We start from the raw sequence: 144,179 nt of genomic DNA, 5'->3' as shown, positions 1-144,179 counted from the left end.
GACACTCCTGTTCTACACCCTAGAATGTCATTAGCCTTTTTTGCAGCTGCATCACATCATTGGATTATATTCAATTTGTGATCCACTGTAATCCCAAGATTATTTTCAGCAGTACTACCACCTAGCAAGTTATTCCCCATTTTGTATTTGTGCTTTTGATATTTGCTTCCTAAGTGTGGTACTTTGAACTGTTGTTACTGAATTTTGTTGATTTCAAACCAATTCTCCAATTTGTCAAGGTCATTTTAAATCCTAGTCCTGTTCTCCAAAGTCCTTGCAATCCCTCCCACCGTGGTGTCTTCCACAAATTTTATAAACATGTTCTCCAAGTCACTAATGAAAATATTGAATAGAACTGCACTCAGGACAGACCTCTTCAGGACCCCTCTAGATACATTCTCCCAGTCTGACAGCAAATCATTGATAACTACTCGAGTATCGTTTCTCAACCAGTTGTGCACAGGCATATAGTAACTTCATCTAGACCATTTCCCTAGTTTGAGAATGTCATGTGTGACTGTCAAAAGCTTTACTAAAATCAAGTTATATTATGTCTACTGCTTCCCTCCTATCCACTAGGTCAGTAGCCCTGTCAAAGAATATAGCAGGAGATAAGCAGCCATAGGAAATGTTAGGACAACACATTGCTGCCAATACCCATGCTATGGCACCCCCTTTCTCCCTGGTTCTGCTTGCCTGCAACAGAATGGACTAGCTAGCTGATCTATTATTGTAGATCAGCCAGTCATCTCTAATGTCTATAAAGCTCTGCTTAAATCTTCAATTTGCAGATGTGCTTCCATGCCACCAATTAGAACAATCTGACTTTACAAGCAAAATTCTGACTGACTTCAGCCCGGGTGTAACTATTGTAAAGCACTGGCTATTACTGTGCATCCAGGGTGTTTTCATAATGTTCAAATAATAAATTATTTCTTTCCGTCTGAGCCACCATGTGAGATTTTTATTATAGTAAGTCCAACAGATGTGAAATATTTCATTTCCCTCCAGGCATCTATGCAGGTCAGACTCTGCTCTCATTTACACCTTGTAAATTAGGCACAATTCAAGTGACATACTCAATGTCTGGTAGTGAAAATGAGAGCAGAATCTGATCCACCATTTTCAAACATTGTCAAACATAACTGTTATAGCTAAGACTGTCATGATGTCCAAAGCAACTCAGACATTAGAATCTGGTATTTTTTAGTATTCTATAGTGTACGGTACCTAAATTTAGCTAGAATGAACTCACATTTAAACAATACAAATGCTCATAAAAACATATTGAACTTAATAAGAGATACAGTTTACTAGTATTTCCACATAACTTCCACGTTTTATTGGCAATAATCTTATGAAAAAGTTGACCAACATAATTTATTTTTACAGTGAGATAGGTACACTATTCAAATACTCCAGGCAAGAGGCTATTCACACAAGACATTTCTTGCAAATATTTTGCTACAACCACACACTGTATTAGGTGCTATTCCTTACTTGTACATATGAAATTCTATATAAAAAACATTTTAAAAAAGAAGCTTGCCCTCCTGAGAGCAGTATGTTCTTGTTTGACACTAATTATCAATTTTTCAGCTTTATACCTTCTCTTTCTAAAAGAAATAACTACAAACTATCAGTTTCCATGTATTTGAGAAGTGAAAATGTATGCATCTCCAGTGGTTAATATTTGATAATTTGTTTTTCAGGCCTATTGCAAATTTGTAAACCCAACTGGCAAGAATACTTCTGTTAGCTAAACTAGCAGGGCCAAATTCTGCCCCTTTCTATAGCCTGTACAACATGAGGGGTATTGTCTACACTACAGAAATGTGCAAGCATTTTGCAGCAATGCCCCAGCTAGGTTAATGATTTTCCTAGTGTATACTCACCCAATGAGGTCACCTGCATGATTTCAATAGCACTGCATTGTAATTATGGAAGGATTAGGCTCATAGGGCCACATCCTCATTGGTGTAAATCAGTGTAGCTCCACTGAAGTTAATGCAGCTACACCAGTTTACATGAGATGAGGATCTGGGCCGTAGTGTTAAATTTTCTATGTGCAGCTTTCAAAAAAGTATTACATATTGAAGAGTGCCTTATCCAACCAGACGAGCTAAACTTTAAGTACTTTATCTAATATTCTTTCCAGTAGACTTGGAACAATTTTAAAACATGCACATTTCCTTCTGCTTGGAGGAGTTATACGAAAGGTTAAAGACTATAAAAAATTTGCCTACTATAAAATAACTTTAAACCCACATATGTTAAATATTTTTTCTCAGACTTCAAAGAGGTATAAAGTCATCAGTTATTTGCTTTTTAAAATACCTATCCATGAGGATAAAATGCTATAAAACATAACTTAAAATATTCATTCTAGGAGGTTTTTAAACATTATATTTTACTAAGATCTTTAAAAAAGAAAGCATCACAGAGATATTGTGAAATATTTGCTTCTGCCAAGAAGAGCCTTTTAATTGTTACATAATAACAAATCTTCCTACAAAATAACTGCTCTAAGCCATTACATATAAAATAAACATGTTGTTTTGGCTACTGCATATACCTAGAGTAGCTTTAAATATGGAAAAGAAAATTACCTTTATGGTATTCTCTTTTATTCATACAGGTAAATTCAAGGCAACTCAGTTTTGTCTGTGGCTCTTCCTCAAAAATGTAGAGAGGAACTATCATGGATGTTCATTGGTGAAAGAAAACAAAGATTTTAATAAAATGCAAAACCAAGGGCTTGTCTCTTTTTGATCCATTCTATCCTTATTTATGAGAAAAGTACTATACATGGGAAGCCTTTGTGATGCATTCATAGTTGTTTAGACCCAGATCCTCAAAAGTATTTAGGCTCCTAACTTCCACTGAAATCAATGAGACAAGGTACATAATATCTGCTACAGGACCAACTTCTGTTGGTAAAAGGGAGAAGATTTTGAGCTTCACAGAACTCTTCTTCGGGTCTGTGAAGCTTGTCCCTTCCACCACCAGAAGTAGATCTAATACAAGATATTACCTCACCTACCTTCTCTCTCACATCCTGTGACCAGCATGGCTACAACACTGCAAACAAGAACTGCTACTGTATGAAGAAATAGGAATAAATATGAGTGCACTTTGATTAGAGACACGGCGCTTGGAGCTCAATATAGAGATAAACCAATAGGGTAACAAAATAAATATCACTTCGAATTTCCTCCAGAAACTTTCTAAAAGCCTAATCTCTGCAAAAGGCCAAATTCCACAAAGCCATTTTGATACGTGTTTCAAATAAGAAACTGACACTGCTGTATGCAGTGTAGCTGTAGCCATGTCAGTCCCAGGATAGTAGAGAGACAAGGTCGGTGAGGTAAGCCTTCTGGTTGGTGAAAGAGACAAGTTTTCGAGCCATACCAAGCTCTTTGAGCCACACAGAGCCCAGACCTGAAGAAGAGCTCTGCATGTCTTGGAAGATTGTCTCTCTCACCAACACAAGTTGGTCCAATAAAAAAGATTACCTCACTCACCTTGTCTTGATAAACCTACATTGTGTCAGGCTTGAGATTTCTCAGTGGTGAAAACCTACTGATTACTATTCATAACTGCATACAGAAAATACCCATTGTACTTTAAAGTCTTTTTAGAGTTTGCTGTCAAAGCCACTTGTATTGCCAGCCTGGAGTCGACTGGTTCCTCATTTATTGTTGATGTAATTCATTAAAAAGCATAAATAGGGGAGGTTCTTTGCGTCTTAAGTATATATTATCCTATTTGTGTTTCTATGGTTACATTAAGAACAGGAGTACTTGTGGCACCTTAGAGACTAACAAATTTATTAGAGCATAAGCTTTCGTGGGCTACTGCCCACTTCTTCGGATGCATATAGAGTGGAACATATATTGAGGAGATATATATACACACATACAGAGAGCATGAACAGGTATATATATCTCCTCAATATATGTTCCACTCTATATGCATCCGAAGAAGTGGGCAGTAGCCCACGAAAGCTTATGCTCTAATAAATGTGTTAGTTTCTAAGGTGCCACAAGTACTGTTCTTTTTGCGGATACAGACTAACACGGCTGCTACTCTGAAACCTATGGTTACATTCTGTTTGCATGCTCTGTTATTTGCAAGTAATCTTATTTTGTTTCTAAATGTACATATACCCTACTAGTTCAGTAATATGTATGGAGGGAGGGATTTTGTTGCAACTGGTAAAAATATGCTATTGAAATAAACCACCCAAAATTAGTGAATACTTTTAACCTTATTCTCTCTATGCGTCAGTTTTCCTTCTATAAAATGGGAATAACATCTCACCCCTGACCTCATAGAGGAGTTGTGAAAATAGATTAATATTTGTGAAACACTCAGCTACAATAATAATGAGTGCCACAGAAAAACCCAGAGGAAATTAATAATTCTGTCGTTAGAGGAAAGTTTGAATAATATGCAATAAATAAGGTATGAGACCACACACTGAGTAATTGAGATAAAACAAAAATTGAATAACTCCTCATTAAGTCAGCACCTTTTGTGCTGTGCATTGAGTGAGGCAGGAATCCTGTGGAAAAAATAGTATGTGATCATGTAATTAACAACTCTATCATAATGTATATGCACAAGGGAGGGAGCAAATTAAAGTGCAAAGGCAACCTTAATTTTAGCTTTTGAGTCCTTGATTTTCAACTTTCATAATGTTATTTTAACATAGTTCTTTGTGTGTCATTTCCTAGGTTTTTAAAAAGTCTAACTGCAAAACAGAAATTTCATCATACGGCATCATACTGATGTCCACCTGGGTCATCAGCAGGGTCAGAACAAGCCTCTGCCACTTGAGCTAATGGAGTAACTGATAGCAATAGTAGGTTATCATCCTCTACATAGACCAGCACTAGACTGGGATGGAACATTTTACCAGTGGGTTTCAAAGATATTTGCTGACAGCAGAGGAACTGTGAGACTCAGGAAGCTTCAGCTCCATTCCAGGCTCTGGAGGGGCATATACTCTAGTGGGCACAGACTCTTCTGTCCATCACCCCAGGCTTGACTTCTTCTGTCCTATCCGCTCCAAGCTACCCCATTCCAGTCCTGACTCTTCCCCACCCCTGGAGTAAAAAGAACTATCTAGGTCAATATAAAATAACAAGTATGAAACCCCTCTTGCAGTGATTGACCCAAAATAACAGATCATGTAGGGAATTAAAACCATTTGCTGAAAGTGTTTAAAGGCATGTCTTAAGAGTCACAGGAGAAGTACCAAAAGAGATAGACAGAATACTTAATGAAGATATTTACTAGTAAAATAGCAGTGACAGACAGTCATGCATAAGGGATTGTGGATTCCACTCACAGGCTTTCTTTAAAGCTGTATACCAATAGAATCAGACAATGACCAAATGATCTTGAAACCAGCATGAAAAATAGATACTGAATAGATAGTGAGCAATGTATTCCGAAGTACAGAATGAAGAAACCATTTAAAGTTTATAAAGATGTGTTGTTTGCTATAGGGTATTTCTCTTAAAGCTTAGCACTTTAGCCCAGATCCAGCACAGCACTTAAGAATATGCCTAACTTTAAGCTTGCAAGCAACCCCATATACATCAAGGGGACTACATATACACATAAAGTTAAGCATGTACTTGATCAGGACCAAAGAGGGTAGCATTTTAAAGGATCACGGCCTTAGTTTGTCTCTCCCTACCACTCCCCTTTATAGGAGACCATGGGATCATAGGGTAGGGAGACCCAGGATGGACCAGGTCTTAAAGCACATGACAGGAAGTCAGGAGACCTAAGTTCTATTTCTACCTCTGCTATTCACCTGCTGTGTAACCCTGAGCAAGTCTTGTATTTTCTCAGCCTGTCAGTTTCCCCATCCATAAGATAGGAATAATAAATAAATACCTGCCACAAAGGAGTGTTGTGAGGCTTAACTCATTAAAATGTATAAAATACTTTGAGATCTTCCAATGGGAGGTGATATTAAAGCAGAAAGCATTATTAACAGCAGCTTACGCTAAGACATGAAAAGCTGCTTTGCAGACCACATAAAAGTATCAGTGCTGTAGCTGAAGCTTTGATCAGTGATAATCTTTTCTACGTTTGCATTTTGTTATAAAATATTATACATGTTGATCCTCTCCTTTTCTGATCCTTTCTGTTTCAAGCACAGTCAGATGCTAAAGGGACATAATTGACCAGATTTTCCCATTTCTCCAGGGATGTTTCTAGTTCACATTAGATGAAGCAACAAAAGAGCAATTCCTCTCCTCATACCAGTGGAGAAAATTTTGCTCACCCTACACTGAAATATATGTTGACTTTTATCTGTATATTGTTTCTTAAATATCCAGACACAAATCACTTTGTTGCTAGTTGATAAGTACAAGGGCAGAATATACTCCACATTAGAGGGGGCAAAACAATGTAACTTTCAAAAATATCTGTGCGTATGGCTGTTGTACCTAAAGATGTATAGAATTTGCCTATGCCTCCTTATGGATTCCTACCTCAGTTTTTTTGCTTTTGATTTGCAAAACCTGATGTGAGTTTGCATGAACTAGGAAATTTGTCCATTACCAAAGAGTAAGAAAAATTATGCACTTTCAAATATAAATGATCTTGAGACGTAGATCTTTACCAGTACCTTTAATATGCATATAACAATTTCCTCTTTTTTTTCCATCTAGGCAACCTGAGAAAAATAATTGGATTCTGGCATTACTAGGATAGACTTTGCTGATAACTAGTGTATTTCAGAAAAGAGAAATAAAAGCTAATGTTCCACATTTTTTGGCTAGGATATTCTATTAAAACCATCTATGCCTCTAAAGGACAGTACAGCTAGTCAAAACCACTCAAGGAACCAAATGGGTTAGTCACTGTTTGGTTGACCTTTCACATTAGTGTAATTCTACCATGGATGGAAATAAAGTGAGCTTTTGAGGGTTAAACATAAACATACAGAGAGAAGGTCAGGTATAACAAGTAGTTCTTACAAATACTGTACTGTCAGATTTATTAAGCATAAATATCTGCAGATAAGGAAAAGTAGAAATTCATGCAGGAAAGAACAGCACACTGAACTGGAAATTTAAAAGTTATATAAGGCAAGTGGCACCGGAACAAATAATAGTAGTTTCATGGCACGCAGTTTGTTGTAAATTGCAGTGCTAACAACCTGGTAGCCATAACACCTTTATTAAAAATGAAAAGCTCTAATGTATCTTATTTATTCTGAAACAAATATTAGTTAGCACACAAACTAGGCTAATAGATTTTAACATTTTTGTGGGCTGGTGAATGTTAAAGTTATACTCCTGCATTTCTGTTATTGAGTGAAAATTCACATCTATTCTAGAAAGTTAATTTTTGAAATCTTTTTTTTCCCCGTTGCAACAAATCTTTCAATAAATCTGAGTTACGAATACAAAGCCAACAGATTTATTTTTTCCTCTGGCAATAAATCAAAGATACATATATTCCTGCTTCAGAATATTCAGAAAACCCTAAATAGGATTTTTCTACATTTGGGCTTTACCCTGTTTAGACTGAAGTCCATGGCAGTTTTGCCAGTGACTTCAATGGGTTCAAGACTCAGATCATACCCTGCTCTGGAAAACCTAGTGGGAGGATGATAGTTGGTGGCAAAGCTCCAAAAGTACTGAGGCTGCAAAAATTCTGGGACATCTCTGGGGTTCAGAGGCATGATTCTGAAACCCTTGGGGTGGAATGGGGCTGACATTTCCAAATGCATGGACTTCACACGGGGACTTCCTTGAAAGCCACCAACCTTCCCTCCCTGCTCCTGAAGCAGCTCCTAGCCTCCTAATGAAATTAGCCTTGGGAACAGCTCGTAGATACAGGGCTGCAGCTCAAGCTGCAACCTTCCAGCTCAAGCTTCTCTTCTCTGAGATCTCTAAGGAGTCACCAGTGGATGCCCACCTTGAGAAGCAAAGAGTTTTGAGAGAGAAAGGAGGATGGTGTAAAAAAGAGAAAAAGAATAACAATTAGAAAACAAACAAAAAAATAGAGAGAAAAAGAATAATGCTGAGGACAGGAAAAAAAGAGAGGTGGGCAAGGTGGGGTGGGGGGAGAGAAAGGATGGAAGAAAGGAAAAAAGGACAGTTAGGAGAAACAATGGCCTCCAGTGGCCAGGTTGCAGCATGGTTAAAAAGGCCAGATCTCAGAAGTAAAAGAGTTGGGATTTTGCTGATGGACCTTGTGCCTATGGGATAGGGTGAAACCTTGTGGCCTTCAGGGACAAAGGGCTCCTTTTTAGTAGCCTTTTGTCCCCTTGAGGGGGAGGTGTGTGTGAAAGGATTCAGAAGACCAAGCTGAATCCTAGAATTAGGCTGCTGAGAGTCTACCTTGAGTTATGGATTATATGTCTGAGGACATAATTTGGCCCTTAGTAAAACATCTATTTGGAGAGCAACTTTCCTGGATTGTCACAAAGGTTTCAGCCTTCAGTACCCTCAATTTTGAAAATAATCTTTGTTTTCTGTGAATGTTTAGTAGAAAAAACTTTTATTTTTTTCTTTCACATATGTATTTATAACTAGTCTAGCAATATGTCCAATAAGTCTATTCAGCAATCTATTGATTCACATTGCTTTAGGTAAGTGCCAAAGCTTTGTCATGTTTTGAAAAAATAGTGAGGAAAGACATGCAACTGTAACCCTTCTTCCAGGGCTGGGTTCAATATCTAGGGGTTCCTTTTCAACAATACAACAAAGAACTGGCTTAAACCCCCACCCAGTAACCTGGTAAAATTACACACCACCTCGGTGCATCTCTGAAAGGCAATACTTCCCCACTCGCAAGCACAGAGTCTGAATGTAGAAAAGAAACTTTTAATGAAAGGAAGGAAGTCACCCAACATTAATTAGGGAAGATGCCACAAGCAGGATTCATAATAATAAAACTGTGAGCAGGACACCCATGCCAGAGTGCATGGTGCAGTGTCTTCTGCCTCATGTTCTTGAGTTCTATAACCAAAAGTTCCTATTCTGTGCCCCTCTATGCTGCCTCACCATACCCCACTCAGAGTGGTTGTCCTTGGTCAGTGAGGACCCAGAGTTCAGAGGTGCATATGTGTGAGTTCACCTCCCACCTGGGGAAGAAGGCACCTTGGTTGCTCCACCATCTGAGCACTTGCTCTGGCTGGCCACCCGGCCAGCCACGGTTCCTCTCTGCTAGCCACCCCACCAGCTGCTCATTCTGCTCCCACTGGCCACTCCCACCAGCACTTGTTCACTGCTCCCGTCAACCACTCCTGCTGGCCAACTGCTTGTGGCTCCCAATGGCCAACTATCAGTTACCTTCTGCTACCACCTGCCTCTCTGTTGTGACTTCGCAGGTCAGTCTCTTAGTGATTGTCAGCTTTTAGCAGGCTGGGCAGAAACACTATCCCACCACAAGTGATTTCATCTCTCATTTAAGCACTTAAAATAAAAAAAAGCTCATAATGGAGCCTATTTAGCTCTATCTTTTAATAGTGATGAGGAACAGGTTAAACCAGACTGGGGACCCTTAGGAAACATCCACACCTCTTGGCTGGGACATCTCTCCCAACTCCTCTTACTTTCACAGGGGTTTGGCATTCGAGGCCCTGGCTTAATGAGGTTCTTTCAGCTGAGGGTGACCTCCTTATTTGGGACAGGTTAAATACAGTTCTGTTCCCCTTTATTCATACAACAAAGACAACAATTGATAATAACATGTCACTACCCCAGCATTCAGTACTAAAGTGATTTGTAACCCAACACCAGCCAAAGTTGATTTCTTTGAGCAACACCGCTCTATCTACTGGATATCTTGGCAGAGTAGGTGTGTTCATGTAAATACAGTTTGCTCCTGAAGTCTCTCCCCCTCTTAGCAAGCTGTCAGGGGAGAACTCATTTAGACCCTGCTTACACAACCTTGATGGCTCAGTCATTTAAAATGTGCTCATTATTCTTTTTTTATCTGTTAATTATTTTTAAAAAAATATTCTATCTTACCAAAATCAAAATGCAACTGAGAAAAGAGATCTAGCTAAATTTATGAGACTCAGTATGCAGAAAAAAAGTGACAATCATCAGAATGAAAAGCAATCCATCATTCCATCAGTCTACTATACATTAGGAATGTCTGAGAGACAAATTATAGGTAGTGTTGTGGCACAAATTAATAGATAAGAAGATTTATAATTTAATCTTCAGGATTCCTGGAGTCAGCAACCAGTATGACCAAAACGTTTTTACTTTGTATTTTAATAAATTCTAATTGAAAACTGAAGGATTATCTGTGATGGTTACAGGAGTACACTTGGGCCTATTTATAGTGAATTTAGATATAGTAAAACCCTATTGATAGTGACGTGATGTGAAAGCCCAAAATTGCTTTATTAATAAAGCTTTATTCTGATTATAGAGAAATTTCACTCCATTGGGTTAAGCCCCTAGAAATTCAACAATCATCTACCAAATAGATATGTGCTGGGTGATTTTTCAAAGGCGTCTTTTGGTATATGCTGCAAAGAACTGGATTGATTAATTAATTATGGATGCTCTTAAAACTGGGGGTATTTTCAAAAATGTGTATAGCTGGTTCAGAATTTCTGAAAATTTGGCCCCTGCTCTGACTGCCCCAGCTTTATGGTGCTCTGAAACTGACTAAGCAGAGTGCTTTACTGGTGAAGTCCTGGGTTACTGTTGTCTCCGGGTCTGTGTATTTGCAGCACTAGAAGAGTATGTGCAGTACAGCCCATATCACCCTTGTAGAGCAACCCTGCCTCTCTTCCTGTTAGAGCTTTCTGGATGGGGTCTGCACCAGCCACTGGCTACAATACAACATCCAACAGGCCTTGCTTTTTCTCAGTGCACTTATTTAGTGGTGCTCAAAAATTTATCTTGTCTTTTAAAAATCCTGCTACTTATATTACTGTCTCCTGTGGAAGTGAATTTTAGTGTTGTATTCAAGAATTACTTTATCTTTCATATTTATGATAAAAAGCCTTAAACTGTATAGATGAGATTCCACTACCTTTAATCACAGTGAGTAGTCCCTTACTCCACAGATAGTTTCTTTGAAATCTGTGGAGCTACTTGCGGAATAAAGTACCATTCAATGTGGGTAACAGTACCCTTTTGTAAACTGATATTAATTGCAATCTTCCCATAACAACCGCCATCACCAAAAAAATCTAAGTAAAAAGCTCACAGCCTCCTATTTATTATGTCTTTTTTTAAATCCCTCAATTGGTGACATATTTTAACTGTCATCTGTATTGAATGTTAGATTTTTTGTATAGAAGGCATGCTTCAATGACGGTTTCACATCACAAATGTCACCTATGGGTTATGAAGTTAAATAGTTTTTAAACATTAAAATATACTTCCATTAAAAAAGTGAAATTCTCAGCGTTCTGCAGAAAACACCTGAACTTCAAGATGACTTCAGTCTCCTTGATTTTTCTGATGACAGTATTTTCTAAAGATCAGTGAATAATTTTAATTACAAACCCCCCAGGGAATACCAAAATTCACACATGGTTAGATATTTCAAATTTACATATAGCTCCTGAAATTTTAACTTGAATTCCAGCTCTGAACTGATAGACAATGCCTTTAAAAAAAACACTGGTTGGTTAATGACACATATTGACAAACACTCATTAAAAGTGGCTTATGAGGACTAGTATTCAGAAATGCTACTTCATTTCATCTCTAGTGTTAATAATTGCACCAGGAGCAGACCTACTGTGAATGTAGTTATATATATTGTGACAACACATAGCATTAATTACACACACAATCTAGAATGTTGAAAAATATGCTGTGGACAAAATCTTTCCCATTGTACTTTGTTAATGTTTGCAGGATCCCCTTGAAGATTAAAAGCATGACATATGGGCAACAATGATACAACACACACACACAAAGTATCAAAAGGTCAGTAGTTCCTGGAAGGCTTTGAATGTTTTACATTATTATGAGCAGCAAAATGAAAGTACAGTATATTGGCCCAAACTGTGTGCTGACTTCATCCCATGTAATGTAAGCAACAGAAATTGGTCTGACAAAGATATTACCTCACCCATCTTGTTTCTCCAACCCCATGTAGCTCACAGAAGTCAAAGGGACTGCAGGAGGTGGAAGTGGGCATAGAATCCAGCCCATTTTTAAGAAGTAAAAATTAATATGTTTTTACTTTTCTTAAAGAACTTCATGGTAAATCAGCAGCTTATTCTGTGGAAAGTACTCAAAGGGTTGAAAACACAAAACCAAACTGGTCTGTATTCCTTGTGCACCCAAAACCATGGGCATAGTTTGGGGGGCAGGGGGCGTTGGCCTTTCAAACTGCAAGCCTTGGGCAGGCACAGAATTTCTCCCCCCCACACCCACACACGCAGCCCCATTGGCCTGATTGGAGCTTTCCACTGAAATAGAGAAGTCAAGCTATACATATGCCCAAAATTCCCGGTGAAGTTGGTGGGAACTTCAGGTGTTGGCCCCAATACAGGATATTAAAACTTATGGAATGACTTTCCCTGTGCTGGTCCCTGCAGTGTGATCTGGTCCTTTTACATCCAAGGTAAGTCTTCGTTTTTCCAGGGAGCATATATGTGATCTATTAGTACTGTCATGTTTGAGATATTTGTGTTGGAACTAGAGAAAAATGAGGGAAAAAATGGGGAAAATGTTCATGAAAATTCAACCCTTTTCTTAACAATATTTGAAATTTTAACTAAATTTGTCAAACATTTTGAAATTCTGAAAATTTCAACTAGCTGTTTGAACTGAAAGTGGGACAAAAAAACACATTATTTCCAGGTCTATCATAACACCAGCATATTGGCTAAGCAGTCTGACATCATCAATTCTAGTCACACGCCCAGGTTTGGTCTCCCGCATGGTAATGAGGTTAGCAAAACCACACAATCCTTATTGCACTTTAGCTATCATGTTCTGCTGTATACACCATTTAGGCCTGAAAGAGCACCACATAGTTACTGAAAGAGCATCAAGCTCCTCTTAGATACTTCTCAAGTTATTTTGTGAAAATTACAGATCAGGTTCTGGGCAGCTGTTTTCTGCTTTGGCTTATTCCCTTCACCATTGCCCCTTTCTGCTTGTTGTATAATATGAAGAAAATTTTAATTCACTCACAAATTCCAGATTTTCTTTTGCAACAATTTCCATGTGTAATGACCTAACACTATGGACAGGCCCTCATGTGCCTTGTGCTCCTCTTGTTTGGAGGTAATCATAACCTGCACAGCTGATAAGAAAGTTGGGCAGTGTCGACTGCCCCAGAAGGGCCTCTATGATCCCAGCAACCTGGCCTGGAAAGGCGTCACCACTAGCTACTCTCTCAACTGCCACCATCTGGGGAACCACTGTACTCCGCCAGCCTAGTACGTAAGATGGGCACTGCTTGTGGTTTTATAAATCTAAATAAATACAATAAATAACCATTGTTGGCAAAACCCTTGCCCTCACCAGTGGCAACTGACCAGTGGCCTGGGCAGATAGAAGCCTACAGCTATTTACGTAAAGAGGTACTTATTTGGTGCCCATCACTGTAGCACATGGACATCATACCCCTGATCTACCAGGCAGCAGGTCAGCGTGCATTACTTATAAAGAAGATGCCAGCCAGGTACCATTGCTAGCAGGAAAAGGTACTCATGGTGCTACGAGTCCTGACTGTCTGCAAGCTGGAAGGGGCACTTCTACAGGTAGTTCTCTGATACACATTGTGAGCAGGGGGTAATAAGCAGGCCCTATAATGAAGGTGCTTTCCCTAAATACAAACCAAAACTTTGAGCTGCCTCTTATCCCTGTTAACTGTCTCTGTACCTTTAGGCAGTGATACTACCCCCAGCACTGGTTCTGCCTTCTAGATGACAGGAGCCACCCCTTGGCCAGATGTTACCAGATTTGTCTGTTACTTTGGGGTATGCTCATTTATTAGGGTTACTCTTCTGGGGATGGGGGGTTCTGTAATTCTATCAAGGTACTGCTTGTGTCCTTATATGGAGCTCTACGTCTCCTTTCTGCAAGTTCCCTCCCAATGGAGCTATCCTGCAGGACCTAGGTTCCCCAGGGCTGGGTTCTTCCAGTCCCAGAATCAGACTAACACACACAGACACACACATTAACAGAGTGCATCTGAAAGGAGTGGGTTAATCAGCACTCCCAAGCTGACCCCTTATATGTCCCTGGACTCAGCAGGCTGGGTTGAACCGCACCTCCAAGCTGTCACCCTGATATGTCATGGGCACCGCATCGGAACAGAGTACGCCTGAGCAGACTGGGTCAAGCAGCACTTCCAAGCTGCCACCCTCATATGCCCCAGGTTCAGCACCCTCATATGCCCCTTATCCCACTTTCACGTTACAATTGTTCTGGCAGTAATCCACTTGATCAGCAAATCCCACAGGATTTTTGGGTGCCTCAGGGATCTTTAGCTTAGATTCGAGGAGTGTTGCTGCCGGGCAGGGAGGGAGAGAGAGAGAGAGAGAAAAAAAAAAGTAACCAACTTAACCATGAAAGTTATTTATTACCAGGTAATAACCATATAAGGGGAGCCAGACAAACAAAACAGTTATAATATGAAATCTAACTTCAATTTTATTACAAAAGTCAGGTTTATAAAACTATAACTGATCACACAAGGCAGGATCAGAAGGCTATACAGAGAGAGAGAGACTCTTACCACTCTGTGAAGCTTGCATCAATCAGGGTTCCCAGGTGGTGGTGGTAGCTGAGGGTCTGGAGTGCTGGAGACAGGCAGAGTCCTCAGCACGATCAGTCAGGAGAAGATGAAGTCCCAATGGAACTGATGCAGATTTTGGATCCAGGCCTCAGAGCACATACTTAAGCATGGGTAGGGGTTTTTGTAGGGAAAGAACAATGGTTTAAGGAGGAACACTAGATTTGTTTGTGGGTAAACTGATGGATCAAGGGAATATGCCAAAGTTGTTTTGCTCAGACTAGACAATAGGAACTGATTATTTCTGGCTATGGGCAGTGTTCACAATGCAATCAGGCAGATTCAGTATTTTGAATACCAATAAAGGATTTATTACTAGAATTGGTCTGATAACTATTGAGCTGGGTGCGTGCAGGCGTGGGTTCATTAACATCTGGAGCAGAGATTCCCCCATCATGCAGTGCTTCCCTCCTTTTCTGGTCCCAGAGTTCAATGCAGTTTTTGCCTTGGAATCTCTGTTCTCAGTTCTGTATGCTAATGGGGATGCCTCCCTGTCCCATCTTCGATGCAAATGAGGCTAGGGGAGTTTCCTTAATCCTGTCACCCTTGTCTGGAGGGGTTTAGGTGTCTCCCCCACTGCCTTTTCATTGGTTTTTGTAAGTCTTTCTTCTGATCGGCTTTGGTTCAAGCAGAGCCTGGGGGGTGGGGCTGGGGCGGGAGGTCTTTCGTGAATCAGACAGGCTGGGTACTGTGCCCTGGTTCCCCAAGAACACAGAGCTGATAGGTAACACAGAAGTGGACTGGGAATTTTTTCATTTACCCCTTCAAGCAAATTCTCATTGCCCCACTAATGCCACTAGTCCTATTAAAGTCAGTTTTGCAATTCTTTCTAAACCTAGAGATATCCTAAATTATTGGGGAAATGGTGTATTTTCCTAACTTGTGAAATGACTAAGACATTAACCAGCCTCCACATGTACAAAATACGGGTTTGCGACACACAGGCACTCAAATACAATGGTGACTGTGCCTGTATGAGAACGGAGACAGTATAGACCCCAGTTATTGTTAGACTTACTGGAAGTCCACAATTGGGTTATAGCCTTTGATACCCAACATTTCCCATAAGACATTTGCTATATTTGATCATATTTCTGTAATGTCATAAAGAAGAGTGGGATTTTTTAAAGCATTCTGTGCTGGCAGAACTCTTGCCATTGATGTCAATGGTAAAACTCCCATTGATTTCAATGAGAGTAGAATCAGGCAGATGCTGATGTGGCCTAATTGATGGATTAGTGTACTGATTAATTTCTTACACTGCAGTGGTTGATAAGGGTTTGATTTCCAGAATGGCTGCAGCATCAGGAAGATTATTACCAGTGTTATTACAATGAGAGATGTAAGGAGCACACACGAAACAATTGCAATTTATCACAAATCTCTTTATTAACAAATCCATAAAACAGATAACTAATCCCACAAACACTGAAATGCCATTGCAGATAGAGAGATAGTACAAGGTGTATAGCCCCAAGACTGGCACCGCTCACATCTCCTGCTGTGGAACCCCAAAATGTCAGTCATTATCTTCCTGCTCCCCATCGTCCCCACCACTGGTTGTCATCCTGGAGTCTCTCTGAAGGCACCCAGGCCAGGATACAGCTTTTATAATGCGTTGTGCTGATCCCCACTGGGATCATACATATTTATGAAAGTTTCAACCCCTCTTCCTTATTAATACTTCTATACCCCACTAAACTTGAGGTGCCCCATTTTTCATAGACTAACTTGTTAGTTCCCCTTGTACTCATTAACATTTACGTCACCATAATTACTTGTGGCTAGCACATTGCTGACACGCTATGTCTGCACAAATCCCCAGAATATTCTAACTGGCTTTAACTGGTACATTGCAACATATATTTCCTATATATCAGCAATTAGTACATCTACTACAGTAACTGTTTCATCTTGTGACATAGAATCATTCACCGGTTAGCTACTCATGTCAGCCTGTCTTTAGACCTGAGGCCATGTTTGGCTAAGCTAAATATCTTACAGGCTTGAGGCCTCTAGGATCTGTTACACAACCTTAATTAATACTTCTATGTCACCTCTATATCCAAAATATACCAGATATCTTATCCTTGACTTCACTGAGCACATCTAAAAACCCTACCCCAAAGAGCCAGATGCTCAATGGAGCTATGCTAGTTTATAGCAGCTAGAAATATGGTCCAGAATGTCTTACAATATTACTAAAACAACTGAGTTTTAAATGTGTGTGATTTGTTTTCAAATAGTGGATAAAAAGCAGGAGTTCTCTGACATAAGAGGCAATAGGGTCCTTTGTGAGGCTGGCAAATTAGCCTCATTCTTTCCTGCTTCCCTTTTTGGGTCCCTTTCATTTATTTTCAAATTTTATTTCAAAGGAGGTTTTGGAATTCAGGGGAGAATACCTGTATTACCTACCACTGTGAAACATGCTGGTCCTTTAAAAAATATCTGCCTAATATTATGAAATAAGGAAACTCAAATCCCCAAAGCAACACCTCCTTTCACTCAAACTTATGGTGCTATGGGAACACCTGTCAGGTAAATACAAAAATATGTAGGAATAAGTGAAATACAATTCACTAAACTCAATTTGTTTGTCATTGCCTGCTTAGTTTCCCTTTTCCATTCCTGAACTCCTTTGTCATCATCCATCTGCCTTTCATTTTCTGATGTTTCTCCCAATTTAGTGCTTGTTTTCTCCCTTTTAACTATCCCCTTGATTTCTCGTGTTTCTCCTTTTTCTCTTTCTTAGAAAGAAAAATACTCTTCCATTTGCTTCCATTAAAAAAAAATGTATTTATTTTCATCTGGCTCTCTGGTGGCAGAGGGATAATGGGAATTTGATGCCCTGTGTGACTGGCTGTATTTTGCAGGCCTAAGATTAACTTTGAATAAAATGCTTATAAACTATGCCTAAAGTGAGAAAAATAGTCATACTGACAAAAAAAAACAAAAACAAAAAACCCTCTGCTAAATTAGATTTTTTCCTAAATGTATAATCTAGGGATTGACACAAACATGGCAATGATGATGATATACTGTATGACATAACCAAAGCACTACATAATTTATACTATTAGTCTAACCCAACTCCAAACTATGAATAAATTTAGTAGCTAATTATAACTGAATCCTAGAAATCACACTGTATACATTTAAAATGTTTATCTATTGAAACGTAATAATGATGGCAGAAGTGGGTGACACATTCTCTAATGAGCTGAAAGTCTGTCACAGATTGTATCCATTTATGAATAGTTGTTTGCTCTCATTTCTGATATACCATGATATATACACATCACTTCAAAAGCTGTTTTAATGAAATGACAGAAGCAGTTATCTGTAACAAGCAGGTACTTACAGTTTTGATTTAGCAGCTTTTGCTTTAGGTGCTAGTATTCCAATAATTACACATCTATAGACTTTGATAATCTGGGATCTTTACCCTGACTAGTTATATTAATTCTATTTATGTATATTGATAAGTGGCATATCCAGTGTTCTAGGCAGGGTGCAATAAAATAAAAATAGGACAATGCAATGTGTCAAAAGATCAAAGAGTATTATGTAAGATCATTTTGTTTTGTATTCTAATTCTCATTTCTCCTTATATTTCACTTTATTGTCTGAAATATTATTTATTTTTCCTGACAACTTTAATTTCCAGTCTTTCCCATTCTTCTCCAAGTTGCATCTGTAACACCCCATATTTTAAATCTATGCTGAATACTTCAACAAGATAATTGTTTTTACTGGAAGTACAATATACAAGTCCTTTGTGGCAGACACCTTTAAATTTTGTTATGGCTGCCTCTGCAATTGCAGTAAAAAAATCTGGACTCACCTGTTTCTTTACCCCTTGTTGTTGGCCTTCATGCCTTGGTATTCATTTTTAATTGGCTGCACATCAGTTCTTTCTCTGCTTGTTAATACTTTCACTAGTATGCAAATAATCACTGTTCTTTGCAAAGTTGAGTTCATTTTTCACAACAACCTTGCTCTTACTGGTTGTTGTGAAAAAACAACCAGTCAGAGCAAAGATTAGTTGATAATCTGATCTTTAACCCACCAACTAGATGTTCAAGTTCACATGACTTAACTTTGTAACAGACGTCTTCAGAGTGTCTTGGTACTCTGCAAACTGTGCTTAAGGTGCCTCTTCCAGCCACCATAGGCTACTGCAGCTGCTGCTACTGCTTTCTTCTCCTCCTCTTACCTAATGGCAACATCTAGTGATACAGGGGAGATGGCTGTTGTAGACCTTAACAGAGATCCAAAGCAGTAGTCCCAGCAACTTCCGCATCAGTCCCAAGAGAAGCAGAAGGGAGGGAAAGCAGTGTAATAGACTGTTCACTGTTTTTAAAACTATATATGCAAGAAAACGGGGGTTACTGCCCACTAGTAGAAGCCTCTACAGATGCATGGACTCAAAGGAAAAGCTCAGATCCAGGTGAGTATCAATACACTCATGTTGTTTATTTCTGTTAATAAAGATTAATAAAAATTTAAATCTGCTCAGCTGTTTCCTTAGTGATTCTTGCAGCGTTCCTGAACTCTGGTGATTGTAGCACATGCAAAAGGCTATTCATCTGTGTTAGGAAGCATGACAGGCACAACCTAGGGGTCAGCAGAAGTGTGGGAGCAGGGAAGTGCAGACAGAAGCTGGAAGGGCCAAGGGAAATGCTAGACAAGAGAGGTGATGAGTGTCAGGAGGAGACATTTCAATTACTGACTCTGCCCTCTCTACCAAGGAGGTGGCGTCTCTAGGCAATTCTTGCACTTAGAAAACTGACAATATTGGTCTTGTAACATAATGCTCCCTAGTATTACCTGGATGCTGGCTTCTTGTAAAGTAAGTATCCCAGGTGACATTCTTGCATGCATTACATTTTTGAACAATATTGTGCGCCAGCTGGTTGTTCCTTCATGCTCCCAATGAAACGTATTGTAGATCTCAAGTGCCTCTGGGTCTGCCACATGCTATAGTGGAAGTTGTCACATTACTGATTTCTCTGTAATACCATTTGCCTCAAGAGAAATTTGGAAATGTGGCAACCAGTTCCTTCAATTCTCTGCCATGTTTCCTACAATACTAAGATGCTTCATTTGCGCTATGCAATGAGGCTGAGTCTCACAGCACTATTACAAAAACTGCCCTTTACTGAATGGCCAGAAAAAGACATGGGTTTAGTTTACAAGTTACACAAGACCTTCAATTGTATCTCTGCTCAAATATGCCACTAGATCAGCAGTTCTCAAACTGTGGGTCATTTTAACGGGGTCGCCAGGGCTGGCTTAGAGTTGCTGGGGCCCAAGCCTGAAGCTGAAGTCCAAGCCCCACAACCCGAGACCAAAGCCTGAGGGTTTCACCCCGGAAGTTGGGACTCAGGTTACAGGCCCCCTGCCTGGGGCTGAAGCCCTTGGGCTTCAGCTTTGCCACTCTCCCTACCCGGGGCAGTGGGGCTCGGGTGGGCTCAGGCTTTGGTCCCCCATCCTGAGGTTGTTTAGTAATTTTTATTGTCAGGATGAAATGAAGTTTGAGATCCCCTGCACTAGATGGTAATTACCAATAAGAACCCGCAGTGGAAACTAGTGTGCTGCCAGCATACAAATGGAATTTTAGACTATAATCAGAGATAACACTTCCATATGGGAAAATGTAAACCTTAACTTTAAGCATGCGGTTATATCCCATTGCAGTTAATAGGACTTAGGCCCCTATTCAAAAAATCATGTAGGCATGTGCTTAAGAGAGGATGAAGAGTGAAGAAAATGTCATCACATTCAGTTCTTTGCTCTGTTGTAAAGGGGTGAGATTCCATTAATTTCAGTGGAGTTCTACACACTCACACAAACAGCAAATTATACTGACTGAGTCTATTTCCTCCTTGCTCCTCTATCATGGAAAGTTTATTTTTAATCTACGTTGGATCATTAGACCATTTTAATGGAAGTAACAGTGAGCACATACAAAATAAACCTAAAATAGAGAATGTTTATGACACCAGTCCTTCCCCATAATGATATAGATTAATTGTGAATGGGTCTATCTCTGCACATTTAGATCTGGTGTTAACATCTGAGGGTCACTGCTGGTTTATATTATTTATCTAATCAGCAGCATCACTCAGCTGTTACATATTTCCATTCAAATTCCCAGCAAGTCAAATATTAAATATTTTACCATTTTAGGGTGGTTCAGCACAAGTCTTTTCTTATAAGTTTATTCAGCAGAAGATGATTTTTTAAATTTTTGTCTGCAATTCATATTAAACCTGACTTTTCCCCAAGGTCTCAGAAAATATTTTGACGCCAAGGTATTTTACATTTAATAGGAGCAAAATATCATTTGTAAAAATCCATGTTTTATGTTTTCTACACCCTGACTGAAATCCTTTACTATTTGTTCTTTAGAAATAGCAATGAAGCTAGCAGACATCTTGTTCAGGTATGCGTCTATAATTTATAGTATGGGGGGAAAGTATTTTAGTCCATTTGTCAGCACACTGCTTTGATGCTACACAGCCTAACCCAATGTAGGAATTGTCCTAATCTAAAGGTCCTATAACCTTAAAACAAATATGATCACTATCTGACTGTAACTGAATACATTTCTGGTGTTCATTGGTATAGCAGCAGCAGCAAAAGACACAGGCAGCATTGTGGGTCTTTGGGAAATGGGCAGAATGCTCCGTTCCTCTTGTGTTGTATATGCTCAGGATCAGAATGTGGTTGGCTCTGAGATGTGTGCAAAGGGGTGGAGGAGAGGATGCAAGGAGGTAGACTAGAATCAAAGGGTGCAGGGAGAGTGAGTTGATGGCTCTGTCCCTCCGTGGTGAAGCCAAGATAGCACAGACGGATGGAATTCTTGCTCCTCTAACTCCCCTAGTGGAATTCTGGCCAAGCTAGACAGGATTCTCCCAACCAGCCTGTAGCTGCAGGGCTTCTCCTTGTCTCCCCTCCAGTGCAGTCAGATTTACATCTGGCCCTCAGCTTTAGTTTAAAAAAAGTCACCCTGTTATCATTATACTACAGTTAAGGAATGCAAAAATAAACTATGCAACATCCTCCTCATTCCACCACTCTACTTTGTAGAACTTAACACACCTTTTGCATCTTCCCACTCATCTCTGTGCCATCTTCTGTTCAATCCCTGCATCTGTAGCCTCCTCACTAACCCTCTCCTCTTCCTCCAAGTCCCTGCTTGGAACCCACTGCTTGCAAGAGGCCTGCAAATCCTAGCTCACCTCTCTAGGAATTCTAATAAGATGGATGTGAGACAAGAAAGTGAGCACAAGAAAGAGACATCAAAAGACATCCTTCAAAACAAAACCCCAAACATAGACCCACCTAGATGCATACTAAACATCACCCCTCAATCACAGCACTGGTCATTAGATTCCATTCCCTTTAACTGTATATTTTGCTTAGATTTTTAAACCTGTTAGTTCAAGAACCTTGTTATCTTCATCTGTAGATCACCTAGCTCATTTCTAGAAGTACTGTATAGAAACTAAATAATAACACTAACACACTTTTAGAAGTTTGCCCTGAAAATGAAGATAATTTCCAACCCTCCACAACATGGTTTATAATACAGCAGTATAACAGGGTATAGCAGGCTGCCACTTGGTCCTCCCTCTGCTCTGGTCCGCTCCAAAAACCACTCAGAGACCCTCAGTTTCAGCAATCATCAGTGAAGTTTATTTACAGGATGTAATCCTACCACTTTCTCACCCTATACAACTTGGGGGTTCTCAGCCTTCAGGACTCCTTAGCCTCTGCACCCAGAAAGAAAAGACTACCCACACTCTGACTGCCTCTAGGCCTGTACATAGTCCCAGGCTAATTGGGCTGGCAGCTGTTTCCCCTTTGTCAATCAGGTTCAGGTGTCTCTAGCCAGCTCCAATTTACCACCCTGAATTGGAGCTGGAGTGACAGAGGGCTGGCTCAGCAGTCCCGGTCCAGCGCCCTGTCACAAACCAGGGATTCTCAAACTTTTCACATTTTGGACCACAACTTAACTTATCAATAGACCTCCTCTCCCATTCACAACTGCATGGATCACTTTCTCTCCCAGTCATTCTATTCTACATAGATTCTTATACCATGATTATCACCATAGTATCTGAGCACAGTAATGATCACATACATTCTTGTGGCAATTGCCTATATAGAAAAACATTAGAAGTGTTTTGTTTTGTATTTGCAGTTGTGTTTAGTGTACTAAGGATTTTTTCCTTTTTGAACTGAGTTCATCTGTTCATCTCACCATCTACTTTTGCTCTCCTTTTTATCTCCCTGCTTCATCCATTCTGTTCCTCTCTGCAGGAAACAAAGAGAACAGCACCATGCACCCAGCCAGCTATTTATGAATCACCAGCAAGTGCACCATGGGCCACCAATGGTCCATAAACCACAGCTTAGAAACCTCTGTAGTATGCAGTTAAATCTGCAGTTTTTCTGTTCAGGTATCTGCCAGCCATAGACCCATAGTGACAGTTTTATTAAGTGCTTTAGAAAAAAAGGGGTGTGCTCATAAGTATAGTACAGGCAGCAAAAGAACAGAGACGGTACCCTGACCCTTGCTATTTAGACTAAGAGGCTCATGAAAGGGACTGTGTCCCCTTATTTGTCTGTACAATGATTAACACACCTTTGATGCTATAAAAGAAACAATAACTGCAATATTTACTTAACAAAATTGGTAGATGTGATTGAGGATCCTGTAGACTCGACCTGCATTCTGTTAACTATATTATTCCCTTTTCTAATCTCTTCAGAAGACTATCTGCAATATAAAAGTATAGATGTTTCGTGGAACAAACTGTGAGAACCAGGGTTATTTAAGAGATTAACTACAGATAATTATCTACACTTTATAGCTCAACAGTAGTATTTGCAAATATTTTGTGAGATTTTTAATGGAAACCTAAAAATAACAAGGTAGAACTTGATTGTGAATTTGACTATGGGTACCCTTAGATTCTTGCATGGGTTATCTGCATACATGCTTATTTCCCTCCCTCCAGAGTGGGTGAAGAAGGGCAGAAAAATGACATTTTCTGGCCAGTAGAGCTAAGCCATTTTAGGGAGTACTGTAATTTGTTATTAGCAGTATCGCCAACCCCAAATATTCAAAAAATCATGAGTCAGGCTCACCAAAACCCATGAGATTGGCTTTAAAATCATGAGATTATGCAAAAATAATAGATTTGGTGTTTTTTTTATTTTCCTTCTGCTTTGTTGAGCTTTTAGGGTGCACTGGGGGTCACATTTTGAAACTTTCTCCACAGCCAGGAGGGCTAGAAATTTACTTTTTTCTTTAAGAATGAAAGCTGAAATCATCACATCTACTTGACTCCAGGAGCTGGGGCTTTAAGGAAAACAATAATCATGAGACAGGTTTCAGAGTGGTAGCCGTGTCAGTCTGTATCAGCCAAAAGAATGAGGAGTACTTGTGGCACCTTAGAGACTAACATATTTATTTGGACATAAGCTTTCGTGGGCTAAAACCCACTTCATCGGATGCATGCAGTGGAAAATACAGTAGAAAGATATATATACACAGACAACATGAAAAAATGGGTGTTGCCATACCAACTCTAACAAGACTAATCAATTAAAGTGGGATATTATCAGCTGGAGAAAAAAAACTTTTGCAATGATAATCAGGATGGCCCATTTCAAACAGCTGACAATAAGGTGTGAGTAACAGTAGGGGGAAAATTAGCATGGGGAAATAGTTTTTACTTTGTGTAATGACCCATCCACTCCCAGTCTTTATTCAAACCTAATTTAATGGTGGCCAGTTTGCAAATTAATTCCAATTCTGCAGTTTCTCGTTGGAGTCTGTTTTTGAAGTTTTTTTGTTGGGGAATTGCGACTTTTAGGTCTGTAATTGAGTGACCAGGGAGGTTGCAGTGTTCTACAACTGGTTTTTGAATGTTATAATTTTTGATGTCTGATTTGTGTCCATTTATTCTTTTGCATAGAGACTGTCCGGTTTGGCCAATGTACATGGCAGAGGGGCATTGCTGGCACATGATGGCATATCTACATTTTTGGTAGATTTGCAGGTGAACGAGCCTCTGATGGTGTGGCTGATATGATTGGGTCCTATGATGGTGTCCCTTGAATAGATATGTGGACAGAGTTGGCAATGGGCTTTGTTGCAAGGATAGATTCCACGATCTACAACCTATCCTGAAGGACAATCCCTCACTCTCACAGATCTTGGGACACAGGCCAGTCCTCGCCTACAGACAGCCCCCCAACCTGAAGCAAATACTCACCAGCAGCTACACACCACACAACAAAAACACTAACCCAGGAACCAATCCCTGTAACCAGGGCCGGCTCCAGGCACCAGCCCATGAAGCTTGTACTTGGGGCGGCACCTGGAGGAGGGTGGCGCGGCGCGGTGCTCCGGCTCTGGCCGCCGGGGAGAGCGGAGCCGCAGTGGGCTTGCCACCCTCCCCTGCCGCTCTGGCCGCCGGGGAGAGTGGGGCCGCGACTGGGCTCGCCGCCCTCCCCGCGGCACTCCGGCCACCGGGGAGAGCGGAGCCCCGGCCGGGCTCTCTGCCCTCCCACCAGCGCTCTGGCCGTCGGGGAGAGCGGAGCCCCGGCCGGGCTCTCCGCCCTCCTCCCGGCGCTCTGGCCGCTGGGGAGAGCGGAGCCCCGGCCGGGCTCTCCGCCCTCCTCCTGGCGCTCTGGCCGCCGGGGAGAGCGGAGCCCCGGCCGGGCTCTCTGCCCTCCTCCCGGCGCTCTGGCCGTTGGGGAGAGTGGAGCTGTGGCGGGCACTCCGCCCTCCCCCCGGCGCTCTGGCCGCCGGGGAGAGTGGAGCCCCGGCCAGGCTCTCCGCCCTCCTCCCGGCGCTCTGGCTGCCAGGGAGAGTGGCCCGCGGCCAGGCTCGGCACCCTCCTCTGCCGCACTCCGGCCAGTGCCGGCCCTGCCTGTAACAAAGCCCATTGCCAACTCTGTCCACATATCTTATTTTTACTGCCTCATGCCTCTTTAACCAACAGACCTAAAAGCTTTTTCTAGGGTCAAACTGTGCTCAGAGGCAACTTCTAGACTTTCTTGTTTGTTTCCTTTGCCTCTCTGTTCTTGTCTGTGTCCTCAGTTTCTGTTTGTTCTCTCAGTCCTGGTCTACGCCTAGAAATTAGGTTCACCTAGCTACATTTCACTGATCTAGCTACATTTAATCTACACTACAATAAGAGACCCGCAGCTGACTCAGGCTTGGGCTAAGGGGTTGTTTAATTGCGGTATAGACATTCCAGCTCTGGCTGCAGCCCAAGCTCTGGAACCCTCCCACTGAGCCTGAACTCTACAATGTTATTAAACAGCCCATTAACCCAAGTCCCATGAGCCTGAGTCAGCTGGCATGGACCAGCCACAGGTGTCTAATTGCCGCGTAGACATACCCACAGAGATGTAGTTAAACCAATCTAAGCACCAGTATAGACACTGATAGATTGATGGAAGTATCATAACATTATATATTATTGCATATTATATTTGAATGCCAGGTGTGCAGGATTATGGGGAGTTAGTTTGGTTCAGATGAGGGATTTGAATGAAGGGAGTGTTGGCTAGTGGAGAAAGGGCAATCACCACAGGCAGGCATGGGGTAAGCTGAACCAGGAGGGGCAGTTTGCACCTGCATGGGGCATGGCTCTTGCCAAAATTGTCTGGGGCTGGGAGAAGTTTGAGCTGTTGGCTGGAGGCAGCAGCAGGGCTGGCCAGGTTGCTCTTCTCTGGCCATAGTGTTCTGCAGACGGGTCAAGAGCCATCACTCTTCAGACAGGAGTTCCTGATTCAGAACCACAGAGACATCAGCTTTTGCATTCATATAGGCTTACATTTGGCTATGCCCCTAAATTAGAGGGACATCATCTGGCTAGGTAAGCAGTGCAAAGAGGCTGGATTGAGTGGGAGAATTTGGAACAAAACACCTGGAGGTGTCTGTTCACATTCTGGTTTGTTTCACTGCTAGTTTAAAATGGTTCCCTCCTATATGAGGACCAGTATGTGCATTTTGAATGACAGAGGCTATGTCCTGCTATCCACTGGGACTTGCAGATATCATGGTAAAGGGACAACAGCTTCCTTTGCACCCATTACCAGAGTGACTGTGGACTGGTGTGTACTATGATGTACTCAGAGTTTTTCCAAATTTTCACCTGCATAATTAGGCCTTAAATCAACTGTGTAAAACATACAGAGCCTGCTGACCTACTGCTTTATTCCAGTTTGATACTGGTGTAATTTCATTGAAAATAATACAGTTAGAATGGCATAAAACTGAAGTAACACATTGGTGAATCAGGCCCAGTGTGTATTTTGAATCTGGAAAGTATAACATCTAACTTACAAAGAGCAAACCAATACATGGTAAATTTGTTTATGCTTCTCTCTGAATGTACAGATGAAATGTTCTGTACTGTCTGGGTAATATGGGAGGAAGGAATTTCATAACATTTTAAATTTATTCTTGATATAATTTTCCTTCATTATTATCATATTTGAGGGCCATTTACCCTATCCAAAACTATGTTTAGTGATTTCTAAAAGGCTGCTGGGCAACACCTGAGACTTACTTACCATATTACTCATCCCTGAAAACCTCATAAAAATGTAATTACCTCTTGAGCTTAAAAGCTTCTGTGTTTGGTTTGAAAGAATTCTAGGTGGCAGATGTACTTTTCTCTGTAACACAAATGGAATGGAAAGTAATTTAAGGAAAAAAGATGACTACAGATATATAGATGAATTAGAAACATTTCAGAAATTATACTTCATTGGGTGGTAATATTTTTCTTCAGAGAAGCTATGAATTTACATGGTAAAAGTAAAAATGCAGATCTTTGGTAAAAGGCATTACTTTCTTGCTTATCCTAATATAAACTGCTCTAGTGAACTGAAGCTGTCAAAAGGATGCTTAGAAATTGCATAATTACATCTATAAAGCACTTTACAAACACAAATTAGTCTTCACGACACCCTTGCTAAGTAGGCAATTATTATTATTGATTATCCTCATTTTAGAAATCAGAAAACAGAAAGGTTAAGGGCCTAGTTCTGGAAAGTGCTGAGCCCTCCCCCCGCAAAAAAAATTGATGGGAGGGCCTCATTAATGTCAACATAACTGTGAGGGGCAGTACGCAGCTCCACTCAGGAGGCATTCAGCACCTTTTCCGTCAAAGCCAGTATTAGAGATTATACATTTCATGTATTACAACCATTAGCCCTTTCCTTCTTTTCAGCAGGAAATGAATTGGTTCTTCTGAAGCAAATCCCCACATAAATAATCTAAGGAGCAATAACAGATTGCCAACACATGCAGCATATGCTTTCAGTTCCATACAGGTACTTTTCTGTATCCAGCAAATGGGGAAATTGTTCGTGTAGAAGGAATAGGATATGTATATAGGAATTCTATTCTGTATGGATTCAGATAGCGCAATGATGAACGCGGTGTAAGAACAATTCCCTTTGGGCCTCACTACTAAGGAAACTGTTGAACCTTTCTGATATAACATATTTTTGATTTACTTTCAGAGGCCCCAATTCACCAAAGCACTTCAGCATATGCTTAAGTTTAAGCAATTGACTTCAACGTGAATACTCACATGCTTCAAGTAAAACATGCACTTAAGTGCTTTGCTGAACTGGGGCAAGAATTTTTATCTTGAAAAGCAGGATTACTTGATGCGTTTGGGTGAAAAATCAATAACTTTTATATTTTAAACCTGCATACTTAAAAATATGTCAAATCAATAGAATTGCTAGTGGAATTTGTGTAATTACTTATGCACAACCGAAGTTTGACTTCTGTGTGTGTATGATAAACACACTGTAAATCTGGATAATAAATTTTGTAGTCACCTTACTTTGATTTGATTCAAGCACAAAACTAGGTTAAGCAGAAACAGAGTAGGGTGCAGATGAGGAGAATTGATCAAGTTAAACAATGAATGGTCAAATGCAAAATGTGTATTAGTGTGGGGAGCATGAAAGCCAATTCTTCTATAATGTAAGTAGTTTATTTAATAGTTGCCAACACTTTCACAATCAATCATTTTTGATTTTCTCTCTTGCTCTTAAGAGGAACCTGGGTAGAATACATTGTATTTCAATTGTACAATGTACATCAGATGTAAATCAATATTTGTAATATTTTATTTCCATTCAGCTAGACCTTCCTCATGTAGTTATGGAAACAAGAAGCATACTGGATAGCTTTGAAATGGAAGGCAGGTTTGTTTCATTACTTAGGGCTAAATTCTTTTTCTTTTTTTCCCATCTAAGAAAATCTTTAGCTTGAACATAATTTAAAAACACAGTTTTATCATCATATTTAATCAGTCTAAGACTTATTGAAAAGAGAAACAAAAAACAAAATCATAATGACTAAAAGTCTGCCTGAAGGGCTCAAAATATTTTTTCTGTATATCTGAGTGGCTTATCTTCTTCTGGAAAAATACAAATTCTTATCTTGTAACAGAATGTTACTTTAAATTTTTATACAAAAGTCATAATCTGTTTACGCCCGAATCAATCTTAAATCCACAACAACAGTTCTAGCAGAAACAGCATGGCAAGATATTGGAGTATTTGATAAAGTCTTAATTGGAACATGAAAAAATATTCATGTGGTTCAAATGCATCTAGAGAATCTAACAGAATTATAAGCTTTTTCCAAAAATTTCAACCCCATCTCTATTATCAGAAATTGTAATATTCCAGTGTTATTTTTATCACTATTATAATTCAGGATGTCATGACATTTTCCATAGCCTCAATTTTAGTATGTACAAAGATAGAATTAATCAGGATTGCAATTAAAGATTCCATAATTCAATTCTATGATTGTAACTATCATCAAAATCTTACATTCTGTTGAAAAATGTGGATTTACTGTTTAATATTAATTGCTTAAAAAGGGGGAAATTAATTGCAACTCAAATGTATCAAACTTCTTCAAAATCCTGTAAGGTCAAATGCACTGGACCCTGAGTCTGCATGAATCTCCACGGACTTCAGGGTTTCTGCCTATGCAAATAAGCTTGCAGGTTTATATTTAAGAGTTTGTGATGAATTCACACTGCAGAAAAAAATACTTTCTAAAGAAACTGCAAAATGGAAAAGCAGCAATTCTGCTGTATTGAGATTCTCTGTAGCTGGGTAGAAAGGGGCTTTGGAGAACTGAGAGACTATAATAAAATTAATAATAATAATACCACCTAGCTCTGACATAGTGCTTTTCATCAGTAGAACTCAAAGTGCTTAAAATACCATGTTTGCTTATAGAGACGAAATTTCTTCCATTTAATACATTAGTTCTATTGCTATGGACATCACCGCTTTGTTATACCACTACTGTCGAACTGGTGGCAGTATATTATCTTCCTCTGTTCTGCAAACTTCTGTTCTCTCATTACAGCAGATCATTGCTTTGGGCAAACGCGTTTTAACCCTTTGTACTGACCCCTATTCACTGTGTCATCACTGCTTGTGACATGGCATGTGCAATACTTGGTGAGGATAACACCAATGCTTACCATTGCCATAAACACCAGTGCCAAGACTATTAAGAAAATAGTAGAGTTCTCCTTCCATCCTTTGTCTGACTTGTCTATTTAGATTACAAACTCTTTGTGTCAGGGACAATCTCTTACTATGTGTTTATACAATGCCTAGCACAATGGAAACTTGATCTGATACCTGGATTACCTGGATCGATTGGTCTTCAGCTGTCATTAAGTCTGCACCGATCACAACACATCCACCATTCTTCTCGTATTCTTGCCTTTCTTCTCCACGTTCGTCCAAAATGTTTAACAATGTCATCTTCCCATCTTCTTGGAGGCCAACCAGGTGGTCTTTTCTGTTCTTGCGGGTACCACTCAGTAATGATTGCAGTCCACCTATTGTCCGTGAACCATGCTATGTGGCCCACCCATCGTATCTTATTATATTTGCTTTCCATGACAATATCTTTCACACCACTGCGTTCTCTAATTATTTCATTTGGGATACGATCCAGAAGGGACATTCCCAACATAGCTCGTTCCATTGCCCTTTCAGTTACCAACGCCCGCTGTTCTTCTCTCTTCGTCAGTGCCCACGTTTCACTGCCATACAGCATGGCTGGCAGCACTGTTGAATTGAAGATATTTGTATGAGTGGTCTTGTCGATTTTTCCTTTGAGGATGTCCTTGATGGAATTAAATGCACATCATCCTGCCCAAATCCATCACAAGAGTTTTCTGTTCATGCCTTGGCGCATATTAATTTCTTGGCCCAAATATACGTACTGTTCCACTTCTTCAATTTCTTCTCCTGTTACCGTTATTTGGGCTTTTCGTAAGACGTCTGATCACATGTACAGGTCTGTCGCATCTTAGGTGCATTTAACATGTGCGATTTCAGCTTTACGCAGTCAGCAAAAAAAAAAAAGACAAAAATAACAATTTAAATACTGTTTCTGTAGTGGACGATTCCGCCCGCCATTACACACAATGTAATTTTGACTATACGCGATTTTCGCTTTAGGTGCTGACTGTGGAACGTAACCCCAGCGTAAGATGAGACAGACCTGTATTTCGTTTTGCAATGATTCATTTTCAGATCGACCTTACCGCTTTTCTTGTCGAGTCTTCGTAGCATGCTCTGCAGTTGGTTGGTGCTTTCGGCAATTAGTACGATGTCGTCCACGAATCTGAGATGAAGTAATCATTCTCAATTTATAACAACACCACTCCTCCAATTGATCTTGTTCTTAACCATTTCAAGCTTATGATAGTAATAGTGTAGCAAAGATAAGGAGTGAGTGGGTACGGGGGGAGTATCATAATTAGGGCTCATAACTTTACCTACTGGGAAAAAAAAGGCTATTTCCTCAGCCTGCAAGCAAAACACATTCACCAGTGATCTGGTTGATAAAGAAAAATCACTAGACATTGCAGTCATTGAGAAAATCTGAGCACCATCTGGTAGTACATATAAATGGATTACAGAATATGCCTCTGATGCCTTTGTTAAAAAACAACAAAGGTTGGTGTGTGTGCAGCAGCAGGACAGAGGAACTGGGGATATTGCTACTATTATGAATTCATCCAATGACTGCGTGCTGATGTGTTTTTAAGATCAGGCCGTATATAACCTGATTCCTCTTATCTGCAGTACTTGCTGCAAAGAGATTATAGTCAATTTAATTTTCAGATGATTGCTTACTTTCAGTCTTAAGTTCATATATTCACCTATCAATAACTAGGCATATTCCTTTTGAGTTGCATTTGCATTCCTCCATATGTAATTGGCTTTCCTCTACTCCCACAGTCTAGCTCCCTCTATTCTCCCACCCAGTCTCACAGTTATGTTATCTTTGAAACGCTGATTGAATGGTATGCTGGTAGTTCATAAAAATGAAAGAGTCCAAGAGTTTTGTGTTTGTAAAGGCTCTGAGGAAACTGGGTTTCAAATATATATACTTAGTAAAAACTGCTTCATTAAAGCCTTATTCAACTTTAACTGAAATTGTTGCAATTAACCTTTTCCCCCCACAGTAATGAAAAGACAGTTTAAAGCTCTAGGGAAAGTGAATTCCGTGGTTTAGATTTTGGTTGATGTTCTTTCAAACGTAACTACTAATTATAGGAGCTCCACTACATAGCTATCTTATTGAGAGGAAACTTCTTTTCTTGAAGGCACTTCTAAAACATTTAAAATTGGGTTTTCTCATAGTGTATGCTTACATGAGTTCAGACAGAAAATAAAAAATGTTTATTTATACTTATTTATTTTGAACAGGGCTTGAGGCAAAGATAACTTTTTCTGAGGCTCTGTGTAATACACTTATATAAACAGGATACGATACATCAGATATCCAGGAACCCATGCACTCCATTTTCTGCAGCCATGGAAATCATGTCAAAATCCACGCTTAGCCACAGAATTGTGCTCCAGAATGCAAGCTTTAATTTAAAAAAATTAAGTCCAGTTCAGCAAGGCGCTTAAGCATGAGTGAGTTGTTCTTCTGAAATCAATACTACTTATCAGCTTAAAGTTATGTACATGCTGAAGTACATTGCTGAATCAGTGTCTGAAGTTTCTAGACAGTGGGATTGTGAAGACCTTTCAAATGTGAACTGAGTGTAAACCTGCACGCATGTTTAGTTCAACAGGTTTAGTTCAATAGGTTTACTCGTGTGTAAAATTAAACACATGCTGTATTTGAAGGATAGCAGCTTTAGACCTTATCAGTCTATAAAAGTGTATAGGTTTAACTAAAATTAACTTAAAAAAAATAAATCTAATTAAACAAGTACAAACCCTCAATATAGATGTACTTAAACCACTTTAACCTTTGCTTATATTTATTTAGCTTAAGTCATACATTTACTATATTTTAAACAGATTTAGCTACATTAGTGTCTTACTGAATCAGAGAGTCTGTGAGTATGTCTACGATATAGTGTGGTTATGTCAGCATAGCTATACCAGCATAGCCTTGCAGTATAGATGCATCCTACTCCAACAGTATAGGTTTTGCTGACTGTAGGAATACTACTTCTTGGAGCAATGTTAACTACATTAATGGAAGCATTCTTCCAGCAACATAGCTGTGTCTACACAGGGGCATAGCTGCTTTTTTCACACCACTGACCAACACAGCTATGCCAATATAACTTTCAAGTGTAGACAAATGCAGCACCAGACCCCCTGAAGACATTCTTGTTTCAGTTTAAGAGTGGCTCATTTCTGAGTATAATATATTCATAATTGACCTAAACTAAAAAAGTAGGATTGGTTTAAACAGATATAAGAGAAATTAGTAAATTTAACTAAATTTATGATTTTACACTGATTAATTTAAACTGATGCAACTTTCTCATGCACTTTGACTGCTCATCATAACTACAATTATAATACAAAGTATTAATTACTCCTGTTACAAATAACGAAAAAAACCTTAGAATCATCAACACAGTAAAAATATGTACATTTAAAAAAATGTTGGAGCAGCCATAATTAACCTCCTAAACCTGACTTGAGAACAATTATTGCTATCCACTAAATTACTTTTTTGAAGAAAAACAACAACCCACACTGCTCCCCCCTCAAAGCAAACACCACATCATCCATATCCATTCTCTGACATTACTCACTGTCTAAAGTGTCTGTGAGCTTGCTCCACAACTCAATTGCCCCACAGAGTAGGGCTCTTCCAGGTGGGAACAACTTAACTGGTTTATCAAACCCATGGCCTGGGAACCAGATCAAAGAGTGATTTCACAAAGACTTCATTTTTTCCACCTTAGGCAACCATCCTATTTATTACATATTACATATGACATATGCTTCACATCAGCATAGTTATTTTCTGCTCACACTAGCTGAACAGGGCTCTTTACAGAGCTCAGCTGTTGCTGCTTTTGACAGACATGAGGCTAGCCTTACCCCCCGGAGCAGATTATGCTGCCTTCACAGCACTCCCAGACATGATAATAAATAATGCACTCCCAAAGTATACATAAATTAAGGCTATAATTCCATTTTAGGCTAAAAAAGTTTCGCATTTGTGCTGTATTGTTTCACTAGAAAATCTTGAGGAAAATACTATAATCCACTGTAAGTGGTATATTATTCCCTGTATTTCACAGCTGCATTATTGGAAATTTACTGTATAGCCTTCAATACATATTTTTAAATTAAATTACCGGGAAGGAGACAATAGTTCTGTACTCAGCATTCGTTTCAATGAGGCAAAGTTTGAAGTCTCCAAATTTCTCAGATACCCAAGTTATTTTGTAAACAGTTCAGCACACATTTGAGCATCACTAAAAGTAACAACACCTCCAGAATAAATACTTTTAATGCACAGGTGATTGGCAACCATTTAACTTTTTAAAAACTTTTCTTTGCTTTAAATTGCAATAGCTGTACAATGTGTTGGTAAAATGCAATAATCTGAGCAGTCTCCATTACTAGGTTCATTTTTATAATATCGTCACTACAGGACTTTTCTTTGAGTTTGATCAAATACAGTGTTGGTGCTGCTTCAATAATGTGTGCACAGTAGCCATATAAACATCATACTATAAATTCCACATTGTCAAGAAATCAGACATTGTATGATCACACTGTCATTATACAACTGACAAAATCTTAACTGTTCTATTTTACTAAGTTTTCAACTGATCACTAAATTTAAATGACTCTTGCATTCCGAGATTCTTTTTAAATAATAATTTATTAAATCAACCTTTCAAATATTTCATCATGCTGAGTAACCAGTTGAGAAGACCAAAATAATGCAACTAGGCTGCATATGAGCCAGAAGTGTCATATGATTGCTCTGACTACTTCCATTAATTCAAGTTCTAACATTTTTCTACACTAAATATAATAACCAAATTAGAGTTCTCTCCTTAGTCTCTTATTTTAAAAATTAATTGTTGACAAAACTAGGGAAAAGAAGAAAATCTGGATTTTTCTCCATTTCATTTTGCTTGTTTTTGGGCCCTTGAAATATCACATTTTTATAAAATGCAAACATTTTGAATTTTGTTTTGACAATTTCTCACCCCTCTATTTTTAAACCCCAAAAGAGTGTGCTTAGATGGAAGCCGCCCAAGATCCTTGAGCTGTGAAAAATTCTGAGATCTCCAGATGAAAAACACTATTATAATTATGTCAGTGTATTTTGGTAGAAAATTACAATGAGCCACATATTTCAATATAATTTATAGCACATGAAAATGTGTAATACATCTAAAAAACAGTTAAATCCTCAATACTCAGTATTTGATGTTATAATAAAAATGAGAGAGACATAAGCATACACAATAAAGATCTGTTATATATTTTAGGAAAGCTAAGCCTGGAATTAGAGTTGTCAAGGCTTGGTGATTCCAGTGTAATGAGGAATTTTGCCTTTAGCTGTTTTGAAAAACCTCACAGCACCCTGATAGAGACAGGCAGAGAAAAACTGAAGAAAAGGGATTTAAACACCATAAAATTCACGTCTCCCAATTTACAAAATGAAGGGGATGACAGTATGAGGACACTTTGATTTGCATAAAACAGTAATAGGTGCTAAGATTTTGGCTTTAAATAAGTAGAAATTAATGATAGTTTAAAATTAGAGAATCCAACATGGCAGATCAAAATGCTGGAGAAAGTTTAAATTTAGAGAGTGGAAAATTCCAGAAGGTTCCAGCAACTCATAGGGAGGAGCCTTGCTATCTAAAAATAGGATGGGGAGGAGCTCTACCCAAGATGGCATCAGGGGGAGGAGCTCTCTAGCTAAAAATAGGTATGATGTAATGGGGAGGAGCTCGAAAAGCTAGAAGCTGATTGGCTGAGATGAGCTGACTATGAGAGAGCAACTAGTATATAAGGCTGACAGGTAGCAGGCTGAAGGTGTGGGGGTTTTGGAGTTTATGAAGATCAGAAGCCTCAAGCAGCAGCAGCAGCAGCAGCAGCAGCAAAATTATTCTAAAAGTCACCATGGCAGCAGCTTTCATAGTAACTGAATCAAGCAGCTATCTGCAGGAGCAACAGTAGTAGAACCTTCTAGAGCAGGGGTGGGCAAACTACAGCCTGCGCCTGCTGGGGAGAGAGGTCTGGGGCTTGCCCCACTCCGGTGCTCCAGCTGAAGAGCAGGGTCGGGGGCTGCTCCTAGTGGCTCCCGGAAGCAGCAGCATGTCTCCCCTCCAGCTCCTACGCATAGGGGAAGCCAGGGGGCTCCACTTCACACGCTGCCCCCACCCCAAGTGCCGCCACCGCAGCTCCCATTGGCTGGGAACCGTAGCCAATTGGAGAAGTAGGGGTGGTGCCTGTGGATGGGGCAGCACGCAGAAGAGCTGCCTGGCCGTGCCACCACATAGGATCTGGAGGGGGGACGTGCTGCTGCTTCTGGGAGCTGCTTGAGGTAAGTGCCACCTGGAGACTGCACCCCTGAGCCACGCCCCATCCCCCAACATCCTGCCCCAGCCCTGATCCCCCTCCCACCCTCCGAACCCCTTGGTCCCAGCCAGAAGCACCCTCCTGCACCCCAAACCCCTCACCCCCAGGCCCACTCCAAGATCCTGCACCCCCAGCCAGAGCCCTCACCCCTCTGACCCCATCCCAGCCTGAAGCCCCCTCCTGCACTCTGAACTCCTCATTTCTGGCCCCACCCCGGATCCCGCATCCCCAGCCAGAGTTCTCATCCCCTCTCGCACCCCAACCCCAATTTCGTGAGCATTCATGGCCCGCCATAAAATTTGTATACCCAGATGTGGCCCTTGGGCCAAAAAGTTTGCCCAACCCTGTTCTAGAGGGCAGCAGCTTCTAAAGCAGCGAACTAACCATCTCTACTGCAGCAGCTCTGGCAGATAACCACCATGACCCATCAGCAATAACCATCTTCTTCAGGTGCAAACATCTTCATCTTTTATATTGACAGAGCAGAAGGACCTAAGACAAGTCAGAGGGATTTTGATGTCAGAGTCTGTCTAATTTTATAAATTATTTTCTTTAAGAGTGCCTGGGTACATTTGGATGCCTGCTTCTGAATGAGATCTCCCCTGCCCATTCTGCGACTGCTTGGCAGTGCTTACAGGATGTTAAATATTAAATGTTAGATGTTAAATGTTTAATGTTAAGTGTTAATGTTAGTATTAAGTAAATGTTTTCTTTTTAATCTGTGAATATGATGATGGTTTCTCATATGTGTATATAGAGGCACGTATACTACATTGTATTAAGTATGGTGTTAGATTGCAACACTAAGACTAAAAGCCTCTGTGTATGCAGGATCTTTATATGATTGAATCTACTGTATTCTCTGCATGTGTTAGGTATTTTATGCAGTCTATGTCTTTTATTTTGCTGTGCCACTTTATTGTATAATTCTTAAATGTAATTCCATTGTGTTTTATTAAAACCTATGCATCTTTTTTTGCTTGATTAAACTTTCTGTATTTTTTTTATTATTTTTGTTAAATAAATAATTATTTTGTTTTTAAAGAATTTCTGCTTGTGTGTGTCAGTCCTTGCGAGGAAGGCTGTACCCATGTCCTTTCAGGGATTAGCAAGACTAGCTTGCTCTGGGGATCCCTCTGCAGGTCAGACAGGCCCCCAGGTAACACACTGATGATTCCTTTAGGGTGGGCCACACTCTTGTTACCCTTTTTGTTAAATTAGTAATGCTATCATAGGCTAATTTAATTGGCGTCTAAAATTTAGGGTAACACCAGCAGCCATAATGTAGCAAATAGGTTGATTTGGGAACTACTACTATGATAACAGTGGAACTATCCCAGATGATTTGTAGATCACACACTCAGGATCTCATTTTTGGTTTCCGGCGTGAAAGTTTGTGAAATATTTCCACAATCAAATTCAAAATGTGATTATTATGAAAAAAGTATTAAATTTTAAGGGCCCAAAAATGAGCACAATGAAATGCAGGAAGCACAAACAGGTTTTTTCACAGATTCAGTTGAAAGAAGAGATATGGGATGAGAGTAAGAATGGCTGACCATCATCAACCAATCACTTACTTCAGTCCATGAAAGCTTATGCTCTAATAAATTTGTTAGTCTCTAAGATGCCACAAGTACTCCTGTTCTTTTTGCGGATACAGACGAACACTGCTGCTACTCTGAAACCTTACTTCAGTCTGCAACCAGGATTCACTTTTGCTCCCAGAGCAGTTCTGTTTCATTGAATCACTTTTCAGAGAGTGATAGATATGGTTGGGTACTAGAATTCTTGAGAGGGAACACTATACACCGAACTACATGAATGAAAGTCTTCTATGGTATTATAACCTTCATTTTGAAGCCCTATGCCTGGGTTATACTGAAGGACAAGAAAATTTTCCATTCTTCCCTCCTAGATTCTGTAAAGTTCAGATCCAAAGAAGTGTCTCAGAGACCACCCCTCACTTTGCTTCAGAATTCCATAGACTTTTTTAATCTGGCTGTATCAGTTTGGAAACAGATTCAGCATTTCTTATAGTGAATAGTTTTCTATTTAAATTGCAGATAAAATCAATTAAATTTGGACAAAATTATTTCACTCTCTGGTAGCAGGTCTATAACAGGAGTAGCAAATGCAATGTCTTCTGAGTGAATTTCATCCAGTTTCAGTGATGGAGGTTCTTGAAAATATCTAGTCCATAACTTGTGAGATCCGAGAGTAAAAATCTAATAGAATGTTGAGATCACTATTAATTAGATTTGGAGAGCAATCATCATTCAAACAATTGATTGTCTATATTCTTGTTCAAGAAATATTGACAGTGTACCATTTACCACCCTGTTCTAACATTCCCTTTTAATGAAAATGTTATTCAAAAGGTTCTGGCAAAGTAAATTGGGTGTATCCAGTCTTTGGCCCTCTTACATCTCTCCTTTTAAGCCTGCATGTTAGAGAGATTCGACTAGTCTCATGGGTCAATGAGCAACTTTTAGTGAGAAAAAAGGGCAAAAGTCAATTCTCATTCTTTCAGATGCTTCAGCAGCTTTTGTTACCATTGACCTTGAGGTGTTGTTTACTTCTGTGTGGACACTGGTAGGCACAGACAGAATCATGCATAAGTGACTCTTTTCTTTCCCCTTTATGAATCCAGGAGAAGGGTAATTTTGGGAGGCTGCACTGGGGTGTCTCAACCCTTCTTTGGTAAAACAGGGGTTAACCAATCACTTTGGGCCTAGGGAGCCACGCCCCCTCACGCCTGCTGCACATATTCTGGGTGGAGGGAACAAATAAAAGGGAACTGGTCGGTTCAGTTGGGGGCTGGCTGAAGAGGAGGATGGATGTGTGCTGCAGGCTCCTACAGAGGAATTGTCAGTGCTCCAGACTGCTGAGGCAGGGATGCTGGACTACACTATGGCAGGTCTATTGGCTATGGGGGTTGACAGGGATGCCAAGCCACTGCCTGTGGAGGACAGGCCCAAAGTAGGAAGTGACCCAGGGAATGCGTTGGAAGCCCACACTTGAATCCTTAATAAGGAGATTTCCAGCTTCACAGGGCCCCTACACCCACCCCACACTTTCCACTAGGCATTACTACCCAGGATCATTGCTGTTGACTGTATGTTTCCTCCGCCCCACCCAGAGGGCTGGACCCAGTGGTAGTACTACCCAGTGAGCAAGGGTGGCGCTGAAGACTTTTTGCCACAAGATCTGATGACCCTGCAAGAAGAGGAGACTCAGTGGGAGTATCTGGTATGAGGTCATGACACCAAAGAGGCAACCCCCCTCTACACGCAGCGCCCCATGGCGAAAGCCCACTCCAAGCTCTCTCTCTCTTGAATGGGGCAAAGCAGAGTTCTAGTCTTTCACTCCTCTTGCGCAGAAGTTAGGAGGCAGACTGCTGGGAATGTAGTTAGGCAATTTCCTCTCTGTGCAATCTGTATACTGCTTGCCCTCAGCTCTGCCAATATGGCTCATTTTTATCAGACAGAAATGGTGCAATATATTGGATTTCCTGGTACCTGACTTGAGTATGGGCTTGTATGACCCTCTGGCTAGGGTTGCCAGTTTTGGTTGGATGTATTCCTGGAGGTTCATCAAATGACATAATATTTAATTAAAGATTCATCTTTAATTCCTGGAGATCCAGGACAATCCTGGGGGGTTGGCAACCCTAACTCTAGCTAACATCCCCTGGACTTGAACTCAGGGTAAGGTTGAGCTCATATCCCTTTTGCTTCAGCAAAACAGGAATTTTCTGACCTTCAGGGCACTCTGCAAGGTCTAGGTGTTCACTCAGGCTCTTCCTGAGTAACTCATGTGAGTAGAATATGTGTTTTTTGTAATCTGGACTATTATAGTCCATATTAGCAAATTTAGGAAGTGATATTAAACCTCATGCATCAGGGTTTAAACCAATCTCTAACTATTGAAATTAGAGGAGATTTAATGGGGGATTTAATGAGGGAGGGGATAGCAAATTGTTCCCCAACTGCCTAATGAAATGCTTCCTCTGAAGTATCTGGTGCTGGCCACTTAACAGAAACAGGATGGACCTGATCCATTATAGCAATTCCTATGTTCCTATGTCTGGGGAGTTTGCTTTTTACATTGATTTTATTTTTCTTATTGTATAATGTTTTAACTTTGTATTGTCTTCATAGAATCATAGGGTTGGGAGGGACCTCAGGAGGTCTTCTAGTCCAACCCACTGCTCAAAGCAGGACCAATCCCCAACTAAATCTCTAAGTCCCTAAATGGCCCCCTCAAGGATTGAACTCACAACCCTGGGTTTAGCAGGCCAATGCTCAAACCACAGAGATTATTGATGGCTGCATAATTTATAAATAAAAAATAAAAATAGCTTTATAAACAAAATTGCAAATCTTAATTAGCAACACACTGAAAGTGTCGGGGAGAATACAATGCACAGGTTAGGGGAAACTGAAGTACAGAAAAAGAACCGGACATAAAATATAATATAGGGTAAAATAATAGTTTTTGGTGAAAGTAACTATACCCTCAAAATGTCCATAAATTGAGGGAGCAATTCCATTTTGGGGCTTTGGAAACATGAACTAATTATTCTAGCTTTTTTTTTAGTATTACACTTACACTACCACCTCTTGCTGGAATTAGAGCCTTATAAACTATTGGGGTACATTAATCTTAAAGTAACAGTGGTATAAAATGCCAGCACTTCATATCCCAGGCATTACTCATTTACCAGACTAGAATACTTTATTGAGTTCATTAAAACAGACACTGAGGAGAATTCATTCTAGTTCCATCAGTTATTATAAGAGCTCAAATCAATGTGGTATTCCAGATCACTGTAGATGTTGATTTGCATTAACTTTTACTGGGAGATTTTTGTAAATTGCATAAGTCTATAATGTAAACCTTTATGCTGCCTTTGGCATTTTCATTTTGAGGATTATTTTTTTCTTCAAATTTAATATATCTGACATCTTTTATCTTCTGAGTCAAAGCAACTTTAGATGTTTTCTTGAGGAAAATTAAATATGATTTCAGCATAATTACTAATTTTTAACACAGTCCATTGGCAATTCAAAACTCTTTTGCCTTAGGAGTAATATGTTTAATACGATCTTCCAGTTATGACACTACACATTTAGGGCCCAATGCTACTCCCATTGTAGTCAATGGGAGATTTGCCATTGACTTTAATGGGAACACAAGCAGGCACCTACACAATAAACCAAAGTGCATGTGGGTTAAACTGCAACTATATGACAGTAATTTAATCAGTCTGTCACAGCCTGAGTAAGTCATGGATATTCAAGGTAAGGACAGAAAATTCCACCTGACATTGTACCCTTATTACACCTTTTTATACCCAGTAGCTGCATAATCTAGAATTTTAAAGGTGCTGTGTAGGGATTTAGATACATGCCTTTTATCCTTATGACTGCATCAACCTGAGGAAAGTCAGACACTGGTGAATCCATTTGTTTATAGGGATTTCTGCATATCTTCTGGAATTAAATTTAGTTTTACCAGTGGCAAGGATATGAAAATGATAATTTCATGAAGACAAGTCATATCAGAGATGCCTCCATCACTCTATTCCCCCAACCCTGGGCGGATGTGTGCCAGGCTAGTTCCTGCTATGACAAGTTACAGCAGCCTCATGGCTGCTTTGTGTTGCATTGATTGCTTACCTGCTAAAGAGCAATTCAGGCAGCTGGGGATCACCAGGCATATCCATCTTGCCCAGCCATACCTCCTACAATGATTGCAGAGAGGGAATGGCACAAGAATTATTACAGTGGTTCTGTCCCTAGTAAACACCTGTGCAGGGAAGATATTTCTGGGGAGAGGTAAGGCAGTCTAGCTTTTTACCAGCAGAGTAGTACAAAGCCAATGTAACAGAGCAAAGGATCTAGCTCAAGGAGTTATTTTTGCATACTCATTCAACTCTTGTTCTCCCTGACAAGGCTACCTCCAAGAAGAAAGCCAATCAGTACAAAATTATCATACTGTTGCTTTTTAAAAAATTCTTTCTGGTGTAAGGAGAGATTTTTTTTCTCTGAATGTTCTGAATGACTTCCAGCACCTTAACAGAGGCTTGCAGGAAAACCTTGGAAGGAGTTTAAAAACACCATAAAATTCACTTCTCCCAGTTGACATAATTAAGGTAGTATCAGGACACTTTGGTTTGCATAAAACAGTAATTAGTTTTCATATTAAGGCTCTAATTAAGTAGAAATTAATGATATTTAAATTTAGAAAATCAAAGATGGAGGATCAAAATGGTGGAAACAGGGATGATAGTCTAAATGTAGGTAGTGGACAGTTCTAGCAAACAAGATGGCATCAGGCTGCGGTGCTTAGAAAGGTCTAGAATCCAAGATGGCATCAGGGGGAAGAGCTTAGCTATCTAAAATAGGATGACATAAGAGGGGAGGATCTAGACAGGAAGAGGAAATATGCTGATATCTGGAAGCTGATTGGCTGAGACAGGCTAATAAATTATGTTAATGAACTGAGCTTGAGAAAACAACAAGGATATAAGGCCGGCAGCCAGCAGACTTAAGGTTTGGGACTTTGGGGCTTGTGAAGATCAAAAGCCTCAAGAAGTAACCAGAAGAGCAGCAGCTAAAACAACTGCAGCAGCATCCTAAGAAGATTCTGAAAAGGGCTGCAGCAGAGCTCTAAAGGTCACCATAGCAATAGCTTCTATAGTAACCAAGCAACTACCTACAGGCAGCAGCCGCCACTACCGCAGCTTCTGAGGTAACAGCAGCAGCTGCAGTTCAGCACGCCACCTTTATCTTCAGCTTGTGTAACATCTTATTGACAGAACAGATGGCCCATCAGACGTAACAGAGGGAATTTAAGAAGGAGTGTAAGCCTAATTTATCTATCTGTTACTAAGGAATGATTGAGTCAGTCTATCAATAAAGCTGGATGGCTGTGTTTGAGTGAGATCTACCCCACCCCATTCTACGACTGGCTGATCACTGTTCATAGAATGGTAATATTAAATTGTAACATAATTTAAATGTAATTACATTGTAATTATTGTATCCTCTAGATGTGATATAGGAATATTTCATATAATTTGTATCTTTTATTTTGCAATACCACTTTATTATATAATTCTTAGATGTACCGTATTTTCCGGCGTATAAGACGACTGGGCGTATAAGACGACCCCCCAACTTTTCCAGTTAAAATATAGAGTTTGGGATATACTCGCCATATAAGACTACCCCTCTTCCAATGCACACCAAATAAAAATAAAAAAAAACATCAGATTTGATTTCAATATGGTAATTTTAATTCAAATGCTTATGACATGCAGGTACTTAGCAGGAAAACTGTCACTTATAAACATAAGGCTGTTTGTCATCAAACATGTAAACATAAAACAGTGCAAGTGGATTAAACTTTTCCTAATTCACTCTAAAGCTGAAGGAAGGATAAGACAATAAACCCATGGGAGCTGCCATGCTGTTTGTTTTCTAAGCTGTCAACCAAACTGGAACTGATGATGATAGGAGGAAGATAACAAACAATAGAGAGAGAGCAAGTGCCGGGCAAGTCCCTGGCGAGTTAGCAACGCCCATCATAACTGCAAGCTACGGTATTTTTACAGGGTTTGCTGGCGTGACAGTTTCCCTTTAAAAGCCTTCAAAATCCTCCTGTTCGTCATCTGATATCATAAGTACATCAATGACATCTTGTGATACATTTGTGAGGCAGTCATCGTATGGATCGAATTCCATATCAGATGGTGTGGTCTCAGCTTCGGCTTCCTCTTCATCTTGCCACAAGTAGTCGTCCTCCATACCATCTAATGAATTTGATATGCCACACTTCTTGAAAGACTTGATTACTGTTTCTGCATCAATATCATTCCAGGCTTTTATGACAAACTTGCACAAAACATCCAACTGTGGAGCACGCATGTTTCCTCCTTTTGTGAATGACTTTTCGCCGCTAACCATCCATTCACTCCACTGTTCTCGAATGCGATCTTTAAATGGCTTGTTTAGGCACACATCCAGTGGCTGTACCAACGATGTCAATCCTGCAGGAATAACTGCCACATCTGTGTTTAGTCTTGCAAGCCTTTGCTTGGTGCTGGGAGTTAAATGAGCCCTGAACATATCCCACACCAGTAGACTACGTTTTTGAATAAGTCCACCTGGTCGCCTGCTCCATACATTATCAAGCCATAGCTTTACCCCTTCTTCATCCATCCAGCCTTTTTCATTCACATGTACAAAACAACCAACAGGGAACTTGAGTTTCGGCATTGTTTTTCTTTTAAAAATAATCATTGGTCTCAGTTTGCCGCCATCAGCTGTGCATCCTAGTACCACTGTAAAACTGGACTTCTCATGTCCTGTTGTTTTAATTAAAATTGTTTTTTCACCTTTTTGATGGACAGTTTTATTTCCAAACATATCAAAATTCATTGGAGTTTCATCCATATTTCCAATACTACTTAACGCATAGCCATGTTTAGTGCGCTGTTTTATTATGTATCGATGGAAACTATTTACTTTGCTATCAAGATCTGCAGGTAATTTTTGGGCAATTTTCGTCTTTTGCCTCAGTACCATATTATGCCTTTCCATGAATCTAGTACACCAGGATACAGTGGCCTTAAATCTGTTGCTGTGATCTGGGTTAGATTTGGCCCACTGAAGTGCAAACAAACGTATTTTATTTCGTGTCACTGCATAACCATTTTGGCGATGCTCATTCACCATGTCTGCTACATGTTTTTCGAGTTCTGGCCAATGTGGGGTGCCTCTTCTTAATGCACACTTACCCCTTGGCATACTCTTTAATGCTTTTTCATTTGCTTTCCAGTCCCGAACCATCTTTTCTGTTACTCCATATTGTCTTGCAGCAGCGCAGTTATTATGTTCCATGGCAAAGTTTACAACTTTAAGTTTGAAACTGGCTTCATATTTCTTTCTTCTTGCTGGTGGAGCCATGATGGGGTTTTGACTGTTGGACATTTGTATACTGTACTGTATGTACTGGTGTTGTACTGTATGAACAGGTACAGATACTGGTGCTGTACTGTATGTGGGACCCAGTATACAATAACCAGCCAATCACGGCAAGCGATGTACCTTAACGGCGATTGGCTGGTTGTTGTATACAAAGCCTGCTTGGATTGGTCAGCATTGCATCCCCTTCCTGTCAGTTCTTTCTCTGCTTCCACACAGCTCTCCCTGCCTGCCCAGCCCTCCCTGTCTCCAAGACAATCAGAGCAGTAGACAAACACGCCTCTTTCACCCGTCTGGCCCGCCCTTGTATCCTATTTCCTCCTTCTCTGCCTCTCAGATCTCGCACATGCTCGCCAGGAGCGAGATCTGAGAAAGTAAAAACAGTAGTTTCCAGGCAAGCTTATCTCGGCTAATAGGAAATAAACATAGGCTTGGCATAGCACATTAGGGCTTTGCTATGAGGAAGAAAATCTGTTTGAACAGGGAAGCATGTCTGATGCACACTTTTTTTGCAAGTGTTGTAGCTGTGTGGACCCCAGGCTATTAGCGAGGTAGTATCTTTCATTGGACCAACAGGGTGTAAGAGACAAGTTTTGGCGCATACGCAGGGCGCTTCTTTAGCTCTGGGTTTATTCCCAGAATCATTTATTCCCGGCCCTGGCTGCGCGCTCTCATCCATTAAAAGGCGGGATTCCCGCCTCTCCGCTCTCATTTAGCGCAGCGCTTCCCTGGGGCCACCCTGCGGCACTTCCCATAAGACTCCCAGCCCTGTGCTTCCGCAGAGCTGTAACAGTCGGCTCCAAATCAAGCCAGTCCGCCCCTTGGTTACCTACAAGCAGAGCCAGCCGCTCGGGCTGCCCTGCCCAGGACGTGCACCAGAAGAGGCGCGCTGGCTACTTAGGAGCCCTGGAAGCGAGCGGGCTGCGCTGCACAAGCTCTGGCCATGGGCTTGGACTTCAGTAACGTGCCCGGCTAATTCCCCCCCGCCCCGCGCTTCGCCGCAGGGTCGGTGCCGTGCCAGCCTGCACATTACACACAGACAAGAGCAGCCCCCCCCCCCCCCATGGTGCGGTGTCCGGTGCGATTGGGCACGTGGCAGTGCCCTCCCTCCCCCCATGTGGGGCTGGTTCGCAGCCCTCTGGGCCCTGCGGGCTGGGGCTGCAGGGGACCCGGCTTGCCTGGCTTCCCGCACAACACGGCGTCCGGCGCACTGGCTCGGCAGCTGATAGGGCTCAGCGCTGTCTCTGGAGCCGGGACTGTGTTCGCTCAGCGTGTCAAGCGAGGCTTGCTGAGGGCTCGCTTTGATAAGCGGAGATCAAAGGCGCCGGGGACCCCAGGTCTTAATCAGCTGAGCCTCGATGGTCCCCGGCTCGCTCACTCTCTCTGTCCGGGAGCCGTCACCCCTTGGGGCAAGATGCCCTCCCGCCCCCCGCTGTTCGCCCCGATCCGCCCCTGGCCTGCTCCCGTGCGGATCGTGGCTCCCTTTCCCCGTAGGGATCCCCCCGCCCGGGCACTCCGCGGCAGCCGCAGCTGGTTCCCACGCTCCTGTCAGGGCGGGAGGGAGCGGAGGCAGCCGCAGCAGCCCGGGAGACATACCGGTATGTGGTGCCGCAGATTCAGCTCGGAGGTTTCAGCACCCGGCGTATAAGACGACCCCCGATTTCGGAGAAGATTTTCCTGGGTTAAAACGTCGTCTTATACGCCGGAAAATACGGTAATTCTGTTGTGTTTTATTAAATCCTATATATCTTGTCTTGCTTTATTAAACTTGCTGTAACTTTTATTTCTATTAAATAAATAATTCTTTTGTTTTCAAAGAATTTCTGCTTGTGTGTCCATCCTTGAGCAGAAGGCTGTATCCATGTCCTTTCAGGCGTTAACAGAACTAGCTTGCTCTGAGGAGCCCTTTGTGGGTTGAAGACAAGCCCCCTGGTAACACCCTAGCGATTCCTTTAGGGCAGGCCACAACTGTTGGTGTCACTAGGCATAGCTACCAGGTAACTCGGGGAGGGGGGGGGGGGATGGTAGGCCATAAGTGCCAATGAAACCTCCCTGCTCTGGGTCTAAGTGAACCACAGAACTCCATCTTGTGAACTTTCACCTACTTCCATGCTAACAGCCTATGCTGAAGCAGAATATGTAATGGTCAGCTTTTCTAGCAGACAGCTGCAGTTTTGCTCGCACTAACAGAAACGGTAGTGATAATGCGGGGGAAAAGGGGGAGGGAAAGGCCTAGTGCGTAGAGCTTGCAAGGTCAAAGATAAGCATGTGAACGGGAAAGTTTCTAACATGCACAATGTGTACCTGCTGTAACTGCTATTGGGTAGGGAGGGGTCTGAGGGAGAAAACAGAACAAAGCTTATACACAAACAGCTTGGAATATAAAAGGGAACACTTGCTTGTATGTGCTGTGCTTGATTTGAGATGTGCCTGTCTCCCTGCATCACTTTGAGATCTCAAATAAACTTTGTTTGCTTCTCCACCCCTGGTGTGTCTATTGGTGCGGCACACACCGGGCAATGAACCCTGTTGCCCCCTCAGGGCCCATCTGGGCCGGCAACACAACCTTGTTACTTTTTTGTTAAATTAGAAGTGCTATTGTAGACTAATTTTAATTGGCGTCTAAAGTTTTAGGATAACACTGGAAGGAAAATGTCCAGCCTCTGGGATTTTGCTCTATGTCCAAATGCCTGAAAAAGATGAATTAAAGACCAACAGACATTGCAATCATCTCTGATATTTGCTAAATAAAGTACTGCTCTTGGAAGAACTGCAGAGTTTTAAGGTAATATTCTTGCATTATAGGCTGTTCACACTTTATAAAAGTCAGGCATTTATAAATACAATTTAACATTTAAAATTTGTATTTTAAATGACTTTTAAATGCTAAATAATCTCAGGTAATGACTCTCCATGCCTAATGACAAGTGGAAGCATAACAAATGCTCATTAGAAGCAGAGTTTTTTTCCATTTTTCATAAGTGACTTATAAAAATTAAACACAGCAAATCACAGCACCTCAGATCTACACACCTGTGAGGCAGACATTGTAAATATAATAAATAAGTTGCCTTCCATGTATATATTGTTTCATCTAAAAAAACTTTAATATGCCCTTTATGCATGAATAATAAACAATAATGAGCTGTACGTAAGCTGTACAGCTTTAATTTAATAATAAATATGAAAATAGAAAATGCTACATAATGTGTATGGTACCCTGGCCAAGTATGTGAGTAATATTTACTTTTATAATTTCTTTAATATATTTTACAGACACTTTGGACTGCACTAATACTAAATTTTCTTTGTAGCTGTTTGTCTTGTGGTTTCCATGGTTTTGTTTAAAATCTGGTGTTTTATAGAGTAGAACTAAAAAGAAAGAAAAAGAAACACTTTGGGCTCCACTTGGCTTGAGGAGATTACAAAGGTTCTTGAAACCAAAACTTGTAAAAAGGCCCTGCCTACAACTGGGACCTTTCTCAAAAATGTTTAACTTTTACTAACAGTTCAACTGGTATGAACAATATTAGGAGCTCTTGTATAGATAGCCACCTTTTTAAGACCCGCTATGAGCCGTTTTATGACTCAGTGCTTGTTATGGTAGTACAGCCCATCTATGAAGTTCCAAAAAATTACTAACATTGATGGAGCCAAACTGGGGTTGGTAACAATGGGAAGTTATTGAAAAATTTCTCTAGTTATGGACAGAGCCTTAGTGGGTTCTATGCTTTGCAAACTTTATCATCTCTGTTGGTTCCAAGTCCCGGCAGTACTGAAGAGTTATCCTGAACTGATCTGGAAGTTCCTTGATAAAGTGTCATTCCTTCTATGGAGCTTATAGATTCCTCCATCTCCATCAGCAGAACTTTAAGTTCCTGATCTGTAGGACAAAGCATCTGGAAAGAAGGCTGTGAGATTAAGTTTGTCCTCTATTTAAACATCTTTAACTGAATCATTTCTAGGCTAAGATTTTGCCTTAGCTCTTTAGTTTAGTGGTGCTACTATCTTATTTCTTGCAATGTCCAGACCAGTGATCTCATGATGTCCAGTAGCAAAGCCATTCTGAAAGCTACAGTATTATATGTTTGTAAGTTGGGCTTGTCAAAGCTGTTTCCTGCTGGCTTAGTGGCACACATATCTGAGGTTTGTTTTCCACTGACAGATGAATAGGAGATCCACTTAATTTCATCCATTAACACATTATTATTCCATGCCAGCTTCACCCAGCTGGCCATTGGTTCCACAGTTCAAACAATTCTCTCTCCTTGAGTCAGGAATCTCCAGCCCTCCTTCCCAGAGCTGGGTTACCATCCAAACAGTCTCTTTTATTCCCTGCAGGAGCCAGTCTTGCTCCCTGCAGCACTCATCTGCAGCTGCTTCCTCAAACCAGTTACAACTTTCCAGGCTTCTGTCCTACCTAACCCTCTTAGCTGGAATGTTACCAGCTCCTACCTGAGCTCTCCACTCTCCCTCAGACCTATCCCTTATAAGAGCCCTGATTGGATCACCTGACCCATGATCTTCATTCTCTCCACCCAGGGAGGTGGAGTTAAGCTTGTTACAGGAGGCCTGAGGCCCATCTTCCAGCCACCCTATGACAATCATACAAAGAAATAAGAGCCAAGTACTTCAGGCAACTGAAACCAGCTGCTCAGGCCTCTTGTTCATTTGGTCTAGTTCCTGAGCATTTTTCCTCTCAGTATTTGTATAATCACAGCAATACATTAAATATCTGGACATTTTCTTCTATGTAACAAGAACTAGCAATTTTGTGATAAAATGCACCATTTTTATATGACTCAATGTGACTAGTAGAGTAGCAACTGAAAAAATTGTACCTCCAAACAATACGATAAGAAACAGTGGTTTCAGAAAGAGATGGTTTGTTTAACGAAAAAGTTCTAATTGTAAAAGGATAGGCTGGCTGTGTAAATCCAGGAAATTTCCTCCAAAATAGTAAAAGTCCTGGAGGTTCTCGAGCTCCTGAGGCATCCAGTCCAAATATATTCATGAGTAAATGCTTTAACTGGATATATTTCCATGCACCGGAGCCAGGCAAGCCCGATTGTTGCTGAAGAGCTACAAATGGTTTAAATTGATCATTGTCAATTAGCTGTGACACAGTCATGATTCATCTGTCCATCCAATCCCTCCACACCAAGGTTCTGCCACTGGTTTTAAGGATAGGATTGCTCCACAAGACTGCCTCTACATGGAAGAATGGATGGAAGCAGAACGTTCTAGCCAAGTTTGACCAAGCTTGCCTCATATACATTATTGTGGCAGATCTGGAGCCAACAAATCTATAATAATTTTACCGTACCATACCTGAAAAGGGAGCTGATATATCAATTCTCATTCAATCTGAAACCCAGGTGGGGTCTGTGGGGTCATATCTAACAGCCAAAATGTCTGGTTTGACAAAAGGCAATATGTTAATTTTCCACATTGGAAAAATTAAATCCACAGAGATGGGGGTACCTATAATTTGTTCAGAGCCAGTCTAGGTTTCCTACTTGCACTCCAAAAGAATGTTCTGAAAATATTATTGAATTTCTGAAAATAACTTTGATGACTCTAAATAGGGCGATCTCTCTTCAGCTAAATATAGTTTTTAATAAAACTGTTGAGAAATTATTAATAGCTGTGGTATATATAATTTACTGCTACTATCATGAGTAGCAGCAATCTTATTTGTTAGCCTTTGCTTAAGTCTATATGCCAGCAGGTTGCCAGCTCTCTCACCAGATTCCCAGTAGTTTTGCTTCAAACCAAATAAAACAAACTTAGCCTTTTGGAGCAGAAGTTTGTTGATTTCATATCTTAGATAGATGAGGGTTCTGCATTTCTCTGCAGTAGGGACTGAAGCATAATCTGTATCCAAGGTCTTAATTTCCTTTTCAAGGATATCAATTTTATGTTCTTTCCATTTGTTTTTAAAGGGGGCATATCGGATTATATGGCCTCTGATAAAGGCTTTAAAGGCTTCCCGGAATTTGGCAGCTCAAGAAGCAGTGGGGGCATTTGTTTTTTAAAAAATGTTCTAAGTGCTACTGAATAGAGTTAACAAATGATGTATCAAACAGAAGAGAGGTATTTAATCTCCACATTTTAGCTGGGGGTGCATACCCGGGAAGTCAAAAAGGCATATGTATAGGAGTATAGTCATATATAACAATAGTACCAATGCCACAATCAGTGACAGAATTGATCAGCTCTTGTGACACTAAGAAATAGTCCAATCCTGAATATGTTGAATGAGCTGCAGAGCCCCACAACCAAAAAAAAAAAAAAAAAAAAAAAATCTATAGTCTCTGGCCAAAGCATTACCCAATCTCCATGCATCTTGTAACACAAAGTCAACCATGTATGTATGAAGTACCTGACAAGTATTAGTGTTTTTATATGAAGATGGAGAAGACTTATCAAGGACTGGATCTATAGTTTCATTAAAATCTCCAGCTACAACAACAGGATAGTGGCCCATGTCATTTATACTCAGAAAAAAAAAAAAACATGAAAAAATTTGGGATCATCCTTGGCCTATAGAGATTGGTAACGATGATTGCAGAATTGCCAACTTCAGACATGAGGATAGTAAATCTGCCCTCACTGTCAGACCTTGTGTTCAGAATATTAACATTCAACTTTTTATGTATTAGTAAAGCAACACCCTTTGCTTTAGAACTAAAACAACTGGGTAGGCCTCTCAATTTCTAATGTCTAGTAAGTTTACAATTTTCAAATTCTGTCAGCTGTGCCTCCTGCAGCATGGAAATGTCAACATTCTCTTTTTTTAAGTGCTGAGTATATATATTTTTTCTTTGAATGGGGTTCATAAGACTGTTTATATTCCAGGAGACACATTTAATTATCAGAGTTCTCATTGTTAAAATATACCAGATAAGAGATAAAGTTGCTTTGTGAATAAGAGGCTAGTGATTTCATTCAATGAATGTGACCCAGGCCATGTACAATCCAGATAAAGAAACCATCTGGTGTGCTGCCTCCTGAGGGCCAAGGGAAGAGATGTGACAAGAAGAGTAGATATTAATCTTCAGGATCTTTGAGCAAGCTTTTTAAAAGTGTATGTTTAATCATTTTCCACTTACATAATTTTTGAGATAGTTGCTGAAAAATGTAGTCCTTGGGTCACTGAATATTGTAATAATCATTTAAATGCAACTAGCCATGCAGTCTATACTAGGTATAAGTATGTGGATTTTTCATGGATGAACATTCACATTTGAATGTAAACCTTGTTAGGTATTGGAATACTGACTGACTCATCCTCTACTTCTCATGTAATTTATAATCATAATCAGAAAAATATACTCGTTCTTCCGAATTCTAAAAATACACCATATTTTTTAAAGTGTTGTTTTTCTGTCCCATTCTATTTACTTAGACGCTGGACTGCATAGTGAAGTACATTTTAATTAATAATTTAAAATGGGTACTATTTAATAAATGAATTTAAAAAATCCTTAACTGTTATTAATAATTACATTATTAAAACTGAATGATTTTTAACTTTATATTTTAGCTGTCATTACAGTTTTTACTTTTTGCTTTTCATTCAGCTTAGCCATGAAAATATACAAGTCTCATTTTCAGACTCTTAGTAGCACATTTCTGCAAGATTTGGGTAGTAAATACTCAAGTAAATATTTAAATCCATATCAAAATCTTTGCAGTAATTTAAAAAAAATGGATTGAATATATATTATTCATATTAAGTTATATAAAATAAAACAAAACTAAAGTTTAGCCTGCAATATGTGAAATGTCCCTTTAAATATTGTATATATTAATATATTGAGTATATTTTAATTGGTAACACACAAATAGCCCTAGAGACTAAAACAGCATATCTACCCTGCCCAGCTGACCTCAATAACTCTTCAGAATGTCCATTTACTCACAACTGAAGGTTCACCATGTTTTCCATCAGTCTCAATTTGCCAGCTACTAAAAGTTGTATTCTAAGACAGACATACAGCACTAGTAATCAGCACTGCAGACGTTGTGATCTAGACTTTAAAGGTAGATTTGTGAAAAAAAGTCTTCTCAGAATCAAATTATCCAAGATGGCCTTGAATGCAGTATAAATATTTGAGAAATCTTACGCCCCAAGATATCCTTACACTTCAAGTCATTTCTATTCAGAAAAAAAAAATGTAAACTGATCTTTACAGCAACACATCCACATTTATAGATTTTATGAAACTACAGTCAGATGGGAGACATAGATTTTTACTTTCCAAGTGTAATAGCTGTTTTGCTCCTGTCCTGTCATTTTGAGTACTAAGTGCATTAGCATGTCTTGACAGCTTTAGCAACAGAAGATATGAACCAACCAATATGAACTTGGGGTTTAAGTTATATGAGAGGAACGAGTCAATAGAGCCCATGGTAATAAATTGGGGACCGAGAAGTCTGACATTTTTGATTACTACAAAATTGCATGAGTGATAAAGTGAGAAAAACCCCACATAAGTATTTCTTTTGCTGAAATCAGAAGATGGTTCCTTTTATTTTGAGATAAAACAACAAATTTACTAGAATATTTGTACAAAGGCAAATAAAGAATTAAGAGCCCTCAAGCATGATGTATAACTAGTTTTAAATGTGATTACCTACAAGGGAAATATTCTGCAACTGTCGAATATATTAAGTTTTATGACATTTTTCAACTTTTTTTGGCTGGAAACAGGACAGAAATTTCTGTGATGATTCATTTCCTTTCTAATTTAAAATGGTAATTTGATTAATTGCCTTTAAACACTGATATTATTAGCATGAATTTCCATTCATTTAAAAAACATATCACTTGCATTATAAGAATCAGACATTATATGAAACCTGTTGAAAGTATCATGATGAACTTATCCAGGTACTCTAAGTAACAGAATGTCCCAGAAAACAATTTATTAAAAAGACACTATAAGACATAAATCATGGGCTAAGGTCTACTCTCATAGTACTGTGCAACCCCATTCAGCTCTGTGGGTGTTTTGCCTATGTAAGAAAACCAGAATAACACTCTAAAAAGAGGATGTGCTCTCTCGGTTTTCTATTCTCACTATTCAATAACCCCGAAAATATCAATGAACAATTTCTAGTAGCATGAGTAGCATGGCAACTGTACAGTTTTCTTTTGATATTTTACTAGATTCAATAATTGTCATGATTAATAACAGTATTTCATTAGCTGTGATTTATATGTTTTGACTATAACTCTATTAGAGTGATCAGATATGAAAAATCAGGACAGGGGATAATAGGCATCTATATAAGACAAAGCTTTAATATCGGGACTGTCCCTATAAAATTAGGACATCTGGTCACCCTAAACTCTGTGCACATAATATTATAGAGGTTAATGGCTCAATAGTTAAGTTGGAGATAGGATTTGCATTTAAAGCAGCCATTAAACCTCCTAAAATTTAACACTCTTGGCCTGACTTGCCATTGCTCTGCAGCTTGTGTATTCACTTACACCAGTGGTTCCCAAACTTGTTCCGCCGCTTGTGCAGGGAAAGCCCCTGCGGACCGGGCCGATTTGTGTACCTGCCACATCCGCAGGTTCGGCTGATCTCGGCTCCCAGTGGCCGCAGTTCGCTGCTCCAGGCCAATGGGAGCTGCTAGAAGTGGCGCAGCTGAGGGACGTACTGGCCACCGCTTCCAGCAGCTCCCATTGGCCTGGAGCAGCGAACCGCGTGAGAGCCGTGATCGGCTGAACCTGCGGATGCGGCAGGTACACAAACCAGCCCAGCCCGCCAGGGGCTTTCCCTGCACAAGCCGTGGAACAAGTTTGGGAACCACTGACTTACACAAATGGCAAAACAATTGTAAAATGCTACCATTCTGATTTGATAGCTGTTTATACACACTTTGCACTGATGTGACTATACAGGTGCATGGCAATGGAGGATCAAGTACTCAGAATGGCCCTCAGGTTGTATTCAAACTTTGCAGGCTGCAAATAGTCACAAGGAACTGAACCTGCAGCAGAGGATCAGCATGGTGCAGGCATACACCAGCCACATACCATTTCCTCTGGCTGTATCTCTTTTTCCTTGCTACACTGGGAGCAAGAAAAATAAGTGGTAGTTCCTACATCAGCTTCACACCACCGGAGGATCCTTTTTACACTGTAGTAATTCTCCCTGAACTGGTTAAAGTAACCTTAGTGCCAGATTCCACTTCTGATGTAGCGCAAAACAGTCATGGAGCACCACAGAATCTGATCCAGTACATTTAATCCTTGTTTTACAACAAATGTTCAATATCAAAGATTCTCTTTTGCTGGAAGTTGTTTGAACCAATCCCATCATTCTTTGTCAGCCTGGGGAGGGAGTCATCTGATTTTCCCTTCCTACGAATTGCTCAACAGATGGCTGAAGCTTTGAACTAGCAATTGAACCTGCCTGTAGCCTCATCAACCACAAAACAATGATTTGAAAGGAAGCATAGGCCTTAGCACCAATTATTCTGTCACTAGCAGAAAATTACTAGGAACATATGGGTCACTAAATTTCCACTGTCCATCTACATTTTGTATTTCTATAGATTGTGAAAAAGGGGTTTTTTCAGCTGAAATATGAATACTAAACATCTATTTTGAAATTATATATAATGTTTATTCATTATAAGGCAAATATATAGAAAAGTTGTTGTATAACTATGCTTAAACTGTATAGCCACAAACATATGTTTATAACAATTTAAAATAAATCTCCTGGATTTAGATTAAGGATAAAAATGAGATTAAGCATATGGAAGTAGACAAGAATGTGTCCTAAGAAGCCAGAATAATAACTATGTAGGCCAAATTGTGACCGCCTTACTCAAGATGAGCAGTATCTTACTCCACAAGAAGTCCCATTGACTTTAATGAGACTATTTGGAGGGATAGACCCAACTGAAAATGAATAAGTGTACTGCAATCAAGCCCAATATCAATAAAATTAAATATATCTTGTTCTAGCTAGATTCTGGTCCTACAAAATAATCTCAATGGGTACCGAGGGCACCTTGTAGAATTGACCTGTCTGTGACTTGAAACATAGATGTTAATGGAGAATTTGACCCTATGTGCGTTGCAAGCCCAAATCACAATAAAAATGAATAGCGTTGGAGAGAGGAAGAACTTTCATTTACATTAACCTGTTTTATTGGCAACCTTAATAGTTTAATGTACACTAACTGGGTTTAATTCTAATATTGTTTATTTTATCTGCATGGCTCTGATTGAAACTGGCACATTCATTACTGTAAAGATGTTATTTCAGAAAATTCGGATTCATGCTGACCAAAGACTACTATCATTATGGATTGTGTGATGTGGTCTGGATGAAAGCTGGAAGCGTGTAGGTAATATAGTGGTCAGTAGGTTTCCGAAATAGGGTGATGTTTATGTGACCATCATATGTTAGCATTGTAGTGTCTAGGAAGTGGACCTCTTGTGTGGACTGATCCAAGCTGAAGTTGATGATAGGGTGGAAATTGTTGAAATCTTGGTGGAATTCCTCAAGGGCCTCCTTCCCATGAGTCCAGATGATGAAGATGTCATCAATGTAGAGCAAGTAGAGTAGGTGCATAAGGGGACAAGAGCTGAGGAAGCGTTGTTCTAAGTCAGCTATACAAATGTTGCCATACTGAGGGGCCATGCAGGTACCCATAGCAGTCCCGCTGACTTGAAGGTATAAATTGTCCCCAAATCTGAAATAGCTGTGGGTAAAGACAAAGTCACAAAGTTCAGCCACTAGGTTTGCCACTGATGCTATTCCTGATGGCTTGTAGTCCATCTTTGTGTGGAATGTTGGTGTAGAAGGTTTTTACATCCGTAGTGGCTAGGATGGTGTTTTCTGGAAGATCAGCAAAGGATTGTAGTTTCCTCAGGAAGTCAGTGGTGTCTCGAAGATAGCTGGGAGTGCTGATAGCATAGGGCCTGAGGAGAGAGTCTACATAGCCAGATAATCCTGCTGTCAGGGTGCCTATGCCTGAGATGATGGGGCATCATCCCAGGTTTATGGATTTTGGCTAGCAGGTAGAATCTGACATCAGGAATCAGAACATTCAAAAACCAGTAGGAGAACACTTCAATCTCTCTGGTCACTCAATAACAGACCTAAAAGTGGCAATTCTTCAACAAAAAAACTTCAAAAACAGACTCCGAGGTAAAGCTGCAGAACTGGAATTCATTTGCAAACTGGATAACATCAGATTAGGCCTGAATAAAGACTGGGAGTGGTTGGGTCATTACAAAACCTAAACTTAATTTCCCCAATACTAATTTCTCCTTACTGTTACTCACACCTTCTTGTCAACTGTCTGTAATGGGCCACTCTCTTACCACTTTGAAAGTTATTTTTCCTCCCTTGCTATCCTGCTGTTAATTGCTTTATCTCGTTAGACTGACCTCACACTTGGTAAAGCAACCCCCATCCTTTCATGTATTTATAGCTGCTCCTGTATTTTTCACTTCATGCATCCGATGAAGTGGGTTCTAAGCCCACGAAAGCTTATGCCCAAATAAATTTGTTAGTCTCTAAAGTGCCACAAGGACTCCTCATTGTTTTTGCTGATACAGACTAACATGGCTACCATTCTGAAACCAGTAATAATAATCACTTTAGAAAATCTTGGCCAGATTCATTTTCACACTAAACTCCTGTGTGACTTACACTCAGAGGGAAACCAGAAACATTGTCAGACCCAGGTATTATGAAATCACTAAAACAATAATCCTTGAAACTAAGTAGGACCTTCAATGTTTCCCATTAGCTTTCCAAAATCCTACAATAATCTCAGAATAGAAAAGAGAAAAAATGAGCAAACTAACGTATTGGTGCTGTCAGCACACTGGTAATGGTATAATCTCTTAAACTGTTTTCTTAATTCTAATTTTATAAAACACCACATAGGATTGAAATATGTTGTCTCCCTCAGTGGCAGCTGTTCTGTGGTGAAAACAATCAGGGGTTTTGTGTATATCAGTGTGTTTTAAGGCTTCCTTTCTGCTTGTTTGATGAATGAAAAATAAATGCTGTACATGGAATATAGCTAGAGAGAGTGTGTCCTAGTTATGAAGATAGGAAGAGTACCTCAGTGCAGGCATAGCTCAGCGTATAATCAGATCAAGCTTCAACATTTGCAGTATATGTATGATTTTACATTTCTTTAATTTAAAAAGGGCTTTAGGCAATAACACTCAATAACAGAAAAGCAAGGGAGCAGCAAAATCTGTTCCAGTTTTGCTATTGAGAGCTCTGGAAATGGGAGCTGTTCTTTCCCTCCTACTTTTAACTTTAATCACTGTTGCTGTTGTTGTTCTGTAACTGGAGAAAAACAACAAGGAGTCCAGTGGAACCTTAAAGACTAACAGATTTATTTGTGCATAAGCTTTCGTGGGTAAAAAACCTCACTTCTTCAGATGCATGGAGTGAAAGTTACAGATGCAGGCATTATATAATGACACATGAAGAGAAGGGAGTACCTCACAAGTGGAGATCCAGTGTTGACAGGGCCAATTCAATCAGGGTGGACTTAGTCCACTCCCAATAATAGATGAGGAGGTGTCAATTCCAGGAGAGGCAAAGCTGCTTTTGTAACGAGCCAGCCACTCCCAGTCCCCATTCAAGCCCAAATTAATGGCGTTACATTTGCAAATGAATTTTAGTTCTGCTGTTTCTCTTTGAAGTCTGTTTCTGAAGTTTTTTTGTTCAAAAATAGTTACTTTTAAATCTGTTATAGAATGTCCAGGGAGATTGAAGTGTTCACCTACTGGCTTTTGTATGTTACCATTCCTGATGTCCGATTTGTATCCATTTATTCTTTTATGTAGGGACTGTCTGGTTTGGCCAACCTACATGGCAGAGGGGCATAACTGGCACATAATGGCATATATAACATTAGTAGACGTGCAGGTGAATGAGCCCTTGATGGTGTGGCTGATGTGGCTGGGTCCTCTGATGGTGTCACTAGAGTAGATATGGGGACAGGGTAGGCAACGAGGTTTGCTACAGGGATTGGTTCCTGGGTTGGTATTTCTGTGGTGTGGTGTGTAGTTGCTGGTGAGTATTTGCTTCAGGTTGGGGGGTTGTCTGTAAGCGAGGACTGGCCTGCCTCCCAAGGTCTGTGAGAGTGAGGGATCGTTTTCCAGGATAGGTTATAGATCGTTGATAACGCGCTGGAGAGGTTTTAGCTGGGGGCTGTAGGGAACAGCTAGTGGCGTTCTGTTATTTTCTTTGTTGGGCCTGTCATGTAGTAGGTGATTTCTGGGTACCCGTCTCACTCTGTCAATCTGTTTTCTCACTTCCATGCATCTGAAGAAGTGAGGTTTTTTACCCATGAAAGCTTATGCCCAAATAAATCTGTTAGTCTTTAAGGTGCCACCGGACTCCTTGTTGTTTTTGTGGATACAGACTAACACGGCTACCGCCTGATACTTGTAGCTGGAGAGTTTCACCGCATGCACAGTCATAATCACCCTCATTATCAGAATTTGCTATTGGTAACAACACTGGCAATAACTACCTATAATTTTTTCTACCATAATAAAACATGCTTCCATCTCCTCCCTGGGCCACAAGTACCAAAATCTAGTGGGTGACAAGGAGCCTCTCAGAATTTGCTTACCTAAACTGTTGTCATCATCTTGGCCCACAGGTAGCAATTTCTGAGAGTTGAAAATGAACAGTCAGGATTTTTTCTCTCACCTTATCTCGTCATCTTGGTTCAAAGGTATTAAATTCTGACCGGTGAGAATGAGCCCTGTCAAAAATCTGCTTCCCCAACCTTTCCTTATCCCCTGGAACAACTATAGCACATTCTCATAGATAGTGGAGATCATGTCAGAAATTGCTTCCCTCCACCTTTCCTTAGCCCCAGACAGTTTCTGATGGCTGACTTTAAACCCTGTCAGAAATTGATTATGCTTTCCTGTCCTTAGTCCTGGTCCAGTGGATGAAATTTCTGATGGAAAAAAGAAAAACTCCGGAAATGGTTCCCCCATTTGTCTTTCCTCTTGTTCTGTAGTGAGCAGTGCTCACAGGCAGCAAGCAGTACTCCAGTATGTTTGTAGGGGTTATAGAAACATTTTTTTTTGTATTGGCAAAACAACCATTTTCCCCTAATTTAATTCTCAGAAACATTTGAATGGTTTTAACTGAAATTTTCCAGAAAATTGTAGTGTGAGGCAGAGAGCATGCATGGAAAGTTTCAGCCCAACTGGCCCTGGCTTGAAAAAATAGAGCATTACTGAAAACAGGGGCTCTAAACAGAAAAAAATAGGCAAACAATTTTAGGGCCTGCTACTGTTCCCCCTATGGTAATACAAGCTCTTGAAATGTATTCCTCTTTGGAAGAAATTCTTTCTGCTTTTCATGTGAACAGAACATAATTTCCCCGAAAATCAAGATAAAGGTTACAGTGTTGTTGTAGCTGTGTTGGTCCCAGATATTAGAGACAAGGTGGGTGAGGTAACATCTTTTGTTGGCCCAACTTCTGTTGGTGAAAGAGGCAAGCTTTGGAGTGAAGAAGAGCTCTGTGTCTCTTTCACCAGTACAAGTTGGGCCAATAAAAGATATTACCTCATTATGAAGTTCAAACACACATTTATTAATTCAAACTAAAGGAACATTTCTGAAGAAAAATATCCCCCCAGCCTACCCCCCCAAAAAAACTAGATTTCATGGACCACACGGGGTACATGTGGCTAAAGCCATGAACAAGGAATGGTCACTTTGCTCAGATTAACTAAACTCTTATTGATGGCTTTAGCTTGGAGACACTCACACTGTAAAGGGGCTGTTGGTCAGGGAGGGACTTTGTGCTTTATGCCAAAAACGCGCCCCCTGCCCCCCTTCATCCTTCTGCCAGTGCCTTCAACCAGACAATTAGGACTCCCCCCAGTCCCAACCCCCTGTTCCACGGGCAGGGAACTCCTTCAATCACCACAGGCATGTCCCCGAGTGCTTAGCCGGGCTCAGGGCGTAGGGGCAGGTCAATGAATCAAGTCTCCCTCCGGCCGCGGGCAGCAGCTTCACTGTAAGCATCACCGATCACTTCGGCGTTCTCAGTAACAGGCAGGGAGGAAAATCCGACGGGGAGGAGAATCTAGCGGTACACCTGCAATTTTACCCCGAGCCCGGACTTCCCTTCTCCAGCCATTCACACCACTCCTCTCCTGTCTCCAGCAAATCCAGGCTCCCTCCAAATCCGCAGACTGTTCCTGCAGTAGAGATGGGTCGCAGCAGATGGAAGCTGTGCAGTCAGACCATGAGCCCCCGCCCCCCTCTCCCATGCCTTTCCCGTAGCCATCTCCATCTCCATCTCCCTCTCTCTCCAGACACGCTCAATAAGGCGCTCGCGAGTAAGGCTCCCCCACACACTAACCCGAGTGCACTACTCCAGCAAAGAAGAGCATCCATGATTCCTGATCCCTGAACTCATCCTAGGTCTGCAAAGCCGGATTAGAGGTGACCAGCAGGCAGCATTATCTTCTCTGCTTCCAACACAAAGGAAGAACTATGTGCAAAATCTTTTTCATATAGGTAAGTTTGGAGCCTTTCTATAAAGGCACAACTTTATTTCCAGGAGCTTTACAAGATACTCAAGTACCTGGATCCAGAAGTGCCCCGTCTCCTTTTTTTCTTCAGCTAAATTAAACATTGTTAATATTTCTATTTACTCATCTTTTATGTTAGTTTTTTTTCCCTGGGGAATTATTATTTATGAAGATATGAAAAAGTCAAATTAGAGGAAGCTCTTTTTAAAAAGTAAGATTTGCTTATGAAAACTGAACTAGCATATACAGGACACGGCTCCAAGAAAGATATTTAGAAAGCCAACCTCCTATCCCTCCCCAAATCTGTCATTTTGAAAATTTACTTTAAACATAGATATATAAATTTTCTGTGACTTTGTTTGAAAAATATATAATATAACTGGTGAAAATATGCAGCATTCAATTAGAACATTGGAAGGTATTTATTAAAAGAACTGTTGCACTTTTAGCCACTGGAAACTTATGGAAGAAAATGTAAATATCTATATTTTTATTTCACTAGCAATCTTTTTCTACTTATGCACAGTATATATGTTATTTATTCCTATTTTAAAGGTCAGCTTTAACTATGTATACAAGTTGCAGAGGCTGCCTTTTCCATCATTACAAAACTGTAGCCAATTCTAATGAATCTCCCAAAATCTAAAGATCACAGCCACATTGTTATAAAACTTAAAATACTTAAAATCCTGGAACATGCTACCACACTGATCTGAATTAAAGCAAACTAATGTGATCTGTACTAATGAAAATGATAAAATATTCATTTTATTCCATAAAAACATGTACTTTCATAGCCCTGTGTTGCAGTCCTCACTCAGACAAAACTCCCAATTATTTTATTAAGAGCTCAATTCTGCATTCCTTAATGATGTGAGTAGCCATTTTAGCTTCAATTGGACTGACTAGTCATGTCAGTTGGACATGGAAAACTGAGCCTCAGTGCAAAGGTTCTATCTCAACTTTCTTTTTCAGAATGTTCAGTTTTTAGGTCTACATGTTTATTCAGGAATATGTCTTCAAGAATTGTATCTCAATATGACTTGCTTAAAGTACACTAATGTATATTACTGACTTCTTGGATGCTATACATTACCTGCATTTGTGTCTGTAAATTTGTTCAGGATGCAAGAACTGATTTTACAATGAAAGTGACTCTGAGCTGTTTTATTATAGAACCAGTTTATGAACCCTGATTTCACACTTTTTTAAAATTTAAAAGCCTTTGTATTGCTTACAAGGAGCTATTTTATGCTAATTTTTCTGGCTAAAACTATATTTTAAGGGACCTGTCTCAGACTATGGACTCAGGCAAAACTCTTATTGAAGTCAATAGAAATTTTGGTTGAGCCAGGAATGTAGGCTGGACTCTCAATAAGTTAATTTTGGACAGACAGGAAGTTATTTATTAACACTAAAGTTCCAAGCAAAGTCATACTTTTTCTGTGCAGTCTTAAACTATTGTTTCTCAAATATGTTAACTGAAAGAATCTATTGATCCAGTTCACAATTAATGATAGATGAAATGATATAAAATCTTTAAAATTCAAAGTAAAATAATTTTTGCCTAAATTAACAAAACAGTTTTATGCTGTGACTCCGGGAAGCACACACCAGAGTATACAACCCAATGGGAAGGAAGATAGAGGTGCCTTTAAACCTTCTCTGCTCTGCATGGACTTTTGGTCAGTTGGTGGTGGTGGTGGTGGGACTGGTGTGGTCCCTGGCATAAATTATAGCAGCCACAGGGGAACTCTAATATATGGCAGCCTCCCAAAGCTCATTGTGAAGCATGGAGCAGCCTAGAATTGCTATAGCACTGCAGTAAACCAAATAAATACCCCTTCTGCCCCGTCTCCATCACTAGCGAGGGCAGCATTGAGCTGATTAAATCGACCCTACATTGCTTCTGCAGTGGGGGAATTCTCCCCAGCCACGTGCAGTGTCTTTATGGCCCATATATGCTGCTAACTGGCATATGGAAGTTGGGGGCATGTGGAGGGAGACTCTTTCCCCAGGATTATGAACTATGTTTCTGTTAATTTCCATGGGAAACAACAGTTAACACTTGCACCCAAAAGGCATGATTTTGCTTGTAATAGCAAATCTAATAATTACCCTCTTGTCAGCCTGAACCAGCAAACATTCTGAGCATTTTAACCATTTATTATTAATTATTTCTAGTTTGATAGTGCTCAGATACCGCAGTCAGGATTTTGGCCCTATTGTGCTATGTGCTGTAGAAGCATTGAAAGCCACAGTCAATGGCCCAAAGAGATTTCCATCTAAAGGCCAATCCTGCAGTTTGTAAGGGTGGACCCTTCCACCAGCACAGAAATCACATAGGGGTCCAACTGCACGGATAGCAGAACTGGGTCTTAAAGAACAACAGGCAGGATGGAGGTTAGTGATATAATTAAAATATGTAAAATATCTAGTTATGCCTGCATTAAATACATATTTAAATACACTATATTTAAAAACAAACAAAAATAATGAAATGAAAAATCAACTAAATATAAGACCCACCAACCCTTAATTAAATGGATAATTACCAGTAGGCATCATGGGAGAAATGGGTCTTGAGGACTATGATTCTATGTACTGGACTTCTGGGTGAATAATTAATGTGAATCTATTCTGTGAATAACAATCTACCACAGTAAATTATTAGAAAGCAGTTCATTGTGAATTTTTGACATTCACATGTGGAGTTATTCTGATAGGACATGTGTCACCTGACATTTTTCTGTCCCTAATTTCATAAGAGTAACTCTTTTTCGGTTTCCATCTCAAGTACTAGTGATTACAAATGTGAAATTCACTTTCCATGAATGTCCTAAAATATTTGATTAAAATTTGCTGTTCCAGCAAACATTCTGTCAGTAAACTTATTTCCTGAACTATTTCTGGAAGGTAAACACAAAAGATGTCTGAATCCATTTAAAATTAAAAATTAATATTTGAGAAAAATGTGTACCGTATTCAGCCAGCGCTGATTCTGAATTAAATTTAATGTGTCACCTTCACCTTTATTGATTTTTGGAAGAAAAAAAAAAAGAACAATGGCGTGTACAACGGAAAAATATATGGGCCCAAAATCGATTTTAGTGTAAGTCTATACTGCAATTACAGGGTGTCAAGAAGACATAGCTAGATTAAAGTTTGGGTATCTCTGGTATTGGAGAAGTGAAGTTGCAGCACATGCGCACCAACATACAAGTCTGCCTGGAACACTTAGAAATTACTTGCGGGGGCTAGCTCACACTGAAGCATGTGTTGCTGTGGCTAGCTTAAAACTGGCTAGTTTAAAGTCAGCCATAGGCAACTGCTATTGATTTCCATGGAAGTTGCCTGTGGACAGAATTTAGCGCACACTATTTAGAATATGACAGCACTGAATTACTCCATTTTGCTATTTACAACACTCCTCCCCCTCCCATTACTGTGGAAATGAACTGTATATATGGACATAAAACAATACAAGTAAGGAGGTTGGAATCCCATATATTACTTCCTAGAAATATCATCTCTAATACTTAATGTATCCAGAAGATAAATCATTGCATTGGCCAATCAGTTATGGAACACATTAGAATATTGCAACCTGTCAACTTGCTATGGACCAAATGTGTTGGATTTGTTTTTACAATTTCAGATAAAGACTCAAAATAGAAAAGCATAATAACAAATATAGGAGAAAATATCCCATAGTATGGGGTAAGATTAATTAATTTTACATATTTTAGAACCTTAGCATTTATGAAGTTAACAATGTGCAGCATGCAGTGACATAACACCAGATGATTTAAGTGTGAATCAAAAGTGAACGTGGGTTCAAAATATGTGATGTATTTAGTAATTAGATAGAAATGAAATGTATGAACATCCTACTCCTTTATGTACTACTTGATAAATTTATGGAGGGGCTGGTATGATGAGACTGCCCACCATGGCATGTAGCTGATCTGCAACTGCTAGCAGCAAATATCTCCAATGGCTGGTGACAGGAGACCAGATGGGGAGGACTCTGAGTTACTACAGAGAATTCTTTCCCAGGTGTCTGGTTGCTGGGTCTTGGCTACATGCTCACAGTCTAACTGAATGCCATATTTGGGGTTGGGAAGAAATTTTCCCCTGGTCAGATTGGCAGAAACCCTGGTTTTTTTTTTTTTTTTTGCCTTCCTCTGCAGCATGGGGCATGGGTCACTTGCAGGTTTAAACAAGTATAAATGGTGGATTCTCTGTAACTTGAAGTCTTTAAATCATGATCTGAGGACTTCAGTATCTTAGCCAAAGGTTAGGAGTCTATGACAGGCAGGGGTGCCAGAACAGGAGGGGCAGGTGGCCATGGCGCCCCCCCTTTTAACCAACCATAAGGATGAGCAATGGGGGAGAGGCAGGGGTCTTGGGGGAAAGGGGAGGCATGGGGCGGGAGGAGGGGTGGTGCGGAGGGTGGGGCCATGGTTTGTTCAGGCACTGGTGCCCCCCCCCCCCCACTGATAGGAAGCTTCTGCTGACCCTGATTACAGGAATGGGTAGGTGAGGTTTTATGGCCTGCAATGTGCAGGAGGTCAGTCTAGATGATCATGATAGACTTTAAGGTCAGAAGGGACTATGAGTCTACTTTTGAGGACAGCACTGGAAGGATTGGCATAATCCAAAATGACAATGACAATCATTTCTGGGAGGCTGGGAAGTCCAAATCTTTCACCTAGGTTCAGGCCACCAAACGTCTGTTTTGGCGATACAGGGATGAGGCATGTTAACTGTTTATCCATGGAGAAATTGGAATATGTTAGTATGAGTCATTGTTACACAGGGTGAACTCCTGGCTGCATTTGGCAAAACAGCTTTGACCTCAGTGGGGCCAGGATTTCATTCACAAAATTGGAATACTGTTTTTTTTATTATCCAAATGTATTTACTTTTCAATTTAAAATAGCATAATGTTTAAAAAACATAAGCCTAAAGGGCCAACAGGATTTCAAAATTTGTTGATACTTGTGCCCAAGACTATTCATGTTGTGGAAGAAATTTCATCTCACTCCCTGGAAATGAAAAAGCTGCTTTTCATAAATCTTTCATATTACATAACTCCACAATCCCCTCAACACTGCCTCTTTAATTTCAAACACTTTGCAGCCTGAAGCACAGTCATGTCAAGCACTCTGTTCATAACCAGAACTAACGTTTATGATTTACAAAAGTCACCAAGAGACTATTTAGTCTAATATGTTAAAGTCTATAGTCTTCAAAGGATATCTAAAATAACTTTTCAGTTTAAGATCTATATAAGTATTTTAGGCTAGCTTAAAAAACCCCTAAATATTAAGATAAACCCACCCAACCAACCTATGTTAAGGAAACATTTAGGCTGCTTGATTAAGAACTCAAAAATCAGGAATGCCAATATTAGGGTTGCACCCAAACAAACCTTATGTATTATAATACAGTCTTCACTCCTTCCCCAACTATGCAGCTAAGGTGAAGTTCTGGCATGGCATCTTTCTAGAAATTTTCCAAAGCACACAGTAGCTCTCCCTAACCCCTTTCTACCTTAAAAGGTCTGCAGGGATCAAGCCTAGTACCCAGTGGAGTCTACTTCCGCCTAAGTGCACATCAGTACTCTCTTGAGCACTAAATTAGCCATGTATGAATGTCTATTTCGCCTTCTTAAAATACACGCTTTGTGTGTTAGCAAAACTAAGCACTGCGCGATTATCACAAGTTTTGCCAAAACAGTTGAAGACATAAATACAGTTGTTTCCATGTTAATTTTCAAATTTCTAATCCCAGCTGTAGGAGTGAGGTTTTTATAATAAGAAATGTATATTCTTTTCCATTCCCACCATATGCAAAAATGGCTGAACTATTTCTGCTCAATCTTTTCAAAAAACTTCATCTTTGGGCAGACTCCAAGCTTGGAAAATTTCATTCTGAAAAATGAAAATTTCAGAGTTATGAGCAACTATAACCAGGGCATCGGGATAGAAAACATTATGTAGTTAAACTAAAGCTCACAGCATCTCTCCCATGATAATGCACAGATGGACATGTAAAAAGTGTTTAAAAGCTTGCAATTTTTATGTAAGATAAGGCTCTCTCAGTATTTGCTAGTAGCTCCCTTTACTGAAGGCCTCATGTACTGTGTGGCAAGATTCCTGAATTCTGTAGCAACCTGGTGAATCATGGATACCCTGGGCCCAGCCTATATTCTTCACTATGGGTAAAATTCATCCCAGTATGGAAAATCAGCACAAGGGGCCATGCACCACTTGAGTCCCATGTAGGGACTATTTTGACCTCCATACATAGAGGTAAAATATATGGATACATCATAGGAAATACCTTGAATACTACAAATACGGAGGTATCTAACTGCAGATACTTATTTATCCAGCGCAATTGGTGATTTTAAGGAAACAGTTATACATTTCATATTCTTAGCACTTCTATGTAATGTTCCAACTTAATACACATAAATAGATTTTATGGTGTTGCCTGGTAGTGACACCATATTTAGGGTTGTGTTATAAAATGGACTTTAAACGATGGATGTATTCCTGGTTTTTCTCTAAAAATGGATGGCCTATCAATGTGAAATTTCACAGTGACCTTTGAATTTTCTATTCAGTTTTTTCCAGTTTCTCTTTATAAGTTTTTAATAAGAAGTCTTTGAAACTCTTGCAATTTTTGTTCTTGACAGTCTGACCTTTCATTGTTGACTGATATCTTTTAAAAAACATTGTTTCTCTACACAACATGTGAGACACCAGTGTATCTTGTGTAGATCTGATGTAATATATAGGGTTTTTTTGGGGGGGGGAAATGGATCTCATTTGTATCTGTTATTCATCATAGCTGAAAGTTTATGCACCAGCAGCTGCTATACTTTTCTTTCAGATGTTATACTACAGAGGTTTGATGTGCAATACCTGGCATAACCTACCACCATTGTTTAATCATTTAAAAAAAACCTAGGAAATTAATATACAAAAAACTTTATTGTGAAGAAGTTATGGTTGTTAGATACACAACATACCTGACATAATCCCATAAAAGCAAGGGCATGAAAAGTTAAGCCACCTACCTGTATATATCCTCTTCTCCTCCATCCATAGGCACACAGCCTAACTGTACAATACACCACAGATGGCACACGACCTTTCCTCTGGCCCCTAAGTATCCAGCCTTCCATCACTACCTTTAACAAATCAAACCCTCCTATCCTACCACACCAAACATCCACAATTTTATTGGGAGAAGTTAGTTTGGTAAATGGGTGTGTTTACAACAGCAGGTTAAAGGGAGCAGAAATAAGGTTGAGATGTCTGGTCTGTGCTATGGCAGTTGTGATAATGTTAAGGATTGTCTGTGGGTCGATGAGCAGAGCTTATGTATCAAAACATGGTTTAACCTTTCATTGCCCTGCTTTTGTCAGGTTGTGTTAGGTAAGCTATGCTTATGGCAACCCTAAGTCTGCGTCACAACAAAGCTTTTTAAATATCTAGAATATTTTTGAGGAAAACAGTAGTAAAATATTTACCAGCTGCATAAAAAGGTTACTACAATTGTGACAGGAAGATGAGGGAATTATGTCAGTCAAGAAAAATGTTTTATGAGAAGGGCATAAAAATTATTTTAAAAAAAGTCATTTTAAAATAAATTCAAATAGAAAATTGATAAAATTTGGTTGGAATTTTCTGCAATGTCATACATGCCATATTAGAATTTTTTTTAATAGAAAAGTGCATCTGAGTGTATGTAGTAATCGATTGCTTGATTTTGTAAACTAATGCCAGATATTTTAAAGAACAGAACTAACTCAGCTAATGGTATTAGTCTAATTCCTAAAAAATATCACTACCTTTGGCACTTTGTTGGCAGTCTCAGTAACAAGGGTAAGCATCAGCTACTTTCTCTGGACTTCTGAGTACTAATATTTAGCTCTTATATAGCACTTTCTTGTGTGCCCCGGCAGCCCTTGCATGGTGCATGTCTTTTACAGACAAGAATCACAAATGCTGCCAGTCCTTAGAAGTAGCCCAAGCGACATGCCAAGAACTAAATTGTCAGCCAAATGAGGGAATAAGCTGCGACTCATAACAGAATAACAGAATGCAGACGTGTTTTGGTCCACTTTCATCAATCGCTTGTATTCAGAGACTGAATCAGTCAATCAGACTTGGAGTATAGTTGCCTGAGAGGTTTTCTCCTCCTCTATTTGCCCCACTCAAAAAAAAAAAAAAAAAAAAAAAAAAATCCAAGAGGATTTTCTGGTTTTCATTCCAGCCCTTCCTATCTGCAGTTTATGGAAAATACATTTAATTATCCGCACCCCCATTTCCCTCCTTTCATCTTCCTTCTGGTTCCTAAGGGTTCACAAACAAGTGAAGGAACTAGGGAGGTTGCAGGCAGTCAAGTTAGAAGATAGCTATTTAATTATATTGCATAATTATATAAAAAATGAGTGAAATATACATCAGTGAGTATGGGTTGCATAGTGGTCTAATTTTGTGTAGCTTCATGTGAGACCTTTCTTGATAGTGAGCAAAAGTCTCTGATTTTTCCCTCAGGGTCTCCCTGTGCAGTAGCAGTAAGTATAGGGGAGTCAGGAAGCTATCTTTCACATAACTCAGAAGCAAGGGCAACCAGAGGTAGCCTAGGGTTCTAGAGAAGCCAATGGGGAGGTTAATGAAGGGAAGCAGAAGCTGCTGGGAGGGGGCTTAGTATGGGAATAGGGATTGGGCAGGACGGAGGAGAGCCTGAAGGATTGTTGGTGGACTAGTGGAATCCTGGGGACTGCAGGGGTTGCTGGAAATATGAGGGAATCTGTTGCAGCCTTCCTTATTCTGCCCCACTCTCCATTAGCCTCCCCACTCTTGACCCTGATTTTGTCTCCTGCACTCTGCTATCCCTTCACCTCCCCCCCCCCCACACATTTTTACTACCAGGTGCTGTTACTGGCACTACTTCCTCCTCCCTGGGTCTGATACCAGCTGGGGGAAAAGAATGAGGAGAGACAGAGATCACTTGATAGCAAAAACCTGATTCCAGAGCACATCCCACCACCTGGGAAGAGGACCTGCTAATGCCTAGTTGAATGCATGAGATGGCAGCTGAGATGCAGACAGGTGTGATAGGGCTTGTGACAGTGTGACTGTCACACACAATATCTGATGCTTGGCATCCCTTTGCGTTGTTCATTGGGGATTGGGCAGTCACAGGAAGGGGTGAAAGCTGGAGAGGAACCCATACATCTTACTGTACATAGGGCTTCACAAAATGTGGGACTAGTCATGCTTCATTGGCTTCTTGGTTGAATTTCTAGCTACCCAAGCCTACTTAGAAAATCTGGATGCAAGAGTCAAATCAATGCAATTGTCATTTTCATAGTAATGCAAGCCCAGCTTATGCCATGTACAGAACAGTGAATGTAGCACCCTGTGGCTAACATCACTTTTAGTTTCAGAGATTATTATAATAGCCACTGAAATTGTGGCTTATTAACCACTATTATATGACAAGGATACTGACCTTTGCCTGCTAATTTGCAGTCCCCTTCATGCTTCCACTGGAATTTCTTGTAGACCTCCAATACAGCTGGACAAGCCACTTGTAGCAGTATGGGGGATTTCACCCTCTCTGATTTCTCTGCATTACCACTTGCTTCCAGGAACATTCAGAAATGCTGCAACCATTTCCTCCAGTTCTCTGCCTGGTTCCCTTTTATACTCAGGGGTTTGAGAGATTTATCTTACTCCATTTCTGTGAAAGATTCAGTTTTCTTCTGATACCATATAATAAAACTGGAGTGCTCAGGATTGCTGGAAAGCAACTGGACTTTATTTCCCGGCCCCAATCACTATCAGAGTGACATAGGTCTGTCACGTGGCAGAGATCAGGATCTATTGACTCCTGTGGAAACCGTTACAGAAACTACAATTTACAATTATCTTACGAAATCTTTAAAAAACACTGAGACCGGCAAATAGAGGAACAATAGCCCAGCCCAGACTTTAACTCCAGTCAAACTGAAATGGCCAGTCATGTATCAGATATGTTAAATATTTTACAAAGCTCATAGAAAGAGAATTTCCATCAGAATCTGTAAGCAAACTATTACAAGATTCTGCTTACGGCATTTTAAATACTATGGCTGGAGTGAAATCTACACTTAAGAGGGAAATCCTCCTATTAGTGTGCAGCATCTGGCAAAGAAGGGCAGGAAGAAGGGAGATGTACCTGTGCAGGAGCCATCCTGCTGGCACAGGGTAAAATGGCTCAGGATAAGCCCCTTAAATCATTTTTAATTAAAAAAAAAAAAAAAGAAGCAGTGTGTTGTTCTGGCTAACACACGCTACCCAAAGCCACTTACATGCTGAATGGCTAGCCAATACTATTCCCCACCTGGCAGACTATAGCCCTTTCCATGTATGGTGCACCAGCCTATTAGTAGCCAGTCCTCATCACTAATGCTTAGGGCAGAATCATGGCTGGCTGCTTTGTGGGGGGTATGGCATGCCTTCTTCTCCCACTAACACACCTGCCTAGCACAAGGCAGGATTTAACCCTAAATTTTTGCACAGAAAACATGATCAGCTAAATGAGCTCCACGATGGGTGTGACACTTCCCAGGGGTATTCAGGGTTGTGAGGCACCTTGCTACCACTGGCCCTTAGTGTGAGAAATTACCAGACCTGCAGTTCCTGAAGGAACAGTGCTCTGCAGCTTACTAATTACACCTTAGATTTATTTATGGAGAAATCAAGTATAAATTTATTTAACAAAGAATAGAGATTCATATGAGAGCAAACAGAAATATTGGAAACAAACAGTTACATATACAATAAAATCCTAACATGCATTCTAGAGCCTAAACACAACTCACCAGATGCTCTCTTGTCTAGTAAGATACTGAAGTCCTTCTTAGAGAACTTTTTAACCAGGGTGGCTGAGACGCTTCTTTCATGCCATCAAGTCTGATGGTAATTTGTCTCCCTCAGTAAAGGATGCCAAAGCATCTTTCTGCACACCAAGATATACCAGACCAGTCCTTTGTTCTTCATCTCTAAAACAGGGCCCTACCCCACCTGTTTTACTTCTTAATTTTCCTTCTGAAGTCCCCACAATCTCTTCATTAGAATTTGATTCAGTATGTAAATAGATCCCCATTGTAAGACACACAATACACAATGGTCAGCCAGGAATATAAATGTATCCCATCTCCTGCACGGTGTAACTTCACTGAAGGCATGCTACCTCTGGATGACCTGCCTTTAACTACAAGGCCCTAGGAACATAATTTCCAAAATATACATTTCTCCTTACATATTATATGCACATACATTTCACAAAGATTATGGTGATCAGTCTGACACAAGCTTTCAGCAGAAACCATACATGACCCTCTTTAGAGAATTAGAATGTAAATACCAGATCCAGGGGATCCCTGTAACAATTATGTATCTCTGTACCCTCTGCCAGATGGCATCAAGAGATCCTTTGGTCACAATAAGTATAAAATATCTTTTCAACCTTAAAGTTCTACATTAGAAATTCAGTAATATCTGTAGGTAAAGATGATTGCTTTAGAAAAGACCAGCAACCGATTCAAATGCTAATGGACATGATCCAAGGACAGAAATACTGTCACAGAAATGTCTGCAAACTCCCTTATTCCACTTGCATGTTTCCTAAAACATGTTCACAAGCCCATAGCAACAACACAAAGGCTACATTTAAAAGAAGGCTTGTGAAGGCTGTTATAAAGACAATAAACAATTTCCTGGGAACGAAAGATCAAAATAAAAATAAGGGAGGCATTACTCTCATATATGAGGAAAGTGTGCTCAAAGGATGAACCATGGAGAATCAGAAAGCATTCATCCAAAAGAAGAATAAAAAATATCACCACAACACTGATACTGTGACTTGAAGTAGGAGTGAAGCTGAATCAAAATTCAGAGGGAAATGTTCTGATAACACCATCTGCTCATTTGCACTAAGCCAGATTCCCCTAACACAGGCCATCATAATGTCTTATGCATGTTTTTCCACTGAGGACAATGTGTGTAAGTACATAATTTATCTTGATATCAATATCTCCTACCATATTCAATAATCATAGTTAATGAATTCTTCAATTGTTTTAAAGGAGATACTGAAATAGTTTTCCCTTTTTATTGGAGACAGTAATAACCATTACCTTTACTCTGGTCACTTCACTGCTTCTTTAATATGGCAAATGAAGTAACATACCATTCAGATTCTGGTAGTTCAACAAATAACCAGGGCCGGCTCCAGCATTTCTGCCGCCCCAAGCAAAAAAAAAAAAAAAAAGCCGCGATTGGCAGTTCAGCGGCAGGTCCCTCGCTCCTAGTGGGAGTGAGGGACCTGCCGCCTCCGAATTGCCGCAGGTGCCGCCCCTCTCCCTTGGCCATCCCAAGCACCTGCTTGTTAAGCTGGTGCCTGGAGCCGGCCCTGCAAATAACAATACAATCATACCATACATATATATACACAAAAGTTACCTTAGGGTAAAAAAAGCTGCTAGCAGTTCACACTCTGCTCAGTTGAAGGATGGGGACAAACCTATGCAAAGCCTGAACAAATTCTTTGGCCTGGTCCACACTAACCCCCGACTTCGAACTAAGATACGCAACTTCAGCTACGTGAATAACGTAGCTGAAGTCGAAGTACCTTAGTTCAAACTTACCGCGGGTCCAGACGCGGCAGGCAGGCTCCCCCGTCGACTCCGCGTACTCCTCTCGCGGAGCAGGAGTACCGGCGTTGATGGTGAGCACTTCCGGGATCGATCCGGGATCGATTTATCGCGTCTAGACAAGACGCGATAAATTGAACCCAGAAGATCGATTGCTTACCACCTGACCCGGAGGTAAGTATAGATGTACCCTTTGTTATTACTAAATTTTCCATGAACCTGCAAAGTGCAAAAGGCTGTGCTCTTGCAAAATACATCCTGAAAGCTGAAAATCATGTCAGATGTGATATTTTGTTCATAGCATTTAACATGGATTCTGTATTAAAACTTTCTTTTACCCATCCACATCCAAGATAAATCATTTGTTCTGAATTTTTGTTAATATTTCTCTGGTACACATTTTCTTAATATTTTAAAACATCCCTTCAAAACTATTCCTATCAGGGACTTGATGATCAATAGTTAATTTCAGATCTATTATGTGGTTTTGCACAAAATCATTTTGAATGATATACTCTCTATCTTAAAGTCAGGAAATGGTTTATAGATCTTACAAACTGTTTTAAAATTATCATTATGGTTGTGAAACAATCTGACAAAAGCAAGAAAATTCCATATTAAAACTAAAACACCTGCCCCCAACCAGACACATTTTGATGAATGTGAATGTTTTTATTTTTTCAGTTCAAGGATTATTTATGGCTAGAGATAGAAAAACAGTTTCATTTTTTTCAACTGCCATCTAAACTTTTGTCCATTAACAAAAATCTTGCTAGAGATGTGTAACAAATATAGCTACAGCATATATAGCATGGATTTTATTCTTAGATAGCAATGGGTCCTAAAACTGCTACATGAGAAAAATACAGTCAAAAGAAATTACAGATTAGTCATCTGTGGGTTGTGGGTGTGAGTGTGGGTGTGCATGTAGTGATTACTATATGCTAAAACTGTCTTGAACTTTTTGTTATTTATAATTTACCAAAAGTATGCAGTTATTTTTAAAGTATAATGCCACTTTTCCAAAAAATAATAAAATTTAAATGTTAAAACATTAAAAACACAAATCTCCATGCTGATGACTCACGGAACTACCTCTCCATTTCAGACCTGTCCTGTTTTCCTCTGCCCAAATTACAATCTCAGCCTGTCTCTCTGACATGTTCTTGTGGATGTGTAGCCATCAGCTCAAACTAAACATGGGTGAAACAGTGCTCCTAAGTCCTTCCCCCACCAAGCCCTCCCAGCTACTTCCTTTCTTGATGACTGTGGACAACACCATCATCCTACCTGTCATTCAGGCCCATAATTTGGCTGTCATCTTTGACTCAGATCTCTCTCTCAGGCGTCACATTCAGGCCATATCTCATTATAACATCTCTAAGATACAGCCTCTCTTATCCATCCACACAGCTAAAATGCTCATCCAAGCTTTCGTCACCTTGTGTCTTGATAAAGGCAACATCCTTTTCTCTGGCCTTAACAAATGCTGTCTTGCCCCGCTCATATGCATTCAGAATGCTGCTGCAAATTTTCCTAGCCCATTTGGTGATGTTATCCCCCTCTTTGAATCCCTCTCCTAGCTCCCCGTTCTCTATTACATCAAACATAAGATACTTTTATTCACTTTCAAGGTCCTTCATGATCAGTCCCACCCTATTTTCTCTATCAAGCTATTGGTGCTCACTTCTGATCACCCCATGATACCAGTCTCCTGCATCCTTTCTCCATTGCTCCCCACATGCTTGGGAGTTGTTCCCCAGGAATATCTGCAAAGCTACCTCATTATCCAACTTCAAATCCCGCCTCAAAACTCTTCTTTGCCAGGAGATGCACAAAACATTCAACAAAAGTTAGGCTGCTGATGTACAGTGACAACAGCCTATCATGCTGACCAATATTGTCTCACTATTTCCTTGTAGTCTTCTGCAGTCCATTGGGGCAGAGACTGTCATTTTGTTCTGTATTTTTACAGTACCTAGCACAGTGGGGTCCTGGTCCATGACTAGGACTCCTAAGTGCTACAGTAATACAAATAAATAAATAAATAAACGATTAGTCCACAAAACGGACACAGAGCTTGAATTCTCTAGAGAGCCAATCTATTACTGAGTTAAATCAAATACTGCTGCCCTTTCAAAACTGTAATTTAAAAAAAATGTGGGTCTTTTTACTTGTTTTAGATATTTGCTAATAAATATGTGGCGACACTTGTTCAGGATAAATTAGCATGGCTTTACTGTATACCATTACCATATAAAAAGCTTCATGTGATTTGAAGTTTGATCTACTATAACCTTTTTTAGAATAAATATTTATCATTATACTTTACTTCTAAACCTTTCCCATGTTTGCTTTTAGGAAATACAAGAACTCTTGAAGCCATCTCTGACAATGTGCACTCTTTTCTGGTGTTCCAAAGCCCTGTTTCTACTGATGTTTTGCAGGTAAGAAAGCTAAACTGTTGTTATCCCTTTGATATGTGTGCATAATATAGTTGGGTATCACCATACAGATTCTAGTTAGAACATTATTTTTTCTCAAGTAACAAATGCACCTGAGAGTCTGACCTTTAAAACATGAATGTAGTTCTGCTGAAATCAATAGGGTTGCAAGGATGTAACTTTTCAAAAACAAAGACAAAAAGCACTCTTTAAAGAACATTAAAGAACAAAATAAATTTGAAGAGCTCTGTGACAGGTAGCACCCCCTTTCCAGGGTGCCACCTGATGTACTGGGACACCACTTAGCCCGCCTCTTCTGCCAGCCTGGGCTTCCTTACCCTATCTTGCTCAGCCACGCCCTCAAGCTTCCTCTAGCACACACACAGGTAGGGACACATCCAGCTGCAGAAAGACACAAACTGAAATCAGTACTGAATGGGAATTTTAGCTAAGACATTGCCCAGCACTCAAGTGCACTTCCCCTCTGGAGAGTAAACCCAAAATTGTATTATCTTTCACTGCACAGAGAACTGTACAGTGTAAACTAATTGAAATTTGCCCTCTCCCTTAAAGTGGAGAGTGATATGCACAGCTTTTTGCCCCTCCCCCCGCCCAGTTATGAATTGGGTTTAAAATAAAAACAAGTTTATTAAGTACAAGAGGTAGATTTTAAGTGATTATAAGGGATAGCCAATAGATCAAAGCAGATTACCTAGTAAATAAACCAAAAATGCAAACTGAGCTTAACACACTAGATAGGTAGGATATAAATTAGCAAATTCTCACTTTGAATGATAAACAGGCTGGCAGACTCTTAAGGCACAAGTTGCTTTGGCTTTCCCACGTTTTCATACCACAGGCTAAAGATCCTTCTAGCCTGGGACCATCACTTCCCACTGTTCAGTCCTTGCCCCTCAGGTGTTTCCAGGTGTGTTGTTGCAGGCAGAGTGAGGTTCCCTGATGATGTCATTGTCCCACTTTTATATCTTCTTTCCACTTGCTGGAAAGCTCTTTTGCTGTGGCCTGGATCAAACAGTTCCCATTATGTAGTGCTATCTCTGAGAGGTTTCTATTGTACACAGTTCCTGTGGTAATCCTTGTGCTTGTGTGCATTTTCTCAATAAACCATTAACATTGTTTGGCCTTTTTACTGTTGTACCTGAAAGGCTGCTTGTGGGTGCTTTTAACCTCACAACATGTTTCAGTAACACATACATAGCCAAACTTCATAACGTCACATTTGACAATAACACGTACAATTCAACAAGATGTTAATGTCTAACAGATCAAGATCTTTGGAATGATACCTCACAAGACGTACTTTGTACAAAACGTATCCTAATTACATAACAATGGTAAATATTGAGGGTTCAGGGTGTCACAAAGTCTATGCAACATATCCTTCCCCTATGAAAAGATAAAATAAGAGGGAAAAGTTTACGTATACTGTGACAGGATGTATAGACCCCACACGGATGAGGAAGGGGCAGAGAGGCATGGGTGGAAGGCCTAGCCCCAACCCTCTGGCCCTGTCAATCAGGCATTATAGGGAGGAGGCCTTTAACAGGAAGGAAACTGCAGTCAGTTGTGGAAGTACACATGCACCAACCACCACCACCAGGGTTGCCCAAAGCAGAAGACTGCAGGAGCAAGTTGTGAAGGGCACTCCTAGGCAGGGGACCTTCACCCCATCCCTGAGGAGAGTACAGCAGGCTCCCAGTCCCAGATAAGACAGACAGGTTAAGCCTGTCTCAGAGACCCAGCCACAGCAATTTCCTCAAACCCATTATGCTGGGACTGGATTCTTGGCAGCACTAGACTTGCCACCCCCATATCCCCCTTTTGCTGAAACTCCAGGGGAGTTTAAAACTCTCAGGTTTTCTCCTTCAGCCCTTCACGCATACAGCTCCCCCAAACACGTCCCTGTTGGTATCACATCCCACTTTTCCTTTTGGAGGGAATCAAGCAGAGGAAGAGTGAAGAAGAGGTTGTCTATAGGAAGGAATCCAGTTAGTCCCTTCTGGGCAGGGCCGGCTCCAGGTAGCAGCTTGCCAAGCAGATGCTTGGGGCGGCCACTCCGGAGAGGGGCGGCACGTCCAGGTATTCGGCGGCAATTCGGCGGACGGTCCCTCACTCCCGCTCAGAGCGAAGGATCTCCCACTGAATTGCCGCCGCAGATCTCGATCGCGGCTTTTTTTCTTTTTTTTTGCGCCGCTTGGGGCAGCAAAAGCCCTCGGAGCCGGCCCTGCTTCTGGGACAAAGGAATCCACAGGGGAAGGATCTGGACTGTGGGTAAGGCCCGAGAGGGTGGCCAACGGGCTTTGGGGACTGTTTCTGGGGCCTGCCAACTATGCTTGCTGGCCCCTAAATGAACCCCACTATACATAATCTTGATTATTTTGGAGCCAGTTGCATGGAAAATTTTACCCATACTGCTTAATTGCTTAATTATGCCTACTATTTTATTATCAAATATTTTCTCTGAGATTAGTATGTTGTGGACCTTAATCAGGAACTCCTTTCTATTTCCCTTTTTGTTTCATAACACCATGTATTTATGGATGAGATCTCTTTAAGAAATTGGGAGATTAATTGATTATCCTAATAGACTCCTACCCTTACACTCTTTTGCAAATGGATAGGGTATAAATTGGCCATTGAGTTTATTCTGTTGATACTTTGAGCCAACAATCTTACAATGAATAGATCTCTCTTCTGAGGGATAGACTAGCAACAACCTCTTCATCCTGCCATGTATATTCTCTGAATTGTGTTTTCTTCACCTATTTTCTTGCAAATAAAGTTGGACCTGGATAACTGGTGAAGAGTTATTTTCAATATATCCTATTTCAATATCTACAAATGACATTTCTCATTTCATTTCTGGGACTTGGCATTATTTTATATTACAGTCACAACACAAAGCATAGCTTACTCACATTGAAATCAATGGACAACCTGTATAGCCAGTTTCAAGGAAGCAATTTTTGTAAAGAAAAATCAAATAAAACATTGAGTAAAAGTATTCAATACCGAAGTTACAGGAGTATACTGGGTCATTTGTAACCATTAGCTTTGTCACTTTAGAATTAATGCAGGGTCAATAGCATATGCAGCAAAATGACAAAATCCACTGACATTTTACCTTACAGTTCTTCATGTTAAAATTAATTATTGTATAATTTTCCAATGGAATACAATATATAGAAAATGGTTTAAGGTATGTATGAATCAGATTAGATAGATATATTGGGCCTGATCATGTGGGTTTTGTTCAGGAAATATCCCATTGATTTCAATGAGAGTTTTATAAGATTAAGGAAGGATTGTTGGATTGGGTTTTCAGGGATTGATCCTGAGAGGTTCCAACCACCTTCTGTGAAATGTTAACAGCCTTCACCTGGATTTGAGAGCATTTACCATATTTCATCATTGGGTTTTTAATAAGGAAAGAATTAACATACATATTACATTCTTGATAGACTGAAGTGACTATCAGAGAGTTTCATTTCAATTGCTGATGTATTTCAAAGTATTATTGTTTTGCTGTGTAGAAGCCTCTGTGGTTTGTTAAATATAGAATGTATGCATTATACACCTGACAGACCAGAACAAATAGGCATTCCAGTCTACTGGATAAATACATATTCATAATTTTTCTAAAACACATTCTCTAGACAGTAGCCTGGGACAGCTGTTTCAAAGTAATTTTGTATTAGGATAAGTGCTAGTGCATTTTGGATAAATTCCTTAAGAAAATTTAGGAACAAATGGTTGGAGCATTGGCTTGCTAAATCCAAGGTTGTGAGTTCAATCCTTGAGGGGGCCATTTAGGGATTTGGGGCAAAATCTGTCTGGGGATTGGTCCTGCTTTGAGCAGGGGGTTGGACTCAATGACCTTTTGAGGTCCCTTCCAATCCTGATATTCTATGATTCTATGAAAGGACACTTTAGGAGTGAACAAAAACAACAAGGAGTCTGGTGGCACCTTACGTTTAAAAATTAAGTACCAAGGCAAAGGAAGCTCCAGTGCATATGTGGCAGAGATGTGTAAGGAAAAAGTTCTTGGCTTTTTTCAATTCCCTTTGTTACAACTATACAAGATGCCCTATTGCAGTAGTTACTCCTGCTCCTTTTGAGGTGGGGTAAAGAAGGGAGTAAACAGCATCCCAATTACAGAATAGGACTGCTTGGTAGGCTCAGATTTTTGGCCCCAAAGGCAACATGGTACTTAAGCAAGGAGCCTAATTTTAACCTCACAAGTTGGACAGTTAGCCAAATGCTTAAATATCTTGCTGAATCAGGGCCTTATTTAACTTGCGTTTTGGAAACTCAAGAGTTAGTGCTACTCTGCTTATGGAAGAAGTGTAATGTACCCTTCTCCAGCCACCTGAATACGATGGGTTGTCCTAATGCCCAAATGATTATGAGGTCTTGTGGACTGAATAGGACCCTTAGTTATTATTTAATCAAAAACAAGAGGAATGAGGCTGCACACTAGAAGCTCATTACATAAATCCAGAATTATCTTGGACTAGCATAGAGCTGGGTGATAATTAAAGTGATTGAAAGAAATTGTTTCAAAACACCAGTTACTTAATGGACATACCCACCACGCAACAGCTTATGTAAATTATAACAAAGTTGACACTCCAGACCAATGAAATACAATCTGTAATCATATATTGATCAGAAGAACAATATTGTGTGATGTGATAAAAAAGAATGTTGTCTGGCAATTTTCCCTGTTTTTTTTAGAACTACAAGAAATATATTCATCCACAGCCCATTAAAACTGTGTGGTTAAAGTCATGCAACTCACTGAGTGTTTAGCTGTAATTATGTGTTCCTGGGTGAGAGACAGAAAAACTGCAGCAAACATGGCCTCCATGTAACAGATTAAAAGGTGATACTTATACAGCAATTAATTATACCTACATTTCATTAATATTTAAAATATACACTTGATTTAAAGGTTCTTTCTTCTTTAGAAGATCATTAATCTTATAGTGAACAGACTATCTAATTGTGGCCAAGTGTTGTTAAAAGAGCATTCTTAAAAGAAAATGGAGTAAATCAATGAAATACCTCTGCCTAATAAATCAATTTCCAGAGACAGGAGAATTCATATAGTCTATGTGATTCTAGGAAAAAGAACTTTACAACTGACAATGAAATACAGCTACCTCCCAGCAAAGATTGTGAGAGGAAATACACTTGCCCAGTATCACACAGTAGCGGAATGGGGAATAAAACACCAGTCTCCTGATTTCCTGTCCTGTATCCTATCCACAGGACTCCCACTCCCATCTCTACATAAACCTCTACTATTAGGTCACTTGAATAATCTTGTGGCACCTTTGAGACTAACAGAAGTATTGGGAGCATAAGCTTTCGTGGGTAAGAACCTCACTTCTTCAGATGACTTGCATCTGAAGAAGTGAGGTTCTTACCCACGAAAGCTTATGCTCCCAATACTTCTGTTAGTCTCAAAGGTGCCACAGGACCCTCTGTTGCTTTTTACAGATTCAGACTAACACGGCTACCCTCTGATACTTGAATAATCTTGTTATACCACTAGTTTTATTTGTTTTACTTTCCTATATTGTACTCATAGCAAGTTTGTGTACATAGGAGCTGTCCGCTGTAATTCTACTTCATTTACCCAACATGTTTATTTCTCTCTCTCTCTCTTTTAAAATGTGGTGCAGTAACAGCAGGATTTTGAGAGATTTAGTGTATAAAAATATTCCTTTTTTTAAAAAAACTGTCTTTTTCCCTGGGGACTTTTAAGCGGATTTCACCGTATAAAAAGAAGCATTGTTATAAATGAGGAAACAAAAAACAAACAAACCAGAAAAGATATATGGTACTGTATGTTTTACACATTCAGTGCTAGAGAAACCTGAGTTGTTTCCACAAGCTGTTCAGTTATTAGTGCAGTTAAAAAAAAAATTAAGGCTAAAAATGGTAGTTTCTGCAAATTAGGGATTGAACAAGATTCATGAAGTCTGACATTCTCTAGGATATTATTTTTCTATAGATATGTGCTTTATGAAATACAAAAGCACAAACATTTCATGTTATGTAAATCTAATGGTAAGCAGTCCTTTATGGCCCTGACACAAGTACCAGCTTCAGGAAACTCAATTTTGTCTCTATAAAACTCTTCCTCCATGTTCTTCTTTTCCTTTAGGTTAATGAAAATGTCCACAGCTGAAGGAAAAGGTGAAATTCTTCCTCCAACTATACAGAAAATAATGAAGGGATACAACAAGTACCTACGTCCATTTTTTGATAGTAAGTATATACGTTGTTTTGGACAAGTTTACACCGTAACATAGGCGCTGACTTTTGTTTTTGCTGGTGGGTGCTTTTGAAGAGGTGTGTGTGTTTGGCAATGGGGGCAGGGGGCTCTGCCAGTTTTGGGGGAAAGCTATTTTTAGCATATTTATACACTTTTTTCATATTCTAGTTATTGAATATGTGTCTATCATTGGTATCTTTACTATTTTAATAATGATTGAATTGTTATGAACTATTAATTAATTGATAATTGCATTATCATGAATAATATATTAACATACTATATAAATAGTATATTAACATCATTGCAATCACCTACAAGCTGTCTTCACTAATGTCCCAGGTTAAAGACATTAGGTATCTCACTGTAGCTTTCTGGATAACTGTCACCAATCTTATTTACATCTAGTTCCCTGGTATGGTCTTGATGCACGTTAAGGACAGCTACATTATTCAGTTGCATCTGTCCCATTGACGACTGGAGATGATTTTTAAGTGTTCTGAAGCTGGAGAATGAGTGTTCCGCAGTTCAGGATGGTACAAGCACACTGAAAAAGTTGCATAAATTTGCAGTACTGTGAAAGCATAGTGCTTTCAGAATACTGCAAATGACTCCAAGATCTCTTTCTTGATGGGTAACAGCTAATTTAGACCCCCATCATTTTGTATATATAGTTGGGATTATATTTTGCCAATAGCATTATTTTGCATTTAACATTGAATTTCATCTGCCATTTTGTTGCCAAGCCACCCAGTTTTGTGAGATCCCTTTGTAACATTTTGCAGTCAGCTTTGGACTTAACTTTGTTGAGCAAATTTGTATCATCTGTAAATTTTGCCACCTCACTGTTTACCCCTTTTTCCAGATAATTTATGAATATGTTGAACAGCACTAGTCCCAGTACAGGCCCCTGCATGGATCAGCATAAAATCTGTCTTCCTTGAATAACATGCAGACTCTGAAACTGAAATTCTCTAGTTTTAAATTTTAAAACATATGCAGGTCATGTGTGGCATTGTAAAATAAATTAATCCAAGGGAAAGAAGGCAATAATTCTAAAGATAGGAGTTCAGAAGCTTAATTCTCTCTGACAAAATTATTTCTTTTTATGTAATCACTTAAAGTAATTGGCTAAAGAAGTTCTTAGATCATGCAGTTATGTTTGAACACGTGGTGAGACTAGTCGTCAGTTTACCAGCTAGAGCATGTCACACCACATGTAATTTTTAGAGCAATTTTATAAAATATGAATAGCCTTTACTATATTGTATTTAAAAGTGCATAAAATATCTACATCTGTTTCTCTCTCTTTTTTTTAAGTGTTCCAACTGCTGACACAGCTGCTTTTGTTTATGTAGTATGTTGGAGGAGATAGTCTTTTGTTAGCAAATAACAAACTATGTTAGGCTATGGTTACACTTGCAGATGTAGAGCGCCAGGAGTTAAACCAGCCCTTGGAGACAGCAGCTGCCGTGGGAAAGTGCTGCCGTGTTTTCACACTGTCAGCTGCAAGTGCAATGGCATGGCCACATTAGCAGCTCTTGCAATGCCACAGAGAGCAGTGCATTGTGGTAGCTATCCCAGTGTGCAAGGAGCTGCAGCGTGCTTTTCAAATGGTGGGGGTGGAGTGTGACAGGGAGTTTGTTGTGTGTATGTGGGGGGAGAGACAGTGTGTTTTGGGGGGCTAAGAGTGTGTCAGCATGCTGTCTTGTAAGTTCAGACAGCAGCAGGGGAAGGGGGAAACCCCGACATAAGCCCCACCCCTCGCCTCTCTCTCACACACACACACACACACCTGTCTCTGCTGCAGCAGCATTCCACAGTGATGGTTTGCTTTGCGTCCCGGAGCAGATAAGCATGCCGTCTGTCAGAAATGGAGCTTTGAAAGGGGATATCTGCATGCCTGCAGCCGAATTCAAAACAATGACCAGAGTGGCCACTTGACATTAAGGGATTATGGGATGTTTCCAGAGGCCAATCACAGCACAGTAATACAACACGTCGTCCACACTGACACCCCGGCATTTCAGACAGGGTGCAGCAAGCTCTATGTTTCTTGTGGAGGTGGATTACCAGGAGCACTCCAGCTGCAGAGTCCAGGCGCTCTAAGTGCCTTGCCAGTGTGGACACCTCAGGAGTTAGGGCGCGCGGGGCTGATTTAATGCGCTCTAATTTGCAAGTGTAGCCAAGGCCTTAGTAAATGTGGAGTGCTAAGTACATTCCATCTAATTTAGGACAATACACAATGAGATAGGTTAATAGTGGTTACCATTAGGATTTCCATTTTTAGGTATAAGAATTGCTGGGGCCACTACATACATATGTGTCTGGATCAGCGGAAAATGACTTTAGTTCTAATCTGCTTCTAGTACACATTTGTTAATGTGCCTTGGTTGAGTGAGGCTCAGTACAGAGACAGACACAGAGCAGTAGCAAAGCACATCTGTTGAGGTCCAATACTAAAGCACCTCAGCAAAATCACTTTAGTTAAGACCTAACACATGAGCACATTTTAGCAATGGATCTCAGCTTCTGGAGTTTGGCCAGAGCTTCTTACCTCTCAGTAAGTCTGCTGAAGAGGTGGGGTGAGACCATAGGAAATGCATTTTACAGGTGGCTATTTTTACAACAGGATTAATCATGATGGGAGAGAGAAGAAATTTAACAGGGAGTAATGTAGGTGACTGTGGCATTAATGTTTTGGCACCATGTAAATTTGTATGTATTTTTGTGAGAATAATCTATGGGCAGCAGTAGCACCTAATGATGATTTTTAGTAAGGAAGTTATTGAAGCAGCATAGCTCTCTAATGTGGACACAGCCTACAGTGACAAAACATTTTTTCTGTAAGCGCAGGAACACCACTTCCCTGAATAACATTAGCTACGTCAACAGAAGCCCTCTTCCATTGACATAGGGGCATCTACATGGGGGGTTTTCCTGGCATAGCTTAGTGGGTTTTGTTATTGTTGTTTTTCCCCACACTCATGACCAATGTAGCTATGCTGACTTACCTTTTAAGTATAGACCAAGCCTAAAGTATAACAGACTTTATTCAGAGCTGCAACTGTGTCCACAACCCCTAAATGCAGGGTTAAGCCACTGGATCAGTGTAGTCACATAAACCTCTACTAGGGTCTTATTATTATGGGTACCTCAACTTTTTTTTCTTGTTTAGTTGTTTAATAATTGTCTACAGAAAATGACAAAGGGTTGACCAAATGCAGATGGATGTTTTGTTGTAAATGGGTGTAGCTTCACTGAAGTCAATGAAGCTATGTTGATTTATACCACCTGAGGATCTGGTCCTAAGTATAACATATAGACCCACATGCATATGCACATAAGCATATATGTACACTGGCATGAGTCCAAAGTATGCCTATACAATCCCTGAAGTGCAAGCATTTGTACATATGTATGTTGAATACACATAAAACGTGTGCTTGCGAATTTGAAAATCTGGGCCATAATGCTGCTTACATTACTCAGGAGACTCTGCAGATTATGTAATCCATTTTATCAAGGAGTTCATAGATTTGATAAAATCATCTCCTAACTGTTTTTATTAATTTTCTTGTACAAACGGACATTGGAATACAACACACAGTTTTCAGTGTGCATATTCTTGTTTGTATCTGCTCTCCATTTGATCTGCTATTAATTATATACTCAGTAAAGATGTTTACAGAAAAAAATATGCTCCCAAAAGGGAATTAATTTGTCATATGACTAGATCTTGTTAAGATGAGCTGATTGCTGGCATCAACAATGATTAGAGTTTAGTATTAACTAGGTATAAAGGGATCTAGTAATATGATTTAATCTAGTGAAAAATGGAACCAATTTTATCCTGAATTTTGAAATCCAATAGCTCGGAGGTTTTGAGGTTTTGCTTCAGGCTGGACATGAAGTTTCTTAGTGTGATCCTTGCATACTAGTATCACTCTATCAAAAAAAATTGACACTAAATTCTCTTTAATATTTAGCAAATGGATTTCTAACCCCAAAAAGAGAACATCATTTATTAATAGGTTGGCATCAGACAGATACTGTGGATTCCCCATTGCTGTTGCCAAGAGGGAGAGAAAAGTATCATTGTCATTAATTAATGATACATTTTAAGGAGGCATAATTTTTTATTTTAGCAAAGCCTCCATCTTGCCAGTTCCTTTTCATGTGTCATTTATTCTGAGGTAGACAAATGACTGGAAATTATTTTCAATAAAAAAAATCAAGCTAGAATCACCATTGAAGAGACTATGAAAATATTTATTCTTGTGAATACAGTGAACCTGGATACATTTGTCTATAGCAATAGAATAGAAAAATGGTAATTTATCCCTTTTGTATAGTGCAGTATCCATGTAGTTAATAGAGTCTAATCTCTCATAGCTTTTTGGAGATGTAAAATTGATCGAGGGGTTTTAGGTTTGTCTGTATCAGATCTGTTTAAGTACATATCCACTCCTCTCATTTACTAGAGGTTTGTAGAGTATTTAACGCAACAGGGCACCAACCTAGTTGCTAAAAGGTGTGTAATGGTCCCTTGCTCTCCCGCTCACAGGGAGACCACTCAGGCTGGTTCTGTCTGGCCAGGACCAGAGTCCACAGGACAACCAAGAGCCCACAATAGGGCTGGGCGATCAATAGTCACTGTCAGGCTTTAGCCTGGGTTTGGGTGGTTCAAACTGTCAGCCCTTAAACAAAGTCTATCAGGGCAGGCTGTGGCCTGGGCGGAGCTTAGGCAGCCAGCAAACAACTGTCTATGGGTGAGTTGGTAAGGGAGGCTCCTTCCTCAGGGATAGAGTTTCCCTGCACAGTGTAGGGAGTCAGTCACCCCGGGGTGAGGTGGCAGAGGGATGTGGACCCACACTACTCCACCGCATCCCAGCCCAGTGACCTGACAGGGGCAGGATTGCCTGCCCCTGCGTCAGCAGGGATCCAGCCGTAACTCGCTGACCAAGTCACACCTGGCTCTGCAGCCGGCCGCTCCATGGCTGCCCCTGGACCACTTCCCGCCTCCCCAGGGTTTGGTACCTGTAGCCTCCAGGCTTCCTCTGGCTTCTCAGGGTACACGGCAGCAGGCACTCTGGGCCGGTCCTTGTCAGCACATCGGGATCGGGAACAGCCAGGTATAGGTTCCCCTCTGGGCCGCAGCAGAATGGGCGGAGCGTCCTTCTCCTCTACAGGCTCTTCCCCAACTGTGCTGCAGGGTCTGCCTTTTATACTTCCGGCCACGCCCTGGTGCTTCCGGCGAGGGGGGGCAGGGCGATCTAGGCTCTGCCCTCCAAGGCCATTAGACCTCACTACAAGGTGCTACTGTAATATCATTTTTTAAAATTATTAACAATAACAATAATGTTCACATTTCCTAACAATGCTCCTGCAATGCTTTTCTTTTGCATCAGTTCATCAGTCAAGTCAGAATGAATTCAAAGGATGGGAGTGGGGTGATAATATTACAGAAAAATCAAATTCCCTAATGTAGAGTGACTCCTCTGTGTATCTTACTTTTCATAATTAATGACTGTGAATTCTCCTCTCCTTCCCCCACTCCCTTCTGAGTTAATTTCTGTATGTTTGTCTAGTCGGTTTATATTGTAAACTTGTCAGGGCAGGGACCCTGTCTCTTAACTTGTTTAATTTGCTTTGTAAACCACCATGTACATTGATTGCCTGGTATACAGATAAAAGGTATACATACAATATATTTTCTTGAAGATTATCCAATCAATTAGTTCACCTTTTCCCCAACAGGTAGCATTAGCATGTATTCAAGTGACTGATCAAGACTTTTAAGTAGGCTAGCTAACAGATGGCACCATGATGCAATCAAAATGGTAGGCTGCCACCTACATCGAGGCATTCTTGCTGGACTATTTGATGGTAAACTGACTTTTTGCCAACCCTTGTATTTATACTCACAACATCCCTATGAGGTATTAAAGTATTATCTCCATTTTACAGATGAGGAACTGAGGAACAGAGTGACTTGCCTGAGGTCCAACAGGATGTCTATGAGATAGTAGGGAATTAAACTAGGGTCTCCCAAGTTCTAGGCTCGTGTCCTAACAACTAGATTATCCTTCTCCAAGAACATGATGGCTACCTCCAGATGGGAAAGAAAAAGCCCATGTTTAAAGGCCACTCTCAACCTTAAAACCATATTTTTTGTGAAATTATCATTTTCTTTAGCTTTGTAACTAACTAGTAGACACTTTATTAAAGTCTGTGTCAGCTGGTGCACATACTCCAACATAGCGACTTTGGGTAAAATTTTCAACAGCCCTAAGTGATCTAGAAGCCTAAGTTCCATTAAGTTTCAATGAGACACACTCCTAATGGGGGGATTTCCAAAATTACCTACCTACTATTAAAAGTAGGCGTCTAACCTGCTTAGGCAATTTTGAAAGTCCTGTGCTAAGTGCTTTTGAAAATGGGCCTTAGGCTCCCAAATCACATTGGGGCTTTTGAAAATTTTAACCTTCATACCCGTCTGCATGGTTTTTCTTGTAGTTCTTAAAGGAACTGAAAACCAAAAAGTCACATTAGACCTTAAGAAAAGCTCAAAAGCTTGCCTTTCTCACCAACAGAAGTCAGTCCAATAAAAGATATTACCTCACCCACCTTGTCTTTCTAATAGCTTGGGACCAACATGGTTACAACAACACTTCAAATTACCACTATGTCTTGTGTGAATCTTAATATTCTTTTTTTTTCTAATTATTAGGGCTGTCAAGCGATTAAAACAATTAATTGTGATTAATCCCATGATTAATAAAAATTAATGACAAATTTACAAATGTAGAATTATGTACAAAAAATTGCTGCATTCAAAAATAAAATAATATAAAAAACTTTAGAACCTAGAAAGTCCACTCATGCCTACTTCTCATACAGCCAGTCGCTCAGACAAACAAGTTTGTTGACATTTGCAGGAGATAATACTGCCCATTTCTTGTTTACAATGTCATCTGAAAGTGAAAACAGTCATTCGTATGGCACTGTTATAGCTGGCGTCGCAATATATTTACATGCCAGATGTGCTAAAGATTCATATGTCCCTTCATGCTTCAACCACCATTCCAGAGGACTTGTGTCCATGCTGATGATGGCTTCTGCTAGATAATGATTCAAAGCAGTGCAGACTGATGCATGTTCATTTTCATCATCTGAGTCAGATGTCACCAGCACAAGGTTGATTGTCTTTTTTGGTGGTTTGGGTTCTATAGTTTCTGCATTAGAGTGTTGTGTTTTTAAGACTTCTGAAAGCATGCTCCATACCTCATCACTCTCAGATTTTGGAAGGCACATCAGATTCTTAAGCCTTGGGTCAAATGCTGTAGCTATCTTTACCAGCATTGGTACCTTCTTTGCATTTTGTCAAATCTGCAGTGAAAGTTTTCTTAAAACAAAAAACATGTGCTGGTTCATCATCCGGGTCTGCTATAACATAAAATATATGGCAGAATGTGGTTAAAACAGCAGGAAACACAATTCTCCCCCCAAGGAGTTCAGTCATAAATTTAATTAATGCATTATTTTTTTAACGAGTGTTGTTAGCATGGAAGCATGTTTTCTAGAATGCCAAAGTATGAAAGGGCATACGAATGTTTAGCATATCTGGCATGTAAATACCTTGCAATGCCAGCTACAAAAGTGCCATGCAAACACCTATTCTTTCAGGTGACATTGTAAATAAGAAGCAGACAGCATTATCTCCCATAAATGTAAACAAACTTATTTCTCATAGTGATTGGCTGAACAAGAAGTAGGACTGAGTGGACATGTAGGCTCTAAAGTTTTACATTGTTTTGTTTTTAAATGCAGTTAAGTAACAAAAAAAAATCTACATTTGTAAGTAGCGCTTTCACGATAAAGGGATTGCACTACAGTACTTGTATAAGGTGAATTGAAAGATACTATTTCTTTTATCATTTTTAGAGTGCAAATATTTGTAATAAAAAATAATAATATAAAGTGAGCACTGTACACCTTGTATTCTGTGTTGTAACTGAAATAAATATATTTGAAAATGTAGAAAAACATCCAAAAATATTTAATGCATTTCATTAGGTATTCTATTGTTTAACAGTGCGATTAAAACTGCAATTAATCATGATTAATTTTTTAATTGTGATTCATTTTTCTGAGTTAATTGCATGAATTAACTGCGATTAATTGACAGCCCTACTAATTAGGCTAATTTATTTGAGTGCTAATACAATTATTTTTAAAAAAATACTGCATTTCCTATTTAACATGCTTAACAATTTTACACTAAATTCACACTCTTACATCCCTCTTCTCCTCCAGTCACCAGTATTCCAGACAGACAGCCCAAAACCCCATGCCCACTCTCCAATTCAACTTGATACAGACCTGTGTGTCCCCCAAGCCCTCAAATTTGGGTTAAAAGTTGGGACTCCCAAATCTCTGTGTTGAAGTTAGCCACAGTCTAAACTAGAGTGAGTATTTTATCCCCTCTTCCTACAAAGAAGTGTGCTTAAAAATATTTTTAGGCAGGGATAGTCTCACTCTCAAAGTTTTTCATAAATCTGTCCTAAGTGAGGGGAGTCTCAAAACTTTCTCTTTAGTTCATCATCATCTGATTTCTTCTTTCCACTTCCTCTTGTCTGTCTTCTTTCCAAAGAAAAGCCAAATATGCAACTTATTTACATTATTATAAAGTAGATATAAAAAACTTAAGACATCCGCACCCTCAGAATTGTTTCTCTCTCTTCATTTGTCACCACAATCCAATTGGCCTTCTTGGGCTAGAGAGCAACACTATCTACATGTAGATGTCAATAACATGTAATGTTCCTCAGTTAGACACACTTTAGAGAGAATTCTATTGTGCATTTATATATTCTAATTTCTCTAATATACACAATCTTGAAGCTTTCAAAGTGCTTATTCACTCTGCCTTTGGCTAGTAAAAGTTTTATACATGAGAAATAACTATTGTTTCCTTGTGGACAGTTATTTTTATTGCATAAGTCCATCCCCTGTTCAAAGTAAGAATGGCTAATCACAGTAATAATTAGTTTACATTTATATTTCTGGATCTTGCATTTTATGCAAAAATGTAGCAAAACTAATGATTGTTAATGACAAATCTGACTTTATTAGTGTAGCGTGGCTGGGGTTGGACAGGAGAGAGAAAGCATGGAGTGCTAAGAGCCAAAAAGACATTCCTTGAGCCATCCTGCTTGCACAGTGCAACAATATACTCTGCAGTGCTCCTTGCTGCTCCACAAGGATCAGTGTGCATTTCCTCATAATGCGGTGACAATAGCAGGAAGAGGATGGGGGGCCCAGAGGCCTGCTCCTTTATGTCCATGGAACATTGACTGCACCATTAGCCAAGAACACCCCCCCACACTCCTAGCTTTCAAGAGAGCACGAGGTTCATATTCTGTGCTGGTTATGTACATGTGCCTTAGAAGCAGGGGGAGTAGGGGGAAGCACCAAGTGCCCTCATCTTTCCCCCCAAACGAACCAACCTATGGAAATCAGGGCAGAATTTTGCCCTAAAAATTAGATGAGGTTAAAATGTATCTCCTGTCGGCAAATATAGAATTACGTCAGGCTAAATGCAATCCCACTAAACAAGATGCCTGTATTGCTGAAGCGTGGTGTGTGCACTATATCATCATAACATCATGGCTGGATGTATCAGCTGAAACACTGACCATAATTAGAGCTTTTACAAAACTGTCCTGAGGGATAAATTTTTAACACAGTTATTGAAAGTTAGATGCAAAAATAACAATGCATGTTAACTAGATTTGTGCACACATCACCACAGTTAGGACACTCACTCTCTTTGGCTTTTTTTTGCTATATTTACCACATTTTATCCAGGGGCTATGAATAGATTCCCAGCAATAGCTATTGCAGTAATAAAGAACAGAATATGTGACTTTACGAATGTAAATTATTTTGAGCTGGGGTTGTACACATACAGTAACTCCTCAGTTAAAGTCGTCAGCTTAGCGTTGTTTCATTGTTACGTTGCTGATCAATTAGGGAACATACTCATTTAAAGTTGTGCAATGCTCCACTCTTACGTTGTTTGGCTGCCTGCTTTCTCCACAGCCCCCTCCACCCCCCCAGCGCCTCCCACCCTCCGGCAGACCCCACGGATCAGCGCCTTCCCCCTTCTCCCCCCACCTCCTGCTCGCGGCAATCAGCTGGCTTGCGGCATTTAGGAGGCAGGAGGGAACAGGGAGGAGCCTGGAGTCAGCGCGCAGGCTCCCTCTCCCTCTCCTGCTTCCCGAATGCCGCAAGCCAGCTGATTGCCCCAGGTAGGAAGCAGGGGTGGCGGGAGGGGGAGCCTGTGCCAAGTCATCACTCCTCCCCACTCCCTCCTGCCTCCTAAATGCCGCAAGCCAGCTGATTGCCCCGGGCAGGAGGGAGGAGCGAGGACTCGGCGCGCCTTCCCCCCCTCCCCACCTCCCGAATGCAGCAATCAGCTGGCTTGAGGCGTTTAGAAGGGAGGGAAGGAATGGGGGAGGAGCCAGGATGCAGCGTGCAAAGTAAAGGGGGAGGAGATGGGGGGGTCAAAGGTGGGGGCTTGGGGGAAGAGGTGGAGTGGGCGGGCTGAGGGTTGAGCCCCCCGTCCCTGGTGCTTGCAGAGTAGGGGAAGTTGCCCTGGAATCTAACCCACCCCCCTTTTACATTAATTCTTATGGGGAAATTGGATTCACTTAACATTGTTTCGCTTAAAGTCACATTTTTCAGGAACATAACTACAACATTAAGTGAGGAGTTACTGTATTTGCTAATGTTGCTTGCAAAGCACATAAGAACATAGGAATCTGCCATATCAGATCAGTCCAGCATTCCAATTAATCCAGTGTCCTGTCTCAGATAGTGCTAGTAAAAGATGCTTCAGAAGAAAGTTAGAGGAACTCTTTAGTGGATATTTATGGAATAACTTTCTTGTAGAAATTTTGTCCTAACCTCTGTCCGTTATTTTCTAAGGACTGTTGATTTATAGCTTCCTCCTCAAACACACAACATTCTATATGTAACTGTGAATATTCTCATCAATATAAATATCCATTCCTTTTTTTAATCCTACAAAGCTCTTAATCTCAATGATACCTTGGGGCAATGAGTCCCATACATAAATTATATTTTCTATAAAAATATCTACATATATCAGTTGGAAATTTGCTGTCAATATAATTGAATCATTCCTATGTATTCTTTCTCATAATGTGAAAACAAGGAATGCATAATTTATCCTCTTTATACCATTCATTATTTTGTATAATTCTAACATGTCCCCTCTTATTCATCCTGTTTCTAAATGAAACAATATTATTCTTTTCAATGTTTCTTTATAAGGAAATATTTCCATGCCTCTATTCATTTTCACTCTTCCTGCTCTGAACCCCCACTATTTCTGCTCTACCTTTCTTGAGAAAGACAGACCAGAATTTAACATTCCAGTTGAAGTGGTAGGATTGATTTATATAATAACATTATATTATATCCAGTATTATCATCTATCCCATTCCTTATTCCTCATAGCAATGTGGTTGCTGTTGTTGGGTTAGTATACCACTACACATTGAACAGGAATTCCTTTGGGCATCACTTGTGTTTGTCAGCACTGATTTAATCTGTCATCATTCTGCCCATTCACTCATTTTTGTTAAATCTCTTGAAAGGTCTGATTTTTTGAGTCTTGACTAATCTGAATAATTGTGTGTCATCTGCAAATTTACTATGCCACTGTTTAACCCTTTCCCAAATCATTACTAAATATAATAAACACTGGTCGTAATGGAACCTTGACACATGCCACAGTTAACCTTTTGCTGTGCTGAAAATGGACAACTTATTTGACAATTTATTAATCTTTTTGAAAATCCAAATTATGTCAACACATTCATCTTAGTCCACTCTTTTGTTGACATTATCAGAGAACTTTAATCATTTAGAGAGTCACAGTTCTCTTTTACAGAAGCTGTGCTGGTTTGTCCCAATCATGTTATTCACCTAGCTGTTTTATAATTCTATTTTTAATTTGTTCAGCCAATTCACCTGGTACTAGAATAAATCTTACTGGTCTGTAATTTCCTGGATCATCCTAGCACCTTTTAAAAATAGGTTTAACATTTTCTGCAATCTTGGACAATAGCCAATTTTAACTAGAAATGGCATATTTTTACAGGAGGCTCAGCCCTTTCATTCTTAAGTTCCTTCACAAATCTTGGATGTGTGCCACCCTATCATAGTAACTTGGGTTGTTTTAATTTATCAGTTTGTTCCATTACTTTTTTTTTTATGTCTCAGAGTCTGTTAGTACCTCATCTTTATTACCAGAAAACAGTAGGTCCACGGTAAGTATCCTACTAATATCCTCTATGGTATACATTGAGGCAAGCAAATCAATTAGCTTTTTCTGCAATATCCATATCCGCCTTAATGGCTTCCTTTACATCCTGGTAGCCAACAGACCTACAGAGTCTCCTGCAGGTTTCCCACTTCTGATATATTTTAAAAAGTACTTGTTTATTTTATATCTTAGGGCTATTACTCTTCAAAATTCCTCTTCATGCACCTAATTTTCATTTTATATTTTACCCGCATAGTTTATATTCTTTCAGTTGGCATCATTAGTCTTCACTTGCCATGATGATGTCATGCAAACACAGACAGTGCAAGATAGCTTATCCTAGTCTGGATGTGTTAGTATACATTTGTCCAGAGGGTACCAAAGGGATTACATTTGAACTGTTTCAGCTAACTCTATGATCATTAACAAATTTATGTTCTTTCACAATATGGTACAAGATTGAAACTAGGGATGGGAAAACTTAATTATGTCATTAAATACGAATAAATTATATTTTTAAAAAATATCCTTCATGATTGTGTTACATATAAAAATAATTAATTATTAAAACTAAACATTACTTTGGAGGATTGGAGGTTTTTAAGAACTGGTTAGATAAACATCTGCCAGGGATGGTCTCAATATACTTACTCCTGCCACAGCAAGGGGGATGGAATAAATTAACTCTTGAGGCCCCAGGGCCGGCTCAGCATGGCAGGGGAGGGCGCCGAGCCCAGCCATGGGCCCACAATCCCCGACCAGCCGGAGCGCCGGGAGGAGGGCGGAAAGCCCCCGGCGGCCAGAGCGCCGGGGGGAGGGCGGCGAGCCCGGCCGGGGCCGCTCTCCCCGACGGGCCGGAGCGCCGGGGGGAGGGCGGCGAGCCCGGCCGGGGCCGCTCTCCCCGACCGGCCGGAGCGCCGGGGGGAGGGCGGCGAGCCCGGCCGGGGCCGCTCTCCCCGACCGGCCGGAGCGCCGGGGGGAGGGCGGCGAGCCCGGCCGGGGCCCCGCCGCGCCGCCCCCCTCCAGGCGCTGCCCCAAGCACATGCTTGGTGGGCTGATGCCTGGAGCTGGCCCTGCAACTTGAGGCCCCTTCCAACCATACATTTCTATGATATTAAAAGCCTTTCAGAATATAAGCGGTTGATGTACAAAACAGCTGTTAATAGACAAGTCTTTATTTCCTGTCCTTTTCACCATTGAAGAGGAAGTGGTCTGTACTGTAGATTACAAAGTTATGGTTTCAGACCCAGCTATTAACCCATGTAGGGATGGATTCTGGAGTAATTCCAGATTGCAAATCATAGCATTTATGATTTAATCTTTTTTTATTTTTAAATTCATGATTTGCAAAGTCTGATTCATGATTTTTGAACTTTTGAGGTTGACAGTACTGTAACTGCCATATTGCTCTGTCACATGAATGGTCAGTGTCGGCTAATTTCTGTAGGCACTGTTGCATCCTGGATGGAAAGGGATTGAATTTCATGAAAGTCCAGGTTTTGAAGAAGCAGCAAAGACAACTCAGTTCCCGAATCCCATAACTAGACTTTGCAGATTCTGGTTTGTATAAATTACTATGCAGGGTTTGTTCAATATTAATAATGAAATCCATTTTCATGACAATTTATAGGAGAAAACAATGGGAAATGGTATAAACATGAACAATTCTTGTGGCAAATTTTACATAGTAAAAACTTACCCTCTTCCTGGCTTGTCATGAGCTGAAGATGATGAAAGTTAATATAGAAACCTGGAAGATAAGACATCAGTGATGTATCTGAGAACTCTTCAATCAAGTAATTTAGTTCCATACTTTGCTTTGATCCTCAAAAGTTTAGTCCGAGTAATGGAACAATTCCTCCATCCCTAAATATAGTGTACAATGTACAGGGAAAATAGACCAGTGTGCTACTTTAAACTGGAGCATTGTATTAAAAAATTTGACAGAATCCCAAGCTAACCACCGCTGGAGTTTCTTCCAAGAGCACCAAACTTGGCCATGATCATACCCTATTCAACAGAGCCATGTCACCTCTCACCTGTTCAGCAGAGTTCCAGCTCTTAAAAGTACAGGATGCTGGAAAATAGAACCCTGCCATTCCATCCAGATCTAACTCCAGGAAAACATTGTACTAACATATATATTGTAACTTTAAGTGCTACGCAAAATATTCGATAGTGGGACTGCTCCGGACCCTATATGTCACTCTGGTAGCATATATGAGATATTAATGCACTGCAAAGAGCTGAAGGAGCATCATAGGGCCACTGTAAACTAGATACATTTTATCTAAACCTTCCCTTATTGCTAGGTGAAATATGCTCAACTTCTCATAATTACTTTAAAAAAGCTGTGCATATATTCAATGTTGGTTTCCTAGTAGATGCTCTCTTTTTTTAATCATTATGCACACATTCAGCCAGGACAATTGTGTACTATGCTCTCATGGGAGCCCTTCACAATTCTGAACATTTCAGTTCACAAGTGGTCACCCTCTGTCCACACTATGTAAATCTCGACTCCTTTGGGGCATCAGAAGCCTAGCCCTACAAACATCACTATGAAACAATGACAATACTGTATCTCCATCTGTCTAACTAATATCTTTCTAAGGTGCTTAATCACATTGTTGTATAAGGGTTTTTCACTAAAGCTATAGTATTTTTAGGGGAATGACCAACTCGCTTTCTACCATAATTATACATAACTACACAAATGATTCATTGCTAGTGATCAAAAAGCAATTAGTGATGTCAAGATACAGTGACACATTACAGACAGTAATCTCTTAAATAGACACTATATAAGGTAGCTCAGATAGCTCATCTGCAGATTAATCATGTGACAGACCCAGAAGCAACTCCATAGCTGACTAACATCTGAGGAACCAGCTGCTGTAACTGGAAGAATTCTTTACATGGCTGTACATCTGAAAGCAAAAGGGTGTGATGTGCAGTGGGAATAGTACCCTCAGCACCTTATTGCAACATGTGTTCCCCACAGCTTTCATTGAAATTAAAAAAGCATAACATTTTATAAAGCCTTGGAAATAAAGATCTAAAGAACAAAAGTTGTGATCTAAATATATTAAATCATTGTATCATTAAATAATTAAAATATAGATCTAAGTTACTGTAATTTTGTAGTCTGTTGTAAATGATGAAAACTGAATATTTAAATACAATTACTTTAAACAATGTTCTGATTTTCAATTTTTTTCAGACGGTCCTGTCTCAATAGGAATGAGTATGGATATAGCAAGCATTGATACAATATCAGAAATAAACATGGTATAGTAGCTTTGTAATATTTTTTATCTTATCTAAGTTAATGCCTGTTATTTTACAGACCCCAGTAGTGTAGTTTTGAGATGGCTTTCCTTCTTGTTCAACCAACACCATGACTTGGATATTAGGAAATGGAGCCTTATATTTAAAGATCACGAAGTAGTTATGTTATGATAAGATTGTGTAAGTTTCTGTAAGTACAAGTGCAAATCATGTCCCCCAAAAATTAACAGCAATTAGATGTGTACTTTACACAATATTCTGCCATTCCAATGAATGACATACATAACAGCAGTTATCTCCTGAATGAGACATTTCTGTCCCTGTGCATTTGAGAAAACTAGCCAATATGACCATTAGAAACCAATCTCCTTCTATTTAACCATAGCAGAAATCATACTATTATTCTTACCATGTGTCTCAAACAACCATTCATTCTAGCTGTATTTCATTATAAAAAACCCACAAACATTGAAAAAAATAAGGAGACAAGTAGAGTATACCTTTTTACTTTATATATTAAAGGTCTAATCCTGCTCCCATTGGAGTAAATGGCAAAACTCTAATTTCAAAAGGAGTTAGTCTGGGTCCAAAGTTAGGATCTTACTAATGTTTACAATATCAGAATTAAAATTAAATATACCTTTTTAACTAACTTTTTATTGCTGTGTATTATCACTTAACCATTAAAGATTTGAATCTGTCTACAGAAAATAAATATCAATATCCTTTTTGTATTACTACATACTTCCTTACATGTATCAGTATTTCAAAAGAGTTAGAAACAATGCAAAGATAATGTAATATAATGGCAAAAGCATTCACTTTGTTAAAATCAAGCATTGATTTTAAAAGTGGCTAATGAATGGCATAACTGATATACAAAGTAAAATGTCATATCTGAATCAGGGCTAAAGGTGAGCTGAGCCTTTGATGAAATGCAAAGCCTTGATGTCTTTGGCATTATTAAGTTACCCTTCTCATTCTGAAGGTGTAAGTTGTGCTATTGATTGGTTGAGTTCCCTTGATTTCCAATTACACTTTCTTCCTTGACCCTTATACATTTGAATGTGCACAACTATATTAAAATGAAAGTGTTTAGTAGTTTACATGAGCAAACAGATGTTTGTAGTATTTATATAAATTACCCTGAAGGCCATAGATTTACGAAGCCAGTTATGACAGCGGAGAGTTTGGCCGACAATGTTTGCTATTAGAGTCTGTTCAGTCATAAGGGACTAAATCCATTAGAGACAACACTTATTCATTATGTCAGCCACACACCAAATGACAAGAATTCTCAAATGCTGGAAAATTTAACAGCAAGCAAGCTAGTAAAACTGCTTACTTTAATGCCAATAATTAAGAATTAGAATTGCAGAGTCACAGACTGTTTTGACTGACCCATAACTCTATTTTCATCCATTGAAGAGAGGAGAAAAAGGACAAAATTTCTCTCAAATTACTTATGAAAAACAGAAGAATAATGGTTTGATCATTGTGACATTTTCTGTATCTCCTTTCAGGATTACACAGCTACCATATTTCTTAGACAACGATGGACTGATGAACGACTTTGTTTTCAGGGTAATAAGAGTTTAAGCTTAGATGGTCGTCTTGTAGAAATGCTTTGGGTACCAGACACCTTCATAGTAGACTCAAAGAAATCTTTTCTTCATGATATCACTGTTGAAAATCGTCTAATAAGAATATATCCCAATGGAACAGTCCTTTATGCCATACGGTATGTATACTTCATAAGCCATATTTACACATAACTTCTATTTACATTTTAAATTATTCAGATTAGCATGATTTGCTCTTAATCTGGTCCCAGTTTAGAAATTTTTCTGCTTGTATACATCTACTATACATATATTTTTGCAGTTCTATATAAATGCAGGTATTGTCTGGCTATACCGAAAGAAGGACAGGAGACATTTGACATGAGTTTAATCAGGCTGCAACTTTATTATTAGATGTCTGGGACTACCTGGCAGATAAAAGTGTACAGTGCAGGTAACATGTTTATTCTATGTAATTACCCAGGGGGCTTTTACTAGCTCCCTCTCTTTTTCCATCCAGGTCAATAGTCATTAGGGGTCACCAAATGAAATTAATAGGCAGCAGGTTTAAAACAAACAAAAGGAAGTATTTTTTCCACAAAATGCACAGTTAACCTGTGGAACTCCTTGCCAGAGGATGTTGTGAAGGCCAAGACTATAACTGGGTTCAAAAAAGAAATAGATGGAGGATAGGTCCATCAATGGCTATTAGCCAGGATGGGCAGGGATGGTGTCCCTAGCCTCCGTTTGCCAGAAGCTGGGAATAGGCGACAGGGGATGGATCACTTGATGATTACCTGTTCTGTTCATTTCCTCCGGCGAATTGGCCACTATTGGAAGACAGGATATTGAGCTAGATGAACCTTTGGTCTAACCCAGTATGGCTGTTCTTATGTCCCTTCAGCAAATCCATTGCTGGGACATGACCATACCCAGGGGGGCTTCCACCAGCTCCCCCTCTTTTTCCATCCAGGTCCCTCCAGCAAATCCAATGCCCGGGACCTTACCATCTACCCCCCTCATAGGAGGGTTAAGGTAGGCTATTAGAATGGAGAATTGGCTCCCTGCCTTACCAAGCATAGGAGTCCCCAACGATCCCCCATTCATTCCTTTAATGAATACCTTTTTTATGTCCTTTTCCAAGCCATTTATCCAGTTACTGTCAGGGACGGCTCTATGTTTTTTGCCGCCACAAGCATGGCAGTCAGGCGGCCTTCGGTGGCACACCTGCGGGCGATCCGCTGGTCACGCAGATTCGGTGGCGTTTCTGCGGGTGATCTGCCGGTCCCACGCCTTCGTCCTACCCGCCGCCGAATTGCCGCCGAAGCCACGGGACCGACGAACCTCCTGCAGGCATGCCACTGAAGACTGCCTATCTGCTGTCCTCACAGCAACCGGCAGGCTGCCCCCTGCGGCTTGCCGCCCCAGGCACGCACTTGCTGGGGCGGCAAGGTAGGACGAAGGCACCTGACTGCCATGCAAGTCAGCCAAATATTTCTCCCTCCCTCCCACCCCTCAGTGTAAAGGGGCAGGGCGGTCATTGGCACCAGCTGTATGTAGATATTAATATCAATATTAAATCTTTGACATTGCAGGGACCTTGAGCTTTGGTGCACCTTGGTCCCTCCTGTTCTCTGCCAGTGGTTCACAGTAGCTTAGTCTCCTGTGGATTATAGTATTTTGGTCTAATTTCAGTTGATGAAGTTAGTGCAGGGATGGCTCGGTGGTGTTCGTGACCTGTGTTATACAGGAGATCAGCCTATATTATCCGATGGTCACTTATGGCCTCTAACTCTGATTCTATGAAAATAAAAGCCAAAGCAATTAACATATTAACGAATTGATTTCTAAGTAGATCAGCTTGCTTAGATGTAGAGACTAAATTCAGCAATTAGACCTTGGGCAACTCCAATCATTGCACATTACAAATTATTACAGGATATGGCCCATTACTTTTAGTTGTTGTTATTTTCCTATAGATACTTAGAAAGCAGAGATTTACATAACAAGTGTGAGATATTTTATTTATAGTTTGAACCTATCCTCAATTGTTCCTTGTTTACTTAAAGCATCAGTTACCTTCTCTTAGGCATATGTATTTGCCCACAAATATTAGTTGAAGAAAGTAGGACAACCCATTTCTTATTATAGAACATACAATATTATGTATAGTTAATAACCATCTGCTTTCGGTTTTTAAAGGATAACTGCAACTGTTGCATGTAGTATGGATTTGACCAAATACCCTATGGACAAGCAGACATGTACCTTGCAACTGGAAAGCTGTAAGAGACTTTATTACTGCTACTTTTATATAGTTAGGACAATAGTTGTGATCTATTTTAAGGGCTGCTAGATAATGTATAACATTATCAAAGAGGACCAGGATTTACAAAGAAGACTAGTGAGAATTGGGTGACCAACTGCTACTGAATTTCAATGGGATTTGGGTGCCTCAATATTTTAGGATAATTTGCAAATCCAGCCCCAGAACACTGAAACACTAAGGGCTTGTCTTCACTATGGGCTAAATCAGAGCTGCTGTGATCAATGCAGTGGCGTAGATTTAGCAGGTCTGGTGAAGACGTGATAAGTCAATGGGAGAGTGTCTCTTCTTGATAAAGCCTGGTGTGGACACCGCTGTAAATCGAGCTAAGCTACGTCAACTTAAGTTACATAATTTATGTAACCTTACTATCATAATTTAGATTGAATTACCTTCTCAGTGTAGACAAGGTCTAAGAATAAAGAGAAACATAAAAGACTAGGAACCTGATCCTCCATTCCACCACATGCAGAACTCCATAGACTTAGTTCTACAAGCAGATGATCTTTTCAGTAGAGCTGAGCAAAGGATCTGCAGTCACTATTTCATCAGTTTAGTTGCTTCTTTTTTTCTTTGCTACAGCCATCCTACAGTTCCCACAGTGAATTGATCATGAGTAGTTTGTTGCGACTATTCAAGAATTGGTATTCCAAACTCAATCTATTTTGATTAGCTAGGATTGGTCACTTATGTAACATGCTATTATTTCTGTTCCCTGATCAGACGAGTGTAACTCTTGTAATCAGAAAGATGATTTGAAACCTTTGGGGGTCTTGAATTTCTAAGGGAGAAGTAGCAGATAATCAGTCAGGGAATTTTAAATATTTAGGCACACAAGACATCCCTGAAGCATCATTCATAGAAAAAAAATAGGTTAGTATTAAGCTTATTGGCTGGGACAGAGGTCAAATTTAATTTTCTCTTTCACATTAAAGCAAAGTAATTGCATCTATAGTTCTATCGGTAAAGGCTGTGGACAGATCCTTGTATGACTTCTTTAATGGTCTCCATGCCAGAACCGTGGGGATGGAAAGAGAGTCATCACTGGAAAGACTAAGATCTAAATGTTCAGTGCTTTGTATGAAGCAGTGTCCTATTCTATATTAAAATATACCACTTTACATGTGAGTACTTGCACAAGTGTAATATGTAATATCCATGAGTACTTGACTATGTAAGAATAAAACTAGTTTTCTACCACTATTCATGCAAGTAAAACTCAGTTGAACAATTGTTCATTGAAAGTGAACACAAAAAGGGGCAAGAGCACAATCAAAGACTTCCAAATTTGAGGAAATACTTGTGGAATTTTTGTGCAGTATTTTCCCATTTTTACCACTTCTTTTCTGCAAAAGAACAGCACATTCCATATTCATTTTGTAAATTATTCTATGGGTAACTTCCATCAAGAAGATGCTGTGAAATTTAATATTATGTTGCCATTTAAGGGTTTTATCCTGCAAGGCTTACTCACACAAGAGTAAGATTCCCACTAAAGTCAGTGGAAGTATTATGGAGGACACAATCAGAATGACTAGTTAGCAGTGATATTTTTTCTTAAAAAAAAAAAAGGGACAGAGAGAACATATTGTTAAGTCAAAAACAGAATGATGTACTTACATCAATGACATTGCCTAATGAGTCGTTCAGCAGTTTCTGTAGTTCCCTCAGGAACTTAAAATGTATTTGACAAGGGGAAAAATAGAGGAATTCCCTGTCTAATTGAAAACTCAGATTTTTAGAATGATTCCATCTGTTATTTTAGACAACCCACAAGTATCTCCTGACTAAAGGGAAAACACAGTAATATAATCTAAACTGCTCCCATGGCATTCTTCTTTAGTTTCTGGAAAAATAGCCAAGAACACAGAGTGCGAATGAAAAAGATTATTATAAGCCTTTAGCAGTGGTAGTCACTTTTTTTAAAAAGCACTTTAACAATTATGTTTTGGGGGTTACAGATCAATAGTGTTAGTTTTCCTATTGGATAAGCAACATTGACTTGCAGAAGAAGAATATTTTACTTCTCTAGATACTGTTCACTTGTAAATATGGTTGCTGGGTATTATACACATATATAACATTTATAGTATAAAGCAAATATTTGAACTAAAATAAAATGTTAGGAATTTTGGTTAAACTGTTATAAACATAAATACTTGAATTGCACTACAAGATAATTATTATATGAGGACATTGCTATAGTGGCTTATATAATGAAACACCTTACCTGCATTTGTAATGTTGCTATTTAATTATAAGAGCTGATTGAAAAATGGTAACAAAAATATCAACAAGAACTTTTTTTTTGGTAGAAATCATAAATACTTCCAACCAGTTTTAATAATTCCACAATGAGAAATTTCTCAGTCACTTATCTCCCAGAAAATCAAGTTTCAATTGACTATGAAAGTATTAATTATTATTAATATTACTGCAGCATCTAGAAGCCTCAACCCCAATTGAGGTCTTGTTGTGTTACACACTGTACAGGCACATAGTAAGAGATAGACCTTGCCCCAAAGAGTTTACCATTTCAATCCTTATCGACACTGCAAGTATCCAATCACATTACTATGTTTCCACACAGGCCTCTATCTCACTTGCAAATAGTTATTAATCTTTTAGACCTACCTTTGAACAGATATTTCCTTTTTGAATTTGCTCTTCAACTTCTGTTCAGTGAAGGTCCTGCATTTATTCTTGAGAATCAGGGAAAAAACATAGACTCTGAGGAGAAAAGAAATCTACCTATGAGATTCTGAAAACCTTTAGGCCTGGAAAAGTTCCTGCAAAGACCTACTCATGTGATTAACTTTATGCATTGTGAGTATCCTATTAACTTTTTTAGGACTACTTACAGCGCATAAAGAACATGAGAAGTCTGCAGGATTGAGGCATTAGTATGGATGTAAAAGTTAGCTCCTCCCACTCAATGTCATTTAAAGAGACAAGAGAATACCAATTAAAAAACCACTCAGTGGTTTTGTTCCTATCAGTTTCAAAGCTTTTGTCAATACAAACTTCCTCTAACATGCTGTCATATACAAAACTCATGCCCCACCCTAAGAATAACATTAGCGTGGGGAAACAATGTAATATTTCTATGCAAAATGTAATTTGCCTGATAGTCATGAAGGACCCCCTCCCTTCCAAAGTTCTTCATAAATGGTAATGGATACGATTAATATTTTGAATATATTTTGATACTAAAATATGCTTTAAATCTGTGAATTGCTCAGATAGAACTATTTACCTTTCCAAAAAAATGGGGACTATTAAAGAAAATAAAAGCCTTCTTTCTGTAGTGAGCTTGCTCACAACTTTCTCAGGCTTCAAGAATTGTTTTTATCCACTGCCAGTTCATAAAGTTAGATGAAACCTAGAATTATGAACATCTTCATTTCTGAAGTGACTCAAAGCTATTTTGGACATCAGTGTGAATGTCACTTTGCAGTGAATTGGAATTGAGTTATTCCACAGGGCAGCAGAATGAGCAACAATGAGACAGTGTCTGTCAAATGCAAAAATGATCGATCTATGTAAACAAAAATAGATATTCAAATGCTTGCTCTTAATACCTAGGTGTACATCAATATACTCTCAACTGGACCGTATATATGAATGTATAAACTGGCCACCCTCTAATTTAATGTAAAATACTCTTCAAAGGTGTTTTATCGATGTATAAGCCATGTACTGATTAATGTATACACAGCACAATTGCTGCTTGTTATATGATACTTCTCCCACCTTGGGTGCCAATCATCTATGCCAGTTAAGAGAAGCCTTCCCTAAAGCATGCACAACCAGTAGGCCTGTAAAGAAGTCTCCATGTTATAGCATATGTAGTTTATAAACTCTGCATTTCCAAGCTCCAGCAATTTTCCCTCTTCCTGTCGGACTTGATGGGCTTTGCCTTTAAATGTCCTGTACAACACATCCTTTTATTTGTCAGTTTATACCAGCTTTTATTTTTCTCCACCACCTATAGTATTTCTTTTGAGACCAGGCACTCCGATTACATTTTCAAATTTTGTCATAAAATTGCATTATTTATAATCCAATTTTACTTTTTTTACAAATGGCAAAGGATCATAGACAATCATGTTCTACACAAACTATTTATTATATTTAACAAAAACGTTCACTTGTTGGTTTGTCTATAATTACAGGGGGCTATAATATCAATGATGTCCAGTTTTACTGGACCAGAGGAAATGATTCAGTTCGAGGCTTGGAGACACTCCGGTTGGCACAATATACAGTAGAAGATCATTTTACTTCAGTATCTGAAGCACTCTATGAAACAGGTAGGAACTCCCTTTGAAAACTTTCCTCTTGAAGTTCAGAATATGGGGATGAAAATAGAACGGCGTGAAGGACCTAAACAATTTGCCTTTCTTTTAGTATTTGCAAAAATGAAAAATCTCATCCAATTTCATTCATGTAAGCTATATGGCTTGTATGATATTCTTTAGGGAATTTGTAGCCTCTTAGAAAATGCACTCAACTGTTCAAATGTTTACAGTTATTGGACTTCTGTGGTAACATCTCAGAAAGTCGCATACAATTTGAAGAAGCTAATTCCAGGCAAAGTTCTGCTCATTCAGCTCTTAGCTGAAGCTTATGTTGTATGCTATACAGAATACATGGGGAAGAGAGAGAAGGAGGAAAAGTGTTTAATGTAACAATGAGGTTGTAAAGTGAAACATTCACATGACGGAATTCTAAAAGATATGCATCTAAATTTTCAAAAGCAACTAGTGATTTTGAGTGCTCAACTTAAGACACCTTAAATAATTTGGCCTCTGAAAATCAGATATCTTTCGGGTTTCTTTAATTGGGCAAGCGAAAAATCACTAGTCACTTCTGAAAACATAAACCAATATTTATCCCACAGTGTTAAAGTCTTGTACAACTTACAAGAAATGCAGACTTTGCCACTAGGTCTTGTAAGTTAAACCACAGCTATTTGGTTTTGGCAGTTTCAGTCAAACCTTGATAAGCAGATCCCTGAATAAGCAAAACTGGGAGTTACCCTACCTAAGATATCTAGGGTACTATAATTATCATATAAGAAGTTCCATAGGACTTCTGCAACTCTGATTCATCATAGAACAAAACTGTGGAAAATATTTCTTTAGCTGTGAGATTTGACGTTTTGACTGTTATGGTGGCTGTTCTGGAGATGCCAAAGGATCTTTCAAAGGGAAGAAGAGCTATCAAACATGCTTTATCCTCCTTGAGTTATTCGATGACTCTTCTTTGCTCCTATTTTATGATACATATTAAATACTATTTGTCTTATGCACAACCTACCATGCCAACCATAAGGATTTTCTTTATGTAAGGCCTCCTAATGCACTCATTTACATTGTAATTCAGGACTCTGGTGTATGCTTTCCTGACCCTCAGTTGCACACAAATTGCAACTTCTTTCCTCTACTGCATTGTTGGGATTTTATTCTTGAATAACACAGCACAGAAGGAAACACTATGATCTAACCTGAAATATTAACTCAGGTTAAAGCATCAAAGTCCTCTAAATGGATATAAAAGTACAGATGAAACACAGAATAGCAGGCTTCATGATCACAAAGAGTCTTGCTACTTATATAACTGGCATCCGTTTCTCTTCCTCCCTTCCACAGCCCTTAGCTAAACCACATCAGGCTCAGTCAAAGGAGAATAATCTTTTAGTGCTGTTCTGCCCAGAAGTGAAGCAGGACCTGCTCACCACTCAAAAAAAAAAAAAAAAATCTGTTTAATACTTACCACCTTCCCCTATCGCATGTAGGGAGGATCCAAACTGTATCAGAAGAGCAAAATGGATTCTATTGTTTTTCCTCAAATGGAATAGGGGCAGTTTCCCACTTAAGTGAAATGCAGCTAGAGGCACAGTCACATCTCTTGTGGACCCTCTCCCCCTGGTTTCAGGGCTAGCTGTAGAACATTAAACACATTTGCAAAGTCAAAGTCTATTTTACTTAACTTTAACAAATACAGCTTAAATTTATTAGAATTTCCCATACCTAATTGTACTTGGGATTCTTCTGTTTAAGAACACAGTATTGTTCTGCTGTGCAGTACATTTCTAACAGCAAAGCTGATGAAATAATACCATAACCCTCTTAATTCTCTTTTAAGCCTTTATGAATATGGTGTTATATATAGAGGCTGGCTGTTCAGTTTTCCTACAATGTTTCATGAAAGCACTGCAATGTATTCTCTATCCTCTATGCAAAAAATTAGACGCAAAAAGAATTATTGTAGATGCATATATACAGTATTAATAAAAATAGCACACAGAAACCAAAGTTAATAATTATTTAGCTTTTTACAAACATATATTTGAAAGTATCTTATAAATATTATTTTTGCCTTAAAAGCTTCTGTGAGACTAGGCAAAAAACAGTGTATAATTCTTCTTACAAATGATAAACTGAGACAGTCATTGGCAAAGCTGAGATTAGAATCTTGCAGTTAAGGAGGAGATAAATCTATAAGCCTGTCACACAAAAAGCTTTCCCCAAGAGAAGGAAAAAGGTGGCAAAATATGAAGTGTCAGAAAACAATTTGTACATCAAGCAACAAAAGCAAATTACATAAACCAGTCTAAGAGCACGTTAATAGCATTGCCGCTTCTTTTCATTTTTGTCTGAGTAGAGTGTAGCTTAATTTTGGAAATAGGAAAATTCTGAGCTACAGTCACTTACTAGATTTTTGGTCAATACTTAGCTTAACTAAAGTCCCCAATCTGCAAACATGCACATACTTACCTTTAAGGATGTGAATAGGCTCACTGAGTTCTGTGAGCATCCTCATGTGAGTAAAGTTAAGCATGTGTGGAAATGTTTGCCAGATCAGACCTGAAGGGTGGATTTATATTTCTAGCCTTTTTAACATAATCTTGTTTTATTATTCTAATTTAGATAGTATATTCTTTTAATTGACTAGAGACATTTCTTACATTCATAGAATAACAAACAAGGGCATAGAAGAGAATGCTAGTTTGATACCTTCTGTACCCATATACCAGCTGTCCTTCCTCATCTAGAAAACACAAGGAATGAAATTGTAAAATGTAAAATTGTTTAAAACTATAGTAGAGATAGTTGAAGCTGGTGAAGAAATCCAATTCTGCTTTAAAATGTTAAGATAGGTACATCTGAAATTTCACATAAGTGCCATGTTCAGCTATCATTAGCTGGTTTGGGTGAGGAGATGGGATGTTGAGGGTTAGGATGCACAAGCACGTGTTTAATAAAATATTCACACAAATCTACATCAGTTACGGACTACAGCCGGTTGCACCTACAGAATCAGCCCAGGAGTCTGTACCTGGTCCTGCAATCCTAACATCCAATGCCCCACATATGAACAGGGCAGAAGGCAAAGCTGAGGCATTGGTGGCCACAGGGGAAGCAACAGTTATTAGGTCTCTCCACTGAGTGAGCTAGATGTGTGCTCTCTCCCATTGCTGTTGCTGTTCTCACTTTGACTAACCACTGAAAGAGTGAATGCTCTTGTTGCTCCATTGGAGATACAGGCCTATGCCACTGCTGTGAAGAGGATGATGTCTTTCAGATGGCAGTATAGGTGTCTGGGGTTGCCCAGGAGGAGGAAGTCAACATGGGGAAAGCGCCAGGCTCTTTTTAACCTGGACCTTCGTATTTCCACACCATACTGCTTCTTATGATCCCAGTAGACTGCCTACTAAAGAAAGAACTTTGTAAAAGATCCATGCAGATCTCAACAACAGCACAGTTAAACTAAATGTGAAAGCATCTTGCAACCATACCTCAGCATAGCCAAACTACATATGTAATGATGTGGGGGAGGGGGGGGAGTCAAAGGCCTCCACTTTCCATTGTCCATTAACTTAGGGTGGCTTCAACATTGAGTGCTCGTCCTGAGACACATAGGGCCTAACTTTACAGATGGGCTGACCACCTACAATTCCAATGGGCTTCAATAGGAAATATAGATGCTGAGCACCTCTGAAAAGCAGGCCCTGCGTGTCTCAGGCTGGGCAGACATCCAAAGTGAGTGGACATGTTTGAAAATGTAGACCACAGTGTATTCAGTATTCCTCTCAAAACGGAACTCCAAAGTAACAATGTCTAGATAAACAGAAGCTGTATTTCTCTACAATTATGTTCTTTGGTTTGGAATGAAAATCATCATTGAGTCTACTTGGTGCAGAGAGGCGGTGCAAAACTTTTGGTAGGTACTATTTAAGGCCAGAGAGGGTCTCTGGGGAACTATGGATAGAGTGGCAGTGGATGGCATAGGCGGAGGGAAGTCTCTGGACTTATTACATGCCTTGCAGGGGGAAAGTACAACAAACACACACTCACTGTTAAATGAGAGGCTTGAGAGCAGATCCATGTATTATGCACATCAAAAGGACCAAAAACTCTGCATAGGAGATACAGAGCAGTAGTGATTGCTATTCTGGACAATAGCTGGAACAAAAGCCATAGAGGAGCTGCACTGCAGTCCCACAACCCAGTAGCCAGGAAGAGGAATGGAGAAACTACTCCTTCTCCAATTTCATTTATTCAAGAAGGGTGATCTTCATTCTAAACAGTAATAGCACATTTTGGTCATATACTACAAGGTACAATTTTCTGTAGTCAGCTATGTTTGAGGCACCCTTTCAAATGTTATTTAACTCTTCTCCTTGTGCCCTCATTTAAGCAAAAAGCAACACCTTATAAGGCACAAGAGGAGAAACAAGGGATGCATGGCTAAAGCCATATTAATGCCTTTGTGCAGGATGTACACCATACATCTTAACTGACACCCAAGGGGTTAGTATACATATTTCATGGGGGAGAGCAGATTGTGCTCTTTGTGCCTGAATGCACACTTCTTTGTGGAATTTCATGGGATAACAAAAGTGCATCTTACATAAAGAGCTCTGTGTAGTACTTTATCTAGAGTAAATTTCACCAGAAAGAATACAGGAAATAGCCATGGGCCAAATGCTCCCCTCCACTTACACTGGGCAGACATGAGAAAGGGAATGCAGAAAGCTAAAAGCAGCATACCTGCAGTATGGTTCCCTCTACAAGCTCCTCCCACTGCCACTGATTGTTGGGGGCAGAGATGTAGGAGAAGTTGTTCTATGTGGCAGGTCCTCATCAGCCAGAAGTACGTACAGTAATGATTTCAGTTATAGACCAGAACGTTATTATACAATTGGATATACGGGATGATGATCAACTGCCAAAGATAAATGTTTTAGCTTGAGAAGGAAACCTGTTTATTTAATCTTAGGTATATTTCTCATGTGGTGCAGTGACATTCCATATTGATAAAACCATGGTTATGATAGTGATGTCTGTTTGAAGAATCAGAATCACTGTTGGAGACTAGTGTATGGCTTTGGACTCCAAAAGCCAAATTCAGAGACAAATTATAAAATGGGGTAAGCCAGATCTCCTTACACTCAGACTTCCTTAGACTTTACACCTGCTTTACCATTGCCTAGGGGAATCTATATTGATATATGCCACTGAGCCAGAAAAGGCATATGCTATGTTGAGTGAGAACTATTTTTACCTACACCTTCTGGTCCTCACTGTGTATGTTACACCCGTTTATTTTCATGTAACAGTATTATGCATGTAAGTATATGCAAGGTATCTAAATAAGTATGGGGAATTCAAATAATGTACATACTTGAATTACTCCTCTCGAGTTAGCCTGGCTTGAGGGAGAGCCTCTACAAAATAACACTTGATTTGCACAGAGTGATTGCTATCAGCTGACAAATTGTGCTACCTTAAGCTTTACCTTCTGCCCCCTCTCAGGCCAGATAATTCAAGTTAAAAGTACCCACAACTCTTGAGTTATGGGTTTGTGGGTATGGACAGAACTCAAGTTAGGGATAACACTCAAATAGCTCTAGTTAACTCTGCTGTGAAGACAACACCACTACTATATCTCATATCTCCTCCTTTCAGTTACACAGGAGAGCAGTTTTATTAGATTGCCTAATACTATAATTTCCATTATAGAAGATTCTTCTGACCCTTTTTGTAAAGCTGTGTCACCTCCATTGTTTCCTTGTATGCAGCAGGTCTTTGAAATTTGGCAGGGAGAAAGCCCTCAGACTAGAGGAGTGCCTTTTCTCGGTGCCATGAAATGCCATGCAGGTTAACTGAGGGTACGTCTACACTATGAGTGGCAGTGAGTTTCAGAGCCCAGGATGACAGACCCAGGCTTGTTCTGCAGCACTAAAAATAGCTGTGTCAACATGCAGCTCAGGCTAGAGCTTGGGTTCTGAAGCCCAGGGATGGGGTGGGTCTTCAGAGCCTGAGCTCCAGCCTGAGCCACGATTGTCTACCCAGCTATTTTTAGTGCCGCAGCAGAAGCCCAAGTCTGTTGACCTGGGTACTGAGGCTTGCTGTGTAGACTATTCTGAGTTATAAACTGTTAAAAAACTCTCCACTTCCCCCTTTTTTTTTTGCTTGCATTGCTCAAGACATGCTGGCACCATGACAAAACCCAACAACCTGGACATGCGAAGGCTGAGCCCATGCTACCACAAAAGCAGCAGCACACTCTGCACTGGGAATGACAGGAGCGGCCAGGCATGGTAGTTGTTTGTGAGGGGCATGGTCTCTCCACCAGTACCATCCTCCTTCCTGGACTTCTGCATATGGGCGCAGAGGCCCCCACCACCTCTAGGGTCACAAAATAGGGCACAAACTCCTGGTGTCCTGGAGGAGAGACCATTCAGTCTCAGCCTGTAGTGCCAGTGTCCCATCCCCTACAGTCTAGAACAGCAGCATTCCCCTGCTGTCAGCTAATACCATTAGTTCTGTAGATCAAGCTGTGCTGCAGTGTTGAAGTTGCAGGAGTCAAACTCTTCTGATGATGGGCGGGGGGGATTGTTACAGTTGTACATAACAGAATTTGTGTTTAGCTTTTTCCTTTTAAAAATAACCTAGGAAATTGCATGCAAAACTTTTTAGAAGAATGTTATATAGGTTGCAAAATCAAGTTAGAAAATGCCAAATTTACAGTTGCCTGCACAACTGTAATGCTTTATTTTACAGTGTGTCATTACAGCACCGCACAGCATTTTTCCCCAGCACCTTTGCCTCGTTTATTGCACAACATGGATGAAGAAAGGGGCAGAATTAGTGTTGCGTGGGAAACCATAAATTTGACATTTTTAAACTTTTGAATGCTTGACTTCGGCCTGATCTACTCTTGAAAATTTTACTGGAATAATTCTTTTGGTTAGGGAAGTGATTTTTTTAAGATATGTAGTTATATTGGCAAAAACCCTACTACAAGTGCAGTTATATCGGTATAAAGGAGATTTATGTCAGTACAGTTTTCCTTTCCCTGTGAGAATAGCTACTACCTGTATAAATCTCCTGTTGTACTATATAACTGACCCCATTAAGGAGTCTGAACGCTCAACTATACCGGTATAGTTAAAACGTTACCACTTTTGAATGTAGCCAAGCTCTTTGTAACCTTAATAACTTTCTTTAGACTAGTTTTATGTATGTAATTTTAAAAATATTGTAAACATTTAAATGTAAGCAGCCATATTCTAGTCTGGTAGCAATAAGACAGACCTGCATGTGCATTCGTAGGCTGTGGTTGCACTTCACACTGTTAAAAAGTCCTGTCAACCTCATACTTCACAATGCACCTCAGGGATGCACAAATAGCCTATTAATGCAGATATTGCTGTTGTGGCTTACCGCTAAAGTGCATCCATATTTATAAAGCACAGTCATGACTCATGGCACACAATATTAGAAACAAGCACGTAACTTCACTTAGTCAAATAAAAATAGCTCATGCCAACTGATCACAGTGAATACCTGAATTTGACCCTTTCATTGATATTCTGGTAGAACTAGTAATCACAGAGTTTGGAAAAATTTGAATTTTTAAAAGTTAAAGATTATCATTTTTTTGTAACCTTCAAAATAAAGTTTGTTCTGAACATTAATTGTAGTTCCAGTTATGTTAATAAAAATCAGATTTTTTCTTTATTTTCATGCATTATAGCCTAGAGGGAACATAAGGTAAAAGCAAATTCACAGCCTGAACTTTAATTGCACATACGTACAAAAGCTCACTTAGGAATCTGGGACTATGAAGGACCAAATACAGACTTAGCATAAGGGTGTGTAATTCCACTACTTATGCCAAGTCTGCATTTGGCTCCAAGATTCAGATCCTTGTGCAAATCATAGAAACATAGGACTGGAAGGGACCGCAAGAGCTCTTCTAGTGGAGTCCCCTGCACTCAATGCAGGACTAAGAATTATCTAGACCATCCCTGACAGGTGTTTGCCTAACCTGCTCTTAAAAATCTCCAATGATGGAGATTCCACAACCCCCCTTAGCAATTTATTCCAGTGCTTAACTACCCTGACAGTTAGGAAGTTTTTCCTAATGTCCTTGCTGCAATTTTAGCCCATTACTTCTTGTCATGGTTAAAGAGAACAATTTTTCTCCCTCCTTGTAACAACCTTTTATATACCTCAAAACTATTATCATGTTCCCCCCCATTCTTCTCTTCTCCAGATCAGACAAATCCAATTTTTTCAATGTTCCTTCATAGGTCATGTTTTCTAGATCTTTAATAATTTTTGTTGCTCTTCTCTGGACTTTCTCCAATTTGCCCACATCTTTCCTGAAATGTGGCACCCAGAACGAGACACAAAATCAGTTGAAGCCTAATCAGCGCAGAGTAGAGCAAAAGAATTATTTCTTGTGTCTTGCTTACCACACTCCTGCTAATACATCCCAGAATAATGTTTGCTTTTTTTGCAACAGTGTTACACTGCTGACTCATATTTAGATTGTGATCCACTATAACCCCCAGATCCCTTTCCACTGTACTCCTTCCTAGGCAGTCATTTCCCATTTTGTATGAGTGCAACTGATTGTTCCTTCCTAAGTGGAATAGTTTGCATTTCATTCTGTTTACTTCAGACCATTTCTCCAGTTTGTCCAGTTCATTCTGAATTTTAATCCTATCCTCCAAAGCACTTGCAACTCCTCCCATCTTGGGGGGGTTTGTAAGTGTACTTTGTATGCCATTGTCTAAATCATTGATGAAGATATTGAACAGAACTGGACCCAGAACTGATCCCTGTGGGACCCCACTTGATATATGTACTTCCAGCTTGACCATAAACCTCTGATAACTACTCTCTGGGAATGGTTTTCCAACCAGTAATGCACCCACCTTATAGTAGTTCCATCTAGGTTGTATTTCCCTAGTTTGTTTATGAGAAGGTCATGCCAGACAATATAAAAAGCCTTACTAAAGTTAAGATATATCACATCTTCCACTCCCCGTCCCCATCCACAAGACTTGTTACTCTGTCAAAAAAAATTAGGTTGGTTTGACATGATTTGTTCTTGACAAATACATGCTGACTGTTATTTATCGCCTTTGTATCTTCAAGGTGTCTGGAAATGGATTGCTTAATTATTTGCTCCATTATCTTTTTGGGTACTGAAGTTCAGCTGACTGGTCTGTAATTTCCTGGGTTGTCCCTTATTCCCCCTTTTTAAGATGGGCACTATATTTACCCTTTTCCAGTCCCCTGGAATCTTACCCGTCTTCCATGTCTTTTCAAAGATAATCGCTAATGGCTCAGATATCTCCTCAGTCAGCTCCTTGAATATACTAGGATGTATTTCATCAGGCCCTGGTGACACAAACATTTAACTTAAGTAATTTTTAACTTGATCTTTCCCTATTTTAGCCTCTGATCCTACCTCATTTTCACTGCCGTTCATTAAGTTAGATGTCCAATTGCTACTAAATTTTTTGTTGAAAACTGAAACAAAAAACTCATTTAGCACTTCTGCCATTTCCACATTTTCTGTTATTGTTCCACCCCACACACACACCCTCATAGAGTTTCGGGCCTACCCTGTCCTTGGTCTTCCTCTTGTTTCTAATGCATTTGTAGAATATAAATATTACCCTTTATGTCTCTAGCTAGTTTAATCTCATTTTTTGCCGGATAGATGAGCTAATTGACCGATTGGGAAAAGCATGATTTTTGTCCTGACCAAGGGTTATTGGCAAATCCCCCTGGCCAATGCAAAGAGAAGACGTCCTTTTCAACACCAGAGGGACTGTATTAGTACACTGTCCTCCCTTTTGGTTTACATGGGGCTCCTGCAACTTTCCAACGACTCATGGACAAGCTGTTGCATCCACATGGCAAGTATGCAGCTGCCTATCTTGACAATGTCATTATACATAGCCCAGACTAGGAGACACACTTTGAGAAGGTGGAAGCAGTCCTGGACACCCTGAGGAAGGTGGGGCTGACTGCAAATCCCTCCAAATGCACAATTGGGCTAGCAGAAGTCAAATACCTTGGGTATATAGTGGGGAGGGGCATGATGAAGCCCCAACTGAACAAGTTAGAGGCAATACAGAATTGGCCCCAACCAGTCCAGAAGAAACAGGTCAGAGCATTCCTGGGACTAGTTGGATATTATAGGCGGTTCATCCCCCACTTTGCTACCAGGGCATGCCTGTTAACAGACCTAACAAAAGCTCGTGGCCCATACATAGTAAGATGGACCAGCATGGCCAAGGAGGCTTTTGCAGATCTGCAGACTGCCCTCTGCACCGACCCAGTGCTGGTAGCTTCAGACTGGGAGAAAAAGTTTATCTTTCAAACCGATGCCTATGGGTCGGAGAAAAACAGCCAGTCCTTTTCCTCAGTAGGAAACTCCTGCCCAGGGAACATAAATATGCTGTAGTAGAGAAGGAATGCCTGGCGGTAAAGTGGGCCATGCTACTACCTACTCAGACAAAGGTTTACCCTCATCACGGACCATGCCCCTCTGAAGTGGATGCACCAAAACAAAGAAAGAAATGCAAGAGTGACAAGGCGGTTCCTGTCGCTACAACCCTTCTCCTTCAGAGTGCAACATAGGTCCGGAATCAAGCATGGCAACGCTGATAGCCTGTCAAGGATGCACTGTTTGCCGACCCAAGTAGCCCAACCCCGAAGTGTTGAATGGGGTAGGGGTGGGGGGATATGTGATAAACTCAAGACAGACAGCTACAAGGTGTCTGTGTGGGGGAATAGAAAACAGTCCCAGAAGGTTAAAATGCCCTCCTCCCTATCAACTGAGAAGGGGTGACTACAGGTCAATCAAGTTCAGCTGAGAAGGGGTTACCAGAGATCAATTAGGATCAGCTGAGAGGGAGTTACCTGAGGTCAATTAGGATCAGCTGATTCCAACTAAGGGCTACCTGAGACCTTTTAAAACCCTCTCCTGTTGGAGGTGTGGGGGAGAGAGAGAGAGAGAGAGTCACGCTGCCAGTAAGCTAGGAGCAGCAAGACAACAAGACTCACCAGGAGGGGAGGCTGCATTCCCTCTCATAAGGGAGAAAAACAAGCCCAAAAGACTGGCTGAGAGAAGGAACAGGCTGCCCCTTGTGCAGCCAAGAAGGACTGTTTTTACCAAGCCCATCTCACCAAGGCTAAAAACAGCTGAGCCTGGTGAGACTGAGAAGGTACCTTGCCACACTACATTTAAACATGTTTCCAAAAGTCAAATTCTTAAGGTTGCCTTGTGATAAAGTAGATTGATTTAGTTACTTGGTTTCCCCATAAATTAGGAGTTTTGTTCCCGCCTCCTACTCCACTTACCCCAATTTAATACCTGCCACAAAACCTATTTGCTCAGGTTTAGTATATAGAATGGGTGAATCTCACATATACTGAGTATAAGTTTACTTTAAGAAAAGTTCTCTTCTCTATATTGAAATTTTAGCAAAACAAAATTGACGAGAATTACAATATTTGTTTACCAATTTGGACCTAATAAGAGCTTTTACTCAGGATCAGAAATGGAGATTTAACAGATTTGTTGGGAAGTGTGCAAGACAAACTTAGAAAAAAAAATTTAATGTTTAAAATTGACATTTACAAGAAATTGTGATAAGCGGCACCATCTAACATTACCTTATACCATTACCTTAGTAATTGTTTGTTTCTAAAGGTTGTTTGCTCCTCTTTTCACAGGACGCTATCCAAAGTTAGTATTCCATTTTGACCTCAAGAGGAACATCTTGTATTTCATACTAGAGACATACGTACCATCCATCTTGCTAGTTGTACTCTCCTGGGTATCATTCTGGATAAGCCAATCATCAGTTCCTGCCAGAATCTGTATAGGTGAGTAACTGACAAAACAAAACGGAGGTTGAAACATTAAAAGGTGTTCTTTGTTGCACAGTACATAGCATTCGTTTCCAGAAGTTGCAAAGACTTCTGTATTTTAGGCAATTACTTCTTCGGTTTGCCATACGTGCAATACATCATGTAGATTCCCCTCAGATTTTTATTTCTGTGTATTATTTAACAAGGAAAATGTCCTGGGAAGCCATAGGGAGTCTAGATGGCAGAAAAGCACAAAGAACATTCATTCATTCCTGAACTCACTTCAAAACATTCAAGTACAATGTGTTGCAAACAAGAAAGAATTATGAGGTATTTGTGAGGATGAACAATACATACTAATTAACACATGAATAACGGAAGAGAAAGTACTGTAAGAGATTAAAATAACTCATTTTAAATGAGAGAGAGATGTGGAGTTGGGAAGAAGAAGAAACAGCTGCCACAAGACTGAAATGTTCAGAGCAGAGGAGAAACAATTATAAGATGTGTCTGGATTTGTAAGAAGGAAAGGTGTCCATACAGAGTGAAGACAGTTGAATGGAGTGGTGTTGGCACAGTATGTGTAACTTCATAGAAATGGTCACTGTACCGACTTTCATGTGACTGCTACAAAGCCGAGATACAAGATAATTACCTTGTGGTTATAAAAAATCATTGTGAACCATCTTTGTAGTCAGGGAATATCCAGACCGTTGGCATAATACCATAATAATCACAAGTGTACAGCATGAGTCATTTAAGTTCCTCTCATTTTAGTTTACAGATGCCCTGGATTGTTAACCTTGTTTCTATTTTTTTTAAACATGTGGATTCAAAATCTTAAATATATTTAAAAGTCTTATTTCCAGAACATCCAGCAGTAAATGTGGTTGCACACACTGAACAGTCTACAGTGACCATAAAGCTCAGAACACACTAGTTTGCAGCTATTCCAAATGCTGCATAGAATGCCATAACTAACACCACTTTTTACCTCATTCCTTGTGTTCCGCAGGTGTCACAACAGTGCTTACCATGACCACTCTCATGATGGGAGCCAGGACTTCACTTCCTAATGCTAATTGCTTCATAAAGGCAATTGATGTATACCTTGGTATTTGTTTTAGTTTCATCTTTGGGGCTTTGCTGGAGTATGCTGTGGCTCATTTCTGCACTCTTCATCGTTCCAATTTGAGGGTACACACAAAGGTATTTAAATGTTTAAATATTTGAGTAGAACAAATACCTAGGGAACTCCTTGTCAGGAGAGTACGTTACCTGCATTAGCATTAATGGGAATTGTACATACATTTAATGTAAATATTTCCTACAATAAGGACACTAAAAGGCACTATGGGCCTGACAAAAACTAGGGAATTAAGCACCCTTGAACTTTGGGGTATTAGAAATCTAGCTCTGAATTTTGCAGCTCAGGCCCTCTTTACTAGAAGACACTTTATGTCTCTCAGTTATATCCACACAACCCAATGACAGTAACAAAGAATAGTTCATGAATCACTGAAGTTTTTGGCACTATTATTGTGGCATTTATGTTGCAGCAGTATGTAGGAGAAGGCATGGAATTGTCTACCCCAGGAGGAGGAAAGGCAGAGTTTGGGGCTGTTCCATGCACACAAGGGGGGTAAGCAATCTGCCATATCCATGAAGATGGAGAAGATTACTTCCCTGGATGAATACTCCTTGCTCTGCAGAGTGGCATGGAGTGAGTGAGGCAGGGCCATAGCTCTGACTCCGCCTTACCCCATTTTAAATGCAGGGACTGCTACTACAGGAGGCCCTTACATAACTACACAAGAGTTGGGCAATCCTCTGAGCTGTCTGTGCAAAGGCCACTCGCAATCTGACTCTTGCCATGACCATAACACTCAGTGCTGTTTAGATGTAACTGAGGGCAGCATATTTGGGTCACAACCACTTACTAGCATTTCCTCTTACAGCTTAGGAAATTATTTTTTTTAACTTCTTGTCTTCCACCTTGCTTGCCCAGGTATTAAACTACTCCATCCCTTGAACCTGCCCAGGACACATGCTACATGAAATCCTGCCGTTTCTATTGTCTCTATTTCAAAGTGTCTGTTTCCCATATAACCCCATTCTTAGCAGCAGTTGCAATCACTACATTCACAACTCAATGCCCCACACTGTTGGTTACATCAGTGGAAGTGCTCCTGGTGAGGACATGCACCACCAAGAGAAAAAGCTAGTATGGACATGAAAAATCACAGTAATTACTGTGGTGGCATTCTGTTGACCTAACTTAGGTCGACTTCATTTTGTAGTCGAGACAAGGCCTGAGCAAGGCTAAGCCATGTAGTCTGAGGGTATTCTCTGGGAATGGTTGCAAATGCAGAGGCTAAGGATTTGTTTGGCAAGCTGGGTGTGGGTCAGAGAGAGGCATAAAGCCAAGAGAGAGCATCTGAAAGCGAGAGAAGCAGTAGTGAGCATGGAGCAGAGATAGAGCTCCTTGGTCACAGAAATGACTGGAGGACCAGATTTAGAAATTGTGAGCAAGGAAACTGCCTGCTGCTGTTTGTTCCCATTGTTTTCAGGGAAACAGGGCTTTGTGCACAAATCTGATTTGGAGTATAGAGATTGTGCATACAACATTGCAGAATCAAAATTCAGAAGACAACGTTGAACCCATTTTGTAATTGTAGCCTTAAACAATGAGTAAGAATGATCTGTGTTGCCCTCTATTTTAGTATTTAAATAAGATCCAGCACTGGTTAAATTGGCACATTTTCGTCCTTTGGATGCGCTGGGGATTTATGGTTTATAATATGAACTGTGAAATAGCTAGCCATATACAGACACCTGCAGTAGCAAGCTCCATGTGAGCCATGATCAGCACAGACAACATCAAAGTCATTGACAAAAACTGATGAGTCACCTTCTGTATGGGAATTCAAGCACCATGTCCCATTCATTTCAATACAATTAGCCCACTGCGTAATAGTCTGAATAAACCAACAGGTTACCTTTCAAAGACCTTACATCTTGCTTTCTTCTGTATGAAGGACAGAACCTACCTTTATGACTAAAGAAACCCTTTTGACTCTTTCCCCTGTATAAAAGAAAGGGATCCTCATCTAGCCTTATTTTTTTTAAATTGACCTTTGGATAGAGAACAAGCCTGAAAACTTTCATCCTGAAAGGGGAAAGTGCCACAAATTGAAAATGGGGTAATAGTGGAAACACTCAGTCTTATATCTGCTGGTCACTCCTGCTGCAGCTACAATGCACAGCATCACGTTGCCTTTACAAACATATTAAATTGGCTTGACAAAGGAATCTTCAGGTGCACCAGATACCATGACACTCTTGGATGAAACACTTAATCTTGAAAATCTATAATATTCAGCAGAAGTGACATCTTTCCTCCTGTCAGCTGTTGGATGTCAAACACTTCAGTTAATATAAACAGCAACAGCAGATAACATATATAGTACTTTTCAGCTCTCATACAATACCTTTTCATGGATGCTGCTGTATTCAAACAAATCCCTTCATAGTGCCATCTGCTATTCTCTCATTAAGAGCTGGGAGTGAGAGAAGAGTAAATAGTATCACATTTAAAAAATACAGCTGCAGTTGAACTCTCTCTTGAAATGCAAGGTTTTCATAATGTAAAGCAGCATAATTATTCTTCTCACACAGTACTCCAGAGCCCCTCTTTTTCAGAAGTCCCCCAACATCCTTGATTTGTAAGGCAGATAGCTATTTGTAGTTCTGTTGTAGATTCTCTTTCTTCTTTTCACAGGTACAATATGATAATCAAGCTGGTGCTGTAAATGCATCTTTTTATATTCAGTGAAAAAAGAGTGGCTTGGAACATAGCAACAAGAGTGAGACATGCACCACGCCATAGACAGCATTTTCCACTCAAGTTTTAAGGGCTTCCTAGGGAAAAGAAATAAGTTAAGAATAGCCTAATAAAGCATAAGCCACCTGTGAATCATTCACGTGCAGCTGTGTGAAAAGAAAAATGGTACATAGGCAGTGTCCTTTCCTGCTGTGCAATAAAACTGTAATTCTGCACAAGTTTTATTTGACTTTATCTGGGTGAGAAATCAAACTTTAAACTGAGCAATGCACTAACTCCCACCATTTTAAAAACACAGATGTTGTTCTGCTCCTTTTCTCTTTCTAATAAATGAGAACCTGGGAATAATCAGGTTTCTTCTGACAGATTTCTTGATTTTATTAACTTTTGAAGTGCCAGTTACAATCATTATGACTCAGCCTTGGTGCTTTGTTTAAAGGGTCGGAGACACTGCTGGGAAGGATTTTGTCTGGCATCATGAGAACGATGTACTGAGTACAGTTTTTAAAGTAGAATAGCTAAGAAATAGGTTCAAAGTAAAACTCCATATCTAGCATTTCCTCAGGCAGTGTTTAAAATCCAGACTGGAATTTTATGGCTTAATCTTATCTGTGGTTTATAAACATATTTTTAATCTTAGTTTTTGGTTTCAAATTACTGATATTGCTGCAAGAAGCTATACTGCAGATAAAAGGAATATTTGCCATCAGGTGCATTTTCTGGGAAGACCCACTGTGTTGTGCATGGTTTATCTCTGTGAGATGGAAGAGACTAGATTTTTCTGGCAAATTGAAAAACAAAAATGATGGTGATGATAATTTTTCCAATTCCTTCTATTCTGTTTCACTGACTCATTGCATTTTACTTCTAAATCTGAGGTTGAATCCTGTCCCCATTGAAGTCAACAGCAGAACTCCCATAGATTTCAAAGGGTCAGGACTTCAGCCATGAACTTTCTGGCTCAATGCTTTCTCCAATCAAAGCAAAGGAAAACACCTTGAAATATTTGTGTAGGGCTCAACAAAGTGCTGCCCTGTTTCAGCAAAGCTCTTAAGCATGTGCTTAACTTTAACCCACTGAACTTTAAGCATGTGTTTCAACTGCTTTGCTGGATCAGGAACGGAAATAAGGGATTATGAAATATTGAAGTATTCATTTAGTTGTGAGGTTCATTCCTCTTCCTTATCCTTGTCAGTGCTTTATTATTTTTTAAAATAGATCAACCTTCATCAAGAGGCTGAAGAATAGTCAGCCTACTGTGCAAAGAGTAAGATTCTCTCAAATTCTGAGGTGCTTGAACTAGCTAACTAGACCTAGAGGTAGCTGCAGCTCCACTGATCTTCTGCTAAAATAATGATATACTCCTAAACAATTCCTAACTGCTGACAATTAACTTGATCTTTCCAACAAAAAGATTGTTTATCCCCTTTGATACATTCAACAGATTTCATGCTCACGTCAACCAACAAATGTTTGATGGAACATTTCTGTACAAATCTAGTTTTCCTTTACACTCAGATTTGAACTTTTGCCAAAAGCTGCCATGTAAGTCATTGTGTTGTCCCTGTATTTGGAGACTTTGAAAACTGACAGTAGTTGCTTCCATGTATGTGTACACCCACTAAAATCAGGTGTGCACTACAAAAAGGGAGTCATAGGGAAACCTAATCATTCAGTTCAGTGCAAATGTAAATATATGTGATGAAACATATGCTTAAGTGCCTCTATCCTGCTGTTTTATTTCCTGTCAGGATGAGGATGAAGAGGTTGAAGAAGAGATTAATGGAGTACTGGCAACAATTGCAAACAGTTGTAATGTCTCTGACAAGATTAACAAGGTTGATTCAAAGCAAAACATCAATACCAGCAGTAACAGAAAAGAGGAGAAAAGTAAACACAGTGGGTGTAGTTCACCAATGACAGTGATGAAAAGACTCTTCTGTATCTCTGACTGTTTCTATGTTAAAAACCCATACCACATAGACAACTATGCCAGACTCTCTTTCCCATTATCATTTATCATAATAAATGTATTTTACTGGGTGTATTATTTGTATTTCTAAGTATTTTAAACTATAAAACTGTCATGTAAATGAAGGTAAGACATAATGAGTACAGTTGGGAAAGTTGCATTGGTTTTGTCAAAATAACATTTTTATTTTACAATGCAGTATGGTTAGGGCCCTACCAAATTCATGGTCATAAAAATGCATCACAGACCATGAAATCTGATCTCCTCCATGAAATCTGGCTATTGTAGGAGAGGAGCAGAGCTGGAGGCACCCCAGCTTGGGGGCTCCTACCATGCGCCGGGCTCCAGCTGCTAGTCCTGGCCTAGGCTGGGGAGGGACTAGACTTCTTCTTCCCCTGCAGGGGCTGCTCCTGAAGGCAGGTCAGATCCATCTCTGGGAATGTCCCCCAGTCGCAGGAAGCGCCACAGCTGCTGGCTGTGAGCCTAGCTCTGAAGGCAGTGTAGAAGAGAGAATGGTTCTCAGCCCCCGACCCGGGCAGAGAGGCTGGGGCCCCAGCTATCAGCCCCAAACCTGGGCAAAGAAGCTGCTAGGAAAACACAGACGTATAGTAACCCACCCTCCATATCCTGCAACCCTCTCTTCTGTGCTGCTGTTGGCGGCCACATTGACTTTAGAGCTGGGCACCTGGCCAGCAGCTGCAGCTCTCTGGCTACCCAGCTCTGATGGGTAAGCAGTAAGGGTGGCAAAATCCCACGACCACCCTACAATAGCCTTGTGACTCCCTCATGACTGCCTCTTGGGTCAGGACCCCCATGGTTGCAACACTGTGAAATTTCAGATGTAAACATCTGAAACCCTGAAATTGACTATTTTTAAAATCCTATGACTGTGAAATTGACCAAAATGGATCATGCATTTGGTAAGGCCCTAATTATGGTAAAAGCTTGCCATTTTATCAAATAGTACTTCTATTAAGTTTCAGGTTAAATTACTGTTTATCTGTTAAATTACTGTAGTATAAGATCTGTTACTGTAAGTTACTATAGTCCAAAACTGACCTAATTTTAGCATGCCTATTCCTCTGTGTACTATTTATCAAAAGCCAACAAGTTCTGTTTTTAAATGTTAAATTTTGTAAAATGAGAGAGTTATATAACACTAATTTCTGCACTGCATCAAATATATTTAAAAATAAAATCAGTAAAGTTATTTTTCTGTTATGTTTCCATCATTATGTCCCCTCTGGCTTTGTCAATAATGCATACAGCTCCAAGAATATTATGTAACAACACTTTTATCACTGGAGATTACATTTTTGCTTAACAGCAAATAAGTGGTTTGAGGGATTGAACTATTAACACAATCCAAAACCACATGTAAGACTTTGCAAGATCGCAAATAATTAGTAACACTGACCGCTAAAAATACGTAGAACTCCCAAAGCTAAAGAGCTTGGATCTAGATCTGTACTCTTCCCAAGTGAAGAGATGTTTAGATGTGGTGTTTAGGTGTGAGCCAGTCTCTAATGGAACATGGCCATTTATACTGCCGTTTACACCCTCACAGATAACCATTACGCCAGGGATTAACCTGATGTGCTTAGTTTAAAGGGACAACTTCCCTTTCAATCAATCTCCATTGAATATTTCACCTTTATTTAGCATAACTCAAAAATTCTAACCAATCTTAGTTTTCACATGCAGTAATTTTCCAGTTGCAAACTGATAGTCTTACACAGCTAAAATTGTGACCCGGCTAACAGAATAGTTGATGATAAATCCTATAAATCATTCTACATAGTAATTCACAGCAGCAGTAATATTATGGAAGTTATTGGGTATATGACCCATTTTTATATGGCTACACAAAAGTTCAGAAATAGTGTCTCTCGTCAACTAACTAAAATTCACTGAGCAGCTCACATGTGTGTATACTGTATATCACAGAAAGTGCAGTGATCTGACAAGTATTTTATATTATAATGCACACATATATGTACTTGTGCAGAATATTTACACCAATGGGTTCATATCCACCCATCAGTTTTCTACTTGTGAGGGAAGACATCACTACATGTTATGGAGGAAAATTCCATGTTCTTAATATGGCACTGGATTTCCGCACCCCTATTAAGTCCATGGGACTGGTATCATCAGTTCAATAGAAGCAGGTGTAAGTCATTATTTAGAACATATTTGATATAGTCCCATATATAACAGTTGAGTGTTTTAAAAAAACAAGCCAATGAAAAAGACAATCAGTTGGGCCCCTAAGTACCTTTGAGGATCTTGGCCTTGGTGCCGGATTTCTAAGGCCTCACAGGCTTTTGTGTCAACAGGTACTGCAGAAGGGCAACTCCAGATTCTCCTCCTAGAACACTTTTGAAGGAAGAGGGAGCACCCACCTCTGATCTGTGGGTTTCTGAGTTCAGCATGACCTCTCCTGCCATTCATATAAAAGAATGTGGAAATGATAAACCAAGGTAAGAGCACTTGCATTAAGAACAAGAAAAAGAAGACCGCTAATTCATATTCTGGGATGTCTATATATTATGACAATGTCAAAGGGAACAATTTTTCCTTTAACATACTGAATTTATGGACCTGACCCTCCAGTCTTTACTCATGCAATGGACTCCAAGAGAATTGCACTTGAGCATAAGCTATGGGACTGAGCTTTATTTGGGATTCACTTCCAGGTTTGTTTCCCGTCTGTTATTTCAGCAGACAGTATAAAATAAAGCTGTATTTGGATTTCCAAATCTATAGCTTAAATTCAGCTTATCTTTTTGAATAGCCATTTGTATTTGGCAAATTGGTTATATTAACATAGTAAATTGGGGGAGGAGGTTATTTTTGCTAGAAGCACAAGGTTACCCCTTTGGGTAATATAACTAAATTAATTTAGAGACAATTCGCAGTAAATGTACTTTATGAAAGCTGTCTTCAGGTCAAAGTGACTTTATTTGAAGTGCAAAATCCTATAATGGAATCTGCTCGCCCACTGATGTGCTAATAGTAATGGGAGTTAGACATGGAAATTCCCCATGCATTCATGAAAGAATAAACTGAAAAGCCATCTTATGTATAATTATAATTTGCATAATTCTGTATTAATAACAAATTCATAAAAACAAAACTTGATTTGGCATGAATGCATCTTAAGTAGAAGCAGTTGTAATCTTCTGGGATAGGGAAATGGATTTCAGTGCATTGCATGTAGAATTAGCAGCAAAACTTGTATGATCCCTCTCTCACACATAGCATTTATCCTACAGTGACAAGTGACCATCTCCAGTCTCCTGGGTAACTGGCTGTAATAGATACTCTAAATACATGAAATTTATGGAAGAAGTTTTGAAGATAAGATATAAGGGCTAGAGCAGAGATGGGTAAGCCTCTGCTGGTACTAAGACCAGAGGCCGCAATACAAGCTCAGGTGTCTAAGGCAGAGAAACAAAAATGGTCTGATTTTCACAGGTGCTGGGATATAAAGGAGAAAAGCTCTATCTTGATATACATAGCTAACATCACCTGAGATATTTTGCTCATATGTCTGTCTGCTTATTGTGGTCTTGTTTATTTTGATTGTAATCTCTTCAGGATAGGGGCTGTTTCTTACTATGTATTTGGAAAGCACCTAGTATATTTGGGGAGCTACTGTACTTCAGATGAATAAATAACAAGGGACACCAAATGTGCAAAATCATACATAATGGTAGCACTGCTACCTGCCGTATACATTCATATGGCAAAATTCTGCCTATGTAGTTATGCATAACTCCGACTGATTTTTATGGGAGCTGACCATGAGTTTCATGAGGGTAGCATTTAGTGCAATAAACATGACTCCCCACACACATACACTTTGAAAGGTTTTGAGCCACAATTCCTTTTCTCTGGTGTATCAATCTCCCTACAGTTGCTTAATCACATACATTAGATACACAACTCTGACATTAACAAGGTACCATTCCTGGGTACTAGTAAAAATACTCTAACTGCTAGGTCATCTTTACATTTCATCATAACAATGAATTTCCCTGTGTATGTCAGGCATTTGGGATATTAGTCCTTTTTCTGCTAGTTTTCTATATTACCTGCTTTGTTGCTGTCAATTGACATTCACTGGGATGTCAAGGAGTACATAATATGGTCCAGTCACTGGTATAGCAGAGGTGTTCTGTTAGATGTACCTGGAATATTCAGCAGAATTCAGAAAGGTAGTACTAAGAAGGAAGGAGTCGTAGAACAGACATTCATTATCTCTCTAATCAATCAAAGTGTGAATTTACAATCAATATGAGGAGATATATATATATAGAGAGAGAGACTTATTTCAAGTGTGTCTTAATGCAACCGAATCAGTTGCCGAAATCCCCATTTGGATGTTCAAATTGGCACACAAGTGTATAACCCAGGCATCTATCTACTTAGGAGTTGGCGTGAGTACCCAAATGCAGCATTCGGGTGTCCAGTTACAGCCCATTTGTATTCAGAACTAGAGCTGGCGGATGGAAATGTTTTGATTAAATGATTTTTTACTGGAAAATCCCAATTAGTCAAAGCCTTCTCAAGTCCAGGATAGAATTTTTGGTCAGAGAGACACTGACACCCCAGAATAGCCAATAGCTGATTCAGAGTACAGTATGTCCTGATCCTTGATTTCCCACAGCCCAGCTGAGTGCCACCAGCCTATGGAGTGAGTCAATCTTGCTCTCTTTCTGTGGCCCAATTACTATTTAATGATCTATACAAAGTGGAACAGCTGCAAGAGGAGAGATTGAGAGAGCCACTCCCCAAATAACCTATAGCCTGGTGGATGGTGCACACAGGGATGTGAGAGACCGAGACTCAAGTTCCTACTCTGCCTGATTCAGAGCAGGAACTTGAACCTGTCTCTCCCATATCCTAGATGAGGGCCCCAATTCACAGGCTATTGGCTATTCTAGGATCACTCTCCTGGTCTTGTTTTTTCTTGAAAAATTCCAGAATTTTATTTTTGTTCTGATGCAGAAGGAAAACAAATTTTGAAACCTCAAAATTTTTCATGAAACAGAATTGTTGGGCCAGCTTCATTCAAGACACTAGTAGCTTGAGGATCTCACTTATCGTTGTTCTTCTGTAGACTGTTCCCAAGAATTACTATTGAAGCACCATCTTTGCTCTCAAACTAGGGGAAAAGCAAGCCAAAGAAAAGCCAAGAAGAAACAAACGTCACCCAAAAACTCAAAACAAGCAATCAAAAAAGCCACACACAGAGGAAAAGATATGTTATACAAACCAAAAGGGATTACAAGAAACAGAAAACTAATTAAACTGTCCCCTTTCTTCTTCCCACTAAAATATTTTGCCAGTTGAGTGGTGAAGCAAGGAGCCCTAGAATTACAGTGAAGAGAGCAATCCAAGGAGACCACTAAAGAACTTACTACTATTGGTACAGTTCACTTCATGCAGCAGTAGATGGAGCTAATTAACTACTCTTCATGACTGGGTGAGCAGATATAAATGTCAAATCCTAGTTATGGATGGCTCTAGGGGAAGGTTGTTGCAAGCTGACATCTGTACTATAGCAACTAGGTCACGTTTGCAGTGACAGATTAATTAAAAGCAAACAAAGCAACATTGTCAGGTGGACTACTGGGGGCTCTTGTTTTTTATTCCAGAGTTCAGATATTTTGGTCCTCCTTACAAATCCAGACTACCCTACCTAGCTATGGATTGTTTAAAGCACCTTTATGCTCACCACTATTTGCCTGAGTATAAACTGACATAATAACTATAACACCTAGTGCTTTACTGACGCGAACATGACATTTTCTTTATCCCTATCACTCTGAACATGGCTAATTCTTCCCATGGGTTGTCAATATGCCTCCACTATTATTATAGCCTTTCCAGTTCAGTCTGGCAGCTGCACTACAGACTGATTGAGGACTATACTGTTTTTCCTATAAAGATTTAATAACCCTGAATAAACGTTTTCAAGTATTTCACCGCATTACTGCTAACAATTCACACTACTGGGATCTACATAATTTTAAAAGAGAACACAATTTTTTTGGAAAAGTTTCCCTTCTTAGAAGATCTTGCTGAAACATTGGGAATCTGAACAGCAGGATTCTATTAGGCTGATTAAACTGATCACTGCATGAACAAATTATCCCAACCTGGCTGATGAACACTAGAATGAACTCTGCTGTAAATTCCTGCAAGTACTGATGTTAGCTGCCTCTAAATTGTTATCAGCAAAGACATTAAAGCTCCCACTGTACAGACAATCTTTCCAACCTGGTGACAGCATGGCGGGAGGGCTATTTGTTAGTATTTGAATCCCTGGATGAGAACCTGCTCCTGATTTGGGTTCTGTGCCAGATTTCAGACTGGAAGGGGTCTATTGACACCATCCAGTTCAAATGTAGCCAAAAAAAAAAATCATGAATTTACCCACCAGCTGATCTATCCTCTCATGGCCTTTTCCACCTGCGAAGGCCAGGCAGGCCTGCCAGAAACCTCTGCTGCAACATCTCAGGCCAGGTTACAATTACTGTTGGGGAAAAGATCAAGCTTCACCACCACCCCATTTCTCCTTGTCCTAATCCTTAGCTCCACCTCTTTACTAATTCCCACCCAGGTATACATTGATCCCTTCACATGGCCCCTCCCTGGCCAAAGAATGCAAGAGCATCATCCACTGACTGCAGAATGTGTCCCTCCATTCATGCCAACTCCCAGCTCCCTCATCACTGAAATCCAGCGGTGAATTTCCAGAACTGGCCACACAACTGTGCGCCAAATGCACAGTACTGCACTCACATCTTGTCACCAATGCCTCTGACTTGTTCTCTTGATCCTGAAGAAAGAGATAAGCAGGAAGAGTTTAGCACATATATACCACTGAATTATCCCTCTGAACAGGGGCCTCTGTACCCTTGTATGCATTTGGATACTGTCATTGTTAGCCGGAAGCTGTTGAGCTCCTGTTCCAAGCTGTGCTGTGGATGTAACCACTCCAATACTGAACAACTTGCACTCTTTGATATCACCACAGACGGACACTTGCTTTTCTGAGGTAACTACCTTCCCTGTGAAGAAAGAGCGGCCTGCCACCAGCAACCGCCACACAAAGCCAGTCTGTATGTACTGTTTTGACAGAGCCAATCCCAACCTCCCCACCCTCTTATAGCACTATGACTTGCCTTGTCACCCCTCAGTTGTGGGTTTTGTTTTGTTTTCTTTAACATTATGAGAGTGTCTGTAGGCTTGGCCTGTCAAAAGAAAGTGACCTTCGTAATAAAAAAAAAAATGCATCAGATTAAAGTACAAGGAGCATTGGGAGTAGCCAAGAAAGCATCTTAATGTGAGCCTTCCTCTAATTTGCAAGCCCCCACAGGAGGGAGCAGGATGAAGGAAGAATAGACTGATCATTATTCTGTGTCATTAATTTCCTCATATAAAAGTAGAGTCTCAAACAATATTCCCCAGGTGCCTTTTTGGGCACACCCATCAAAAAAGAGGCTCACATATGCACTACCCTGCAACTCCCCCCACCCTCTTTTTAAAATAAATCCTATGTCTTACTGAGCAATGTAAACACTCTAAGGACTTGGAAGTCTGGAATCTATCAAATCTACAGTTTTATCCAGTATCTTTTATTCAACTGAGCACCCTTTCCACAATATTCTCTCCCTTGTCATGGTAATCCCACTGGAGCACCCATAGCTAGCACCTTGAGTTCAGTACAGTGAGGCCATTCCCATACCCATGGGGAACACCTGGGGAATATGTCAGCACTGCAGCTCAGAGGTGCGATTCCCCTGGCAGATAGACAGATTTGCACTAGCATACTAAAAATAGCAGTATGGATGTTGAAGCAGGAAAGGCAACTTGGGCTAGCTACCAGAGTCCAAGCCAGCCTGACCCCCCTGGGTCTGAGCTCAGGTGGCTAGCCTGAGTCATCACCTGGGCTGCAATGTCCACACTGCTACTATTAGCACACTATCTAAAACCTAGCTAGTGTAAGTCTGTCTACACACCCAGGAATCGCACCTCTCAGCTGCAGTGTAGACATACCCTGACTGATCCCTCCCGCACCCCGTTCTTACGGAGCGTCACTTCCTCTGGGTGCTCTGTGGGTGCCAATATTTTTTTAAACCTCTGTATTTGTGTAAGTTCCCACAGCATTTGCCCTCATTGAAAGACACATTGTTGCTTGCAAAGACCAGGTCTCCAGCTTGACTGCTCTGCATGCTATCATGGCTTCACTATCACACACACAGATAATTTCTATATATTTCCCTTTCAGTATTATCTCTATTGGCTTTGAGAAGGTGCACTATGATTGGAGCAGCCAACCCTGCTTAAGTCTGCCTTGCTGAAAGAAAGATTGGGACTGATAGCTGTGGTGGCACTCACCACATGGTACGTCCCACCTCTCACCACACACACCGTGGGAGCTTCTCAATGGCCTTAACTTCTGTCCCTACATTCCCTCTCCGAGCTGGAATCCAAGGTGCTGATCCGTTTGCCTGCTGGAAGGACCCATGTTCTGATGACTGCTGCCACTACCCAATCCTACCCCTATGTATCATCTGCAAGGGGCCAACCCCCAGATTCCACCACAATGGGGTGCTTTACCTACACCCTAATGTATGAGCACTGGGACCCAGGCAATCCACAGTCCCGTTCTAGTCTGACAGCTCAGCTGCTGGCAACATGTGAAGACTATACACCAGGCCACTGCTATCTCCTGGAGAATCTAGGGTAAAGCACAAACCTCATGTAAAGGAGCCCCCAGCCCCCCAGGGAAACCTTATGGGCATCTCAGCTTTAGGGCTACCCCTAAGTTTCCTGAGAATGGGCTTTCTCCTTCCCACCTAGTCAATTATTTCAGCCCATGGGAAAATTCCTGATTTCTTCCCCATTACTCCTTCCTGCCCCTCGCTGCTTGGGGGTGGGGAGTGAAGGGGGGCAGGGGTAAGGGAGGTGGAGAGCTCAGCAAGTATGCCAACCACTCTGCCCCTCCAGACTCACTCCCAGTTAAGGAGAGATCTTCGCCAACGGAAACCATCTGCACTTGCTGCCATCCTCCTGGGGCAAGCGGGGTGTGTGTCACCTCGCAAGGGAAAAAGCTCTGGGTTCTGCTGTGTGTGTGAGAGGCACAGCCCCTGGCCTGCCCCAGGTGGTACCTCCTACTGACCTGGCTGCGCCGCTGGAGGGTGATTTCTAGCCAGTCCTACTAGAACCCTGCTGGGCACCCTTATGCTCCTAGGGACCCCACTAACTGCTCGAGGTTACACAACCGTGTGTAATTGCAGCAGGCTACTCTGCTGCATGCCTCCCTGCCCCTTCTCTTCACAATGCAGATTGGCAGCCCTAGACTGGAGGAAGAGCTTATAAACCTCCCTCTTAGTTGTACAGGAGCTAACAGGCTTTGCTATACCCTTCCCTCCAACCAGCCAGGCAAGGGACCCTGTCTTCAAGCCTAAGAGGAGGCTGAGTGCCCACAAGGAGCAGAGAGTGGTGCAGTTCTTAGAGAGTCGAAGGGTTTTCTTTCCCCTGCTGGCCCAGGCAAAGCCTCCCCACCTCTGAGGAGAGAAGCATTTTTGTTGAATTCTGAATCCCGGAGCAGTCCAGCCCACTTTTAGCCTTATCTATGTGAGCAACGGTTACCATCTAAAATGATAGAGTTATACAGGTTCAGTTTCATTTTTGAAAAGGGCTATTTTTCAATGAAAAAAACTGTGTGTGAAAACTTCTAACCAGTCCTCATAACAAACTCTCATTTAACGCACTCTCTGTACCAAATTCATGGTCAGCTAAGGCCAGTTCACACTAAAGAACTGAGCTGTTGGTAAATGAAGTGGTTATTTAGCATTGCTAAAAGCACCAGCAGGGCAGTGTGCTCTCACGAGCCAGGCTGTTGTGGGTTCAGGCCCTTTGCAGGTTTTCCCTACAGCCACATTCACACTGTACTACACCACTGCACTTACACAGCTCTCTGGATACTTGTGTCATAGGTCCTGGAACCAGAACCAGAATCATCGGATTATGGGAGATTTTCAAAGTCCTGGGGGGTTACGTTATAGAGCACAAGTATATTGTAGAAGTACAGATCAATCTCCCATAGCAGCCTAGAAAATGTTCACAGTTTCCTAAGGGAAATTTAGTGATGATGTCATTTCTAAGCAGCTATTTTAAATGACTGTTCCGTTTGCTTTTCTTGTTTAGCAAGAAAGGTTTTTCTGCTGGAGCTTTTGAAAAGGCAGTTGCAGTGAGGAGATGGAGGATGTTCCAGCAGTACATGTGAAGAGATGGACATAGAGATAAATGCTCATGAGATCAGTCACCTACCACTGCTGCATTTGGGATAGAACACAGACTTTTCTGCTTCAAAAGCACAGAACTGGGATACTTGAGCTAGAGGAGAACCTCCATTTGAGCATATTAATATAAGGCCTATGACACACAGTTAAGTTATTCTATTAAAACTAGTTCCATCATGGCATTATTCATCTTAATTCTCTCTCATTTCCTTATCTCTTTTCCCTATCTTTGTGCTAGGCAATTACTATTATAATGGGCTTTAGAAGCATAATTATTGTCCTTCACCAGCAGGGGACACAGCTGCTGCAGCTTTGAACTGAAAGAGCGACATACTGATGGACCCAAATTCTACCCTGAATCAGCTAAACAGATTGTTTCCAAGAAGATGTAGGAGAGAGTATTAGCAGTTCCCTGGTCGAGAGAGAGATCCCAGGAATACAACCTGGAAAGGTATCAGAGAAGATCAGAGTAAAGTCTGCATGAGGCAGCCTTTCACTCTGTGAGGCTAGGAAGAGCAGACTAAAATGGAGAAATCACAGGAAAGTCTCTGGGTGCCAGAGTTCTTAGCTAGAAGGGCAATATTTTGCAAGAATAATAAGCATCACAACTGACCACAGGTAAAGTAAAGGGTCTATACCTAGAAGTGATTGGAAAAGGCTTCCCTCTTCTTATAAAAATTAAAGCCTAAGTTTAGATGGAGGGGGGGTGGTTTGCAGTGGAAATGAAATTACTGCATTCTCCTTCCAAGCAGTTTGTCTCTCTGTAATCCTTGTTATGGTGCAATTCAATGAGACTAAGGATTTTGCAATACTTTCAGTAGAGGTTTTAGTCAGTTTTATCTAGCAATCAGAAGAGGGTGCTGTCAGCTCAAATGTTATTTGGATGTTGTTTTGATCATTTTGGTGTTTTTTAATCAGTTGGGATTAATAAAATGTTTATAATGAAATAATTCATTAAGGGTTTTTATTATCGTGATATTTCATTCCCCACACTGTGCTGTAAAGACAATTAGATTTGACTACTACAAGTGGATCAATTCTAGAGCTTTGTAAATACTAGACATTTTCCCCCAATATATACTCATGTAAGTTATCTTATAATGTATTTGCTCTGGTTATACTCACATCCTTTTTTACATGTTTACTTTCCAGGCACATTCATTCATGCAATCATGTTTTATTGACATGAATATTTGCAAGAAGTGAATTCCAAAGATTCATGAATAAGTGTTTTTGGAAAAGAATTTTAAAATTTGCATGAGCCCATATTAATACCAGTAATGACTGCATGTTTATCTAATCATGAAACGGAAACCAAAACATGTGATTTAGAGGACTAGTAGCGAAGATATTATAACTATCTCACAGACAACTGATTAATTGAATTGTACAGATAAATATACCAGATTAACTTCATGAAGAGCCAGGGCCATCAGTAAATCAGTTTTGTTTTGGTTTTATTTTGAGTCCTGATTCAGTAAAGCATTTAAGCACTGGTTTAACTTTAAGGAGTACAGGTAGTGATATGAAAATACCAGATTTTTTTATTTGTTTTAATAAAATAGTTTCAAATATTAATGATAGATCAAAACCTACTAAAAGGTTCTCTGATGTATATGGCTCCTTCAAATTTTTGGAGGTACCAGTGTTCCAAGATGATCAAGTTATGTTTACTGGCACCACCAGAACACACATATGCAGTAGTAAGGCAGCCTTCAAGTTTTCAGATTGTACATTGTTGATTTTCATGTTTTCAATAATCAGTGTATATATATATATATATATATATATGTGCGCGCGCGCACGTGCACACAATTCCCTACTTATGTGCGCACGCACTTTTGGAAACACATGCCTGGGTGCTCTTTGAAGGAGCCTGCTTTTCTTATTCACATGCTATCCCAATAGCAGTATCAATGCAGAAAGGAAGAATCACACGCCAATATGAAATAGAAGCAGCCACCACAGGCATGATTCTTCACAGCCTTGCACTGTGGTGCACTGCACAGCACAGCCTGTACAAAGCAGATGTAAAACACCATTAAATTAGAACGGTAGAATTTTAGTCTCACTTTGTAAAAGTGAGAATGACTACACAAGGTACAAGGTAGGGGAGAATCAGGCCTCATGTTTTCTATTTGTCTGCACAGTGCCTTGCACACTGTAATAGTGTGATGATTCACTGGTGGCCCTCTGGTTGTCCAGGCCCTCTGCAGGCCAGTGTCTTGCCTTGCCACTGGCCGCCAGGTCTCTCCCGGACCACAGTTCCCCTCTACGTCAGGGTTTCTGCACCTGCAGTACCCCACAGTCTCACTGGGTCTCCCCTCCTCGGGGAACCCCCAACCACCTCACCTCAGTCTTTGGCTACCACCAGTCACCGTCTAGCCCCCGCTCACTGGGGCGGACTGCAGTATAATTGCCACTCATCATCAGCAAGGAGGGTTTGAACCTGTTGCCTCTGCCTATCCTTGGGCTGCCCTCTCTGCAACCCCAGTACCCTTCTTGGCCTTTAACAAGGCCTGCAGTCGGGGGGGGGGGGGGGGGGGTGTGCCAGGTTGGAGCTCCCCAGGTCCTCTGGCCTTCCCCCAGCCCTGCTCCACTCTAGGCATTCTGTTCAGCAGCCAGGCCCATCCCTCTCAACAGCTAGAGAGAGACTCTCTGTGTGTTCAATTTCTGGCCCCAGCACTCTTATAAGGGCCAGCTGGGCCCTGATTAGGTGGCCCACAGCTGTGGCTGCTTTTCTAATCAGCCTAGCTGTCTCCGCTGCACCCTCTCCAGGGCTGCTTTTACCCTTCCTGGGCCGGAGTGGGGTGATCACCTCACTACACACACCGATTTTGTGCTGAATACATAATAAAGTATAGGTACTGATGTTTATTATTGCACTTAAGAAAAACACAATAGAGCATAATAAAGATCACAAAATACGTAGACTGGGCTGCTACCACCAGTTCTCTTCAACCCTTAGCAGTGGCACTGGAACATTTTTAGTAGTGGGGGTGCTGAAGGCCAGCTTCCTTACCCCGTCCACGCCCCCCACCTAATTGAGGCTGGGAGCAGGGCTTTGGCTCCTTGAGGGGGAAACCTGGACAGGGTAAGGGGCTGAGGTTGTAGCTACAGCTGGGGGCAGGCATGGGGCCGAAAGCAGACCCCTGGGCAGGGGCCAGCAGCTGGGACCCCACGTGCGGGGCCAGGAGCAGAGCCCCCAGAATGGGGCCGGATGCGGGGCCCTGGGAGTGGAGCCCTGGGAGTGGGGGGGTGGTGTCAGAGCCCTAGGAGCAGAGCAGGGGAGTGTGGCCGGTTGCTGGGACCTGAGCCCCAGGTGGGGAGATGGGGAGCGGAGTGCTGGGCATGGGGCTAGTGCCTGGGGAGCAGGGCCAGTGACCAGGACCCGAGCCCCGGGCGCAGGGCTGTGGAGCGGAGTCCCGGGCAGTGGGCTGGGATCAGGGCCCCAGGCGTGGAGCCAGCGGCTGGGGAGCAGAATGCGGGGCCGTCCCCTGGGACCCAAGCCAGGGAGTGGAGCCCCAGGCGCGGGCCCGGCAGCCTCACATAAAACCTGGGGGTGCTGCAGCACCCCCCTCACCCTTACTTCCTGTGCCTATGACCCTTAGATGGATTTTCTCCCATAGTTAAGTTCCTCTACCTCACACTTCACTTTGGACATCTGGCTAAGCTGCAAATAAAGACGCGCCACAGCAAGTCTCAGAGCCTGGGTCAACTGACTTGGGCTCGCACTATGGGGCTAAAAATAGCAGTGAAGACATTCCTGCTTGAGCTCAAGACACCCCCACCTCCCAGTTTCAAAGCCTAAGTGGGAACATCTACACTTCTATTTTTAGCCCATAGGGTAAGCCAAAGTCAGTTGACCCAAGCTCTGAGACTTGGTGCCCTGGGTATTTCTTGGTGGTGTTTTTTTGCAGTGTAGACGTACCCTTTGAGGTTTCTGTCTCAGTAGCACTCTCTCCATGACCCTGAATGTGATCATCTGGGTTTTTATAGCCCTATTCATTCCCAGAGGACTTTGCAGCTTTTCCCTCCTAAGGATTTGCCTCTGCATTTTGTATATTCTGCATTTTATGTCAAGCTTTTTTAAACAACTACACTGCAGTAACTTTGTTAAAGCTTCTCCAGAACCAACCACTGTGAAATTTTCCTCCTTCGTTTCCCCAGCTGCTCTTTTGCAGCTGTGGTATTTTAATCACCATTAAAATGTGTACATTTAGTATTGTCAAGCACCTGTGTGGAGATCTCACATTTGCTGTAGTTCTTCATGGGATTAGGGAACTCAAGAGCTCAGAACAGAGGACCCATTATTTTTTCCATTTCTGTTACAATATAGCCCATATATGCTTGATTTCTCACATCTACTTACAGAGTCTCCCCCCAAAACTGTTCTCCATTAAACCATGAGTAGCTAAAATGAAAATTCTTAGGCTAGTATTTTTATTCTTCTAATATTGTCTGGCCTGATAAAATGCCACCCACAATTTTACTCCGAAGTTTACACTTGTGTTGAATCTCAGCTTTATTGGTTATTTTTGAGAGGTAATGAAAAATTCACATTCACATGCAATTGCATCTGCTTTGAAAGTTACATGAGTGTTGAATCCTGAATATATGCATATATAGAATTTATGTATTTTACATGCAAAATGCAGTATGCAGTGTTTGAATCTAATCTAGCATTTGAATGAAATGCAATAAAATCTTATGGCCAAAAGAGACTCTAAGCATACACACTAGACTCTAAGCACACACACACTACACTCTACTCACCCCTAAGCTAGATTTCTTGAATCACTTGGGAATAAAGCACTGCTTTTTGGGCCTCCTTGTATTCAACAACAGTGATTGAAATGCATCTTAACAGGATACATTCTCGCTCTCTCTATACACACTACTTGAAAAATATGGCTTTATGGACTAGCATTCTAACTGGTAGATTTTTCAACAGTTAAGAGACTGCTTTTCAATTACCAGCATCAACAGTCAGGGCAGAAGTCAAACCAAGTAATAAACAGATATGCTGAGAGAGGTTACTCCATAGAGTAGTCTTTAGGGAAAGAGTTAAGAAAGCATGAGAAGGAAAATATAGCAACCTTGCTCCACTGAGTCTGTTTATACTAATAGGGAAATGGCTGATATTGGACAGGGCTCTGCTGTGAGGAGAATCTGTCTATAGCCATTTCAGATTCAGGCTCGTGGCATGTAGTGTTTCTAAGAAAAATGCAGAAAAATGAAAGACAGAAATTGTAGAGAAGGAGAATAAAAACATTTTTGTCTTTCCTGTGAAGTTTTTCTTTTGACAAACCGAATACAGCAGATAAGAAGCTCACCCCCACTATTGTGGGTTAGGACAATTTTTCTTTTCTGATCCACATTATAGAACCTGCTGCTCTCCCCCCGCACACACACACACGCTGAGGCTCTGCTATATATTCTGCATCTTTTCTGAGTGAGGTTCACCCAAGAGCCCAGCAACCACACAAGGCCTTAGCACTGCTTGAGCCCTCGTTAAAGGTGATGGGACAAGGGCAAAGTAGCCATGCAGAACCCCATCCCTGCAAGCTGGAGGGAATCTCAACATCAGTCCTCGAGGGGGACTTTAGTGAATTGGAGAGGGAAATTTTGCCCTGAACAAGTATTACAAATACAAACGCATGCCTGGCATGATCTGAGAGCTAGTAATACACTGTTTCAGACGTTGCCTAGCAAATTCAATCGGATTCATCTAAGGGATTATAATAATGTAAGCAATAATCACTGTTTCTATATGCCTGGAAGAAAACTGGCACAGGTGTAATGAGAACATTGCAAGCTGACATTAATGAATTGCCATTTTTCTATTATTATTATAGTGACTGCTGTCTCTCTCTGGCAACACACACACCACCAGACTTTGAGTGATTACTCCTGAAATTACTCATTAGGAGTTGGGTTTACGGGAACTCACAGCAGAATGTTGGGGAGAATATGAGCACGTAACAGTCATTTCCAATAGATGCTCCCATCCCCAAATTAGACATGTTGTGATAGGGAGGGTTGAAATACATCCTGTCCCACAAAACTCTAAGGGTTTTAATTCTTTCCTTCACACTAATGCCCATTTAATAAGTAAAGGCTGGACAAAAAGTGCACATTTTGGGCCAGATTTTCAGAAGACCTCAACTCAACCAATGTAAAAGGCCAGATTTTCAACAGAACTCTGCATATCAGGTGACCCAGGCCCAGGCTGGAACCAGGTTTTAGGTTAGGCTGGTGAAAGTTATTTCTGTGTTTGCAGATATTCTCTCTATGAATTGTCTTGTTTGGTGTTTTAATTTTCACTCTTGAATCTACAGAGATCACTGTGTGGTGTATCCAAAAATCCAGAGAAAAGAGCTGTTGCTTATCTCTCTCTTAACCATCACTGAAGGCAGCATGATACCCATTGCAGCACTCTTTTACATATATTGCAAATGTAAGCAAAATATTTCAAACTTTTTATAACTCTGTGAGAAGGGATATTTTCTCAGCAGAAAGCTTACAAACATCTGCTCTGTTCAGTGCCTCACTCTGCAAAGAATGGGTAGTTGAACTACTTCATTATTGAAAGTGTCCAAGGGCAGTGTTCTGTTTCATAGGTCCCAAAGAAGAATTTACATTGAATATTTGTGCCTTGGGTAGCTTCAGCCTCTACTAGCACTGGAAATAAATGGGCTGTGACTAGCTGCTTCTCTGGCCCCAATATGAGAGGGAGCAACAGGCCCTAAGTTGTTAAGGCTTTGCATGTTCTCAAACAATGATATTTGCTGTTTGTATTGTTCTTAAGGCTGGTCCTGAAAACCTGACTTGATTATATGTATAAGAGTAGAGCTCTGTGTATTGCCTAATGTGATTCAGCTAATGATTTAAGCCCCACATTCTTCTTTTTTGTATAGTTTATATTGTTTGCTAATAAATATTTCCCTTCTCATAAAAATCTGAAAGCTTTTAGTAAGGCTGACTTACTTCTATTAGTCACCAACATTTCTACAGAAAATATCACCAGTACATTTATTTCAGTGCTGCCTGCTGCTTCAGGAAGCCTTCTGATTATGGAAACACCATTTATTCTAATTATTACACAAATAAAAACATTGGTCAACCTGCCAGGTTAAAGTCCTGCATTTAATTCTTACTTTCTATCATAACTGCGTCAACAGGGGCTCAGAGCTCTTGAGTGACATCCATCCTATGCTCATTGACTTAGGAATGCAGTTGGAGGGCAGTATCCAGCTTCCTTTGGCCAGAGTCTGGGTCACCAAGATGTGGGACCAATGAAGGCACAGTAGGAAGTACAGGGGAGAAAAATGGAGGAATCCTAGAAGAGATCTCAGATTAAAAAACTCACATCACACAGAATTTTGTAATAAATCTAGCACAAAAGATATAGGACCGTATTCTGAAGTCAGCCTTTGCTCAGCCTACTCTGCCAGTGAAGTCAATGGGAATTTGACAGCCTGATTAAATGCTGCAGGAACCAGCTTTTTTTTTTACCAGAAAAAGCAGAGGTTTACAAACAGTACCCAGTTCACATAGTGGATGAATTCTGACTTAAAATATGCAATTGTTCCCATTTCCTTTTCTCCAAGAATCATAAAAAGTACAATGAAAATGGTATAGTTAAAAGTTATGTGTAAAGAGCCACAAAGTTATTTCCTCATCACAATGAGTATAATTGTATTGCTTCAAATACGCCACAGACATGACCCCATATAACAGAGAACCATACAGTGCCATGTAAATTCTATCTGTTTCAGAATTATCACAGCTGGCAGATAAACTAAATGATTGAACGTCAGTTTGCAAAACCCTGACGCACACCAACAGTGATTTCAGCCTTCTATAGGGCTGTGTATGGAGAGCCTCTTCATCATGTAATATAGTTAACTTCTAAAGACTTTTCATCCTCACTGTTTTCAAGGGCACAATCTGCTTTTCTTGTACTTTTCAGATACTATTTAAGGGATACGGCTTCAAAATTAAGTTACCAATGACTTAATGTAGATTGACACCCCTTGAGAGTTTTGCTGGAGTAGGGAATTTAGGGTTGGTCCCTATATTTAGACACTTTGGTTAAAGATTTAAGAGTGATGTGGTTGTGATATGTACTAGTCATAACCTGGAAATGTCTCCCTCAATATCACCAGTGGTAGAATGAAGTATGAACATTTTGTTCGTTCTATTGCCCAGTTACACACTATTAACTAAGGAGATTTTCTGCATTCTGATCATTACCATTGTTATAGCACTGCAAAGTGAAGTGACAAGGATTGCTTAAGAAGGCCCTCCGATACAAGGTGTTCTCACATGTTAACTTCTTCTTCAACATCGGTACAGCCACTAACACAGTATACTTGCCATTAGACAGAGGATGGCACTTGTTTTCTTTTCCCCTGATTGCACAGAATGCACATGAACTCTTTTGTAAATAGGCCATTGAAAATAAATGGATAATCTACACCTCTACCTCAA

At 40.2% G+C, this 144,179-nt stretch overlaps 1 protein-coding gene across 2 annotated transcripts; it reads left to right on the top strand.

The window, feature by feature from the left end:
- The first annotated feature begins 48,323 nt into the window (after window positions 1-48,323).
- On the top strand, window positions 48,324-125,596 carry LOC117880279 (gamma-aminobutyric acid receptor subunit pi-like). 2 transcript variants are annotated; one of them, XM_034776297.1, is made up of 10 exons: window positions 48,324-48,534; window positions 77,417-77,502; window positions 83,696-83,799; window positions 99,391-99,458; window positions 100,982-101,199; window positions 103,223-103,305; window positions 107,522-107,659; window positions 119,405-119,557; window positions 120,558-120,751; window positions 125,138-125,596. In XM_034776297.1, exons 2-10 carry the CDS (start codon window positions 77,450-77,452, stop codon window positions 125,447-125,449), a joined length of 1,323 nt encoding a protein of 440 aa, XP_034632188.1. In that variant the 5' UTR covers window positions 48,324-48,534; window positions 77,417-77,449; the 3' UTR covers window positions 125,450-125,596. The 2 variants fall into 2 exon arrangements, with proteins under 2 accessions (XP_034632188.1, XP_034632187.1); XM_034776296.1 differs by lacking the exon at window positions 48,324-48,534 and adding an exon at window positions 62,110-62,314.
- The last annotated feature ends 18,583 nt before the right edge of the window (window positions 125,597-144,179 follow it).

This window comes from Trachemys scripta, chromosome 7 (assembly GCF_013100865.1).
Source record: "Trachemys scripta elegans isolate TJP31775 chromosome 7, CAS_Tse_1.0, whole genome shotgun sequence".
Classification (NCBI taxonomy): domain Eukaryota; kingdom Metazoa; phylum Chordata; order Testudines; family Emydidae; genus Trachemys; species Trachemys scripta.
The sequence above is the reverse complement of the archived record's forward strand: the minus strand, read 5'-3'. Positions and strand labels throughout refer to the sequence as shown.

Coding starts and splice junctions, on each gene's coding strand:
- LOC117880279 (XM_034776297.1), top strand. CDS start 77,450: ATGTGCACTCTTTTCTGGTGTTCCAAAGCCCTGTTTCTACTGATGTTT. Junction 77,503..83,695: donor TTTCTACTGATGTTTTGCAG/GTAAGAAAGCTA, acceptor CTTTTCCTTTAG/GTTAATGAAAATGTCCACAG. Junction 99,459..100,981: donor CAATATCAGAAATAAACATG/GTATAGTAGCTT, acceptor ATCTCCTTTCAG/GATTACACAGCTACCATATT.